General features: G+C 46.2%; 4 protein-coding genes across 5 annotated transcripts; all 4 read right to left on the reverse strand.

Annotated features, from left to right (window-relative positions):
* Positions 1-7658: 7658 nt before the first annotated feature.
* Positions 7659-38185, reverse strand: DHX35 (DEAH-box helicase 35). Of its 2 annotated transcripts, none has more exons than XM_037402644.1 (22): positions 38126-38185; positions 35811-35944; positions 35353-35445; positions 34435-34512; positions 32409-32513; positions 31096-31157; positions 30387-30456; positions 29757-29816; positions 27607-27719; positions 27160-27256; positions 25899-26057; positions 24371-24581; positions 22516-22640; positions 21715-21769; positions 16595-16690; positions 16105-16199; positions 15412-15489; positions 14513-14642; positions 13711-13792; positions 13101-13172; positions 10639-10750; positions 7659-9447 (listed from the first exon to the last, which is right to left on the reverse strand). In XM_037402644.1, the coding sequence occupies exons 1-22, from the start codon at positions 38163-38165 to the stop codon at positions 9403-9405; spliced, it is 2112 nt and encodes a 703-aa protein (XP_037258541.1). In that variant the 5' UTR covers positions 38166-38185; the 3' UTR covers positions 7659-9402. The 2 variants fall into 2 exon arrangements, with proteins under 2 accessions (XP_037258541.1, XP_037258540.1); XM_037402643.1 differs by having other exon boundaries at positions 10612-10750.
* A 2518-nt stretch (positions 38186-40703) lies between these two features.
* Positions 40704-44754, reverse strand: LOC119154885 (protein FAM83D-B-like). The gene is made up of 4 exons (XM_037402867.1): positions 44236-44754; positions 42297-42464; positions 41588-41712; positions 40704-41340 (listed from the first exon to the last, which is right to left on the reverse strand). Exons 1-4 carry the CDS (start codon positions 44686-44688, stop codon positions 40950-40952), a joined length of 1137 nt encoding a protein of 378 aa, XP_037258764.1. The 5' UTR covers positions 44689-44754; the 3' UTR covers positions 40704-40949.
* A 2422-nt stretch (positions 44755-47176) lies between these two features.
* LOC119154884 (protein FAM83D-like) lies at positions 47177-52979 on the reverse strand. Its single transcript, XM_037402866.1, has 4 exons — positions 52499-52979; positions 49675-49842; positions 48651-48775; positions 47177-48305 (listed from the first exon to the last, which is right to left on the reverse strand). The coding sequence occupies exons 1-4, from the start codon at positions 52949-52951 to the stop codon at positions 47351-47353; spliced, it is 1701 nt and encodes a 566-aa protein (XP_037258763.1). The 5' UTR covers positions 52952-52979; the 3' UTR covers positions 47177-47350.
* Positions 52980-53622: 643 nt separating this feature from the next.
* On the reverse strand, positions 53623-117860 carry PPP1R16B (protein phosphatase 1 regulatory subunit 16B). Its single transcript, XM_037402999.1, has 11 exons — positions 117804-117860; positions 98838-99240; positions 69709-69779; positions 67555-67700; positions 65221-65324; positions 64774-64898; positions 62590-62715; positions 62170-62245; positions 61517-61646; positions 60576-60744; positions 53623-59971 (listed from the first exon to the last, which is right to left on the reverse strand). Exons 2-11 carry the CDS (start codon positions 99082-99084, stop codon positions 59450-59452), a joined length of 1716 nt encoding a protein of 571 aa, XP_037258896.1. The 5' UTR covers positions 99085-99240; positions 117804-117860; the 3' UTR covers positions 53623-59449.
* Between the last annotated feature and the right edge of the window lie 19030 nt (positions 117861-136890).

Here is a 136890-nt window from a genome sequence, read left to right on the forward strand (position 1 = left end):
GGAGATGGGAGACATGGAAGACTTGCTTGCTCTGCTACTTTTCCTCCAGTGACCACTAAGGAGGAATTAAAGGCGAGACAAGTGATATAAATAAACCCAAAAACCTAAAAGAGAAATTAAAAGGAGGAAAAAAGGTGCAACTCAAATCAAGCATAACATTTAAAGATCCATCAGCAGTGTGAAATATCAGATGTCAGCAATCTGCTAATTCCTGTTTTAGAAAGAAGAGTTTTCTTTCTAAATGTTTCAGCTAGCTTTGGCAAGAAAACTCCAAACACGCAAACCCACTTGCCAAAACCACTTTTGCTTTCCAGAAAGCATCATGTTTGTGGGTGTCAATATATCTGACAGACATTACAGTCTCCTACTGCTGTAGGAGATAAAATTTCACCCATATTTACACTTCAGTAAAATGAACTACAAGTAGATTTACCCAGTGAGAGACAAAGTCAACAGCAAAATTCAGATGTTCCAGTCCTTTGTCTCCAACAAAAAACTCATTCCAGAATAAAACTCAGGAGGGTGGAGGCAGATACATAGTTTACCTTCTAACTTCTGTAAAAACACACAAAAAAAGAAATAACCCACCAGCCTGGTGCAAAGCAGTCTATAGTAGCCCTGGACTCCTTGAAGGTGTTTCTCCTTGGAGAACCCACCTCGGGAAGACCTATGATGGTGACAGCGCTCGCACTGTGCCTGCCTCCATGGCTCTGCTGGCTGCCCTCAGCCTGGCTTTGCCCTGGTCGCAGCTCTGTTAGGCTCAGCTCAACTCTTACTGCTCCTGATGCAGGAATTCTGGTAAAGCCTAAAATACCTGTCTTGCCAGAAGTTATAGCTTGCTTAGGTAGAAGGGCTCCTGGAAAGCTTCCAAACCCTAATGGGAACCTCACTCAAATGACTGAGTAGTGGGTTCCCATATATTTCTGCTTTCCTAGTCCCTGGGATCTCCTCCTACAATAGATCTTCCTTCCATATTTCACTCAACTGACAAGACGACCCTTAAACAGACTAAAAAGGACTTGGTGACAAAGGGACAAGAATTAGGAGGCATCTATAAAAAGCTTTTGGATGGAGAACAGCAGGAGGACATAGAGCGGATCCAGAGCAGCAGCTGTTCTTACCTACCACGTAGCGGCAGCCCTCCCCTCACCACTGCTCCCTTCATTCTTCACTTAGTGACAAGCGTTTTCCACTTGGACCTCCTTCCTCACCTTCATAAGTCTTCCTTGTGGTACAGCACATCCTCAGGAGGCCTCCAAATGGCACTTAAACTGAAAGGTGCAAAGATGAATAACACTAGCGATACACACATCTACCCACACGGTAACCTGCCTGCTCAGCGCACGGTGCTAACGGCTCACGTGCCGTAAATCCTGCTAACCAAATAGCACCAGTGGGGGCATTTTGAACAGTGCTGTCCCAGGGGTTCCCAAAAGGCTTGAGTGGTGCAATTGGCCATTGAAAGAACTTACTTAAAATTAGCTTTTTCCATAGGTGTTTTGTGGACAGGATGGGAACCAGAACGTAGCAGTCTGGACAGCTGCATGGAAAATCACCCAGCTCATCCGCTCTCAAGGCTAGGAGACATGAACGCCTTAGGCCTGCACCATGGCTGTATGGGCAGCCTTAGCAGAACAAAGTGGGAACGACAGCCTCTGCTCACACCGTGGCAAGAGATATGTGCACTGCTGCAAGTCAGAAGCACATACACAAGCCCTAATAACTGGTTCCATCACTATATGGTGAGCCCTGCAACCTAGATCATGTGTCCAAACCCCGGATTACCTCTATCGTGTAGATGCTCAGACTGGCAAGCCAGCTGCGAAGACAAATTTTGTAACAGAACCAGGAATGCCCACCTCTGGAAATGCTCCAGTGCGGCAGGTCCCATGCATGTAGCTGTGGGAGGAATTGTTTTCTGCTTGTCCATCTAAAACAAGAAACTTCAAGGCTTCTCTGGTCGATCCCTCACCACTGCTTTCTCATCAATGACTCTTCCTGCAGTGCAAAGGGTTAAATCATCATCAGCTGCAATTTTCAAGAAACCAGAGAGATTTTCAGCAAAAGGACCTTGCTGAGCTCTGACTGCTCCCTGCCCTGTGCCAGGCTGCCCAGCACCCCCCAGGGGGCTGCAAAAAGCCCTTTTTGGTACCCTGCCTGGCCTGACAGCTCCGGCCATCGGTGTTTCATACTGCCTCAGCCCATGTTCACATGCCAGAGCGGCTGCTGTGACTGATGCACAAGCAGCACCCCAGCCCGCACCAGTGTCCCAGCAGGGCCACACCGGGTGCCCACGTGTGGGATCCCCTCCCCTGAACGGCCGTCAGAATCCGCAGTGGGTGCCTGGGCTTCAGCAGAGGCAGGGCATTCCCTTCGGTGACAAGCACCTTTCAGGGCGCAGTTTTGCTGATCTGTCATTTTTCTAGACCAAGTGCATCTCTTCTTCCCCACTCTCCCAAGCCCTGACACGTTCCCACCCCTGCAGCACCTGCAGGCATCTGCTGAGGGCTGTGTCCTGTTGTCCCAGACAGTGAGCACCCTGTGCATGCCCACACACCTGAAAACAGCCTTTGGCCTCCCAAAGCATTAGGCAAGGGGAAGGACAGGGAGGAGGAAGGAGGAATTCTGCCTTACAAAGAGATCCTGCTCTCGGTAGCAGGACAGAACATGACCCCAGGTCTTCCAGGTCCTCCCTCCTCTGCAAGGGTTCCCTCCCTGCTCCCACTTCAGTGGGAGCAACTCTCAGGTTGCTTAAAACCCTGGTATCTCACCAGATACAGAAAAGAAACACAGCAGGAGATCTGTCAAACCTGGCTCGTGGAAGAAGTTTCCTTGCATCAAAACATTCCCTGTTTGACAGGATCAGCTTTCTGCCAACAGGCATCTGCAATAAACAACCTATTCCTTGGCCTGAAGGGAGCCAAGAAGCCATCGTAATGTTGTTGTTCGCTGTTCTGCTCTTTTCTCCTGTAAGTCTGGGCCTCGCCAAGAAAAGTAGTTTGGGACAGAAAGTCTACAGGAAACCCGTGGGGGATCTCTGGTCAGGTCTGAGACCCCGCTGGCCTTGAAGGGACCCCTGGAGGCAGAGGCTGCCCAGGGAAAGCAGGACTCGTGCCTCTGTGGTGAGGGAAACCTGCCCGCTTCCAGGGCACCTGCCAGAGGCAACAGCAAACTGTGCTGGCCATCACCCGCCCCAGGGGTAGGAAACATCCTCCCCTGACTTATTCTACCTGCAGAGTTCTGCCCTCTAAGCCTTTTTCCCCCTCCTGCCTCCCCCTGCAGCACCCAGCTTGGGAGGAGAGCACAGGGAGCAACCCCCCGAACTGGGAGCCCACCAGGGAGAGACCTGCAGCTGCAGCCAGCTGGGACCACCTCGGGCACCTACACTGCGAACGCCAACCAGGGGCTTCCTCATGAGATGCTCCTCGTGCTGCTGCATACTCCAGGAACTGCTGAAGGGAATTAAAATGAAATTGGAAGACAAATTAAATGTATTTATTTTAAATTATAATTATAATTCTAGAAAGGAGGAAAAGGGGAGTTTTTCCAGGCAATTTTTGATCTCTCATAACTGGCAACACAGCTAAATATAACCTCTGCATCTCACAGCCTCACAAAAGCAATGCCCTGCAAAAGACAGTTTTGGAATGGAGCAGGCAGTCATTTTTGCATCCACTGAGAGAAAACGCATCTACCAAGTTGCCATAAAAAGAAAAATTATAAAAAAATGCCCAAAATTGTTGATTTTTTCCATTCCAATAGTGGCTAGAATCCAACACAAATCAGAAATTCCTTTGCAGTAGATAGGATATCTGCTGCTCTGGGCAGGAGATAAAGCCGAGCAGGAGGGTGGGTTGGATCTACCTCCCACCAGGGAAACACGCACCGAAGGACCACCGCACCCCAGGGCACCTCCCAGCCTTCACCTTGCTGAGCAGAGCCAGCAGCAGATGCTCGCAGAAAGAAATACAGCAGGTCCCTAGCGGGGATGTGCGTCCCTTCACACTGGGCTGGCCCCGCGTGGGACACGACCTGATGTTTTCAAAATCGAGGCCATGGACTTCTGGTCCTTGTGCTGCTCAGAGCCCTGCTCACGTCTCCAGAGCTCCCCATGCACTTCTGTAAGCAGAACTGGCCTCAGTGCACGGGTGCCTTCCCTCTGGGGTTTTCAATTGTACAAAATTTTGCTGGAAGCAGGCGCTTCGCTAGTTTACCAATATTTCACAGAGGAAAACCCACACGGTTGGTAAGGACTTTCGACAGCATTCGGCACCACCTGAACACTCGAACAGCGTTTCAGTGCACCCAGCAGTTACAAAGCAAGGTATGAAAAGAACATCGGTGTGGGGAAAGAAGAAAGGTCTAAGCAATCAAAACAACTTTCAGGCTTAGACTGACACCTCGGTAAACCTCCAGGGAACACCTTTTGGTCACCACTGTTCCAGCCTTAGGCTTTGATTCCACAGGAGCAAAACTCCGTGGATGTACAAAACCCACGTGCAGAAATTTTGAAGCATTCTATTTACTCTTCATTTCCTTATTACAAAAGTATTTCTATTAGCCAAGAAGGCTGAAAGATTTAGTTTATTGAAAAACGGAGAGCTGTAGCTGGAAGTAGTACAAAAAAGTGAGAAAAAAAATTAATTTCAGCAGTGGTTGGTCACTTGGATAAGCTAAACGTAACAGCTGGTAGCAAATGCTGTCACTGTCCTTGAAGCATGAGCACCTCCCACCCAGCACGCTGCCGCACCTCCAGCTGCGGGTTGCAGCAAAGGTGCCATTTTTATGACCAAGTGTGTCAGAAAGAACTGCTATAGAATTTATTGGTTGGAATTTGGGGGTTTGGGGGGGGGGGGCATTTCGTTTACTTTTAAACCAGTGGGGCGCACAGCACTCTGGGCTTTTTCACTGATCTCTGCACTTTATCCCACAGCCATCGATAGCTTTTTCCTTTACCCTTTCTCACGCCGCTAAATAAATTCAGAGTTAAAACTGAAGAATGAGAAAAACTTCGGAACTGGCCAATTGTTTGCTCCCCAAGATGCTACTACTAGAAACTGCTGCCTGCCATCTGCTGGCACGTCTCTCAAAAGGCAGGCGAAGGTTGTATGAATTGACAGAAAACCCACATACAAGCTCTCAAGGGAAAACGCTCTGCAAGTCTGAGAACAGACAAGAAACTGGATATACGGACAGTATTTCCTTACGTTCATCTTGCAACTTGTTTATTTCCAGTCCTGGTAGAAGAACTGGCTCTAAATGCTGATTTGTATTGTTGACTTTCTTTGCCAGTTGTTGATAGTGTGGCCACTTGATAGAGAATAATATAAAGTTATGAAATTACAGTAATAAACATTGGTTTCAAGTTGCCTTCAATGGAACTAGCCCAGTCAGTGACACTCACCAGAATGATGGGATGACAGCGGTTACCAATGCACATTGATGCTCCCAGCCGAGGGGGTTCTGGAAGGCAAGTGGGTAAAACGGGTACAGCCGAGCTGGTAAAGAAAGCAGCTGAAACACAAGAAATGATCGGCAGCTACATTTCAGAACAGAATCGCTTTTCAAACCAAGAGCTGGTACATGGTCTAGGTGCTTTTCTCACCCAGCACTGCAAGCGAATGGCTGAGCCCAGCCCCGCAGCCATCCTGCCCATGCCCCTGCACCAGCAGCTGCCTGCCCCACCAGCAAGCTGGCCAGCGGCTTAATCACAGAAGTCGCACAAAAGGGACAAGCACAGCAGTACTGCCTTAGCCACTTCCCAACCAGTTTCTGGAAGTTCATTTTCCCACCACCCAAGCCAGCAGCTCCGTAACTGCCTGCTCAGCAGCAATCAGAGGCGTCAACAAGCACCGCACCACCGTGAGTCATCGTGTGAACCGACGATGAAGAAATCCTGCACCTATTTGCACCTTCCCTGCAGATACCTCCCTGCTTGCCTGCTCTTTTCCCTCCCTCCTTCCCTACGACCAAGGCTCCCAACGGGATCAAAGAAGCCTGGCCCTCCCTCGTAATCAGAAATGTCTTTGCAGATTACGTCTGGAATTACTGAAACATTTACAGTGTCTTACAGCCCTGTCAGCCCTCACGCAGAAATGCTGCTCCAACATTCTCCCCATCTCAGCATCTCTATCCTGCTTTTCCATCTGCTGGAATAAGAAACTATTCCCTGTTTGCACCTGCCCACAAGCCAGAACAGATCTGAACCACCAGATCTAGAATGAGCCACACATATCTGATTCTGGTAAACTACTATTTTTTTATTTTTTTATTATTTTTTTTTTGGGGGGTGGTGGTTTTTTTTTTTTGTTTAATGATGCTTGGTACCTGACTTGCCACTTTTTTGGGATTCCTATCAGTAACATGCTTATTGTAACACATATACAAAATTAACTCAGCTTAAAAATAAGTTACCACACATTACCTTGATGTACCTTTAGAGAACACTGCTGTGTGCATGGCTCAATTATATATCCTATTATACAGCCATTTTTATCATAAAGCACTAAGAAATGGCAGTTACGACTCACTTATTTCCCTTTTTTCATTGTAGTCTTTTAATTGCTTGCCTCTTTCTTCATATTAACCAGGAAGAGTTGTGACTGTTTTCCCATCAGTTTATCCAAACTATTTTTAATCTACAAGATGAGGAATATATCTCAATTAGTATTGTCTCAGCTGAATTTTTATTCCTATTTAGCTTAATCTTATTCTATAATTGACAATACAAAGTCCTAAGTAGAAACACTGAGAGCATTTTCTGATGGGCTCCAGGAGTATAGCTTCTTTTTTTCCCCCCATAATAATTTGACATTAATGGACTGTAAATTTACTTTTTAAAAAAACATGACTTCTATTTCAAGCAGCATTTTTATTCAAGAGCGTAATATTTTAACCTCGTTCTCTAAAAAGGTTTAAAACCCTTAAACTGTTTCATAAACTCCTGACAACCACCTTTAAATGGCTCCAACCTCCCCCACAACAGCTCACAGACTGTTTATGCAGCAAAGAGCCAACAACAAGGCACAGTTACCCATCCCCTTAACGCTTTAAAGCGTAACGCAATGTACAAATCTAGCAGAGAGCTGCAGGCCAAAATTTTACAAAGTAAAGAGATTTTCAGGCCTTTTAAGTTTTGGGTCTCTGTCTTCAAACACCTTCAAAGGGTCAACATTCTGAGAGAAGGCAGTGCCTTCTCTCTAAAGGTACCCTTAATCTGGATAGTAAACCCATGTATTCTTAGCCTGTATCTCCAGTATAAAGTCTGTATCTTCTGTGTCTGTACCTCTGGCAATACCTCAGCAGTTTTTAAAACTGCTAAAAAGGTAAGTCTCGCTTTCTGTTTTTGTTTACAAAGACCTATTGCACTTGTTCCTTTATAAAAGTACAATTACTTGCAGCATGTTACAAAGCTTGTACATCCCTGGGTTCTAAACTCAGCAGGAGTCACAATCATTCCACAATAAAACTCTGCAGCTATACAGCCAGGCAAAAGAATATCTGCAGAGAGAGTTCTTCAGGAACACCCGAAATCCTCAGAACTGGCAAAAGAAGTAGCATCCACTGGCAGCCCATCAGAATTCAGCCCAGCACAGTACAACAACCCAGGACACTGGGAAACCACCCACCACTCAGGCTGAAGTGACACATTCTCAAGCTTCCTTGACTCAGTGGTTTTATTTTTCTTAAGAATACTTCCAGAGGACAGAGAGACACGGACAATTTACAAGTCTTCATATTCAGTCCCTTAAGAGAGAAAAAACCTGCAAATTGAATCTTTTCAGTTAGTGCCAACACTGCTCTCAGCTCTGGCTAGGAGACAGTCCCTGCCCCAAAGAGCTTCCACTCTAAGAGGGAGAGTAATACAAACGTGAGGTTCACAGGGAAAACAACAAGGAAGGTGACACGGTTTGTCATGCTGCTGGTGCCATACATGGAGACTGGTACATCTTTTTGTGCTGGCAGTCAGTACGTGGACACTGAATAGACCACACATTGCACGTGACAGAACATTTTCTCCCTGCAGGTGTTTGGAAGCGAGAAGGTAAAGAAGCTCTCAAGAAAGTTTTCAAGGCAGTCCTGTGATGAGGAAGGCATTTGTTCTATGTAGAAATTTTTGCCTATTTACAACCTTTTTTTTTTTTTTAAGGAAAATAAAATGACAGTTAACATGCCAAACACACATTCATCAAATCAGTTGCCTTACAAAAATAAAGCTTTCAAACCATGTGTTTCTAAAATAAATATCAATAGGGTTGGAAAAAATAAATAAATGTATTCAAGCCATCTTGTTCAAACACAAAAAGGTACAGTTCCTGACTGAAAAGTAGCCATGGAGTCCCCATTAAAGCAGCAACTGTTCAGAGCATCCTCCTCTTCGCTAACACACAGAGTCCCAAGCACCAAAGAACAGATTCTTAATAAAAGAAACGTATAGTACTGCATTCTTTATAGGAAAGTACAGAGTATTTTCTTTGTTCCTGAATGACAGAGGCTAAAAAAATATTCCATGATACACACCTGCGGAAATTGTCTGGTATTTCTAAGCCGTGAAAGGCTAACATCTTTCCCCTTGTTTGGAGGGGGGAAAAAAAAAATAATAAAAAAAAAAAGTAAAACCTCATCTGTGAATTTGATTGTTTGTGAACATTATGTGTATAGTACCCTGACTGAGCAGAAAATTAATCTTTCTTAAAAATACTGAGCTACTTTTCCTCCCCCTCCCCAAACAGGAACTCTTATGTATGGAAGGAAACAAGACATTTTAATAAATTCTGCCTACAGAAGGACTGTTACAGCATAGGACGTAGGGAGGCAGGAGCAGCTCGACCTCAGGCAGGAGGCTTTTACTGCTTGGGAGCACAAGCTGCACCAGTTCAGAATGGTCCAACATGAAATCAATGTTTCCATGGCAGCCCCTTGCATTTCAAGGGCTAGTTCATTGCCCTGAGCTCCTGCTGTCAGGAGTCAGTCTCAGTTTGGCCGGCAGTAGTCACAGTGCTCTAGGTAATAGGAGGCAGGGTACCCCATTCCCCACTCTCATAAGGCAGCCGTACCACTCCAGGAAATCAGTTTCCTTCTTGAAGGTTTCAGTTTTCTGTGGTCCTGTATGTCCTCTTACTTTTTAAATTGTTTATCTACCTATTTAAAAGGAGCAACATGCCCAGATTAACAACAGTGGTCAAGCAGGCAAAGAATAAAATGTCCACAATGCAAGCTCTACATAGGTTTACAATGTACTGGTCATGCATAAACCCCTACAGATCCTGGCAGGCATTTAAACATTTAAGTTGATGTAAGTTCAAATTACTGATGAACTGACTGCTGAATGGACTGTAGCCAGCTTGAAATCACTGGTAGTTCTGCATCTGATGTCACAAGGCTTACTTAAGTCACGTCAAATCAGTGGTCATCTACTTTAACCCTTTTTGCTTTCAAGGAAAGATGCTGCAAGAAAAGAAAAGAAACACTGCTTAGCATACACATCACAATTAGAAAAAAAGTCCAGTTAGAATGCTTTCAGTCTTTAATCCCAAGTCAAATAAACTCTTAAACAAATATCATTAAAGACCACCCTTCCCAAGCTCTGCTTGTTACCGATATACCCATAAAATAAACCTATGAAATCAAAAAACCACGTGCACCCCAAAGTGATGGTATGGCTTGGTATGAAGTATCATCTTCTTGTACTTTTGTACTAACTGCAAGCATAGGAACAATTTCCCATGGGAAGCAAGTTGCCAGCATGTAAAATGCCCAGAAAGATACATGTTTCGCATAGGTCTGGGTATGCAAGTGCATTTTTTCACTCAGTATTTTGGAAATATTTCACTAATTTAGAATAAAAAGCTCAGTAGTTGCCGATCTCCCACGGGAAACTCCCACGCAAGATGACTTTGGTAATCTTGCCTGTACAGTATTTACATGCAATGTGGTATCAACAGCTCCCAGCATAACTAACATTTAGATAATATTTAATACCAATCCAGTTCTCAGAATGACCAGTGAGTAACTCTAGATTGATGGATTCACATGGGGCAGAGTTGATAAAGCGTGATGACAACTATGAAAAGATACGTATATCACACACAACAGAATCTGCAATAAAGGTTTGCACAAATAGCAGCTGTTCTATGCCATTTCAAGTTTGAGCAGATCACAGCTGATTTTTTTTTGCAGTAAACATAATTAATGCTCAAAAAAAGGTTCAGGATTTGCACAAACATTTGCAAAGCATGAAAATGCTTGTCTAAAGTTACAGATTTATATATAGATTTATATAAAATCTAAAATATCGTGCAAAATAGGACCACTGCCCAGGTATAGTGCTACTCAAAGAAGTGCTACCAAGTGCCTATATTCAGCCATAACATGGCTGAAGGCTTCATTCGCCAGAGTGATAGATACACTATCTTGTAACTTGGAGATCATGTCTGTTAGCTGGATAATAGGGAAAAAGCTTTCATGCACCAATTTATTATCCTCTTTCTTTATATTAAAACTACTACAATGTACAAAACCATATTCACTTTTGTACCACTAGACAGACAACAACAAAACATAAATACTTAAAAAGTTCAGATACAAGAGCTGCTAATTCAGCAATGGTACCGTTTGGGCTTTATGCCGATTCCGTACCGTTCCTTGCTGGTAAAAATGAGGTGCCAGTTCCAAAAGCCATGCAGATTCAACAGCAGTCACATCTCTCATGTAATACTTAGCAGTCTGTATGACTTCATTGTAGACTACCCTAAGAGAAAGAAATAAAAAGAGTTTGCTATAAAGTAATGATGAAGAGAGATATTTAACAGCATATTTAGACAGTTTCACATACATGCTGCCAGTGGTAGTATTTACAGAGTGACAGGAGAGGCTTGAAGTCATAATACAGCCTCTTAACTCTTCCCCTCTGGTTGTTCAGAGCGCTCTACATTAAGACAACCCTTAGACTGCCATTAAAAACACTTTTCACATACTACCAGGACACACGGATACAAAGTATAAAAGAAATAATATTTCTTATAATGGGGCCAAGGGGGACTCATAACGTGCTTTGGAAGAACAAATATTAGTTACTCTGTGTAATCATGAGGAAGGCTGTCAAAAGCACCAAATCCCTGAACCCATAACAAGTAGGGCGCAAATCACAGCATGACTATGCCTGATGCCTGTCTGCAGACAAGCAAGATAAGGATTAGAGGAAGAAATCAGCTTTAACTACTGCCAGAACATCTCCTGGTAAGAGATTTAGAAACAGACAGCCGTGTGGACTCAATCCCTGCTGCCAGCATGAACAGATTGCCAGCATGGGCAACTTACTTCTGAAGTCACCCTTTGGTAGGGAAAGTAATTTTTACCAAGGAAGCACAAACCCACACTCCGAAGGGTTAGTCACCAAGACCACAAGTCGTTATCTGCCTTCTATACTAGAGCTGCAAACCCACAAGGCTCGTAGTCTCTCATTAATTGCTATTTTGCTCCTAAAAGGACAGAGGAAAGAGTCCAAAATTCTCTGCCAAATGCAGCCCAAGACATACTAATGCAACTAAAGAGCAATCTGAGGAAAACAAACAAGAATGAGAACACGTTTTATGTACAACTGTAACAGACAGAAAATTGAAGGCTTCAATATAGGGCGGTTGCCCAGGCAGCAGCAGCAGCACTGAAATCAGGGTTGCTAATTCCTAAACTTCTGTCTTAGAGGATGCCACGAGCCAGCAGCGTTTAGGCTGGCAGTGGCAATACTACGTGGCCTTGGAAGACAGCTCTGTGCGTGTTCTGCAACACAGGGGTCCAACATGAGATTCAGGCCCAGAATCAGTATCCCCCAAAACTCCAGCAATACTGCTGTCACCAAACAGCGTACAAAACAAAGAGCTGTCTTAAGCTTCTGCGAGTTAAAACTTCCAGCTATCTGTCTACTGTTCTGCTTTTCTGTATGTCTGGAAGTGGCCAAGGCTGGGATGGAAGCTCCTTGCTGAAGGCTCATTATCTAAACTCCAAGCCCTGGAGGAGGCGTGTGCTGGAGAAAAGAATTCTTCCAGTACTCTCCTACCACTAGACTTTCTTTCCATATTAATTTCTTCTCAAATTGGTTCTTCTTACTGTCTGTCACTCTCCCATAACCCAGCCTCTTTCGGGATGTTACTTCCAAAATGTTCTAGCTTACAGCAGTAGGTATATCTGCAAAGTATTCTTTTTACTATTTTAAACAAACCATGTTTTATTTTTATTTTTAATAGCAGTGACAGGAGGTTAAAAAACTTGCAAAACAGCAGCGAATCAGGCTGGTTCCAGTGGCAAAAATTACTTTAGTTACACTCTGCTCAACTCAGCCCTAAAAAATTGGTACAGTGAACTGGATTTTTTTTTTTTTTTTGTGAGCCAATGTAAATGTTAGCTATGTTCCAACCAGTTATGCTTCTGCAGGGGCCCAATTCAAAGACAACAGATGACATTGGCCAAGTTTATCCTTCAAAGTGTCAGCAACAAGCAAAAAACCACAAGAGTCAAAATACTTCAGGCTGACCACGCTGACCTGATAGTTAGAAACACATTCCTAGTTGTTATCTGAGCATCTTCGACATACAAATGGAATTGTAATATCCCAGCTAATATGAAAGTGCAACCATTTCTTTCCTCGATCTGCTAAACAGCCGTAACTTTTTGCATCATGTGTTTTACATGTATGCCCTCTTCTAGCAAGCCATTTGCAATTATTGCAGCACCTATTTGACAGGATATTTCCTAATAGGCTTAATAAAAGTACATTAACTCTAGTTATATCTAGGTACAGAGACTACTGAGAGAGCAATTTACAGTGCAAGATATGGTGCCCATGAAAAAAGGGGTCACCTGACTCTGCTTTCCAACCTCTGCTGGGTTTTTTTGACAGTTAAATGTCACTCTATTTCCCTGATTTATTTGGATACTGCCTACAAAAAGTTGCAAAGGAAATACCAATTGAATTCTCTCTGTGGGAAACCATGACCTTCTACATCTATTCCTCCACTGATGAAGAAAAGCCATTCATGAAAGTGTCTGGATGCTGAAAATGTCTTATAAAGATCACAAAAAAATTGAAAGCAGCTTTAACTTACCAGCGCGGAGGTTTCTCTGCATACAGCACCGAAGTGGGGTGGATATGAAGTTCATGGTCATCACGAATAGTCCTTGAAAGCAAGATACTATTTCAGACTGGGTGTCGTATTTACTGTTTAACATTTGGTTCCTTTCATCCCCACTAAGAATGTTAATAAAAGGCTACAACGAAAGAGTTGCAGCAAATTAAAAGCATTCACATTTAATGAAAATTTGAAACCAGGCTTAAACCCTGGCCAAAGGAACAACTGATAATTTAACATCCTAAAAGGAGTTCTATCTACATTAAATGAAAAAGTAGTGTTACAGTGCACTGGATAAAAGCCTGAAAGTGCTACAACACTGTTGCCTACAACAGCACTGGCTTATGTTAACACAGCCTAATTACTATTAGTAACAGCTTCCTACTATCAATAACTTTATTTATATTTGCCAAAGAGAAGATTGAAGCTGTTTGAAAATAAAAAACTTCTAATATTCAGTAAATCTATTGCCATGTCTTCCTTACTGCAAGTGTCTTAAGAAGCATCTATTTCTTCATTACACTTTGATTTATTCAAAGGAGCTTTTAAACTAAGCAACGGTTGCAATGAAACTACATATATTTACCTGTAAGCTCCAGTAGAGTGGAATTTAGCTGCGTTAGCAAAGAAGCCAGAAACTATGCATCTCAAAACGGGATCGGGATCACCTGAAAAGATTTTTTTTTATTTTTTTTTTTTTTGTAAAATGAGTCAACAGAATGGCAAAAATCCCTAAAATAACACTTAATCATCTCAAACAACTTTTCACAGCACTTTGACAGCAAAGGCTTGAAGGCAGACAAACCCTGCAATCTCTTCTGACTTCAATTTCACAGCAAATCAAAATTACTACATGAAAAACTACTGTTGCCACTAGTGTCTCCATGAAAATAGTTTCACAGTCCTTAGAGCAACCTTGTGTGACAGCTAAGCATTGAAGTCTGATTTTTCAGAGCAGTTAGAGACAAGTGCTGACAACTAGTCATCGCATCCGTGCACGCACAGCACAGCTGGATGTCAGAACCCCATGACTGTACATCATTTTGAACACACTAGAAAAATGGCATTTTGAGAAGTCAAAAGGAGGGAACAAGGTGATCTATTTATGACTCTCTTGGTAAATCTGTCCATTGAACATATAATCAGTGGTTATAACCTCTTCCTGGAAGCCTTACCTAATGAAGACTGGACTAAACGTTAACTGTAAATATGGGCTAAAATGCTCTACTGTGATCATTTTTAGGAAAAAAAATGGGCTTAATTAACATTATTATTAGGCCAGGGAGAATGTACTTCAAAGGTTACAAGAAAAGCAGGAAGCAGACTGACAATTTGGAGACTACCTTGAATATGTATTGAACAACAGGTTAAAAAAAACACTTTTTCACCTTCACTGGACTTCTTTGGCACTTTAAAGCGGACGAGAAGCTTTTTCAGCTGTTCTCTTACAACAGAAGCTCTAACAAGCCCTTTGTAGTTCAGAAAGTGTTCCTGACACCACTGAGAGCTCTTGCTGTGCTGTACAGTGAGAAGAATAGACAAAATTACATTGAGATACCATCAGAAAACCAAAATCCAATCTCTTCTGGATCACATAGCCTCGTTCCGTTTTTCTTCTGCTTCCTGCAATATATTTATTGTTGTTTTCCCTGAAAATTACCTATTTACATAGCATCTAACAAGGACACACAGCGCCAATAACTACAAAACATGTTTCAAATAACTTCCAAAGCAGCAGAACAAATGCTATGGGGTATTTTCAAACAGATGTGCTTCATTTCTTCATATGTGGTGAAAGAGAAAAGCATCAGTCGTTCCATTCTCACACACAAATGCATCATATCTTAAACTAGTCTGTTTTCAACCTCGGAATGCAAACAACCTTTTCTGTACAGTTTTCATTGATCTTCTCTATGCAAAGAACTACTTCTCTGGAAGCCAGCTCATACCCCAAGAGCCTCTGCATTTGGCTGTTTCTACGAGAATTACGCAGATATAAAATTTAAAGGGCAAGATTTCAGTTGGTGCCTGACTGATTGCTTTGGGGCTGGAAGTCATATTTAAACCCTTGAGTGGTTACACTGCCTCAACTCAATGCTGAAGTTGAAGAAGTGCTTTATACGAGCAAAATATACTTGTCCCAAATAGGTACAGCACTTCAAAACCATTGAGTAAAACCTCAGCTTGCAGAGAAGTATTAAGATCAGTGTTAAACTTCCAGAATCATAACTGAGAACCTCAGGTTCTTCCCATTCCTGCAAATCCACTTACACCTGAAACAACTTACTTTGACAAAGGCTTCATAAACATTAAGCATAGTGAGATGATCACCTTCTTCCACAGCAAACTTTCTGTGTTGCCTGGCCTGAAGCAGAAGAAATACATTTTTATAGGCAGAATGATCTATGCAAAAATCATGGCTAATACGCTCAGTCCCCATCATCTCCATATTTCTTGGTGACAATTAAAATTCCTACCATATAGGGTAGTTCCTCTAGACAATAGCAATATTTTACTGGCCCATCTGTATTCAGGAGCACTTCTAAAACTGGAAGTAATAAAACAAACTGAAAATGAGCCCCAAAAATCAAAGAGAGTGATGCATTAAAATTAGGCTCCTGCTACCTATATAAGAACTTGCTACATCCTAATACTTTCTCTTTTGCTCCTCTTGAAAGGAAGTGGTGTTTGGGGAGACTTGGGTTGTTGGAGTTTTTTGTAAACCTCTATGCTGACCAGTACTGGTTTTTAACCTTTCATGTTCCTGCTCCTCAGAGGGAAGCCTTCAACACTTATCAAGGACTCGAGGTTCCCTCTGTTACTCAGTTTCTTCTTTCACCCATAACCAATAGGTACAGTTCAAGACGTTTCTTCATTTTCATACAAACTTGCAGTCTGTAACGGGTTATCTAGAAAATACTTGGCAGAAATCCAGAAATGTAGAACTAAGAAAAAGAAAATGAGACACGACTAAACTTACAGCCTGAGTTTTTTGATTTGGAGGGATCACAAAGATGTTTTGAATCTGCATCATGGCAGCAATTGTCAAAATCTCCTGGGAGCAGCCAAAGTTTCCTGAGGAGTGAGTGAAGAAATTCAGTATAGGAAATATTTTTCCATTCACCTCACCCCCATATAAAATATAAAGGAAAAGCAGCAGAATATATTTTTACAGTATATAAAACCAAAATATCTAAACTCCTGATTTTTTTAGTGTAACAGTGAATGTTTTTAATGGAAAACTTAAAAGACAAATGTGTTAGACTTACTAGTGGGTTAAATGTGCTGGACTTGTTATTTGAGAAGTCCACGAGTTCAACCAATTCTTTTCACTTAACACCATACCAAGACGAAGCATAAGGTTTGTTTCAAGTTTAGCAAATATATAATATTATACTAAAATTTCAAGAGGCAGTGTCCTCTACTCATCGCAAGACTATGAAGAAAATCGAACTTCTTTTTCCTCCTACCTGATTCCAGAAGCATCTTTGCAAACATAGGATTCAAAGGAAACTCTGCTATTCTCATTCCAAGAGGCTCTGTTAAACGGCAGTGCATATCCAAACCTACAGCATTTTAATAAATGTAACTGTGACACAGGCAGAATAGCACAGAGGGTCTTCCTTAAGAATGTAATGTGTACTAAAGAACAAGCTAAAATATAGCAAGTGCACCTAAGAATTGCTGAATATATATTAAACTAAGCTTAAAGGCACTCTTTAATACCCATTTACTCTCCCATGCGTCACCATTTTTTGTTTGGGGTTTGGTGTTGGTTTTTTTTTTCCTTTCAAACATACTCGAATGCACAAGTTTCTTCATTTTGACCAAGTTCCATTGCTACTGCCAACAATTTAGAAAACCTGCAGTCAAAGTCAATGCAATGGCCATTACACCTATGTATCACTTTTTAGTGTTTAGCAGCATCTTTGTTCATGGGGATGGGACGCAGAAGCAGCCCCAATGAGAATAAAAAAAGGGCCTAATCATGAAACAGGCATAACTGCAGGAATAGGAAGTACTGCTGGGGGTGGGGTAGGGTGTCTTTTTTCTGAGGCATATCTGCTTAGGTCATGAAGAAAAATAATTTAAACTTAATAAAATCTAAATCAGACATGTACAGCTGATGAAGATTCTCTACAGTTTAGTCTGCTTCATGCATCAATAACTGAACTGTCAGCCACAGTCCAACTACAACCTTTTTACTGGAAATGGTACAGGAGGTTGGCATGACAGCTTGCTTTCTGATTCCCAGTAATCACTGGGCCACCCTGCATGTTTACCATTTTATTTGTATGGCTTCCTGCAGTCAGGTACCTGCAGTAAGGTTTACCCATGCAGACTACCAGGTCATGTTATAATCCAGAGCACTATGCTGAAATTTCAAAGAATAATTTAAATGGAAAAGCGTTTCCTTTGCAAGAGGACATAAAATAATAATAATAAAAAAAAAATACAGACACAGGAAACAATAAGAAAAAATCTCACTAAAATGGCAGTAAAGAGTGAGAACTGAAAAAGAAAACTGCAAGTAAGCCAAGTTGTATGAGGTATGACAAGGAGGCAGAGCACAAGAGAAAAGCTGCACAAGGAGGGACTAACAAGAGCCCAATAACAGGACTTTGGGTCACTGTAGTGTGCATAACTAACCTCAGCAGAGTGGACTGAGGAAACACAATTGTGGCCCACACATTATATAAACATATTATTTGTCAAACACTGTGGTGACAAAAAGCCACAGTTGTACTTCAGCTATGTTTCACAGCAGAAAACTAAAACCACAAATCCAGTCAAGGAATAAGACCTCCTATAACTCAGCATAACTAAAACCACAGATACCTCTATCAAGTGTTTACTTTCCTTTATTATTTGATATGTTATCATCTCACTTATTATAACAATGTAGTAATTAACTCACCACACCCCTACACTGTCCAACAAAACCCAATAGGCCTTTCACATAATGTCACAGTATTTTTCTCAGTAGCAAGTTACAAAAGGCAGCTTAAATGAAATGACGAATTAATATATTTAAACACAAAGACAGAAAATGCAAAAATTAGGGTAAGGTAGCTTTCATTTGATCAGTTCAATACGAGAAGTGCTACCACAATTAGAATATACTTTCATCTGCAGAAAAACAATTGCGTTCCTAAGTAGGAAAAAGGAGAAATCATCATCTTTTTAACTTTCTACAGGTGCACCAAGCCAAAATCCTTTGGATTCTGCTGAATCCTACAAATTTCAATGCAATTTTGCATGCATATACAAATAGCTTATGCACAGATGTCTTTGTAGCAGTAAGCCTGAATATAGATAAAAGGCCTGCAATGGATGCTCGTTCGGAATAGGTATAAGTTTCCTTGAAATAATCTGGGAAGCAACCACTGTATCCATACATACATAGAAAACTGGAGATCTTAGAAAAAAGATACTGCAAAGACTTTTTATTGAACATGCTCAGGAGAGATTATTCAAGCACTGTGGCGCTAAAGTTTCAAGTAACAACCACTAGTGCGTGATGGGCTGAGGGATTAAAACACTATTTTAAACTTAGGTAGAGTGGTTGTTTCTGATAGGTGACAACTTACAAACAAATCTTCAACAAAGTCTTGGATTTGAAATAAAGCTAAAAATAAAGCCACTTTTTACCTGCTTATTTCCCTCCTAAATTATGCTTAAAAAAACTCCAGCTGACAACTCAGACTTTCAAAAGGGCATCAAAGGAGAAGGCTGAGAAGAGATACTCCTGATGTAATCAGTTTGCATCACTGTAAAAATAATCAGGCTAAAAACTGTGATGTGTTTATTCAACAGAACTATCTCAACCTTAAGAGCATCTGCTCTGCACGAGCTTCTCTGTTGGTACCGTGTTGGCGCAACAGGGTCCTGACCCTAAACTGCACATTTGCATGCTATTACAATGCAAATGATGAAATACATGTTCATACTTGCATAAGAGAAATTTAATCCTCACTGCACCTGCAAACGCTTGGGCAACTTCACCTCTGCAGCTTATATAAAATCTCCACAGTATACCACCTAAAATCTTAAACTTCAGCAAAAACTGAAGAGCGAATCTGCATATCACACGCATGCACACACATTTCTTTCCATCTTAAACACCAACATCAGCACTTCTCTGCTTTGCTACAAAGGCTGGGCAGCCAAAAGAATACCAGCTCTGTACGTTTCTGTGAAGCTACCATGAGCATAACACTTTTGCCAAAACGTCAAACAGCTAATCAGTGAGTTTATTGACCTTTCCTCTCCATTTCCCTAAGGTGGTTTTGGCTGTGAATTCATTCTTGCAACATGCTTCTGAGCCACTGTGAAGGTTCTTGTTCCAAGCTTGAAAAGCTTGCCAAGAACCAAGTGTCTTAAGTGAAACCCTCCTTTGCAAGATGGAACTGAATCAGCACAGAGCAAAATCACAGCCAAGCAGAGAGTTACAGCTCCGTGAGAGTAAGAAGAGAGCAGACTGCTGCAAGGGATGTATAAACAGCCACAAACCTCTGAAAGCCTCCAACACTTAAACACTCTCCTTTACACTACCCTTTTCCTCATGTTTACATTATGGAGGAACATTGTTAACTTTGAAATAACTACAAACACTGAGTTAAAGTGAAACAGAGTTTCATTTTGCTCCTTCTTGTGTCAATTTCTGTTTTAACTTTGTTACATTCAAAGCAATTAACTAGCTGTCAAAAAAACCAACAATGTAACAGTTCTTCCTATAAACAAAATCAGCCAGCTTACATTCCACTTACCACAACAAAAAGGAATTGAAAACTGTATAAAAATATATAAGTGTATAAAAATCCTGCTACAGTGTGATTTGAGTGTTGTAGGTATCCAACAGGGGCATAATGAATAAAACCAAAATAAACACATTTAGAATCATAGAATCTCTCAAGTTGGAAGGGACCCACCCAAAAGGACCAGAGTCCAACGCCCTGCCCCTCGCAGAACTACCCAAAACTAAACCATATGACTAACTGTTCAGACTCTCTCCTGAATTTGAGAACAAGCTGTGATTAGTAATTCAGAGAACATAATTTAAAAAGATATTCTATTAACCAGTTAAATAGAAGAAAAGTACTTTGAATTATGATCTCAGGGTGTGTGAGACTAGCTTTTTCTTCTTTTCATTAGAAGCTTGTGTGTATCTGTTCATTTGTCCATAACCAGAAAGTTCAATAGTAAAACCAGAGCAGTCCCTCTGTGAGCTGCATGCAAATGAGTTCCTGGGCATTCGAAAGCATGGAAAGCAAGCAACTGTGCGCTGAAACACAGGCAATGGGTGTGAAAAACACAGTTCCAACTCATCCAGGAGGAAATGTGCAGCCTTTAGGAATGATCAGGGTTTTCTTTTAGTGGCTGCAATGTGTATTCACAGCTAACAGAATCAGCACAGTTTGAACTTTGCCTCAGCTGCAGGACCAGCACCAACAGCACTGCACTACAGAAGGTGTAGCCTTTTCACCATGCATCATACTACACTCGGAGCAGGGACACAGACTAGAACTCATTTTTAAAATTGTAACTAGATAAGCTCTTCACTTTTGTCAGTCATACCTTCAAAACTGTATCAATGAGAAGGTCTGAAAACTAACATGTGACACTGGCTTTGGCACTAAGCCATCGGGAAGCAGACTTTCTATCTGGTTTAATGCTAGCCTCCAGTGACTTGCCTCTCCCAAATTCAAGCATCAGATTTTACTTCCAAGGTTTAGGTAGAGTTCCTGCACACATATCAAGATCAGAAAATGCATGTAACATGCTAACAGAAAAATTTTATATAGATACACTATGCTTTTTAAAATCTGAACAAGGAATAAACAAAGTAGCAACTATATTAAGCTTGCTAAATTGCGGGTTATTACAAAAGGTCTGATTGTGAAAGAGAGGTCAAACCTCTACTTCCAACTTTTTTTGCTTATACTTGCAAGTGCTACAGGTTTCCATCACTGTCACAGTAACACAAAATGAAAGAGCACCACACCAAGAGCTTGAGTATCTAACAACATATCTAATGTGATGCAGGTAAAATTTAGACCAGTGCATGAGTTAAACACTAATTAACATCCAAACTCCATTTGTATCCTCATACCACTCTGTAAGTACTGAAGAAACACAAACAGAAGATCTGCCTGAAAGGATCAAGCCAACACCCTCATCAACTCAAAGCCGTGTTCCCAGCAAGAACAAATAGCTGGTTCCTCCTGTGAAGGTGCAAGGAATGACACATAAGATAGCTATAAAATAACATGCTTGCCCAAATCTAAACAGTTAAATTCTAGTTTATACTCTATGCACCAGATTTCCAGTTCCGCTCAGAGTGTTATTGCTGCCTTTTGCTTCCTTATCTGTCTGAAGTAACCAGCAGAAAAGAAAGTAAATCCAGAGGAGAGTGAGGCACACCAAAAACACACCAACAAAGAGCCGGTCAAGGCTGCACTTTCTCTTTCTCAAAGCACAGTTCTCAAATGCAAGTTTGATTAATGTCCATTCAATCATTAAATCTGAATTAAATTTTTTTCATAACTCCTGTGACATAACTATAAATAAAGCAAAATAATATTCTCACCTCCTAAAGCATACAGCAATTCTAAAGCTTGCACCATTGACTGTGCAGGAGGCGGCTGTGAAGAAAAAATTTGCATTGTTTAATGTTATCATCATAGGACATGTGTTTTCTCAAATTCTTAGACCTTCCTCTTTTGCAAAATCCCCAGGTTCTAACTACCTACATTTCTACTCAGGTATCACCCTTCCGCTGACCACCAGTGCTGCCAGTCAAAACCATCTCAACAGGCTCAGCATCACCACTATGATGCTCTCAAGATCCGAGCTAGAAAAGGCATACTGGCTTTCTCCAGCATGACGCCAGTGGCGATCAGAACAATTACTGAACTTTCTCTTCTGACGCTACCATGCTGCTTTTCACATCATTAAAAGAGTAGCCAGAAACTTTATGGAAGGCAAATCTGAAAAAAACCCATATCACTCTTTTTAACGAGAGAGACAAGCACAGGTTTAGTTCTGTAGCTACCAATTTTTTCCCCCTTTTTCTTCATAAATTCACTGTAAAGGGACTACAGTTACAGTTTTGTCGAATCTCAGTTTGTCTTTCTAGGCCTTTCTCAGCTTCTCACTACTTCTAACAGCAAACGCTACATACAAACAGGTGTTGTTTCTAAGGCGTCTCACACATCACTTGCACTAGTTGATTCCCAAAACCATACTTTACTAACCGATAGCGGACAATGAGTTACGCTTTCCAGATTAACAGGGCAACGGTTACTGGTTCTGTGGATTATCAATGAGTCACCTACTGATCTTTCTGCACACCAAGGGAAGACGACAGCATTGACAGCCTAGGACTCACCGAAAGAAAGGGGAACCTGAGCACATTGTCAATGCCCAAAGCCTTCAGCTGCAAGATGACAGGTGCAAGGTTACTGCGCTGCATCTCAGGGACAGTGGACTTTGGCAGCTTCTCAAAGTCCTCCTCTGTTGTGGAAGAAAACAAAGCAATTTGGGACTGAGTTTCAACTCCTACTCTATGCAGCCAACATGATAGAATCATACCGACTTCAAGTTAAAAGTACTGAATATGAATACTTAACAGGTCTTAATAGAAGTCTAACTCCAAGATGATCTTTCTCCAATTTCATAATAGTATCTCTACAATTAAGATACCTTAAATAGAAAAATCAATGGTTTTAGCTACAATGCTGATTCTGTTCTTGGCCCACCCATATTTCAATTTGAAATGATATACATTCTTCACAGAAATCTGGAAATACTTTTTTTCTCTTCCATTTAATATTTCTATCAGAGAATAAAAGACAGGGTGCAATAGTACAAAACATTTTTTTTTTCTAAAGAAAGGGCATGGAAAAGTTCAAAACCACCATGCTTGCAGTGTAAGAACGCTATTTTTAATAGCTCCTCAAACAAACAGAAGTTTAAAAAGCATATTTAAAATAAAGACTAAAGATTGAAAATGCCATTTTAAAAGCATGTTTGCTATACAGTCTAAGCCTAGAAAAGGTCAAAATCTCTGCACCTCCCATTAACCAACTTTCCTGCAGTAAAGAATAAGGCACACGCACCCCTATGTCAATCTAAAACTCCAAATCAAAACAAGAAATACCTTGTTTTCACTTGATTTGTTTTCATTTCTAGACTCTTCTATCCCTGGTCTACCTCAGACCTCCCCTAAGAAAAAGATAGCATACTTTTCTCTACTTTTGTCCACTCAGTGCATTTTTTTTTTCCTTTTTTTTTTTTCCCTCTCTCCTTTAAAATGTTTCTTAAAGCACTACTCATTAGGCTAGCTCTTGAGCACACAAAAATAACTTCAGTGTAGTTATGGTTTCTCCAGTAAAATACTTAAAAAGCTATGTAACCTTCATATATTATGCAGCAGACATTCTCTCTTGATTCTTATTGGACACGCAACTTAAAAGAATAAATCACATCTCTGTTTAACGTGGCCACTGCTGGCAAGCACACACACATTTTAAAAGAACATGCTTGATCTCTCCAAGTCTCAAAGCTCCAGTAAAACCAAAGGGAACCCGAGACACATAAGCAATGGCAGGGCTCAACTGCAGTGCCTTTTCTCGTTAAACAGCCGAGAACAGAGACAGTTGGATAGCAGCTTTCTGAACACTGCTAGGTGGCCAACGGATTTATTTGTAACAGTAATTTTTGTGTAGTACAAGGGTCATTGATTTGAGACAAGCATTCAGGGTTAGCACCTATTTCTAAGAAAAAGGGGAGACAAAGAAGTTTCCCCTCTGTTTTCTAAAGGATTTCAAGAGTCCTTTGTTAGATGCACAGTCTAAGGTAGACTTTAGTCACAGAAGAGAGCATCATAGGCGGGTATTATAAATTGAAGCAACTGCTCTACAACTGAAGTCACTGAAAAATAAACTTCTTGGTAGACTCACCACTCTAAGAGTTGCATTAACATTACAGATTTGCAACTGCTGACCATCTCATAGTACCTACCCTGCTCAATTTGTGCTTTTGATCCATAAAATAATTCAGTTTCCAACACTTAGGACATGTGAACAATGTATTTCTAAACAAGCCAGAGAGATAACAAAGGGCAATTTCTCTCTCACTGACAAAATCCCCACACTTTTGGTCTCCTTAATCTAACACAAAAAACACTGTGAAACAAAATGGAAACCAGCAAGTTCATCCTCCCTACACATCAAATTACTGACCTGTATAAAGTCTGTAACATTTTCCAGAGCGGTTCCGCCCTGCACGTCCTGCTCTTTGATTAGCCGAAGCTTTAGACACTGGTACCACCACAAGGCATTCGATGGCTGTTTTGGGGTTATAGGCCCGAAGTTTCACAAAACCACAATCAATTACGAATGCAATTCCATGAATTGTGATGGAGGTCTCAGCAATGTTGGTGGCTACTATCACCTACAGGTACAGACACAATGAGGATACTGTGAACACCCCAGTCTCAACTACACTATCAAGCCCTAGCATCAGTGCACCAGCACTCAAATACAAACCACATGAAAGATCTCAGATATGACCCTTCCAGTAAACACACTCTAGGGTACAAAAGGATACCAGAACATGCAGCACAAAGAGCTGTCAGCTTGAAATAAGCCTAGGTTTTACAGCTTCACAATCACTTTCTTATTCACATTTATTCTCTCTTCATAAAACAACAACTTGGCAGTGTTTGCAGAGAAAATCACTGGCAGTGTTTGCAGCGAAAAACATTAACTGACTGTACACCAAGAGCTCTTACACATTAATTAAAAATAGAACATTTTTAAATTAAATTAAAAAAATAAAATATTTTCTTTCTGCTTCTCAGTTATATTGAACTGTTCCTTCTAACACTGGAGTGAGGCAAAGGACAGGAGGGGAACAGAGTTGATTAAGCATTCCACATCCAGTATTCCTGCAGAGAGACACAGTTATATATATGTCCCTAAAATATTAAAAAATAATTGTTCCCAGATGACAGGGAAATTTAATCCTTATTTCACCTGAAATTAAAAAAGTAAATCTTGGAAGTTAATTGACTAATGTCATATCCTGGAGAGGAAAGAAGTATTTATACTCAACATTCTCCAATACCAGATGAACAATTTTACTTGTTAGACTCCCGCAGGCACAAGAATTACAAGTCACCCCCGTGTAATTCTGTCAGCTTATCTCAGCCCTAACACAGACTCTGCCTAAGCAGAAAGCACTAATCATGACCAATTATATACTTCTGTGACATTAAATATCTGAACAAGACTTGCAGAAGTCAAAACAAGGCTTTTCTTCTAGTAAAACCAAGCAAGTTTTAACTTGTTTCTTAGGTGAAAATATAGCACTTGCCCACTGTGTCACTAGTTTTTCCATTACTGGTGGAAAACAGCCATAGACACTTAGACCACAAAATAAACAAAACCAGGTAAAAGTAGAGGACTTCAGAGTTTAAGAAGCTGCAACTGGACGTAGACAAATACAAGACTGCATGAAGACACTTAAAAATTTAGAAGTCTATGAGGTAGACAGGAGAGTTAGGACTGGCATGTCTAGGACTGACCAAAGATGAAAAGGGAAGCCAGAAAACATGTTCTTGGTTCAGTTTGAAAATTGACAGGTAGTGTTAGAAGACACTTGGTAAGTATTTGCAATAGTCTCATGATGTGAACCTGACACACAAAATCTGTGTAATGCAGACACCCTTCTGGGTGGTAGAAATTGAGATATACACAACAGCCTTACCTTCCTGACACTGTGAGAAACTCTCTCAAACACTTTCATTTGCTCAGGAGAAGGCAGCCCAGCATACATGGGAAGAACACGGAGATGTTTTTTCATTCCAGTGCGAGAAAGGGCCCGAGCCTGTTCTATGAGCATAGAAACAACAGTCTCCACTTCTTCCTAGAGTCAGAGCAAGACAAAGGACAGAATGAGAAAGGTTTCACTTTAATATCACTTCTATACAAAAAAATGCACCAAAATTATATCATTTTAATTGGTCAAACTCCAAGATCTTTTGACTCGATTTTGTAATATTCTTACCTAAATTACTATTCATAAATATTTATACAAGTATATATTTATTATGTTCACTGTTATTTGAGACAACGTCACACCACAAATACATGAGCAAAATCACAAGGGAAAGACTGAATGAAGTTCAGAAGGAAGCAGGCATATTTTCCTGTGTATCTCAACTTGTGAGAACAAAATGGGAGGTCAACCTATTTTGACAGGGTAGAATGCTGTAGGTCTTGATTAGGAATTAGTAACAGCAACAGAAACAAGAGCAGTAACAGCACTAACGCCTATTGCTCAACTTCACATTTAATCTCAAAGATCAGCTGTGGCATCTCACTCAAACAGACAACAAAATGTTCAGACATTGCCTCACGAGATACCCAATTCACTCTTGCAAAGTTAAATCAATAATGGGGACAAAGCATTTATTTTGAAAATACGCAATAGGCTATTGAAGCTCTTCAAGGTAGCTCCTCACTGGAAAAATGATAAGCTACCTCCCATTTACTCTTCTCACCTGCAAAGTGAGCTGACAGGCATAAATAGAGCAGAAGACACCAGTAAATTTTTATCTCACAGTAATTTGTTTTTTCTGTCAAAGACTTCAGATGTTTAGCCTAACAAATGATAATTCCATTTGCCTTAACTATTAATGATGACTCACTGTCAATTGAACAACTTTGTGTGACTAGCGCCAAAAAACCCCACATGCTTATTCCAATTATTAACAAGGCTGAAAGCATACGGCACTAAATGAGAAAAAAAATATCTCTGTCACGAGCTTTGATAAATCCAGGCCATACATTTTCTACCAGTCTTTGGGGCTGGCCTAATTCTGCTCCATCATGCAGAAATGTTTGTCATCTTTAATGAGATTAAAGTAAGCACAGCTAAGGAGAGCAGGAGACTGAGGCAGCTTCACAAAGCCCACAATACAGCACTGTAAAGCAAAAAAAAAAAAAAAAATTGCTTATGTCCATACCTGGCCAGTTAAAAATGCCAGTATATCACCATCATTCTCCATCTGGTGAATTTTCATTGCAGTTTCCACAGTTGATTTTATATAGTCTGGAACGGGACTACAGGGAGAGAAAATAGCAGAGATATTAGTAGAAAAACAGGTACAGACTCTTCACTTCCATAAGGAGCAAGCAGAGAGCTAGCTTTTGGACACTATACCTCAGCCATACCACATTTAGTTTATGATGCATCCCTGGGTATCAGCCTTCAGCAATCCATTTGTTTCTTTTACACTACAGTAAGCTTAAAAACATCCCTGCTGCTACAAGCAACATTCAAATGTTTTTCTAATTAAATGTTACACCTCCTTACTGTCGGCCTGGGAATTTCTGAGCTCTAATCTAGGCAAAACAATACCACAATTGCACACTCTTCTAATTGCCACATGGAAGATCAAACAGGAACACACCTCTGTATGTAAAAGATGTCCACTGGAAACGTTCTCCCCTCGACAGTAAGGATCACACTGGTATCTTTGCTGGGATCACTGGTATCATTTTGATTAAAGAAATCCCTGAATTTCTACATTAAAATAAAAACAAACATTTTCAGTTTGATACTTCAAAAAAAATGAGGGAGAAACTTAAAGATACGAAGAAGTTAAATTAATACTATTTGGATGTTTTCTTCATAAATTTAACAGGGCCAATCCAATTAAAAAATTTTAAAATTTGTTGCCTTCTTCATGTTTATTACTTTGAAAAGCAAAGATCAAAAGGAGGTAAATAAACTAATTAGATCAGCTGACACAGTTGGAAAAAGCAGATATAATTTTTTTATTGGATCTATAACAGTAGCAAAGTCAAAGCTAAAAACTTAGAAATCACTGGTCCTAAATGTTTTGGGTAAGGGCTTGCATATTCTCATCCATTTTTTGGATGGGCAAGTACGTTTTACAGCTGTTACTGAACAACACTTCGTAAATGAACTCACTTTGTAAAAGCAGAGTAAGGCTGACATGTAAGTTTTTGATTTATGTGCCACAAGACACCTCCATAAATAGATTCATTGCCACAAAATATTTTAAATACATAATAGCAAAACAATGAACACTTAAGAACCCAAACAATGCATAATGTGACCACTACAGAGATACCATAAACTTCCTGTATTTAAACAAATACTAATACTAATATTAAACAAATACTAATAGTTTTGCTCCTATTAGTTTATTTTTACATTAACTGTAAACTATTTGAAACGTGAGATTTCTAGCAGTTAAAATTTTGCAAAGGCAAAGTATTGTAATGATATTTAATATAACGCATAGAATACATAGTAGTGCAAGTACTACCAAAGCACAGCATGCTATCAAGATAGTTGCCACCAAAGGAAATCTCAGTACACCTACATCTTCGGGGCTACTTGCAAGCTCTCACCACCACATCTCCTGAAGGACACAATGGAGTTTGGAAAAGCAAAGAGAAAAACAATGAAGATGATAGAGGAGATGGCGTAGCTGCCCTGTGCAGAGAGACTGAAGAGTCTGGGGAGCCGCTTGGGGAGCAGAACGCTGAGAAGACTGAGCTTTACAAAGCTGAGGTTTACAAAATCAAAGGCAACTGAAAAATTAAATATGAAACTGGTTTTGATTGTTTGGTTGTTGTTGGGTTTTTTTAATAAACTTTAGAAATCCCACACTACTAGAACTAGGATGTTTAAAAGAAATTAAATAAAGTACTTCATTATATAGCAGATGGCAAACTTCTGAAAATTGGTCTCACATGACGTCCTGCAGACTTACAGCTTCATCAGGCAGAGTCAAAACCAAATTAAAAAACAGCAGGTCCACAAACACATACTAGAAGGAAACAGCAGGAATGTACTGTCTAACAGTTGGACTTGATGATCTCAAAGGTCTTTTCCAACCTGAGTGATTCTGTGAGTCTAATATCTCTATTTCAACCTTTGCGGAGGCTGAGGCAGCTCAAAGAGAACAGACCCACAGCAGGGGGACAGGCTCATGAGCTCTCCCTGAACAGCATCTCCTGTCATTGCTGCTGCTACAGGTAGAACGTTGGGCTGGATGAAACACTGCTCTGATCTAGGAGAGCATTTATTCTGTTCCTACTCAAAATTAAATTAACAGTGTTTTTAATAAGGTATGTAAGATTCCACAGGCCACAAGTCTATCAGAAAATTAGTAAGACCTCACTGAAATTAAATCTACTCATTTATCACTTATTTTTTCTGGTCCATGGTTGTCTCAAATTATGGCTATCAGCAAACCAGAGCTAAACCAATGTCTTTTACTAGGCTAAATAAAGTCAAGAGAACATCTTTTTACACAACGCTACCAGTAAGAGGAAAAAAGGCATCAATATATGAAAAGCAGATTCATATTTAAATTTACTTTCAAAAACGTTTGCTAATGAAAACCAAACACAGCAACCTAACTATAGCAGATTTTTTTCCAACACTCCTCCCTCTCTTCTTCATTACTCAAACAGCAGTAACGCTTCGCCAGAAGCGAGCAGCACAGAGGATAAGCTGTATATAAATCCAAGTGGAGCTGCCACTTCAGGTCACTTTATTTCAAATCAAATCTGTGAGCCATACCTCTGCATCCAAGGTGGCTGAAGCCACAATCAGCCGAAGGTCCCCACGCTTCTTTTGAACCTAGGATAGAGACCAAGAACATCCAGAGTAAAAACTGTTTTCTGACCTATAAGGCTAGAACCAAGTTTTAGAGCATCCAGATTATCAATAACTTCTCTTGAAAAATACTTTGAAACTACAAGACAGCTGATGAACAGAAGCACCCATATCAGCCCATAGATCTAACAACCTGATGACTGTTTGGAACTTTTATGTTCATTTTAAGGGCAATCAGTTGGTAATCATTATAGATTACTCTTGGTTTCCATTGGCAGTCAGATCTTTAGCAGGTTGAAAGTCAACAACAACCCCTTATCAGATCACTTCACATGATCATCAGCAGCAGAATGAAGAGTACCTTTTTGTTAACGTCACCCAAGGAGACATTTCAACATCACGGGAAGAAAACAAGAGGATCCCGAGTGTAAAATATCTAAGGTAAACAGTTGGATATGTAAAATAGGCTGTAGGATAAATAAGGAATCAGAAATCACCCTCTCTCAAATGGGTTCACTAATCAGCCATTAGAATCAGAGGCTTAACAAAACGGATGAAAATGAAAACTGTTACAGAGAACATTAAAAAAATAACCTTTTTTAATAAGCCAATGGCAATATCTGTATAAAGAGTCCTTTCATGGGCTTCATCCAGCATGAGGACACTGTGAATAAAGCAGAAAGATAAGATTTCAGAAATGGTTTGATCGAGACTGGTATCAATATCATTGAGACAGGCTTCCTGTCTTCTAGAAGTATCATTATTTGAAATCTGCTGCTGGACTCTTACTGTTTATATCCACTTAGAAAAGCGTGGAAGTTAAAAATCAAAAGCACAGCAACAAAGTAGGGAGAAAAATGTAGGTAACAACACGTGGTATATACATACTGTTCTTTATTCAGGCTAGCTTTTGGAAAGTAGTAGAAGAAAAAAAGGACTCTCTCTACCATACTGCATAGGCTTTCTCGATACCAGAATAGCCTGTGTTTGTTGATGATTTTTTCTTTTATTTGATTAGCATCAGAAAGAGAGTGAAAATTAATTTACTAGTGTTAAGTTAATTCAGACTTCATGAAGCCCATTTAGCTTTTGCTCTAAAACCACAGCACCAAACCCTGCCAGGTTTGATGCTGCAACGATCAACTGATTTTCTAACAGTCTTTACAACATCAAGAAATCAAATTCCTAAAATAATTTTCACATCTTTTGGCGCTTGATTTGCAATAACCACACCTTGGTCTAAAACAAATGCAGTTGTTTACCAGATTACACTTCAGCAAGCATTCATTTCAATTTTCCTTACCTGTATCTTGTTAATAAAGGATCAGCCATCATCTCCCTCACCAGCATACCATCAGTAAGAAACTAAAAGTGAATGCAAAGAAAAATATAAAAAAACCCCACCCTCTCAAGGTAACTTGATTAGCCATGTGATTTTAAAGATTATTTTCCAGGCTTTTGCCTGAATTTTTCCTTGCCTTTAACTTTCTAATGATCTATTAAATTGATCAATGTTCAGCTATGGAAGCTAAATATGTATTTCTGAGTGCTAACCTAGAGATAAAAAGCAAAGTGATTGCTTTTTAATCAGTATTGATTTTTTTTAATTAGTTATTTTTGTATTGAAAAAAATCCAACAGATTGGCAGCACTGGAACATGGCAGTAGAAGTTTCTTCACTCTTGTCTGTAACATGGCTAACCTGCTCTACCAATAAAATTCTATATGTCAGTCGAGTCCTGACCCTCTCAAAGTAGGCTAATATTTATCACACACTTCTCATCTGAACACAAATCTTGACATCTCAACAAAATGTGACATTTTAATTTAATACTTTCTTCCTACTAGCCAGTGGAAACCCACCAGCTTTATGTAGCCATCAAATAGTAGTTTGACCTGGGACTCCAACTGTGGCCTTGAACTAGGCAAGAACTGGTGTGCAAGGTAAAAACCTCCAAATTTCCAACTCCAAATGATTAATCATCACACTAAAAAAAAAAAAGATTTCAGCTGCATTTAATGAACAAGCATCTCCATTTCTTTCACTTTAGAAGGGCTACTAGCCTCCGAAAGTTAATTGTCTTATTCATCATCATTGCTATTCCATCATAACTAAAGCAAACTCTTGTCCGTACCAACACAAGCAACATTAATATTACTTACAGCTCTAAAGAACAGCTGCAAAGCTTGCTATTTAATCCACATCAAATTACTCTGTTAGCCTACTCATCTTATGTTTCTGCGCTTTTAATCAAAATCTATTTTTAGGGTGGTGAGGATACTTTAGCTGTGATTCATTGCAGGCTTTCACTACGACTTTGAGTGACGTATCACGTCACACTAACACTGCACCAACATCTGGCCATACCCAACATGAAAAAATCCTTTAGTTTTAAAATGGTGACTGCCAGACTAGCAGAATAGAACATGTACTCTTTTTATTAAGGTTTGGATAGCCACAACCATTTGAAGCACACTTTTGGGGTACCCACCTGGAAAACTGAAATGCTATCTATTCTCTTTATTGGGAATCACAAGGTTCTCATTAATTTTGCAAAAGTACTTGAAGAGTTTCAGCTAATCCTTTCAGAGTAACCACATACTGTTCATGTTTCACCTTAATTCTTGTAGCCTGTGGATCCGTGCAGTCATCAAACCGAATACAATATCCAACTTCATGCCCCAACACCGCACCTCTTTCATCAGCAACTCGGCCTGCAACCTGAGAAAAAAAGATTCTTATAAACGAGAGACAGCTCATTTCTTCACTGTATCATTAAGAGAATTGACATCAAAACAGGAACAGAGCTAGTGCTTCCAAAGAATTATTTGTTCATGTTCAAACACAAAATTGTGTTTGACAAAATGGTGCATATTGAACTTACAAGTGGTAAATACTTTTAAAATGTTTTAGTATCACTTAATAAACCTGTTTCATGCTGCTTCTATTCAGGAAAGCTACAGAGGCACCTTTCTGTGATATGCACTCTGACAGACCTATGAAGGCAACACACCACAGTGCTGGGGAAGGCCCATGTACCGCCAATTGCAGGACTGCAATTTACGAACACAGTTGCTGTGCAAAAAGGGAAAATGGCATGCAGAAAAAAGTTTTAAGTTAAGCTGATCTGTCCCTGAAATTACTCAGATTTTTATTTTTTTTAAATAAAGATCTATTGTACTTTTCATAATACAGAATCTTCCATGCAGAAAACAGAGAACTGGCAGAATAATTAAACGCAACAATACTACCCTGGGCAAGTTTTAAGCCAATAGCAGATTTAGCTAAAAATCTTGAGTTACTCGGACTTACTCTACAGAATATTAGGTATTATCAGGCCACAGTTTCAGCAAGCCACAAAGACATTTAACAGCTAAAGACACGAGAAAGCTCCACAATACATGCATTGCGTATGTAGAATTCCAAGTGCAAGTTACTTGCAGTCATTTGAGTGACATTCTAAACCAGGGGTCCTCAAACTTTTTGAACAAGGGGCCGGCACGCGGATTAAGTGGCAGGAAGTCAGATATCTGTGGCTGCTTGGTTTCCCCCTGCAACCCCCAGCCGGGGGTTTCTGTAAATACCGGGGGCCGGATCGAGGACCTGGGGGGCCATATCCGGCCCATAGGCCGTAGTTTGAGGACTCCTGTTCTAAACAATAACAACAGGCAGTGAATTAATGATATTACTTAGAATCCTATCACTCCATCACTTTCAGCCCAAGTGATAAGGATAATTGTTAGTCTGAACAAACAGAAGTTCAGGTATTTCTAAACTATGCCTTATTCTGTGCAACTACCTATCTTTACTCTAACAACTCCCATACTCTAGACGGGAAAGCAGACAAGAACACCTATTAAAAGATCACTTTCAGTTCAAGACAAAGTAGTAAATCATGAATTATATCTCTCATCTCCTTGCAATAGCCATACAGTCTAGCCAGTCTGCAACAACATTCTTAAAGAAAAACCCTACTGTGCCTATATACTAAGCCCTAATTGAGTAATCTTTTTATTTGAAGCTTAAAAATAATGTGTTAAGACACAAAAGGGAAAAGAGAAGTAAGTTTGTTGTGAGAAATCATTGCAGCATACACATCTCCCGTAGAACCTTGCACTGTCAGCTGCATGTGCTGTGAAGGAGAAAGGGGAGGACACTGCAGGCAGACAGCCCAAAGCACAAGATGCAAATTGCTGCTAGAGGCTTAACCATGTTGGATCTGGTCAAAAAATACTGGATGAGATGAAACAGCAAGCTGTACAGCTGCTCAGCCTACTACATTTTTACCAGAGGCACAAACGGATTTGTTGCAGGTGCCAGCAATGAAGAAGAACACGCAAAAAGAGGGTTATGAAATGGCACCTTAGTGTTCAGTACAAAAAGAATGCTGCAGCAGAAACTTCAGCCCACCAAGTCAGTGTTTGGCAGCAGCTATGAAGACAAGGAACACTGGATGCTTTCTGTGCAGGCTATTAACAGAGAGTACAAGTTGTTGTCCTCCTTTTGTGAGGACGATAAGCAGAAACATCTATTTATGCAGGAGCTCATGCAGCTGTGATTCCTGCTATTCAGCAAAACCTGCTAATAAACTGCGGGTTATAATGACAACAAACTGGGAAAATTTGGACACGGAGAAACTCACTGAAACAGCAGCAACCCGACGAGGCTGCGTCACTCCAACAACTCTTCCTTCAGCTGTCCATCCAGCTTCTGCTAGGTACTGCAAAACAAATATTGAGGACAAGAAATGAATTGGTCACACTGCAATTACCGCAAGGTGTTAGTTCTCCACATGACATGTTTTTTTCTGGTTCTGAAAATAACTGATGCATGACCTTAGGCAAATCAGTTACTTAAGAGATTCTGTGCATTATTAATCTCACCAGTAAAAGTAATACAGTGTAATACCTACTTCCTAAGCACATATGCTTTCAGAAAGCATCTAAGAGCAGTTCTTTGGGTCTCAAGTATTTTTTAATTACTTCATTTTTCCCCTTCTTTATTTTATAAACACTTTAAGAAAAAAAGCTCAACAGCACAAGTCCTGTGCTCATAAAGAAGCAGATGACATTTGTCATTAGTCTGCAATTTTTTAAGTTAAAAATCAAGAACTAACTTTGAAACATTCTCAGACTTTTTTTGTTCCTGTCACAAAGGAGAAAATTTTACAAAGCCACAAAAAATGCAGTATTGCAAAAATTTCCAAGAGGAAAGCTCATAAAGAAAGTGTCCCTTTTTTCCTTCTTAAAAACATATTCTCAACAAAATTTTAAACATGATTGCAACAGAGTAATAAACACCTCCTATAGCAACATGACTACTATTTGTACCAGCGTGAACTTACTTGTTTGGTATGGTCCTTTCCTGTAGTGGAAGAAGGTGTAATGCTACAGATACGCCAGCTTCCGCTGTTTTCTCCTTATGTTTCTCTCCTTTTGGTCACACACACAAGCACAGGTGAATTCCATTCACACAGTGCAGGTCTAGGTCGTTAGTTTAACATTTCATGTGAAATCCCCTGAAGGAATACCTGCTTTTACCAAGTTAAACAGACACTTACTTGTGGAATCTGTGTTGATTTCCCACAACCTGTTTCCCCAACAATCACCAGAGTCTGATAGTTCTCCACTAGATAAAGTATGTGATTTCTTAGCTGAAAGAGAGGATGACATTTAAGTATCAAAAACAGATGTATACAAAAATAAGAAAATAATTTAAATTACAATATTTACATATCAACAGACAAAGTAAACTAATTTTACGTGGAGTTCACTGTTGAAAGCTAAACAGTTTGTTAAAATCTATCAGTGACACGTACAACATATAGTAAATAACAAATCTACAAAGCCTGTAAAAGTGTCAGTAACAGTTGTCACACAGGACAATCAATTCCAACAAATAAAGACAATAAGGTCATACAATTGTTATTTTATGTTGTAAAGTGATTCTATACTGCTCTTTCACAAAAAAAAAAATAATCACACAACAGATTTGATATATCAAAAAGAACTTCTGTACCTTGAAAACAGGCAGCTTTTGTCTTTGTTGTTCAATCGAAAGGGAAGCATAAGGATTATAGATAACAGTTATGCCGCTACTCTCAGCAGGACTCTGTCTCTCCTCTGAGACACTGACACCAGGACCTTCCGTGCCTAGATGACATAAGTTAATTTTGACTGGAAGAATACACTTCTGCCTAGTGTATCACAATACAAACAAAATAGACATGTTCCTTAGAATGAGGAATCAAGGCTAGTAGCATACATCAAAAGACTAACTTTTCTAGAAAATAATTTAAAAAATAACGAACAGTAAACATGCAGAAATTCTTTCAAACTAAATGTGTCTCCTGCTGGCTAAAAAGAAAAATATCTAATGTGAGTAAGTATTCGAATTTTTTAAAGATGATAAAGGAGGAAAAAAAGCACATAGGAAAAATACACAGCAAGATCTTGCGAACTTTCTTCTTTTTCTGTGCAAAAGTTCAGATGTGCCTTCAATGCCCTTCTCAGATGTCCATGGATTTTAAGCCAGCCTGTCAGATGTGTAACAGAACTTCCCTTGACTAAGATGAGCTGTATAAACCATTCAGCCTTGCCCACTTACGAGATCTGCCACTTCAGCTACTGAAACTTGATTTATTGCTGCTGCAGGTTATCATAAAACTTCTGACAACTGAAAAGGATGAATCATGCAAGTGAACTAGAAACAAAACCTCATGTCAAGAGTGGAATGTATTACCAGCTGCAGATTTAACTGGGAAAGTCTGAGCGCAAAGAGGGTTCCCTCGTTTTGTACGATTTCCTTGTTTGGGCTTTTCCCACTGTTTAAATAGTCCCTGTTAAAATCTGCCAAGCAAGTTTTATAACAAATTGATCCAACATTAAGAGTAATTAGCAATGATTCCGATTACTATTCACTCCCCAGGACAGATGGGGAAGTTAAGAACCAGGGACTTGAATATCTGCACCTTGACAAATCAATGAAGTAATAGATACTGCTTCTCATCAGCCACTGATTATCTTTCACAGCGTTTTATACGCTTTATTTTTTAATACCCTACTGTCAACGTGTTACTATATCTATATATACACACATATTGCATATAAACATATATTACTATAATATCCAAATGATTAAGAAGCTGTTTGCTGAACTAATCTTGACTCTGGAATAACTTTGCAGCACACCACAACACAGTGACACATTACAAAAAAAATTGCCAAACTCAGACCCGCCAGGCTCCCCTTTGGGGTAAGTGCATGGGAAGGCACACAACTGCCCAGATCCCGAGGGAGCAGCCACAGAGCCACGGCAGAGGCTGGGAGGGACCTCCGGAGACCTTCCACACCAGCACGCTGCTCAGCACTGTGCCAGTGGTGGCTCAGGTCCTCCTTCAGTTGGGCTGGGGACCCCGCAGCCCGCCCGATCACCCCCACAGCAGAAAAGGTTTCTCTCATGTTTAAGCTGACTTTCTCATATTTCGGTTTGTGCCCACTGCCTCTTGTGCTGTCAGTAGGTGCTACCAAGAAGAATCTGGCTTCACCTTCTTTACAACCCCCTATCGGGTATTTTTATACATCAAAGATCCTCCTGGGACCCCTCCAGGCTGTGCAGCCCCAGGTCCCTCAGCCCCCCCGCACACCGCCCGCCCCAGTCTCTCAACCAGTGTTGTAGCCCTTCACTCGCAGGCCTCCTTCAGCAAGCCCGCGTCCTGCTGGTGCTGGGGAGCCCACGGATCCCCCCGTACGGCCTTCCCCGGGCTGAGGGAAGGATCGCCCCGCTCAGCCCAAGAGCGGCGCTCCCCTCACACCGCAGGTCACCTTCTTTGCTCCAGGGCTGACCGACGGCCCAGCCTGCAGCCCGCAGGACCCCAGGTCCTTCCCTACTGAGCAGCCCCGGGGCTGCCCCCCCTCAGGGGCCGCACTTCGCGCCCCCCTTCCTTCGCCCCACTCCCTGGGGCTCCGCTGCGCCTTTCTCCAGCCCGCCGAGCCGCCCCCCCAAGGGCCGCAGACCCACAGCACTGACCGCCCACCCCGCTGCCGGCAGGTTGAGGGAAGGCTGCGACACCTCCCCTGCCACCCCGGTGCCGGGCAGCGCCCGGCTGGAGCCACAGGGACCTCCCCGCCCTGCTGCCCTGGGCCCCGGGCGGACGGGGCGCTGCTCCGCTGCCCTCGGTGTCTCACATCTGTGCGACCCCCGACCTTGCTCGCACTGCGGGGGGGAGGGGGGGAGGCAGCGCCGCGGCTTTCGCTCCGGCCCCCGCCACAGACAGCCGGCGGAGGAACCCCCCCCCCCACAACGCACGGCCCGCCACTCCCCGCGCCCCTCACCCGGCTTCCAAAACTTCACCGGTCCCACGGGCGCCGCCATCTTGGGGTGAGAGGGCAAGCGGAAGTGGCGGCGGGGCCGGGCCTGCGTGACGCGCCGCCCGTTGCCATGGTGCCCGGAGCGGCCCGCCGGCCCCAGCGCCTGTCCCGGCCCCCAGCACGAACGGCTGAAGCTTTGGACGTTTCCGTGTGTTGACGGCCAGAACGACTCCCGGTTTATAACGCCGTGTGCGAGATCCGTGCTCTTAAACACGTAGAAGTGTTGCTGAGGAAACCCGGCTCATAAAATCGTTCTCAAGTAGGACTGAAACCTGCCCTTCCCCTCCAAGCACAGAGGAAGAGTGAGATAATACAGGCCCGGAGGTGTCTGAGCCAAGCCCACCAGATACTACTCCTAGTACTAACGTGAAGTGTATAACCAGAGGGAGAACCTTGGATTTAACCAGATTGAAAGACTGCTTCCAGAAAGTCCTCATCTCATTAATTAAGTGAAGCTAATCGCTTCCATTCTCCACATGAAGGATGCCTCCGCACTATGTACCACAGCTATTGCACTTCACACCAGGCAGCTGAAGGACTAGAAAGAAAACAATTACAGTAATAGTTAGTAGATCCAGTGGCGCCCTATCACAGGCTCATTACAGCCCATGAAAGTCATTATCAAATCAAATTTAATGTAGATGAGTTAAGCATAGGCTGGAGTAAAATCAAATTTAATGTAGATGAGTTAAGCATAGGCTGGAGTAAAACAAAACCCAAACCCCCCCACTTTTTCCTAAGTTCAGTAATGCTGACAAAATGTCATGCTTAGGGAAAAACCTCATCACTTTTTATATCTTATTATTCATTGTCATTTTCATTAATAACTTGACACACTAGCAGTGCAGCTGTGATTAATGCAGACCTCATGGTCACTTGTTACGCTAAGTCTTTAGGTTAACCACTTGGAAAAATAAGTTCTTCAGTAATAAATAAAGACATTCTTAAAATTCTAGCTATATATTTCAATGTACTTTTCAGATGAAATCCACTTTATCAAAAATAAACACAACTTTTACCACAGTACTTTGTATTATCAATATATTAGCAACTGCTGAAAAAAAGTCCTACTAACGGCGCATGGAAAGTATTAAAGTAATGAGACGAATAACAAAGGTAAAAACTTATATTTGAGAAAACATACACAGATAATTGTTGTGAAAATAAGATTGCAAAACCAGTATTTTACATAGAGTACAACATTGTATGGGGGTTTGTGTTTATGGAAAATACAGTTAAGAACAAAAATACATACTTCAAACTTCTTTACATTTGGATGAAAGTTAAGACTATTAAACTATAAACTATTGATCATTTACAGATTAGGAGAGTCAGAACTATTTCATTTCCATGATTGTAAATGCAGAAGAAAAAGGGCACAGATTCATTGTATCCTTATCAGTACATTATTGCATTGCTCATAAAGACCAGTTTTGTAAGTTCCACATGTCCAATTTAATGTTATCCTGCTGATGCTTAGCAGAAATGCATATGAAATACCCCAGATAAGTTTCAACATTCCCCTTCAAAGCCCAGAACCCACACGACACCTACGCAAGCATACGCCTGAGTTTTCTGCAGTAGCAAGAGCCTCAAGAAGAGGAATTGTGTACCTTTTGCCACAGCTGCCACGGTTGGACTAACAAGTTTCTGCACTGTCAGACTGCTGGAACTTCAGAGCCTCAATGTACAACTGCTTAGGAGGATGGTTTATTAATTTGGGGTTTTTTGGTTTTCTCCATAAATGGATGGAGGTTTTTATTTAAAAAAGTAATCAAACTTGAATGAAACCTTAAGAAGAAATGGTTCTACTTCTGACTTCCATGTTGTTGCATGTCTGGAAGTAAGGCTTTTGAGAAGTAGCAGCAGCTTGACAGATTTCAGATCTACTCGATTTTTCCTTCAAGATCAGCCAGCAGCAGCAACTATAAAGAAACCAAAAAGTATATATAGTAACACCAAGAAAGTGGTCTCATTTGGCTCTGCTCCAAACATAGTAAGTTCTTAGCAATACTATCCCTTGCATGCATTCATTGTGTGATGTCCAACAATCCAAGTATTCTTACAATTAAGAAAAGGTAATTTGAAATTTAGTCATTGCAAAAGCCTTGTTTGCCTGACATGTTAGCTCATTCTGCCTTGCAGGACAGCTTCATGTAAAAAAAAAAAAAAAAAGTAATATTTGAGGACTAGTAGCATGGTACCGACCTACTTGTTTCTAGATTATGGTTACTCCACATCAGGTCTGTGTCATGAAACAGTTTGTGGAGAGTTTACGTAACACAAGACAAAGCTTAGACTGATTTGGGAGCTGTACAGCAGTGCTGCTATTCATCTTTGGAAGACTTTTAAGCAATATTATTTTCTGTACCTGGATTCCTTAAAAAAAAAAAAACACAACAAAAAACAAACCAAAACAAACAAACAAAAAAAAAAAAGGTTTGAGCTACTGAGCTAAGACACTGCTAACCCATCAGCTTAAAACATGTAAGAACAGGTTGAAAAATGAAAATCTGACAGAATACTAAAAGTAATGGCTTTCCAGGTGTTAAGAGTTTGGTTTTATTTCAAAAAAAACACATCTGAGCCTAAGACAATACCATAATTGTGTCTTTTGATCTGAATTAGAGTGGTGTTCAAACAAAACCACAATTCCAGTATTACTTTCTCTCAGTTTGAGGTTTGTTTCCCAGCTGCTCTCACAAACATACAGTAAGACAGTACTGGACATGGACGGCTGGATGCGGTTCCTGAGGTTCTGCTTCTCACTCCGAAGTGAACATGCATTTCATCTCTCTATGATCCAGTGTGGCCTCATAACTAGAGAGCCATTCCTCTTTGTCAGTGGAGGAGAGGCATGCATTGCATTATTTGACACGTAGACTGCCTCCCTTGAGGCATGCAGCCAGCTTCGCTTCCTTTTTAGATTTCCTACAAATGCTCTAAGATACAAAAACTCCATTCTCAGGAAGTTTTCCCTGGTCAAGTCTCTAGAAGCCACTGTTATCCTGACCAGCTGGTCCAACACGTTCTTCTTCTTGCAGCTGGATAACTCTTTGAGGTTGATAGGCTTTGACCGTGCATAAAGAATCCGAAACTCCAGGTCAAAGTGTGCAACTACAGGGCCTGACAGGATCAAAATGTTACTGCTGTTAAGCTTCCCATCTGTCCACGTAAAACTAGCAATGGAAGAATGAGAAAATTCTGAGTTAATTAAAAATAAACAGCAAACAAAGTATTAACTGAAAATTCTTTTTCACTGCATTTCATTAAATCATTCTTATAATCCACATGATGAGCAGTGTGCTCTTTTTAGGACAAATGTTACACACAAACTCTGATAAGGAAAGCAGTTTTGCAACATGGCTGTTTTCCCTTTCCACGTAATAAAATCGTGTTAAGTCACAGAAGGAAATGGGCACTTGCCTGTAGGAGCCTGTTGTCACTCTAATGCCATCAATTAACATGAACTTTTCACGGACTTTTCCAACAATTTTGGCACCCGACCTCGTGTAGTATGTTTTCCCAGTGATATTTCGAATTCTTATCAGCTGTTAAAGATACGGCAAACATCATGTGGATTTCAAAGTTAAATTATTGCATTTAAAGGAGTAACACAGAACACGAACGATCATTGATGAACTAGCAAAAGCTGCTGCACAAGATTCACCCTCTAGGAACCAAATAATAATTCTGTCTCGTTTTAGTAGGCAAAGAGGTGGCATTAAAAGGCAAACCCATAAACTGATTGTGGAGAATGCAAGTGCAAAAAAACTGTCACCTAATCTTGGAGGAACCCAAATTCCATAGACTCCTGAGAACCTGTTTCTCCATCAGCTTCAGTCTCAGCAAGCCTGAGCAACTCCAGTCATGCTTTTGGAACTGGACATTCCTCCTGCATTCCCTTGAATATTCGATGAGTATTTGTTCTCAGAAAGCATCCGCTTCTAAAGATTTCAGTTTTTCTATTAATTGCCTTCTTACACAAGAATAGTTAAATCTCCCAAGACAGAGCTAAAGCAACATAAACCCCATTTGAAGTTGTGGCAGCAGGCATAATAGTTTCTTTTGATAGCTCAAAGATTATGCTTATAAGAGGATTGACTCTCTATCCTATAAATATGACAAGTCTCACCTTTTCCTGTTCAAGGTCAACTCCCAGATCCTTGCACATTTTTAGAAAGTGAGAAAACGAAGACTGATCTAGAAGGATATATGCTTTAACTTGCCGCTGGCTACAAGCTTCCAAGAGGTCTTTGAAGATATCAGTATCTGTGAAGGAATCCATAACCAAGGCAATCATCTGCAACAAGTTTCAAAAGAAATCATTAGGCTGTTTCCTCAGCATCCTAAAGGAGATGGCACATGAGAAATTTGACTTTCAAATTACATATTCCAACACCACCGCCCCCCCACCCCTTTTTTTTTCCCCCTGGTGGTTATGGAAGGAACATGGTACTGTCTTCTGTGATATGGAATTTTCTGTTTTTCACAGGACTGCTGAAACATTTAACAGACATACCAGAAAGAGAAGAAAAAGGAAAAAATTAACTGATTAGAATGAAGTTCTGTGAAGAGAACGGTATTTTGGTAAAGGTGATTACTGAGTACAGGAAACACAATATACATCCCCCCTTCACTATGATCACTTATTCATGTCCCTGTATAGTTAAATAGGAAAAAAATATCGAATGTATAGACAGAAATTGTTGTTAAAGATTATTTGCCCCAATTTTGTTGTCACTTGATTGATTCATAGCAGATAACATGATGTAAGATTTTTGTTATTGCATTATAGAATTTCATTTTCTATGACGATTTCAGCAACAGACATCGAAGCTTTTTTCACCAGGACTTGTTTCTTTTTTGGGTCAATAGGAATGAACAACCTAGCCTGAAAGCCTATTGCAGAGACACCTTTTCTCTGACTGATTAGCAGCCATGATAGCACCTGCAGCTATTTAGTAGCACATTGCTCATGGTTTTTAACTAAGGTTCTACCGAAGCCTTCCCTTTTCTACTACATAACTTCAAGAAAAAATTACAGAAACCTGCACATTTTCTCCTTTATCCCCATCTCTAAAGCACTACTGAGACCTAAGGCAGACAGAGACTTGACACCTCTCCAAAAACCTAAGCAAGCAAATTTTGCATGAGGAAAGGGAAAAAATTTTGCTGTTAGTCTTCTTCAGCTACATCAGTAACTTTCGGTATGACAGGAGCATTGTGCTGATTGTGGAGACGTTTAGGGGTGCTGAGAATATCTTAGAAGAACCAGAACAGTGGCAAAGTAAATGTATTGCTTCAGGTTTCTTTCTCACCCTGAGATATGGCAAAACCAGGGGTCTAGTTCTGTTAGAAAAATTTAGTCTTCGATTCCTAGGCAAGAGTTTTTTTTCCCTGAGAAGGGATGTCTTTTTTTCTCTGAAGCACTGCCAGAAGAGAAATGTGAACTTATTTCCAAAACTTGAGTTTTCCAGAGTCTTTCAAACTTTTTAAACGTGAAAAGCAACAGTAAAAAAGGAAGGATTTGTTAGTGTCCAGCTGCTCTTCACATCTCACCTCTCCATTTCAGGTACATTTTGATCTGAGGTTTCTCTTCAACTTTTTACTCAAGATTCTCATGGTATTTCATGCTAATATCCGATTATTCACTAAAGTTTTGGAGAGCCAGCTGCTGCCCTCGCAGCCCTTTCCCCGGCCTGGCCCCGGTTCGCCGCGCACTCGCTGGGCCAGGGGACGCACCGACGGCTCCGACGGGCCGGAGGTGTCGCTGCCGGGGGGGTGTCGCTGCCGGGGGGCCAGCTCCCTGAGCCAGCCTGGCGAGGTCCAGGAAGCACGGACCCGCTTTCCACCGATACGACGCAAAAACTTGCAAGCCTCCTAATAAATATAAAGGGGGTGGGAGTGGGCACAATAACAGAAGAGCGCAGTAAGTAGAATCGGGAGTTTCTTTACAAGTCCGTGCAGGGGGGAAGGCGGAGGCGGAGCCCGGCATCCCCGCGGGTCGCCCGCGCTGGGGGCGCAGCGGTGCGGAGCGGAGCGGCCCCCGGGAGCTGCCCGCAGTCACCCACCTGCCGGGCGGAGCGGATCTGCCGCCGCACCGCCTCCTTGCAGCCGTAGATGCTGTCCCCGCAGCCCGGCTGGAAGTGCGCCTCCACCCGCGTCAGCCCGCGGAAGGCGCCGCTGGCGAAGCCCGGCCAGCCCAGCTCCAGCGCCGGCGGCTCCAGGTCCGAGCGCTCGGGGAAGTAGGTGAGCGACGAGGCGTCGAGGGAGGCGCCGAGCGAGGGCTCGGCCGCCGGCTCCGGGGCCGCGGCGGGCGGCAGGGCGCCCCGCGCGATGGCCTGCACCTCGGGCTCCGAGAGGAACGGCGGCAGCTGCTCCCGCCGCAGGAAGGCCCGCAGCGCCTCGGGGCCGCCCGCCACCAGCTCCTCCAGCGCCAGCCGCTGCGCCTCGCTGTAGGGACCGGGCGGCCGCGGCGGCCAGCGCCCGGCGCCCTCCTCCAGGCACTGCGACGGGTTGGCCATGGCGCTGCGGCGCGGCGCGGCCCGGCGCCGCCTTTATAGCGGCTCCTCCGCGGGCGGACCCGCGCTCGGGAGGCTCCTCCACGCCTCTTCCACGCGAGGCAAGCGACAGGGAGCGGCGCGGGGGCGGGCGGAGCGGGGACACCCCCCTCCCCGCGGGGCACGTCCGTGCGCGGCGCCCACGGCAGGACCGGGGTGCTGTGGCCGCAGCGCCCCCGGGAAGGGCACGGGTGGCAGAGCCGGCTGGCTTCGTCCCCCCGCCCGGGAGGCACGGCGGAGCAGCAAAGCCTGCACCGGGCAGGGAGCGCCAGCGTGGCCGTCTGCACCGACCTGCTCCGGATCAAAGCCGCCCCGGAGGGCGAACGGCCCCCGGCCGCGTCCCAGGCTGCGCCGCTCCCCGGGGGCGGCAGGGCAGCGGCAGCAGCTGCGTTAGTCACCCAGAGTCCAAATGTCAAACAAACAAAAAAAAAAGCTTAGCAATGATCAGGTGAAAACCCTCACGGCAAAAGCAGCTTATTTGTAAACGGTTTCTTGTTCCTGTTAAGAGTACCATAACAGCTGCATGATGTAATGAAGTTAAAAAGCACAGAGCGCAACCAAGTTGATTTTACATACATTCAAGCACTAGTCAACATGAGCTCTTAGAAGTGCAACTCAAAATTGGCTTTGAAGGTGTAGCTCAGCTCCCCCTCTGCAAATCACTTCACTCCCCGTGACCCATCCAGCTCCAGCCACCCAGTGAGAAAGTACCTTCTCTTTTTAAACAAGTGCAGGCAGAGGTTTTCTCCCCCATACCTCTTCGTTCATCTGCTTTATGGTTTTAAGGAAGGAGCAGCTGCTTTGAAATCCAAGCAATAAAAGTAGCAAAGCCCCTTCGCCCATATAGATTTGAGAGAGAGAAATGCCAGCTTTAGTAGAATAAAGTGTTGCTCTCTACAGTTAGGTTGCAGCCTTTCTGAGTTTTGGATGTTTTTCTGTTTATTCACTTATTGGCTGTCGACAGGAATAGTCAGGCACAGCTGGAACATGCCATCTACTGGACACCTGCACCTATAAGTAAGAAAATACATAACCCAGACTCTGATTTGACCTGGCAGAATTCAGTCTAGTTGGTCACTGAAGGACTGGGATGCAAGACTAAAGAATAACAATACAGGTCAGATCTCAGAGAGACCCTGCACACTGCTCAGACCCAGCAAGCACAGCTAAGCGCACACACACATACAGGATACTGCTAACAAGTGTTCAGATGATGGATCTTAGGTTAAGCTGCTTTGCAGAGACATTTAATAGTGGAAGTAGAACATGGTCAAAAACTAGTGACACTTCAGCTCCTCAAACCAACTTAGGGGATAAACAGAGCAGGAAACAGAATATTTCAGATAGGACGGTTTCAAGAGAAAAATGGGAGAGCTCCACTCCTACACTTACTTGTGCAACAATACTACTAAACATAACCCATAGCATTTTGTAGTGCATTTGTCAGTTTACTTTTGAACAGAGCCTTTGCCATGTGCCCTTGGCAGTTGTCTTGCCTCTCAGTTCACTCCAAAGAAGGAAGCTGTTTGCACATCTCTTAATGGACGCAAGATGCCTCAGACATTCCTAGACTAAGCCAGAACTAGAAACTCGTTTTACAGTGCTAAGACTAAGCCTGAATTCAGTGTAATGAGCTGCAAAAGCGACAAAGTTTGTTGAAGTCACCCCGACAGAGAAGTACAACAGGCATGCTGCAGCAAGACACTGAACTCCAGATACCACCTCATCTCCCACTCACAAACACAAAACACCAGCAGTTCAGCAATACATTCCCATCAATAGTCTTACAGGTCAAATATATCTAGCTTTTGGTCCCAAATACTGGAAACATTTACATCAGGACTGTACTTAAAATGGGTACCAGCTATCTTTGAGTGCTAAGTTGCTACTTTCTGGTCTCAGTTTTAAAAAGATGCTCTTCTGAGGATGAGAGAGAAAGAGGGGGAAATAAAAATGTGTGAGTATATAACCTATACAAAGGCACAAGAGGATGATCAAATTGAAGAGCTGGTTAGCTCAGTCCATTTCAGAAGGCTTAAACAATAGAAAAAGGATACAGTTGACGATAAGATCATGCAACTGCTCCAATAGACCCTTCACAACTTTGATGGAAGAGTAATGTATGTATCACTGAAGTCAGACTCAGAATGAAGTTATCTTTATGGCTCTTTATAAAAGTGCTTCCCCTCATGCCAAAGAAAGTAGAAATAAAAGCCAATATTTTTGTGTATATATATATATTTGAGTATACCTTGATGTGAGCTAAATCTCCAAAGCCACTCTGAGCAAGATCAGAATGATTCAGATTTTTCCAAGTTTACATAAATCAAAGCCAGGGCATATGTACTCCTAGAAAGCAGTAATGAGTACTTTTTAGGTTAAACATCCAAAATTAAAATGAACCTTCACCACTAATGCATAAGAGGAACATGTAAGAAGTTACCGTAAAAACTAAAATACCTCTTTTTTTATTGCTTAAATTGCATAGCATAAAACATAGTGTTGGAGAGCAACATACACATGTATTGAAAAAAAGTAAAAGTGCTGGAAGAAAGTGGAGGAATCAGCAGGTACAAAGTGCCTGCAGTTTCAGACTGGAACTTGTGTTCTGCAGTCAGCACAGTAATCATTTATTCAGAGAAAAGAGTGAAACATCTCTGAGGCTGCGCAGGCTGGCACTGATGTCACGTCTCTGCTTTAGATTGCATCTTCCCGTGTACTGGGTCATGTAGTTTTCAGGCACACGTCCCCTCCGGGACAGGATATCCACCATGTGGCTAAGCTTTGACCTGATAGTGGAGTAGTGGAATTGCCTCTCTTTATGCAGTTTTTGGAAATATTCTGCCCTGTGACTGCTAGAATATTCAAAGGACCGGAGAGAAGATAGTGAACCAGTAGAGCTTGCCAGAGAGCACTGGGATGATGATGAAGACAGGGATCGCAGACTAGAACTTGATACAGCCTTTCCAGACAGAGAAGATCCTTCTTTTGACAACTTCCTGTGAAGCAGGGGTGTTTCTGTATGCTCATCTTCCTTTGTCTGTGTCACTGCAGTCTTCAGCAAAACTGAAGTCTGAGTGCCCGTCATTCTAGCAGCAACAGAAGTTTGAGTGCCAGTTTCTGCCATTAAAGCACTGGTCTGCGTGGCAACACTGCACACCATCACTGCAGGCTTCTCTTCCCATGGGCCAGTCTGAGTTGATGTGCTTTTCCGTTCCACCAAGGCCACTTGATTGCTGAACCACTCCTCTTCACAGAGAGAAGAGGTGTCCAGGTTACGAGGTTTTCCTCCAGGAGTATCTTCTGCCTGATCTCGTTCTTTCAACAATTTCTTTGGAGTGCTAGCCAGTATGGCGAATTCTGCTCTCAAATTGCCTTCCACAGTATATTCTTTAGAGGACTCTGTTCTGTTCACCAGGTGATCAAACATCCCACTGTTTCTGCAGCTGGACAGCCATTTAGGGCTGATGGGCATCGACTGGGCATAAAGAATTCTGAACTGAAGGTCAAAGTGTTCAACCACTTGACCTGACAATAGCAGCAAGTTACTGCTGTTCAGCTTTCCATCAGACCACGTGAAACTGTTGAAAACAAACCAAGATTCACAGTTAATTGCCAGTGCATTTCAACACATACAGTTACAGATAGCAAGACCCGGCGCAGAAGTGCTGTGCATAAGGAAAGTATAAAGTTGATAGACTATTCACTCTTCTTCAGGAAGAGCTCTATTTAGCCATGCCCAAGTGCTTTACTAGCAACAAGTGGCATAAACCAGTTTTACAAAGCTGCTTTCAGCTTTGTGTTAGTCCCACTTAGACTCAGCTAGTCCACTTGCATACCAGGCAAACAGCAAAGTTAATACATCAATCTTGCAGAACTCCCCCTTTCTGTAGCTTCACTGGGCACCAGCCAACCCCAGTACTTGCCTGTAGGAGCCTGTTGTCACTCTAATGCCATCAATTAACATGAACTTCTCATGGGATTGCCCAACAATTTTGGCACCCGACCTCAGGTAGTATGTGTTCCCCGTGAGAGTTCGAACTCTCATCATCTGTTTCAGAAAAGGGGAAAAGTAACATCAGATTTAAATTAACTTCCAAAAAGTTTTGATTTGCAATTCTACCTGCAAGCAACTATGCTATGCACACTATGGAAGATAGGAACAAAATGAGCTTCCTTACATAGTCTGCATGTGAGTGTTACTAGTTGTGCAGTGCTATATTTCTGTTACATTATGAAAGCCTGTGGAGAGAACAGCCAGCTTCATCAGTTACTGCCCACAAAGCTAGGAGCATTTCCCAGTCCAGGGAAACTCGCTGGGGTGAACATAAGCCTGTCCAAACAAAGCGACAACAGCCATGTAGCTTATATTCAGAGGAATTAAGTAAATCACTTCGGTGACATCATTCAAACCCTTTTAAAAGAAAGCAACTATGTATTAGGAAATAAATAGATGTTACCAGAGCTGTACCACCCTTGAGCTTCCTGTGTTTCTGTTTTCCTTAGCAAGCCGCTTCTTGAGCCAAAGAATAAAGCCATTTAAATATTGCAAAAATTAAATGTTTGAAATTGTTGCTTCTTCAGGACAGGGATCACAGCATGCACTGCACCCAGAACGCCAGGTTGTTGCATAGCATGGCTGTAGCCCCTACATACGGATAGCGTGGGGTAGTAGATGTGCCTTGTCTGCATGTTTTTCACAGAGTTTCTGAGCAGTTTCATGTGTTGCACTAGAGACTGTACTGGAACCATTCAATATTGAGCCTTGATCTTCAGGAACTGAACAGCATTTCAGAAAATCCCCTTTTATGTCAGTTATCAAACCAACAGGATGCTTTAATCTTTCAAGGGAGTCTGATGTTATATAGAAGAGTATCTTTGATATCCATAACCATCAACTGTTCCACAAAAAACAAACACAAGCCACACCCACCCACATTTAGTACTCACACTTTCCTGCTCAGGACAAACCCCCAAATTCTTGCACATTTCCAAGAAATGTGGTAGAAAGTCCTGGTCAAGTAGGATATAGACAGGGACTTTGCGGTTGTTATAGGCATCCTGAAGGTCACTGAAGATATCAATATCTGTGAAGGAATCCATCACAAGCGCAATCACCTGCAAGAACAGTGACAATGCTTGTTCAAGGGCTTTATTTTATACACGGCCAGGTCATTGCCCCCCCCACTTTCTCCTGCTGCTGTCACCAAGGCCAGATGCACATTTCTTTGTCCTGTAGCACAGGCCCTAGCACATTATAAAAGATTTCTACATTCCCACAATGTTTCTTTAAATTCTCTGTGTCCTGGAGTGCAAAGCGTAAGCCTGAAGAGGTTTTTCCTCATGCCTGCTGCTGCTTTTGTACATTTTCACATCCTGCTTTCTTATATGATATCCTGTAATCTGGCCTTTTGGTAATGCTGGCAAAGGTATCACAGCAGAACTGGGAATCCAATGGCAAGTCATCTCCACTCCTGTTTTCCCAGTGTGGCATACCTGCCACAGATAGCCACTGCCTGCAGGAGAATTAACTCAGATGGCCTCCTCACCATCACAGCTGAGCATCTCACAAACCCCAGCAGATTTCTCTTTGCATGGTGGGAAGGGAATGCTGTCCCTACATAAGTTACCAAAAAAATCAATGAGTTCTGTGACAATATATAAACTGAATATACTATTTCCAGACACCTACTAGAGGATTCTGAGTTTCCGTCCCAACCCTTCAAAAGAAATCCTTCCACTCACTCAACTCAACAGTTCTTTACAGAAGGCTGGTCCTAAGATGAGAAGACTTTTCTCTCAGAGGGCCAAAGACAAGACGACAGTCCTACATTTATGACCAATCTCTCCAGCTAATTCAGAGCCACATCACACACCATTTTGGTGCTACAATTTTCAGCCTTCAAAACCAGGAACACACATCTACTAGGGGACACAAAGGCATAAAGGATGTGGCTTCATGACTTACTTTTCTATTCTCCACTAGACCAGCATCAGGGACAATTACAGAACCACTTGCAGGTACCTGGCATCTGCCCTTATTAGATAGATAAGCATGCGCTGCTGCAACACACCCAAGGCATATAGGCATGCAACACAGCTGCTCTGTGTGTGGCATTGCCTGTACTCAGAGGAAACATTTCCCACAAGAACAGGCTAAGCTTTGTGTTCCCACCTGTGCCCTGCTCCCTAAGGGACTGGCTCCTATGGATGAGTTCTTAGGTATAACACACAGTCACGCTGGTATTTCTAGATCAAGATAGTTTGTGCTTGTGCTTCTTATGTGCCTCTTGGGCTTTTCTCCACCCAATCACTTGTCAAAAGCCTCTTGCTTTTCTTTATCTTCCTTTGACACTTAGACAAGACCAGATGAGTAAGAAAATAACTCCTGAAAACAGACAAATCATGCTAAAAACCCCTTGGAAACACTGGTGACTATTCAATTAACAGTACATTGGAGTTCTAATCCCAGAATTACCAGTTGAAAAAGAAATATACTTTTACTCAAAATGAGCAAAAGTACAGTTATATTTAGAAAAGAGAAAGAAAACCATTTTCTCCACACTTATCCATTCAGGATAGCAGAGGCAAGGTAGCAAGTGTCCCCCCTTAGTCACTTAAGCTACCCCCACTGGAGTGAGCAGAGAAGAAACTATAGAGCATCTGAATTTTCCCTTTCCTCACATTAATCTGAATAACTCAGGCACAACTGAGCAACATCGTACAGCATCTGATATTCAGTAAATTATAGGGGGTCAAAACTTCTGTCCATTCTGTGCCCACAAAACCACTCCCTGTATCAGGCATTTACACGGCAGCAGCAGGAACAGCTTGCCCGGCTCTCGGCTTTGTGTGATGGAAAGCGTTTGGCAAGATGCTACAAGCAGGAACATTACAAACGACTACAGCTTTCTGGAGAAACAAAAGTTTTCATGGACTTTACAAGTCACTAGACTGGTCTTATCGACCTGGTAAGGAACCTTTGAGACCTGAGTTTCCTCTGTGACCGTTTCTGGCCAGAAGCCCATCGTCCATGTCATCCTCACACACGCCCTAAGCTCCTGCACGCAGAAAGGGATGAAGCTTGGCTGCTGATTCAGGGTGTGCCATGTGCGAGCACGGTACAGGAGCCAGCAGTTGCTTCACCTGGCCACCCAAAGAGGAAGCTATTACATTTAAATTTTAGCTAAGCCAATTGAATGGCTGCTAAGGAGAAAGGTGGTTCCCTCCTGGGGATTACAGTTGGAGGCTGTAAGCTCAGGTAAGATGAGGAGGCACAGAGAACAGTTAGAAGTTACGACACCACATGATTTTTAAGCCATACTCTGCAGCGGATCACAACCGCCGCGGCCGCAGGAGGGAAGCCCTGGCGAGCTGGCCTGCAGGCTGCTCGGGGCAACGAAGGAGGTGAAGGAGGGAAGCGGCGAGGAAAGGAGCCGTGATCACAGGGCGCTCTCTGTAGATGGCCTTTTGTAAGAGAAGCCGGTTTTGGTGGCGCATCCTTTAAGGGCCAGCAGGATCCACTCGCAGAGCACACCAGCGAGGAGCCTGGCACAGGGAACCTGCTTGAACACACGGGCGAGCTCAGCTCGAACCCCGCGGCGGGGCCGGGGAGGAGGGAGCCGGGGTGCGCCCCGCCGGCAGGGAACCGCCCGCCCTGCGCGCCGGGCTTTCGCCGAGTTAAAGCCGCTTGGCCCCCCCAGGTGTCACACGGGGGAGATGCTCATCCATCCCGGTGCTGCGTTTTGCCGCTGGGGAAGGGCCCCTCGCTCACCTGCCGGGCGGAGCGGATCTGCCGCCGCACCGCCTCCTTGCAGCCGTAGATGCTGTCCCCGCAGCCCGGCTGGAAGTGCGCCTCCACCCGCGTCAGCCCGCGGAAGGCGCCGCTGGCGAAGCCCGGCCAGCCTAGCTCCAGCGCCGGCGGCTCCAGGTCCGAGCGCTCGGGGAAGTAGGTGAGCGACGAGGCGTCGAGGGAGGCGCCGAGCGAGGGCTCGGCCGCCGGCTCCGGGGCCGCGGCGGGCGGCAGGGCGCCCCGCGCGATGGCCTGCACCTCGGGCTCCGAGAGGAACGGCGGCAGCTGCTCCCGCCGCAGGAAGGCCCGCAGCGCCTCGGGGCCGCCCGCCACCAGCTCCTCCAGCGCCAGCCGCTGCGCCTCGCTGTAGGGACCGGGCGGCCGCGGCGGCCAGCGCCCGGCGCCCTCCTCCAGGCACTGCGACGGGTTGGCCATGGCGCTGCGGCGCGGCGCGGCCCGGCGCCGCCTTTATAGCGGCTTTGAATCCAAACGGGCCGCGCCGCCGCCGCCAGTGGAGCAGCCGCGGCCCGCCCCGCGCCACGGTTGGCTGCGGAGCAGGCGGCCCGGCCCCGCCGCGTCGCTCCGCCCGCCCGCCGCAGCCCGCCGGTCCCGCGGGGAGGAGGGAGGCGCAGGGGCCGTTCGCCGCCGCCCCCGGGACGCGCAGCCCCGTTGGGCCCAGCGGGCCGCACACCCCGGCGCCCCCCCCTCGGGCCTGGCTGAGGCGGCCGTTTCACGCCCCACGCCCAGCGCCCTCCAGGCGGCCTCGGGGCCTGAGCCGGGCGTGCGCTGTGGCAGCCCCCCGGCACTGCTGCCCGCGTTCGCCCCAGCGGCCCCCGGGAAGGACCCCGTAATGGGGCGCATTAGCGAGTGCCGCGGCCTAAGGCCACGCCGGCGCCACATTCCAGGCACGGCAGCTGGGGCTTGGCCCTCCTGCTTGGCCATCACAAATTGTTACTACCTGTTGCAAAACAAAGAGCGACACCACCCACTGCCTGGATTCACTCCTCCAGACGATTCCCGGCTCTACTTACAGCTGAGTGAGGCAGGGATGCTTCAGCAGGTTCCCAAAATGTAAAGCAATTAAATAAAATTCCGTGGCGGGTTTGTATTATTAAAAGAAATTTAATATAATTTTTAAATTAAAAAATTCAATCTCTATTAAAGACGCTGAGTCAGGTGCTAATACTGTTGGACATACCCTTTTGGCATGAGTTTTACATACAATTTAAGATTTTACGCATTGCTTCAACGTGTTAGGAAACCATCTCTTCATACTTACAGTAGCAATAAAGTCAATTCCATACAATATCAAATATTCTTTTTTTAAAAAAGTGTTAAATATATTAGACTCTGATTGCCAAAATGCCATTTTATACACAAAGCTGCTAATACAATACAGTTCTTACATTATTTTTTCACATAAAATACATTTCATCAAGTTTTATTTGTACATCGTTTACTACTGATCGATGGAATTATGAGTTATTGCAGAAGGCTTGCCATCGTTTGTTAATATCCTGTACACGCAGCAGCCGCACTGAGCTGTACCAGGGTTACCGACACCCGCCAGTCCGTTCTCACACTGCAATTTATAGGCTGAAGACGTAGAGGTGGTAATACTAATGCTGCATCTGCACCGTTAAAAAACCTGTATCTGCCCGCCAGCTGCGCGTGGAGACAACTGCGGTGGTGTAGGTTTGGGAACAGGTATCTTGAGCAAAGGTTCCTCTCCTACAGCTTCTGTGGTTGAAATACAGCAAAATATTCTAGGTCATAATTGTGCCACAGCAGATGTTGCCTGAAGAATCTGGTGGTACTGAAATTGGGGGGGGGGGAGGGCACTGAGAAGTCCATTACCAGCTTGGACAACATGAAAACAGCAGAATAAAGCTGAAGAACAACCAGGGACAACAAATTCTGTTGTACAGCCACATGCAAAACAAAACAAAAAATGTAAATATTAGCTGTGTTCTGTAGTGAGCGGCTAGACCTTGCTGCTACAAGCATGTTCTGGATTCTGTCTGCAGAGAACTGCTGTAACAAAGGAGGTCAGAGTGCTTTGTTAAATTAGAGTGAAGACCCTGCATATTGCCTTTCTTCTATCTAGGAAGTGAGAGCCAGTGATCATGAGAAAGAGTTAAAGAGCAAATAAAATCTTCAAAATCTGTTATGTTCTGAACTGTTATTCCCTTGCAAAATAGTCTGAAAGTGAAAGAACAGCACTGTATAGGCACCACAAGCCTTCCAGAGAGCAGTTACTGAGTTACCTTTAGCAAGTACGATAAGGCACAGAAATACCCAGATGTAGGGAGAACACCTTCCAGCAGATGGACAGCAGCTCATCTATGGCTCACCGGAGACCAGTGCTATTGCTTTCTTGGTTAAGATATTCCTGTTTCATTGCTGATTTAGTTTCAGCAGAGAAGATTTGGGTAAACAGAGCTCCAAGTTTAAAGCAAAAGGACCCTAAATGCCATTTGGGAGCTTGTACGTGCTTTTGACCACATGAAATAAGACCCTGCTCAATAAACCAGATAATTCACTGCCTCCACTGAGTATTGCACCGACTTGCTATTGCTGCTGCCCTGCCGTGCTCTTCTCTTTCCCTACTAGGAGTTCCTCATCCATGTGGCTCTTCAGCCACACCTGTAAGATGGTACCAAAACACATCAGCTAGAGCCAGTTCTTCCCAGAATCTGGAGGGGCTTAAGATTCTGGAACACCACAGAACTGAGACTAAGTGGCTAAAATCGCATCACTTGATAAGTGAAATATGGACCCAGGTCTGATGTCAAATAGATCCCAGCAATGAATGGTACTTAAGCCCTTACCTAACATTTCAGTGCCGGAACTTTCTTGGTTGAGCTCAGTAAAACAGAGATGCTGTTTTGAGAGACACTTTTCTTTCCATTTAAAAAAAGTCTTTCAACATGGAAAATAAAGTTGCTGTCATCAGCCAGTCAGTTTGCTAGAAACAGTATGAGTTCAGCATACAGGAAGATTTTGCAGGCAGAAGGGTTATTCTCATGTGCAGCTCTGCCTACAACAGACCCATCGATATATCCACGTTCTCCGATCTTTGCATGGTCTGTATGAACAGCTACAGCCTTTGGCTTACTGCTCACAGAGTGGGACTCTAACCTGACCTTGAATCTGTACTTAGATGTTTATTGAGCCTAAAAACACTGAGTATAGCATACCCCCCACCCCCCCAATCTTCCTATAATAAGCCAAGTGCTACATATACCGTTTGCAACATGATTTGTAGTTTCTACAGATTTTTAGCAATATTAAGGTCTAATGGAACAACCAAGTGCCTTCCACTGTGTACCTCGGAGCTTTCCACTGGGATGGCCTTTAAAACATAGATATAAAAAACCAGTATTGATGTAACAGTGCTAAATTTTATAATAAAAAGCCTTATTCCTACAAGTGGGCTCCTACAGTGCACGTTAAGAGTATCTATGTGTTTGTTATTCCCCCAAAAGCCTGTTTGTCTCTACAAAATAGTTTACCAGAAGTAGGTTAAATATCCACTTTACAGAATTGCTCATCCCAGGCCTACAGCCAACGGCTCCGCATGCAGCAAGAACTGCCAGCTCCTTCCCCAAGCCTATGTGCTGGTGCCCCATGGGCAGTGGCCAGTATATCCCAAATGCCACCAACACGTAAGCATGAGTGTGTTCTGGGTCACCGTTTAACAGCCTTTGCAAGTCCCACTCTGATGCAACTTCAACCCAAAGCCAATGGTAGACAAATACTTGGCATGGCTGGGAAATATATCCCGGAAGATTTATTGATTACTGACTCTCTCATCTGAATAAGAATTTATTACATTTGATCAGACGCCACTAGGCTTTGGTGAGCAGGCTAGCTGGCAGTGATAAAGCCACAGGAGCTGTATTACAGCCAATTTTACAAGTACAATACAAATTCCTATTAGGGGGATGTTTTGTCATCTAGAACCTGTAATATCTTTTGCCTGATAGTAAATCAATTGTTGGTTTGCTCGAGATCACAGCTAGAGCAACAAGTTCCTGGAGTTTTACATATAAACAGAGTGAAATACCAATGGACAAAAAGCTTTTTGTCTAAAATGAACTGGCTTCCTGCAGTTTTAATGTGTTAACAACTCTCAGTGAAAGCAAGCCTCAAACTGCTTAACGCAGTTGCATTCGGCAGTCTTTTTTTGCTTGGAGTTACATGGGATTCAATACACTCAATAGCACAAAATTGCTCTGAGAAGGAAAAGGGCCTGACCTCTCCCTCCCTGGGAGGGGAGGCATCAGCAGGGCCCGAATTTTGCACCATTCACAACCTATTGGACAGCAGCACCGTGATTTACTGCACTGAGTCCAGAATTCTCATCAGGATGGGTGGGGAGAGACAGCCCTCACCACCATGGGAGAGGAGAGGCATCTGCAAGATCATCTCCCCCTGTTGCATGTTGAATATAAATGTTCAAATATATATAACATTTATATATGTTAAATAGTAATTTAACAATGCTACCCAGGCTACACTTGGGGGTACCCCAGGAGGAAGAAGTTTCTCAGGGTACTCAGGCGACCCACTGTTGACCACACACAGCTGCAGTAAAGTCTCTCTAGTTACCAAATCACCTTCTTTCTACTAGAGAATGACTTTTAAAATCCCTTAATGTAAAGTCAAGCACAAGAAGTATTTTCTAGTCTTTATTTAGTATATGCATTTCAATAATGGAGGAAGCCCTACTTCTCTGAACGTTTCAAAATATACAAAGAAGAGGTTTAAAAAAAGAAAGAAGTTTTCAACAAATTAGATCAACTGCTGCCATTTTATGATTTGTTGCTAAAACTGGTGAGGGAAGAGAATTGTAAAAACTGGCGAGAACCGCATCTTCAGAGTTCAAAAGAGTAAATTATCAGCCTAGTAACAACCTCACGTCCAACAGTGTTTCCTGCACGGTGTGGCTGTGGTGGTGACACACAGGGACCTCTGCTGCCTCGAAGAGCCGAGGACGAGGAGCCCAGAGCCCTGTACTGTAACATGCCCAGCCCCAGCGATGGGCTAGATTTGATGGGGAGCAGAGCGCTGAGCACTCACCAGCAGCCTAAGTCAACTTTTTATAGCCTAGAAAAAAAGAAAAGGCTGTGAGGATTCCCACGGGGGGAGCATATGCATGAAGTGTAATATCGATGTCTAACAGCCGCCAGCTAAGAGGAAGATGGGTGGAATCTGCATTGGGTGCATGGCAGAAGCACAACTACGTGAGCTGGATTTAATCCACGGATGGCTTACAGAGACCCAAACAGGCTTATGTTTTCAGAATTTGGAATTTAAACTGCCCAAGAAGACACATATTCATGCAGGCATGAATAGTTATGTGTGCGCTAGCTCCTCTGTGCAGAACAACAGTTGAAGATTCACAGTTACTTCTGCAGATACAACTTGTTAACTCAACTGTGGCCTGTTCCTCAGAGTTGTCTCCCACAGGGCGCTCTCCTTTTGCACACACACACACACACACACCCCAGGTATGCAAAGCCTTAACTTGCTGAAGAGCTGTGCCAAACCCCCAGGTTACACCGTGCTAGTGTTTCTCAGGTGGTCTGTCAGAGCTAGCATGAACTACACTAAACCACTGGTGTTGGTGAGCCAACCGCTCCACAGCACAGAGACTTTGCCGTGTCCTGCATGGTGCCATGTGGCTCCCTTTACATACAGGCACATAAATCTTCTGACAGCACTAACCACTGCTGATGGCTTCAGCATGGAAGCTGGAAAACAGACCGGAAAAATCTCCTGCCCTGCTGAAACGTTCAGCTACCACAGCAATGATTTAACAGTTATTTATCAACCAAAGACTGCAGATAAACACACATGTTGTAACATCTAGGGAGATTAGAAATGCTCTCATGGTGTTTCTAGATTAGTGTCAGCAAGCCCCTTCCTCCTCATCCCTCCCGAGCCCTGTGGTTCTGGAAATCCAGAAAAAAATTAGAACACAAAGCATACTGCCCCTAGTATCTGTGTTGAGTGTACAGAGTAAACAAACAAAATCAATAGGAAAGTGAGATCAGCAAAAGTCTTTCCAGTTTTAACAAATTAAGAGTCTAGATAGTACAAATATGTTTTTTTAAATTACTTATCCCAATATAGACCTTTGTCAGTATTTTATTGCAGTAAAGTTCTATTGCCAGAGCCCCTTATTGCAACATCAGTTTTAAAGCCTATTGAGTGAAGCCTGATCTGAGAAAAGTTCTGCTTCAAACCTGATGGCAGTCTGCAGTGATGAGTTTACACGAGCAGAACAGGACCCAACCAGTGCACAGTTTTTGATGATGAGTTGTTGCTGCAAGGAGATAACACTTTGCAAACTTCCTAAAGCAAGCGCAGCATTGATGCTTGCTTGTTGGTCAGGCCCTGTAAGTGCTGGATCCAGCTGTACAAAAACCAGCTCTGTCCACTCTTGCAAACCTCGGGGGTGGGGGTGCTGATCTCCCCTCCAGGATGTATGCATTGCCCAGGAGTGAAAATTCAGGTCTGAACTGTCACCTTCCAGAAGCTCTGGTGACTGACAGCAAGAGGCTCAGATGCAAAGATTTTAATTCAGATCCTTTCTTTGTTCCAAGGCATCTCATGACTTCCCAAGGACGGGGAGGCAGTGCACCATACCTTCTGACCCAGGGAGCAAGACTAGGGCAACTCTTTTTACATCATATTGATGCGCATCCCTTCCTCTCCGAAGAGCCTTGCTCCACCTGCGTTATTGCATTCAACTGCAATAGAAGTAATTGGCAGGGTAAAGTACAGTTCATGATGAACGAGGCCGTCACAGTCAGGATGTCCATGACCAAATTCTCCCTTTGGAATGCAAACAACCTGGCCGCTGCGATTGATCCAGCCAGCCCACCCGCGTCTTGTTTCTTCTGGGGTGAGAAACAGATGAGACTAGGAAATTCTGCAGCACCCGTGCACCTTCTCTTCCATTTCCTCCATGGGAGCTTTGAATTTCAAGAGGGGTGGATCACCACTGGACACTGTGTAATACACTGAGGTCCCATTGGAGCTGTAAGGAGAAGTCCTGGATCCGATTAGGTGCGACTTGGCCTCACCCCCATTCTCGGCAACTGCTCCCATGCCACTGCCGAAGTGGGTGCTGAGGAAGGGGTGGTTGAGGAGTTTGGCTGCAGCCCGCTGCCGCTTCAGTTCGGAGAGCGTTTGATGGTTGTGCTCCTTGTAGGCACCCCAGAACTGCTGTGTGTCAGGGAGCCCGGGGCTGCCGTAGGGCAGCATGTGGCCTGGATTGCTGTCAGGGTCCGCGTGCATACTCCAAACGTCCCCGTTGGAAAAGGTGTACTGGTAAGTGCTGGCAGATGCCATGAGTCCATTCTGGAGGGGGATTTCAGAGTCACACTGGGTACTTTTGTTTGCTAACTCCGGAAGGAGGGAAGAGTTCTCCAACACTGAATTCTGTAACAAGAAGACATGAAAGAAGAGCATCTTCCCCCATCCCCCACAGCACAATTCACTCCTGTGACAACTTCCTAAGCCTGCTCACACTCAGACAGGTGCTGCAGCACAAACATCGAATTCGCCCAACTAACAGGACCCTATAACACTGAGCCCAAACCAGCAACATGGAACTCAGAAGGACTCACAAAAAAAAAAAAAGAAAAAAAGAAAAAAAGAAAAAAAAGAGAGATAAGTAGATTAATATAACATGACAATAACTGAATTTAAAAAAAGTAACTGCAAAGCAAGATTACAATTCTTTTGTGATTACCGGTTTGTTAGCTGTAAAGAGAAATACACATGCTATTTTTTCTGAATTTCTTGGTTCAACTAGAACCTTATCTGAAAATTATTTATGCAGCTGTAAATCCAAAACAGTCTTTCCACTTGAGTGGGATATCCCAGTTCATGCCAAATGAGAATTTGGTGTTTTGCTAACATCTGATGGACAAGGTTTACAAATTTCTCAGCCACCTTCCACCCCAGGGCACCCATTGCCACTGAACTTGCGGTACCAGGCCCCCGCCTTGGTGACTCCTGTAATAAAGAAGAGATTCCTTACGGGGTCTGTATTCTCCTGGTCGGACCGAGTCTCCCCAATTTCTCCCATGAGACTCGAGTTTCTTCCTTCTTCTGCTGCCCCCAGCTGCTGCCAGACGATGGCTTCCTTCTCGCACTCCTTCCTGTAGAGGTTTGTTCGGTCGGAAAGGCTGGCCCTCCTCACCACCTTCCTGCGGGACGGGGAGAAGGGGCATCGAAGCTGTGAGCAGGACGTGACATTTCCTCTTACCTTGTAGCTCTTCTCACCTCCTCCTTGCGCTTCACAGCCTCTCCCAATGGAATGGAACGTGCATTTAGCTTCCTGGCACCCATGCAGAGCCACTAGTGTGGCTAGTAAAGGTGGGAGGAATTTTAAGGAGTTTTAAAGTAGTACTGCAAATCTGCATTAGAGGTTATACAGCTCTCCTAATGGATTGACTCTGCAACCAGTGGAGTAAACATAGAGGGAAACAGCCCACGGGCTGTTTATGGAGTTTTGTGGTCTGCAGGACTGCTTTGGTGTCTAATAAACATCTTATAAAGACCTGTGCAAACCGTGCCTGAGCACAGCGTCTTGGCCATGAGGCATATTATTGAGAAGCTCAAGTTGATCCACTGGAAGCACTGATTCTCCAACACCAGTATCAGCGGTTTAACAGGGTAAATTCTCACCACTGTCTCCTCTGCTCACAGCAGTTCTCAAACCCCAACAGCACAAAGCCATTTTCCCCCACCAGAAATCCCACCTTTTGCTAGTGAAAAAAACCCTCTCCAAAGGAGCTCTGCTTTCAGCAACTGAAAGTCAGCTTCTGCCTTTCAGAGTTCACTTGGAAAGGACAGACGGGTTGTTCCCCATGCGCTGACTGCAGGGTGCTCCCCAACCATTTATTATTAGTTGTTTTTATATATAATTAGGGTGTCCGAGCTAATGCAAGGGTGACCCACAGGGAACAACGCACTCACCCCCGGCTGCCGGTGCTGGAGGTCCTTCGACTCAGGGAGGATTTATGCCTCATCTGAGACTTCATGATCACATCGTGTTTGTGTTTCAACTCCAGTAGCAATACTTTGAATTCCTCCTCTTCGCACAGATCTATGGCACGCACAAAGCAAGCCATTAATCAGACAGTTCAAATGTGGTACCATTAACACCATGTTACTGTGTTACTACATACAACTACAAAGGCTAGTAGGAAGAGAAGGGAAATTTAAGCAGAATGTGTTTAGGCACATTAATCTTTAAACAAATTAGGGGAGGCAGAAAGGTTTGGATATCTAGACAGGAGCAGAAAACAAGAGCTGCTCATTGTGATGAGAGCTCAGCTTTGCAGTCATCAGGTACAGAGGGATAACATGGGTGGAAACACACAGGAGAAAGACTTGGTGCTGGACAAGTGCCTTGGCCCTTATTTTTATGAGCAGGAAGAAGTGTTTTCAGAAGTAACAAAGCAGATGCTTCAAAACTTCAGTTCCAGTTAAAGTAACTGCGACTTTGATTCAAAAGAAACCTGAAAAATTATGTTAATGCTTCTGAAAGTACCATGTGAAGACTCCAGCTTGCTTAGGGGGGAAAGCTTTTCTTAACAATTTCTTTTTTTTAAGCTTAATAAACTCACCTATTGGCATCTCGTCCAAAGATGTCCTGGCACTCAGACTAGCCCCATGGGACACAAGCAACTCGGCCATCTGCATCTAAAGAAAGGGAAAGAAAGTCAAGTTAACGGAGGTATTCTGGGCAATCACTTTCCTCCTCAAAGCTGAAAAGTTGGAATAAGATAGGAAGCAATGGCATGCATGCTGAACTCGCCTCAAATTATTCTGGCACATGTGTGATGTTAAACTTTGTTCCCACCATTCACCTGCACAGACATACTCTCCCTGAACTTTCTCATCAACAGGTTCTTTTTGGAACCTCACAGACCTTATCTGATGCTGCCCAGAGAGTCCAGCCCTAGAACAGATTTCTTCCATTTGCAATTTGTCCAGGCAGAAAGAAATGTCACCCTCATACATGACATTTGTAACAAAATCATTACCTGTCCCCAGAAAGCAGCAGCATGAAGAGGTTCCCAGCCGTCCCAGTCCTTAACATCCAGGCTTGCCCCCTGGTCCAGAAGGACTTCAGCTGCATGCAGGTAACCATTGGCTGCAGCTATATGCAGCTAGGAGATAAAGAACAGAGCATGAGACACCTGCAAGGACCACAAATGGCTTTATACATCCAGTTTCAGTGTAATTTCTTAGATAATGTCTAAGTCTAGATCTGGACAGGCAGCACATTCAACATTTGGCAGATGCTATCAGGTCTAAAGCTGTTCCCATTACTAAAACTCAGTATTACTTGCATGTAATTCTGTTTGGAGAGGAAACTGCTGAAGAATTCTTAAAATAACTTTAAATATGTATAGGTTAGAAAAAAATGTTTTCACATTTTAAATCCAGGGTTCTTAAGTGCTTCCCAATCTTTAGGGAAACAGCACCATCAAAATGCAAACCTGCAATGGAGAACATCATCTGTAAATTCCGCATTCCTCATGCCAGAAAAATGTCTCTTCTTCCCTGCTTAAGAGCTGTGGATGTGATTTTTTTGATCAATTTTTCAGCCTGCTTCAGTCAGGACTCCCTTCGTGCAACGCGCTTCTGCTCACACTATAATTACTTTTACAATTTGAAAATCAAAAACATTTTAATCCTTGGCTACTTTTAGTTAAGGGAATATGATTTTTCAGATAATGGCTTCCTACAACCTACTTCCTTCCTACTACAACCACCACTTTGGAGACAATAATAGTCTCCTTTAGTCCCCCATGACACTTCATGTCTCAGAAGCTTTTCATAATTATAGTCTGCTGTCACATCTCTGAGCGAAACACTGACCTATGCACAGCTCTGAAGGTGTGAACTCCACTCAGAGCTCATCCTATTTCAATTGGGCTGAGGAGGAGAATGAAAGCTTCTTTCCAAAATTTTCCATGTGGATTCCACTACACAAAATTAAACCCTAATCTGGAAATAAATTCTGATACTTTCTGGCAATTCAATTAGTTTCTACATAAATATTATGGTATTGGGTTATACCCTCTAGAGGCCACATGAATTAACAAGGAATCACTTGGAGTTAATATAAAAAGGGAAGCCAAGAGGTCTGCTTAAACTTAAATATATAATCCTTGTTAAAGGGGAAAATGTGTCAAAAAAAGAAATTGCAATAAAAACTTCAGTCATCTAAGTTTATCTTGGAGGGAGCCTGCTCTCCCCTTATGCATCTGGTATATGCTATAGATGACAATTTAGATTAAGAAACCTGATCGCACTGCCATGGTCTGTCCATCAAACAAATGACAGCGAGTGGCCTGTACATCAGTTATGTCTGGACCCAGCTGTCAAACAACCAAGGTCGTATGAAAGTGCCAACACGTATGACATAGCTGAACTTTCCCTAAGTTGGAACTGCTGCAAGCAAGGATTGAAGAGACACATTTGCAGGTGAAAAAGCAAGGAACAGGACTAGGATTGCTCAGCCTTCTCAGTCCCTGCCCAGTCAAATTAGATGCCAGCTTGCTCCGTGCTGTACATTTGCCCTGGGGGCTCCCATCTGCCCAGGGGCAGAAGCCATCCGACGTGAATAACCACAGAACTGCCTCCTCTGTGTGAGCCAGATGCTATGCAAAGCAGAAAGAAGAGGAAGCAGAAAGTCTCCAGAGCGCCCAACACCAGAGCCTGCTCCCATGAAAACCGGAGGACTCCCACATCTCCTCTGTAGGAGTCAGATCAGACTACGAGAGCAAGAAGCAAGAAGTTTCTAGGAGGTGTTTCAGCCCCATTTCCCTGGATGTCAGCAGAAGGGCTGTGTTCTGCAGCTCCTCATTGCGGGATTACTTGCACCTTTCTTTGGAAGCTGCTGGTACCAGCCACTGTCAGACGGGACCCAGGAGCTCGGCAGCCTTGCTGCAGGACCTGAGCTGCTGGACAACTGACAGAGCTCACGTGAACAAGGGATTTGCTTCAAAAAGCGTAGGGTTAGACACTGAAGTTATGTCAGCTGTACTCATGGACATAGCCTGTTCCTAGGCGACAATAAACTAAAACAGGCAAAAAGATCAAAATAACTTCCTCAGTGACTTGTACATGTTGATTTTGTGTAAGTCCTGCCACAGGGCAGGTTTCATAACCTGCGGGCTGAAGGAAGGCAAAACTGAAGCCACCGCAGTTCCACTCACCAGCGTAGCACCTTGGGCATCAGTCCTGTTGAGGTCTTGTCCAGTTGCAAGTATGTCATGAATGTCACAGATCATGACCTGCTCCGGAGCGGCCCGCATCTCATTGATTCTTTCCTGTGTAATCCCTGTTAAAATTCCAGTTAGATACAGAAGGCTTGGAAAGGGTCTTTGTCTCCACTAGTTGATTAAAAATTAGACTTATGATTCCTGGCTGATATAACCTCACATCCTTTCCAGAGGCTATGTAGCCGAGGGGACTGTCAGCCGTCCTTCACCCTCATCGTGATTTAGGAATCAGAGAAACTAGACAGAGTCAGGTTCCAAGAAATTATGCCAGGCAGCAGGTCTTTGCATTTCTCCAGAGGCAAGTCAAGAGCTGAGAAACAAGGTAATTTTTAGCACTGTATCGACCCATTTTTGTACTTTACATGAACTCAGTCTCCTTACCTTGATAGGCCATGCAAGTCTCAATGACATCCAGGGTTGGCTCATCTTCACAGAGGTCATACGGCATGTTGCCATCTGCATTTACTGCCAACAAGTCTGCTCCACTGCAAGGAGAAAACAAGAGTTACACAGGAAAGGACCTCAGATACCCTAGAGCAGACAGCGCCAAACATTGGGATAAATGCTTAGGAAAAAACTAACAGTTGCCCAAATGTCACCAAGATATGTAAGAGATAAGAAAGATTTGAAGCAAAGCCATGGAGCTATTCATGGGGAAGATAAACTCCAGAAGTGGATGAAAGGCAGCATGCGACACCTCCTTCATGGGCTCTGGGGCACATGAGCAACTGAGCTGTTCCTGTCCTCTTCTGATCCTGGCACTGGACAGACTGGCAGCTTCTCAGGCACAGCAGCAATTTATTTGCTGAATTTCTGGAAAACAATACCAAGCAACTACCAGGTGCTTGTTATCTGAGCGTCTGGCAGTCCTTCAATGAAAAGTTCGCAAGAGCCAGAAAAGTTGGGAAAGATCAGGGCTGAATGGTAGAGGGAGCCTTCCATCTAGCCAAGGGCACACCAGCAAAAAATAGTAATTAAAAAAAAAAATACTCTGTCACCTGGTGAATTTTTCTTTCTGATTGTCCAAAGGCATTTCTGTAAGTGCTCTGGTGATCTCCAGGAGGTCATTATTTGGGAGTGAAATTGCCAGCTAAACTGATCACTGCCCCCATATTCCCACATAGCAGGAAACTTCCAGTGCCTTATGAACCATGCCATATTAGCTAGCCGCCAGTTTCAGCTGAATCCTGATCTACCTTGACAGTTACCAGCCTTGGAAGGACAGAAGACAGTATCCACTTGCATTTAGATTCCTGCCTCTTTATTTATTTTTCCCCTCTGCCTAAGCAGAAAAAACTACACTGAAATTCATATTTGCAAAGTGCCAGTATTAGTTTAATCAGCAAATAAAAAAAGCAAGGAACTGGACATCTTTTGTGGGCTACTTCCTCTGTTGGTCTCCAGGGGTTCCAGGTCCCATCACCAGTAACATGGCCTCCAGTGGCAGTATTTAACCAGTCATTTGATATGTGAGATCTCCTGTAAAGGACATCTTTGATTGTAGCAACAAATTACATCACCCCCTTCCTCAAAAGTCCAGGGAAGACTGTTTCTGAGCATGGGATCATGACATTAGGCTACTGGAGTCTGAATTTGCTGGCAACTACTTGACACAGGGCAGCCTACGAAAACTAAGGCTAGAAGGTCCAGTTCCTCACCTTGTCCGCCATCCCATGACACTCCCTTATGGTCATTTAAGAGTCAGATATGTTTTATGGTGTTCCACATTGCTTTGCTCCATTTCTATGCCCCCCACCCAAAATTTTCCTAACCCAAGTGGGAACATCCTCCATGGGATGATTGTTTGCATCCTCTGCTCCACTTCCTTCATTATACAGCCAAAGAACAAGGGCCAGATTTTCAGTGCTAGTCTCCCCGGTGACAGTGACAGAGGCAGAAGCCTCCCTCCCCAAGGCAGAAGCGGCAGGCACTGCCGTTCAAGGCAGCGTGTTAACGCTCCCAAAGCACACTCTGCTCACTGCCCCAGCACCCCGGGAAATAGAGGAGAGGGCTCCAGACAGCAGGACTATCTGCTCCAGAGAGGATTTGCAGCAGGTGCTCATTAAATGCTGCACTTGGTGCAGCTCAAAACACATCTGGCTTCCTCCTCCTTGCTGGCAAGTCTGGAAAAGACCTGAGCCTTGGTAAAGTCAAGTGGAAGGTCCAGTGCAAGCACCCTGTGTCACAACGCTGGGCAACAAATGCACGACCACAAGCTAATTATGGTTACTAATTAAGAGCCAGTAAGAGGTCACAAAGTTCACCCAAGCATTTGAGCTACACAAACATGCCGCTGTCCTCCTACATCAGTGTCTCTCTGACTGTGGCTGGAAGACCTGAAGTTGTGTTTAAGAGCTTAAGGGTGGATCCCGCTGGCTGCTCCTATTTCTACCAAGCCAGCAGAGTTCAATGAGCACAAACACAGACATGTACACACCAGAATATGGGCAAAAAGTGGCAAATTTTGGCCCAGTCTCCGGAAGCCTCATGAAACTAAGTCACCTAGGGTTTTGCTGTGCCTCCTCAGCCTTTTTGCTCTTCCTCCTCCACCCCCTTCTCCCCCAAGCAGGAAGAAGTCCCATGAATAGCCTGAAAGCAGGGAACAACCACCACCGCTGCAATCCTGCAAGGTACTAGGCAGTCTCGGTTTCCAGCCACAGAAGCTGTGGGTGGAATCAGATCTGCAGAAAGGGACAGACACAAAAAGCCACCTACTGCTGGATGAGGATCTTCACCAGGTTGATATGACCACATGTAGCTGCTGCATGCAGTGGAGTCCACAGCTCGTTGTCCTTCGCGTTGACGTTGGCCCCGTGGTTGAGGAGAAGCTTGACTATCTCTTCATAGTTGTCTATGCAGCACTGGTGAGGAAGGGATACAGATTGGGGTTTTTTAAACTTTGGGAAGATGAGGGCTCATGCAAGCTCAGTTGTACCAGGGTACCTGGATGTGGAAACCTACTTTATCCTGCCGTGTTTGGCAAAGCACCTCCAGAGTTAAATACCTACCGCGGACAGACTGAAGGTCACTGGTGTTTTACAGGCCCCCCTGGTTTGGGGGCAGAACCAGCAGGGAGTAACAGCAAATACTCAACAGCTTCTGTTCTACTGGGTCTTCCATATTCAAGAGCAAACACAGCAGAAATTCAACATAACCGGTATAACCACATACCAAGGGATGAGCTAAAAAGCTGACATTCCCTTTTCTTAGGGAAAATCCCACACACTGGCATGTGACAAGTAAAAGTCTTCTCAGCATCTCACGCTACCTACCGCAGCTATCTGAAGAGTTGCAAGTTGGATTCCCAGAATTATGAGGTACTTGACAGTGCACCTGTCATCTCCTGAAAAAAAACCCCAGCATCCTCGATGCATTTACACCACAGTCCCCGAGGCAGCCTGCAAAAAGGGCCCCAACTGCTTTCCTTTGGGGAAGGTGGAATTTGCTCTTTGATCCATCTTGTGGTCACTTCTTGAGATGAACGTGCATATGATAAACATAAAGATTCGTAAGATAAAAATAAAGATTCTAAAATAAGATTCATTCTTGTACAAGAAGCCTGTTTGCAGCCTATGCATTACTGCAGACCTACACAGGAGACTCACAGCTTGTAATGGGGCTGAATTACAACCCACAACAAGCATTTTAGCGGCGGAGTGACAAGGACCCTTCATGTATTTCTATTTCTGTTTACTACTTGTTATATGGAAGCGAGGTTAAAATCACGCCTGTCACACAGCCAAGTTATCACAGAAGTGTAACTGCATCCTTCGCTGGAAGCCACTGCTAATGGGCAACACTTCGGAGCCTCTCTCTGTTCGGGGGCTCAATTAACTCTAGTGGATGCAACATTCCCACCTCAACTCCCAAATGCACCTTTATAATAACTGATCCTTCAGTGGGCGGGGTAGGATACTCCATGGCTTCAGTACCTAGTGGGGAAAGCAATGAGGCTGTCAGCATTTCTCTGTGTGCAGATTAATATCTCTTTGGAGAAGTGGTGGTGACAGGGACCTTTTATTCCTCTAGAAGCCAGTTTGCATTTTCAAGCAAACATCCAGCCAGCTTTGAAGAGAGCAAGCAACTTGCAGAAGAATCCAAAATCCCAAGTCAATGGGAGCATTTACAGCAGGGTCTAACGGCAAACGCCCCATGAGTGCCTGTTCCACCCTCGGAGCGAGTGTGACAACCATGGCTCTGTGTGTCACAGCAGCTGCCAGGCACGGGCTGGCTCCCGGGGAGCCGCGTACTGAAATCAGGACTCAAGAGGACAGGTGGGGACAGGGGCCTTAGGAAGAAGAATAGAAACCCCCTTATGGGATCAGTGCAGAGGCTCTGAGGAAGGACACAGACTCCCACATCACCACAGCAAGTCTGTATTTTACTGGCGATCAGCTGCTGCCATCCCATACAGACTCTCGGAAGTCCCTGAGCTCGGAGAGCAGCAGCAGGCTCTCCAACCATCCTGTACGTCATTTATTTACACCAGTTTGAAAGCTCATGGGTTGCCAAAGTTTCTAAATTTGAGCTAATTTAGTTTAGTAGTTTACAGCCCAGCCCTGAAAAGATTAAAGGGTGGGAGAAATGTTCACGTCTGAAATCCAGCCCAGATTCCTGAGCTGTTATCATCACTGAACAAAGTCTGGGATACAGCAAGAGAAGGTTTTGATCTCAGTTTGCTCCCCAAGAAACAGGACCACCAGCACAATATGGTGAAGTTTCACTGCTGTAACTGAGAGAAAATAAAATTTAAAAAGGAAAGAAATACAAGAGCTCTCTCTGTTTACCCTGACAGGTCTGCTCAGAGGGCAGCGGGAAGATGCAACAGTGTGGAGCGGCAGGGAGCTGTGACCTCCTCCCACACCTCACCTGATGCAGCGCAGTTAATCCATCTTCATTGCACAGGTCTGGGCTGATGTTGCTCTTCAGCAAGTAACACACTGTACGGGAAGGAGAGGAGAGGAAAGGAGAGTCAGATCAGTAATCCTAACACATCTCTTGCTCTCAGCTAGCCCTGGCCAGTTCAAGACAAAGGCAACCCACACCATCAGGGTGTTCCAGTGTGGGCAGAGCTGCAGAAGACCTCGTAGCCAAGAGCTCAGCGCTGGTGTGAACCCGCAGCCACCACAGTGCAGCAAGAAAAAAGCCTTCTTAGTTTTATCCAGCAGAGAGCACCAGCATACAATTTTCCTTCACCTTCCTTCCAAAGGAGGCTGCTATTGCAGCTATCATTTTCATAAGTTGAGCTGGAACAGTCTACAAATTTTATCTTGTGCTTTGCAACACCTGAGTGCAGCCCCTGCACACTGCAGCCCCGGAGAGCTCAGAGGCAATCGGTGATTTTGGGGTCCTGAGCTACAACCGTAAGAGAGATCTCACTGTGGGAGGGATGAGGTCTTGCCTCAAGAAGTCATCAATCTGGGACAAGAAGCCCAGTAGGTTCAGGGGCCTGCTATACCTAAAATACACTGGGGTTGCTTTGGACACCTCACATGCGTTGTTGGGTATTTGACGAAAGCTTCCCAGAGGCTTCATTTTTTAATTGCTGCTCTGGGGGGAAAGGATAAGATTTATTTCATTAAAATGCACATTTTGGAAGCACAGGAGAAGTTATTAGCCCCTAGGTGAAAAACAAAGTTTTCTCCAAGGTACAGATCTTGCACAAAGTAACAGCAATAAGGTTGGCAGAGGACATAAATTCATATAAACACCAGGAACTCTTCAGATTCAACACTGCTGACAGATCTTGATGATCTGTACACATCTTTTGTTGTTTGCTTCCTCATTCCCTGCTTTTTCTCTCGAGATTCCACTGCCTAATGCTTTTCCCCACTTCAAATGTCACTGACAGCACAGGCAGAAGCCAGAGGTTCAGAATCATCGCCCTGGGGCCAGGGTAGCAACAGATATTCAAGTCCCATCTTATTTGATGGCAAGGATGCGACCATCAAGTGAAAACAGAGCTGCAAAACAAGGAACACTAACAAAGCTAAAAGGGCAATAACTATCTTCAGAGCTGGCAATCAAAACGACTGCAAGACTGGTCACTCCCGAAGCATCCTGTAGCCTCTGCTTCTGGTGCTCATGACTGATCACTGTCCCGCTCTTAGAGGGAGCTCTTTCCCCAACACATCCATAGGGAAACCTACCCGGCTGGCCCTGGGGACGGAACACTTCTGGCATCCAAAGTAGAACACAGAAAGCATGTCTACAACGACATCAAAGTTGATTTATGAAGCATTGTTTAAAAGATCTGGGAAATGAACAGGCAAGAAAGGCAAATCAAAACCAAAGTGAAATTTTGTTTGGAAACCAGTGGTCTGACGTTAGCAAAAAGGAAGGCAAAACCAGACAGAAGTGAAATAAAGCACTTTACATCACGATTGTTTCACTCAACCAGAAATGAATGTTAGCATTTACGTTTGCTGGAAATAATTTCAAGGCTTTGACACCTGTTCAATGAAACAGATACAAAAAAGCAGAATACAACAAAGAACAAAACTCGTTCCGCACTGCGGCGAGTCCAAAGAGCCGGAGTTTTTTCCAGCTCAGAGGCCAGTGCAGGAAGCCCACGCCTACACCCAGCTCACACCCCCTGACACTTGCATGCTTGACAGTAATAAAAGCGCTGAACCCCAGCCAGTATATCCAATTTAATGACTGTGCTTCTACTGTTTCTGGCCAGCCTCAAGCTCCTGCTCTCCTAATCCAAGCTGAGTGATAGGAGAGTCATTCACTAGTGGATCTGGTTGTCTCTTAGTTACTTTGGATGCTTTGCCATTAGGGTTTTAATTCAATCTCAGTCATTTAAGAGCCATTGTGTACTAATGACATGCAGCTCCGTAATCATGTTTTGCCTGATTATGGAGATTTGGACAAGTAGATGCCGGCAGATTAACCTTACAAGTGCTGTCCCTCCATGGGAAGAAGCAGCAGCATAAACCCCAGCTTGTTACAGAGTGTGGGGGTTTGCGCTGAAGCCTCTGCAACCATGGCTTGACAGAGCTTGTAAGAGTCCTTGAAGGGTTAAGATTCAAACAAGGAATTATCTTACCCTAAAGCAGCTCTGAGTTCTCCACTAACCCCTGCAGCAGCCCTCATGTTCTCGGTGCACTTCCCCTTAGCTCCCATCTGCTCTTGGGACCAGCTCACCACAGCCCTCAAAACATTTCTCAGCATCTCCCAATGCACTGAAGACTGACAACCACAGGGCACCAGAAAAAGAGCACAGAGAAGTGAGCTAATGAAGCTAGGTATGGATGTGGTACCAATGAGCCCAGGCAAACATGGCTGGAAGAAGAGATCAAACTCCTTTTCCAACCAGCCCTAAGCTGCAGTTTGCATCTTGGGGTTTGGCAGGGGGAGCGCAGGGCTGGGCAGCAGTGAGTCCTGGCTCTTTTCTCTCAAGTCAGAGGGATGTTGCCTTCAGTATTCCTCATGCTACAGACAAGAAATCCCAACAGCTAGGCAGAAGTCTCCAGAAACTGCCATTTCCTATTACATATGCCCCCTTTCACAAGCGAGGGGATTTACCCAGCGTCCCACTGAGCTCGTAGCAGAACACAGCCCCGATTCCTCCCCACCACCCCCAGCAGCAGGGCACAGGGTGGCAAAGAGCAGCTTCATCACCCCTCGCTCCCTGCGGCCGTGCCTGCAGAGGGACACGGGGAAAGGACGTGGACACCTTCCCCAAGCCCACTGCCCAGGAACAGCCCCTCCCTCCCACATGGCTGGGAAAAACAAGTCCTCCTTTCTCATAAACTTCAGGAGGAATGTGCATTTGTGGGTTTTCCAGTGCCTTAAGGATAGGAAAGGGAGGGCACAACCGCGATGCTCTGCAGTGCTGGAAGCCAGACCCTCAGCTCCAGGGCTGTGGCCCTGCCACTGACTCGCTCTGCTGCTTAACACACAACGTAAGGGGCAGGGACCTGAGCAAGCAAAGCGCTTCTCTTCCAGCCTGCCAGTGCCACATGCCTCGCTGCAAAGCCCAACACCTTCTCCTCCCACCTCCAGGCACAAATGATGCTACACAGGTAGGAAGCGTAGGCTTCCGCTCACGAAGATGCAGATGAATCACTCGATGCCAGCTGACCGCCTCCTGTCAGCTCAAGCCTCAGCACCCCACTTGTGAAAGGAAGATGCCCCACACACCTGGAACCATAGGTAAAGTCCTCTGCGAGCCCCGGGCACTCCAAGCCCAACAAATGGGCTTTTATAAATCACACCGGCAGGTTCAGCAAGCAGCAGCGTCCACATTAACATAACTTTAATTTGCAATTAATTTCTTAAAGAGAGCTCAGTGCCTCAAATACTGAGCTCTTTGAAATCTGTCCTTCTTTGCATGTAGGTGGGGGACAGGTGGGGAGAAGGGGCTGGATGCGTGGATATGCTTTATTACGTGTCAAGCACAAGTTGTGGGAAGCAGTTTCAAACGCATAGCAAATGAAGGAATGGGAGTGATTACAATAAGAGCTGGGTGAACAAATTGTTGTGAATAATTCATTGCAAATTGTATTAACTGAACAATCACTCAAATGTATTTTCCATTATTCTGCTTGCTCTGCTTATAATTGAACCTCTCACATGCCAAGATGACGTACATTAATCTTCAATTTATATTTCATCACTCACATCTGTGCTGTATTAGATGGAAAAAGCTCCCACAACAGCTGTGAAAATACATCCTAGGTTTTAAGTCACCCTCCATCACATCACTAAGGGCAGCCTTAGACAGATTGTCCTCCCTGAACACAACAAACGCACTTCTCAGGAGCTCCCTCTCCTCCCAGGCTTATTCAACCCTCACTTACTCTCCCCCAAACCTATAAATCAGGGGGAAGAAAAAAAAAGCAAAAGCCCTAAGGAAAATTCAATGCAGGGTGATCAGCTCTCATCTGAAGAGATATTCCAGCACTATCATTTTTCATCAATGTTACTTCCCACTGAGTTTACACTAGAAACAGCTTTTCCAGAAAAGTTCCTAAAGCAGACAAAGACTTTTCCATAAAGAAAATTATGCCTTCCTCAGTGCAGTTCCCCCTAAGTCGATTAGCTACACCATAAAATTCTGGATATTATTACACGCCCATCTATACCCAGTGTTTGCATACCTCAAGTATTAATATCTCATCACAGAAGAAGCTAAGTGAAACTGATATGGATACGAAGGAGGGGAAAAAAACCCCAAACAAACGTTTCTGATTGGAGGTACTGATTCCTCCCCAAAAATACATAGTGGCAAACTGTCCATACTGGTAAGCAGGCTCACCTATGTGCTCCAAGTTTACACACACAGTGCCATTAGTTTTTAAAAATGCAGGTTTCTCTTGATCCTTTGCATTCAATGATTATTTTTTTAAAAATATTTAAACTCTTCTAGTTCACTTTCTGGATCTCAGGCCACCTTTAAAAGCTACTATTTCCCTGAGGTCTCTGCAGCAGTAGAAAAAATTCTTGTATGCTTGTACCTAATTACACTAAATAAAATGAAAAGAAGTTTCACTTGGATGAAGATGCATGCTTTTACACACTGCTAGAAGTCACTTCCACCCAAATGCAGCTTTAGTCAAAAACCCAGCATAGCAGAAACTCTTCCCAGCATTACTTACAGTGAGATACTGGTGGTGTCTGTGCCACACAGGTATGTTGGCAAAGGTCTAGATAGAGACAGATCCCCTACCAGGCACAGTCCTATGGATGGGCTCAGCCACTTCAAAGCTGCATTTTGACTGCTATGGTTTTGCAGGGATATTTATTACACAGGAGAAACGTTGCCAGGAAAAGAGCGTTGAAGCTATGAGTGCTCTGCCAGCAAAGCATCCAGCTTCCTAACACAGTATACTATGATATTCAGATTTAAAAGCGTACCTAAAACCTGAGCAATAACAGGATGAACTTACTCAGCCTTATCCTCCGCTCCCTGCAACGTACAACTGATATCTCGTCCTGCTCCACTGATAAACTCTGCAGGTCCCTAATGCTTTTTGAAGGACAAAAAAGCCCACAGAAAACAAACCCCCATACTCAGATAGCTACAAACATTCAGTACACCTAAAAATAAATATGGCCCAGTTTTCCTGCTGAGCTAGCAGCTGAGACATCCCATCATGATTGATCACCAAGCTTTCTTGGGAAGGTTCAAAGCCTGTTAAGACACTTCCTACCTAGTTTATAGCTGGGCACACACATCCCTTCTAATATACCCACAAAATCTGGGAAGTCTGGAAAGAAGCCAGCAGTGTCCCATCTGCTTCGTGCCATATTCACACGGGCAGGGATATTTCACGCAGCTACACTCAGCCCAGGTGCTGCTTCCTTCAAGGAAAATCTCCTTCTGAATTTGATGCTTCTTGCTTAAGAGGGCATACCCTTCCTTAGCCCCAAGGAGCCTGCTTCGCACGGCAGGCTCTTCCCGCAGAGCTCAGTGCCCAGCTCATACACAAGTTTTATTCTGACAGCAAGTGAAAGTTGTCAGCCATTTATTTCATGCACAGGGTCCATTCTTTCTCCCATTCTTTGTGCCTTTCAATCAATATTTGCTTTATGCTTTAACTCCTACCCATCATTGTAGTACCAGAGCACTAAGAAGAACGCTCCAAGGGCACAGCTGCCTACAGCTGTGTCTTGGAAGAATGGGCCACAGCCAGGCGCCCAAACCCTACTGCATCCCACATTTTTCTTGTTCTGTGTCTACAGGACTTCAAGCTTTGATAATCCACTTAGTGCTAGTGATGCTAAAGCATCTTTCTTTAATGGCTGCCATCCACATGGAATTACTCAAGTAACCATGTGCAAGTTACCCATCTGCAACCAGCAATGCTCAAAGGATGCAGCAGAAACAAAGCCAAATTCATTTCAACAGGGAAAATAAAAATTAGAGGATGTCACCATCTAACAAGCCTTTCTAAGGACACAGTGTCATGTTCAAAAGCATCCTCATCCTCTTCGCCTACTCAGACTAACAGTGAAATTGGTCCACGCAGGATATACCAAATACATAAAGGAAAACTAAAGTCAGAGACTAATTCCTTGGTTTCCCATTCCTCATCTGTTATTGGAAGAATAAATAAATCATTTTGGTATGGTTTTTAAACAGATGACAGGCTTTAAAAGGGACGAGTGTTTTATATAACCTTCAGGCTCAGCTGCCTTCAGCAGGATTTCTGTGGGCAGGGAGCCAGGAAAGCAGATTCCCCGATACCATTGGGACACCTGGGCTGCCAAAGAGCCTCTTCTCTCTTCAAGAGGCATTCTGGAGTAGGTATTTGAATGGTGCTGATTTAGAGAGTACTAAAAAAAGTATTACGTCAGACTTATGGAGGTATGAATCAGGGAGACCAAGGCCAAGTTGCCCAAGGATGACTCAACAGTTGCAGCGACGAGCAGAGCAATGCCGGCTCTTAGGGTGCAATGGTGCTCAGCACAAGGCGCTGACAATGCGCAGAGGGAATCATCCTGCTGTGGTCGGAGCCGCACGAGCCAGTGGCCTGAGCAGGGAACGCCAACAGAAAGTGAGGGATGAGGGACAGCCACATCCCCCAGCAGTGGCTCGATAAGAACTTGCACCCCCTGTTTCTTGAGTTTGCACCTGAAATGTTGGGTTTGGCGGGTGCAAGCAGGCAACACATTTCACTTCTCTTCGTGTTTCAGGCAGTTAGACGCAGGGCACCTACAGAGTCAGGAAGTGCTCGACCAGGACCTGCTGTTCTCCTACTGCTCTGGCTACTTCCAGCTTTCTTCCTAAAAAAAGCTTTTCTTGGAAGTCATGACAACAGACGCAAATCCATTCAGACAACACAACATCAAAGCCTTTTATCTGAGTAGCACAGAGGGTCCCACTTAATATACCTGCTCAGAAACTACTTTTGATGTATTGGACCAAAACCTACCTACAGAGACATGCAGCAGTCATCACCTGTGATGTCTATACTAAGCTTATTAGAAAACAAATCTTGCAGGGTACCAAAAAGGAAATGCAGCAAAAAAAAATAATTGGCTTTAATGGAAATGACAGCTTAAGAAGCGTTTAGATAAAAGCGAGCAATGTTGTCAGGAAGTAAACTTTTGCAGCTGTCCCAGTACATGAAGAGCTCCCCCAGTTACATTATCATAGTAACGTAACAGGTGATCCGAGGAGCAGAACTGCAATACCCCCCAAGCTCCATGCAGAGCCAGCCTGCCAGTATTTGCAAGAGGATACTCTAATATGCTCTGTGTAGCAGGAAATAGTTCATATTGCCATTTGAAAGTGTTATTAGGTTCCAGAGTCAACAGCCTCTGCCCCAGCTCATATTTCAGGCATCCTATGGCCTCAGCTAAGCAGCTGTATGTTGACGTGAACCACACGAATGTTTTTAAGGGTCTCTATTATAAACCAGAAAACTTTCTATTTAAAGTAACGGAAAAGAGGTTTTGGTGGAGGAGTGGGGAAATACATATCTGCTTTTCAAGCTGCCCTGAATTAATACCAAGCAATTCCCCACAGTGACAGCCTGCTGACGGCAGCCCAGGCACTCGCCGGCAGACCGGGCTCTCCCCTTCCCTGCTCCTCAGCCAGCCCTGCTTTAGAGACCCCTCTTCTCTCTTGTGCATCGGACCCGGCCCTTAGAGAAGGTCCAGCTGCTCTGGCTGTTTCGGTACTTTCTCCACCCTCAGCAGCACGCACTCTGCCCTCAATCAGCACATTTGTGGGTTTTTTTTCCTCCTCCAACTTTGTCTCCCTTTAGGATGAATACATTGGGGATGAAGTGCTTTAAGAAACACAGGACCAAATCACATCCGTAGGTCTGCTCCCACGGGTGACTGTGTTCATGAAACGGGGTGCCACATAGCCAGGACCTAAGCGCCTGCGAAAGGCAGAAGCACGGTATGGGACACGCTCCCAGTGCAGCCCTCTGAAAACCAGTGCCGCATGACAGGGCAGCAGCAGGAGCTGGTGGCAGCCCCCACATTGCACCCAGGCCAGATGTGTCTCACACCATTACACCCCACGGGAGAGCACCGGGCACGCCAGGACTTACAGTGTAATCTGCTAAAACATCACCCCCTGCTCAACACCACCGCTTCTTACTGGAAATGCTGCATTGCTGTGCAGCACTCCAAGGGAAATGTCTATAAAAGCAGAAGAGTCCTCCCCTTTCTTTTTTTCGGTCACATAATGAGAGATGGTGGTTTCCTTTCAAAAACCAAACACTACAGAATGAAAACTTCCATGCAAATTTAGCAGCAACCTGAACTTTACCAGAGAAGCACCAGCCGTTCCTTAGCAGCCCTTCTGTTGTTGCAACCTGTAATTATTCAGCTGCAAATTTTATACAATTCAGAGATTTGAATTTCAACGAGGCCTTTCACTCAGAGATCTCCGAGAGCGAGCTCCAGGCTGTCTCCTGGGATTTTACAATCAGTATTCTCCTACTTTCACAGATGTGACATCTCAGCCTGAGTTAGACCAAGACTCCAGAGGCTCAAGTTTCTTTGCCAAGGTCACAGTGACAGTCCATGGCACAGCTGCGACAGTGCCCTCGAGTCCCACATCCCAGCTCCACCCTTTAAGCACAAGAACATTCTCCTCTCCCCTGTCCTCCCGGTCGTCCAGCTGAGAGGATCTGGGCAAAGCAGCTGAAGTCTCAGCACTAACAGCTTTGACAGCCACCAGACCCCAAGGTGAACCTTGTACTTGACCGAGGTCTGGTAATTGTGTCTATCAGTATTTTAAAAAGAGAAACCAAAGCCATGGCTCGGCAGTGACTCGCAGCCAGTATTGCTCCCTCGGGCAGGAACCCACCGCTGGGCTCGGACCCGCTTGCTGGCCACATCGAGGGCCTGGGCTGGGCGAGGAGAGCGAGTCACAAGAGGTGGGGGAGCAAAGCCACCCCAAGGGCTCGCAGCACGGCAGCACGCTGCGTTTGATTTCAAACCAGGAATGATGCTGTCACCAAGGTGGAGGATGAAGCACGTTTGGTCACCAAGCCTACATTTGACAGCCACCCCGATCTTCACCAGCAACCCAGCCAGGACAAACTCTTTTTTATCTCCCCCTCTCACAAGCCCAAGTCCCAGAAGTCTGCCCATTTTGGGGACTGATCAAATCCCACTATTCTACCAGAGTTTCAAACTACTTTCCACTCATTTCAGCACCCACCACAAAGTCAAATCACATTGCCTAAACCTTCCCTTTTGTATTAATGAAAAAGCACATTCAACCCACTCTCCAGGTCTAACACCTCTGAACCCAAAGCAACCCCCTGTGCCAGCACCACCCCCGTGCAGCAGCTGCCTCGCAGCTCCGGCAGCGGCCCGATGCTGGCATGGGGCGCAGGGGCAGCAGGCAGCTGTCACCGGTCACCGAGCAACTGCACAGAGCCCCACAGATAGTGGCACACTGCCCTGGGGGGACCTGGCCAGGAGGCATGGGTGGTCTGTGCATCACCACGTACCGAGCAGGGGCATCTCCAAGAAACATGTACACACCCCAACTCAGCATGCTGCAAATTTATTTTCGGCATAACCAAAAGGATTACAGAGCCACACAGGCTCCTCTCCTAGCCCTTGGCAACAAACAAACCCTTGTCGAAGAAGTCAAGAGAGTTTATCCGTAAACATCATCATCAAAGCTGTTCAGCATGGAAACCAGCTCATACATTCAGGAGTTGAACCAGAAGTTAGCACCTCAGCTTGGCAGAACTGCAGGTTTTTCACAGCGACAGTAACACTTACAATAAATGAGACAGGCCTGACAGAAGGTATATAAAGAACTGCATGATGGCTGCTGTGCACAGGGGACGCTGGTCCCTCCAGCCAGGGGCTGAAGCTGGAGACCATCCACCTTGTGGGCCCTGGGCTTGATCCAGCTGAGGATGGTCTGTTCAATAGAGGTCACAGTATAAATTCACTGCAGGTTGCTAGTCGTGCAATCCAAATTTAAGAGCCATTATCTTGAGCATCCACGATAAAAAAAAAAATAAATATAGTGGACAAAAAGTTAATTTCCTTAACCTTGCCTAATTTCATTGAAGAAGGTTTGAAATCCCCTTCTACAACTCCTCAGAGACTGCATAAGAGACCTTTAAATTAGGTCAAAACAAGTGGGCATGCAGTGATACAGCCTGGCTTGGTTTATAACCTGACTGTCAAGTGCTTTGCATTCAGCCTACCATGTTTTAACAGTAACTTCACTTGCTCCATCACACAAAATCAAAAACTCTGAAACTTCTGTCTCACGTTCTGTGCGATTTCTGCTTTCTTCCACCCCAGGCAGCAGCTGAGCGTTGCCAGGCTGGATGATGCAGTACAGCTTCACGGGTGCTGAGGGGTTAGCCCATGTGTGGGAAGCAGCTTGAAAGCTTGACAGGTCATTTAGACTTTTCAGAAAGAAAAAGGAAAAATAATAAAAAAAAAAAGTCCAACTTGTTGCCTTCACCCATCCCTGCCATATCCAGAGGCACCAAAGCGCCAGCCTCATGCAAACTCCAAACCAGACAGCTCTCCTCGGCTGAGCTTCCTGCACTTTGATGCTGTAAAGAAAGAAACTGCATGGGGGTCAGGAGCACTTTCCTTTGTAGTGAGCAGCTCCTTCGCTTTCAAAGCCATCTCGGCCAGCCTGAAACTTTCACCTGCAGAGTACGGCTTGGATTCGGCAGTACCCTTCAGATCAGAGCTGGGCAGAGAGAGAAAGCCAGCTCCCTCTCACTGACCGCGGCGGAGCTGTGTGTATCGTGGCAGAGGAACAAGGAGCGGAGGTCTGGGGTCCGAGCCTGCGGGCACAGCTCCCACCTGGGACCTGAGCTCAGGACTCCCAGCTGCTCTAACAGGCTTTGGGGTCAGTCTAGGAGTCTTTTACTTAAAGTAAAGAGAAAAAGGGCTGAAATTCTCCTCCAGAAAGTGCTTTGCCGTAGTGCTTCAGACCATGTCACTGATGTTTCATCCTGTTTGAGATGAGTGCTTTAGTCTCAGCGCATACAGAGACTTTTTTTTATTTCTTTGCTTTACATTTACACGCTGAGCTTATTAGTAGTACTAGCAAAACACATAGTTTAAACCAGCAAATTAAAAAAATACATAACTCCTACAGCTCTTGTGCAGGTTTAAGGCATCCCATTTATCAGAGCAGTATCCCTGAACAGTGAAGACATAACTCCTCGATGCTGGGAGCAAGGAGTTGCAGGCAACAGCAGGAAGCAGAGAGCGAGCAAATCACCCCACTTCTCTCCCTTCGTCGCTTTGAGAGGTTCTGTCCTGGGATGCAAGACCCTGTCCAACTCCCCACATTCAGCATTGCAAGTCAAGTGCCTCCCATACCCTCATCAGTCAGTCAGCTCAGAGAAGTTATGGTTTTCCTTTCTGCAACAGCGGAGAACAGTTTCAGTTTGCCAAAGTATATTGCATTTCCCAAGGAAAAAGGCAGTTTTTAAAATAATTAAGTCATTAAAATTCCCCATTAAGTTTTGCCACTAGCAATGGCAGGACCATTCTCCTCTCCACAGTGGTGAAAACTGCTTACTTCCATATTAAACCCAGTTTTGTTAATGAACCGTTTTATTCCATCCTGTTTGCTTCTAAGAGAGCTCCCTCAGCAGCAGATCCCTCACATCAGGGAGTTTTTCATTACATATGTAACACTACAAGAGCCCAAGCATCATGGGCCACCTTTTAGCTGTCACAATGCAAGGAAGGTGACAGCCATCTTCTGGGTTTGAGTGGCAGATTGCCCTGTACTCACTGCATCCTCCACCTACCTCTGAGCAAACCAGGAGAGAGCCTCCTTACGCTCTCCTGCCACGCTGCTGGCCATGGCTGCTTCTGCGTGACTGAGGAGAACAGACCGCATGATGGAAGTTGCTAAACACCCCCACACTTTGAATATCAAGACAAAAGGAAAGCCAGGCTGTAGCTTTGTGTCATCTCCCAGCCATTCCACAGTCTAATATTTTGATTTAAGAATTTATACTAGCAACAAAATGCTTTCGTAGCTAAGCACACCTTAGTAAGTTCATTAAAGCAATTAATGCTTAAGTGGCTGCTTACACTGCTCTGCTGACAGCACTAATTGCAAGTTGCAGAGGTGGATCCCAGTGACAGCGCAGGGAAGCCACAGTCGGCTTGAGGCTCACGCACGGTACTGGGACATGCAGTCCCATGCAACTGCTTGGGCTGGATCCAGCACTCCCCTGCTTTTTCCTGCTGCTAAACCCAAAATTCACTGTCTCTAGCACTGAGCATAGTGGTAGCTTCTGGTGAAAGAACATGTATTTCTCTGCCGACCAACATCCAGCAGAAGATGCCCAGTAGCATCTTACTCAGCACTTTTTGAAAGCAAGTCCTTCAAGAACAGGAGTAGGGCTGGCTAGCCAGGGTGACAGGGCCCTTACAGACCACTGTGAGGACAGGAATCAAAGTGTTCTCATTCCTGGAGACATCGTGGACCATTTTATCCCTTGTGAAAGGAAATGGGAGGGTTGCACTCCCGCTTAGTAAACCAGGGGTATAACCTTCCTCACACAAGCAGTCCTGTCCTTCAAACATGGGCAGTGTGACTTGTGCCAAGAGTACTCGTACCTGTCTGGGGAGATGCAGGAGATCTGAGCCTCATTACTAGATCTGTGATCAGTTATAAGATCCCTCCTCAACTGTTTTTGGTCCTACCTTTGAAAGAACACAGTCTTAAAAAAATGTATTTCTTTCTACGCAGCTGTTTGTAGCAAATGTTTGTGAGATGTTTCCCACATTTCATAGACGGAAGCAAATCCCAGTCCAAGCCTCTATTGCCACCCCAGTTAGAGCCACAACAGAGAAATCCTGTTTCTTTCTGTACATCTCATCATAAAGAACAATTCCCGGGGAAAGGAGCCCACCAACCAGGAGCATCCAACGAGGTCTGGATCTCACGTGAGCAGCTGCAACCAGCAGAGTTGTATAATGGAAACCTGACCTACAAACCTTGAACCAAATTCTATCCGTTCCCCTTTGGAAAGTGAGCGTGTGGAGGCAGCACGCTGCTTCTGCCCTGGCTGGTGCCAGCTCTTAGGGCTGTAACCTCTGGCTTGACCATTACGTTTCCTCCACCTGGCACACGTGGGGAGAAGGGGATCACCAGCAAAAAGCACATTAAAATGGGCCCTGCTTGCATAACGAGGGGACAGAGCATATTTTGCTGAGCAAGATCTCCATGCACCACCACGGGCTTGGGGCTGAAGGGCACAGAAGAGCAGGCTTGGGCGCTGCCTCTCCCACCTCACAGGGCACCAGGAGCTGGGAAGCCAGGGACAGCTTCCCAGCAAACGTGCATCCATCCCTCACAGATCAAATGGCCACATACAGCCGCTCTGGGGCCAGAACGTCTGCGGGGGCTAGAAGAAGCAAGATGACAATCAGCCTCGGCATGAGGCACAGATAGTTTTCGGGACAGACTGTATTAACCTCGTCACTGCTGGAAGCCTTGCTCCCCAGGGGGGCTGCTCCTCTAGCCAGATGCAATAAACCAAATTGGTTTATGCCTGTAATGCACAACAGCATCAAAGAGATTACAAAGGAGAACATCTGCACCAGGGACTTCTAGTGAATAAAACACCCATAAAAGTGGAGATGAACACCCAGCACACACAGGCGAGGTTCAGGCAAGGCTATCCTCACTGCAGGCAGAGAGGAACAAATCACGGCAGCTGTGATCTGCAGAGTCACCATGGGAAGGAGACAAGATGTAAAGCAAAGCTGTCTCCTTCACCACCCCGGCACCAGCCCACCAGCACCAGCCACAAGAGCCCCAGTCAGGTGGGAATTCAGGTAGACCTGAGCCCCAGAGCAGCTGGGCTAGATATGCAAACCCTCCCAGACGTTTTTATTCTGCAGTAAAATTTCAGGACCATTAGAAAGAGGTTCTTCAAGGAACTGTGGGAAGAGCAGGAGCTCTTATAAGGAGGTCTTTACATTGTCAGCAGTTTTGAGATGCTTTGCAACTGTCTGGTCCCTCCTTCCTTCATCCAGAGTATTTAAATCAAGGAGCTTCTTCAGAGAGCAGACTAGATTTGAATGACAAGGTTTCCCCAGCTTCCTGGCTGGCAATCCCTTCCTTTCCGATATTCTCACTAGAAATAAGGAGAAATTTGCTGTTGGTGAATGGCATCCCCCAGGACTAAACCAGCAGCAAGGGCCAGGGGCCAGGCCACGTGGACCCACTGACGGGTCCTATTTGGCCACATTTCTGGATCAGCTCCCATGCGTCCATATCACACAGGGTGCCGTATCTCCCCTCACAGATAATGCTTCCCTTTCACAAGAAAAATAGCTTGATAAAAGCTGCTGACCCCCGTTCGACTTACCACAAGAGAAAAACGAAACCAGTCTGGAGTCAGGAAGGGACTACGTGAGCATCTTTGAAAGATGCCCCTTCGCCTCCACCCGCCCTGCCAGGCAGTTAATTCGAGTGCGTCGGAGACAACAGGAGCACAGCGAGATATATTTTAGCCATCACACACAACTGCAGCGGAGATAACTCACTGAAAACCTGATTTACTTAACAACCGCACCAGCCGCTTTGCAAAGCCTGGGTGATTTCCGAGGAAGCCGGTGCCTCGCTGCCGCTCTGAGTCACGGGAAGCGCCGCAGCCAAGCCCTGCGGTGAGGCAGGAACGCTGAAATTTCCCCAAACTGTTCTTATCTTGTCTCACAGTAACTCAAGGCTCATTTTCAAAACCGGGGCTTATTCAGAGCAAACAAACAAGCCACCGCATTCACGAGACCCTGCTGCGTCCAGGAAAGCGCTGTAAATCACGTGTGTAGACAGGGTTTACATGCAGAAACAAGGAACGCGCATCTGCAACGATTTTATGGCACACCAGCACAGATAATGGTTTTATGCTCCTCAGAACAGGTGATTTAAATTCCAGGGTAGCACAGATTTTAATCCTGAGCTAATTTTTTCTCTCCTCTATGCTCTAGTATACATCCCCATTATCAAGAGAGTAGGACTTGTAAAAATCAGATTTCATGAAGATAGAGTACGAGAAAATGATGTTTTCTACAGGAAATCAGTACAACAGAGGCTCAGTAAAACATGATCGATAATTAGTGTTTTCTTTTTGACAGCTAGTAGCAATTGTCTTCTCCTTACATCTAGTGTATTTGCCAATTTAAAACTAATCTGTCCAAAACTGAAACAAAACATCTGGCAAAAAACCTCCCAGTGAATATTGGCTAAGATTTACAAAGCTATACAGCAGAGTGTCACCTGCTACAGCATCAGACAACTCAACAGTAATTAGGGTAGAGCTGAGATGGCCTGGTGGAAAGAGCTATCCGGTAAATGGAAAATGGATGGGAATAACTAAATCAGTTTAGATTTCCCCTAAAGAGGTAGATCAATAGAAAACGAAACCCGATTAGGAGGGAGAGAGGCACTGATCCAGATTCATTGAACAAAGCAGAACAGCTATAAAGTGACATTTATGGTTGTTTTCCTTACCAGGGTCACACAAAGCAGCCAGCATGTACCAGCAGATCTGGCCCAGATTTATGGGCTAAGGGTAGACCCTTTTGAATAAGGACAGCTTCCCTCACCACAGCTTACTTCTCCAGTTAGGCAGCTGTCAAAAAAATATATAGGCCATAAAAAAAAGTCCCCCAAATTCAATTAAATGAAGTAAGCGAGGCTCGTTGCCTGTTGGCAGCGCCATTCTCCCTGCACCAGGCAGCTCGTTCTGATCACAGGCAGGTCAAAGCCGCATTGCCACACCAAGGCTCTCAGCTCAGCCCATTTCAGCCGGTGGGAAGAGCCACGCAGGAAGGATTTGGTTCAAGCATGGGCTGCGCCCATCCACAGGCCCCCAAGCATCCCACTCCGAGGATGCACACCAGTGCAGTTACACGGTCCCTGGCACAAGCCACCAGCCTTCGGACTAAGGCAGGGCATGTTGGTGCTGCCCTGGGGATGCTCGCGGTGCCGGATGCGGGAACACGATGCATGCACGCACCAGAGGCACCGTGCCTGCCTTCCCAAGGGAAGCCCAATACAGATCCCAAAACCCAGTACCTGCACCAGCCAGGGCACCCGGGAGGCATCACCTCCTCCAGCAAATCCTCTCCCCCATGAGATTAGCCCACTGTTATGCACAGCTGCCACCGCTGTTTACAAGGGACTAATTGTAGTTAAATGCAACCACCCAGTAACTTGCTGGGTGCCTGGGCTCCAGCTCCACCAGTCACTTGTAACCACTCCCAGCACAGCTACCAAGCCTCTCCCTAACACCAGGGCCTGGTGGTGGCAGCATCTTCACGACGAGATGCACCTGGGCTGCCAGGGTTAAAAGCTCCCCCAGGGTGCCTCGCGCAGCCGCTCTCCCCAGTCCCTCGGGAATGACTCGCTCCCCAGGGCCATGGCTGTGCAGAAAGCTCCCACCACCAGCTGTCTCGGAGGAGGCTGCCCTGGCCCCCATGCTCCAGCCAGTCCCGCTGCTTTCTGGAGCTGCATGCATCCCAGGGGATGAGCAAGCACAGGTACGCGTTTTCCTTCCAAAGCAAACACCCCATCAGCCTGTGATGCTTGTGCCCAGGTTGAATGCCTAAGCCTACAAATCAGCATTTTACAATCACCCTGTACACTACAAATTTAATCAAATCTAATGAGGTTTTTGTTACTGCGGGAGGATGTCCCAGAGCCAGGGGCAGGCTGCTCCTGCACTGATTGCATCCTGCTCTGGCAAGGAGACCTCCAGCCTTCCCTTCGCTTACCCCACAAGCATTTTCACCAGCAAACTGTCCCCCATCACAGCTCTGCCACCTTGCTTGCCTTTGCTAACAGCCCGTAGCACTGTAACCATGAGGCACACTGCTCCCGTGCAGAAGCCAGACCCTCCTGTAGGAGGGGGAGCGGCGGAAGCACAGGAGACCCCCAGCTCCCGTGCAGGGGAGGCACGCCTCGTCCTCCTGCTTCGCAGCCATCACCGGTCTGCTGTGGGAAGGTGGCGTCCCACACAGCAGGCTTCTACTGCAGCTGTGGAGAATTCAGACCTCCCAACAAGAACAAAGGGATGTCTACAACAAAACAGCCAGTGCCCAGCATCCTCTTATTTTAGTGAGAGAGAATAAACATAGCCAAGGCTTTGCACGAGTCTCACCAAACCTCCACGTTCATGCACAGGTCAGATACTATCTGACACCTCCCAAGGAGCCGACATGGAGTTGGACGTTATTAGGATCTAACACAGAAACTGTCTTAGGACAGAGCAAACTGCAAGACCAACTTCACCTACTGCAACGTGAATAAATATCACTCTCCTGCCCCCCAGTCCCAAGACCCCGTGGTCTGTGGGTGACAAAAATGCTGTTTTCATCTCCCAGTTACACAGCAGCTAATGGTGGTGCCTTAACCACTCACGTCAGCCCACTGGGTCTTGAAGCCCTCCCCACATCCATGCTGCGGCACCCCAGGACCTCCACACATGATGCTCCCTGGAGGAGCTCTTTCCAGAGGGCGCAGCGGGGACGGGACAGCTGGCGAACACGGTGCCACAGCGATAAGCAGCACGTTACATGGAGAAGTTTTAAATAGATAGTGGGTAGGTAAACAGGATCCCCATTTCTTTCCTGTTCCATGGCTGGAAAACCCACAGGCCCTTCCTGTGGGAAGGGAGGGAGGAGGGTGGGGAGCCCACAGCGCTGGGGTCGGTTTCCAGAGCTGGGTAATGGCTGGCCCAGGGAACTGCTCCTCCCCACAGCAAAGAGGAGAGAGGTTTCCACTGCTGCTGGGAACTCCTGGTACTGACCGGAGCAATCCCCAGAGGGACAAAATGCCATGTTAGTATATTTTAATACCATGGGGCAGGAGTGCCTTAACCGGGTGGTCTTCACATCACCATCCAACAGGAAGGAGCTGGGTGTTTTTCAGATGGACTCTATTCTTAAGGAGCACGAATGCATTGGGTGACCAAACCAAACCGACTTTGGTAGAAGTTCAAATGTCCAAATATCTCTAGAGATCCATTCCAAAATGTTCAGGGATTCACAAGAAGGCCCCAGCCAGTGGTAGCTGAGCGGGCTCTTATCAGAGCTTGGTCCAGGAAGCCTGAGTGAGCCACGTGTTTCTGGGAGCTCTCAGACCCAAGAGAATGTACAAGGGTCATGCAAAGCCAGATGGTCAGACCTCTTGTCACCCTTGCACTGCTCTGGGCATGGCTCCTTCCACCTCCAGCTGCATTTCAAGCTGTCAGTCCCACTTCACAGGAGGAAATCAGTCAACAAATATTGCCCTTCAGCTAGAAGACAAGCCTTCGAATGTAAGCGAATTAAGTAATATTTCCCGTTCTCTTGTTCCCCGTAGGGTAACTGGACAGATGAATGCTGCATACATTCCCGTTACTAAATGCATGGGAAATCTGAGCGCACTGAGTAATACAATGCAATGATGACTCAAATCTTGAATCCATGCTACAGATTTGGTGTTGACCAGTACTGAGATGACAGTTTTCCTTGCTTTGAAGAGTAATGGAAAACTGCTACAGACGAGAATAATTTGGATCAGGGGGCAGAGCAGCAGCTTCTTCATAGCTGTTTCACAACTACATGATTAAAGTTACGGAAGAATAACTTTACTGTGAAAGCACACAGGGAATTCCACTTAGATGCCCTTTAAGATGAAATTTTAAACTCACTGGCCCTTCTAATAAAAGGAAATGGACCTCCAGCATCTCTCCATGACCCACTGTCACCTACCAACCCAGATATGCTGTGGTTTTGGCACAGCATCCAGCAGCAGGTTGGAAGTTGAGTGGTTACAGCCTGGACTGGCGCTTCGTATCACATTCAGGACTTGCATCATTGTTTTGACAGCATCAGCTTTAAGAGGAAAAAAACCCCCATAATCAGCTGCCTGACAGCCAGGAGGATGTCACTGCATATCCATGGGGACTGTCCTCCTTCGCTGGAGATCAGGCTCTTCCTAATACCTGCTATTTCAGGCTACCAAACCAAAATTTTAATTAAAAAAAGAGTCCCATTTGAGTTCCCTTGGAGCCCTGCTCTAGCCTTGCTAATTAAAGACAAACTGACAGGATCTGAAGTGAAAAAAGAAACCAGGTCTGAAAAGTTCGAGAGTCACAGGAAGAGTCAGGAGCTACTAAGTAGGTTGAAACTCGCTTTCCATGAGAGCACTGCATGTTGTCCAGCCCCAGGTTTCCGAGTTAGGTCCTCATCTCTGCAGAGGTGACAGACTCCCCGGGAGGGTTAATCACAGCACCCCGGCTTTGAATCTCACCTGTCTCCTCCAACACCACGTGAGAATTGAACCCAACGTTGGTAGAGAGATGCAGAAAGGGCTCTTCTGCCCATGTCCTTAATGTGTGTGAAATGACTGTCCTTTACCTTTACTGCAGGGTCATTGCTCCTTTCCAGCTCTAAGAGGCTGAGAGCTGGTACGGATTTCCAGGGGACTTCCTTGTCCCAAGCCACTGGGTGGCTGATAGATGTCCTGCAGCAATGAAACCCCAGTGCAGCAGAGCTGCCCCACTCCTATGCAAGGACCTCATGGGTTTCATTCAGTAATAATCTGCTGGTAACATTGAAACAGATGGTTTTGACAGACAGAATCCTTTAGACTAGATAATTTGAAAGACTTTGAATACACCAAGCCATCGTGTCTCACTGCGCTCAAGCCTTATCATTTCAACTGGAACCATGCAAATACCAGCACTTGATCTCTAACTTTTGCTGCTCTGAATCAGATCAGAGTGGAAATACTTAGAAGATGCCAGAATCTCCCCCACCCACTCAAAATGTGGATGTTTCCAGACAGATGTAGGTGTAACACAGAACAAAATACAAGCCATGTGCAGATAATGCTGCTGTGCTGTGGAAACCATCAGCTGCCAACCAGGTTAAAACAGGGCTGGTACAACCAGTAAGAACAGTGTAGGAGTGACTTTCAGGTTAATTCCTGCTCTGGTCTCCCCTTTTTAGAGGTGAACAAAATAGCAGTAGCCCTTAGGAGAAAAAGAAAATAAAAGTCGGTTTTTTTGTTTGGTGGATGTTTTTTTTTTTACCTAATAGGATTTCCCTTGTCAGCCCAGGTAAAGGCACACAAAGGTAGATGAGACACTGGAAGTTTCCCATTGCAATTCAGAGCTTGGGTGCTCCTACACTCAAGGCAGGGACCTCTCCTCTGTGCCACTTTGAAAGCAAAGCCAGGCAGAGCAGATGAGACCACCGGGAAAAAGGGAGTCAAGATCTAACTTGAAATCCTTGGCCAAATTGACAGATGCTGCAAGCTGCTACAGAGAAACACAACAGAGCACCAAAAGGCAGTTTCCTACATGAGTAACATTTACAGCCAGCCTGCCTCACACTGTCTGGGGAATCCAGAGGCCAAATTCAGCAATAAGCAGTTGCAAATTGCAGGGACCTCCGTGGAAACTGCATCCGCTCGCTAGTAGCTGCACATGAACTCTTGTTCCCTGAATTCAAAGTGCGCAGGGTGCTTGATTGCATCTTGGCTCTTGATTACAAAGGCATCAGCAGACAGAATTAAACAGTTTGCTTCCTGGCCTATTTAGCATCCTTTGGGTGATGGTTTAGAGCATGGCAAGGCTTCGGAGACGTTTTTAACAGTTGTGCCAGAATCTGATTTTTTTTTTTTTTTAATATTTATTTTATTTTGTCAAGACATTTGCGGTGGGTGATAAGGTTTCCCAAACATCTGGCCAGGCTCCAGAGGAAAAAACAAGCAGTGAAAGCGTATGTAAAAGCAGCTCTGCACTAGGTTATAATGCACCGCCTGAACCAGCTGCCATAGCAACTGCTATTAAAGAAGGAATTAGAGCGTTCTTCACGGAAGTAGGAAAACTCGTAGTCAATAAGCATAAGGGTGGGATGCAAAGCAAATAAAGGATGATAAATAATAGCCAGTGGGAATAAAATGCAGAACTGGATGAGAAGCAGGGCCATTCGCACAGGTATATGCGCTCTTGAGTTGTGGAGCTGCCTATAAATACACTAAGATACCTAACTCCAACCTCATTAACAAGCATTTTAGATACAGTTGATCCTGCCTTGGGGCAGGAGGTGGATTACATGACCTCCTGAGGCCCTCTCAACCTCTATTTTCCATGATTCTAGGAGGAAGAAATCTACACCAGCTAAGCTAAGCTGGCCCAAATCCAGAAAGACAGGAATTTAAATCTGGAGGGAAAAAAAAAAAAAAATAGATTTAATCTACTTTTCAAGTTCTCCTTGACCAGGAGAAGGGACAGAAAGCAGAGCTGCAACCGCAGCTCACAGCCAGGTTCTTCCTGTCCGGAAACACGTTTGCAACTGCATCAGGGTAAAGCAGCCCCATGAGGTTTAGCCCTGCAAGAAGGCTTCACCTCCAAAATCACTCATTTCCCCACCAATACTGATTTGCAAAGAGTTAGACGCTTAGCTGCAGAACTGTGCTTTTTGTTATGGGTTGTTTTGGGGTTGAATATGGTGGGGTTTATTTTTGACGAAATACACTTAAGAACAGAAAGATGCTGCAGAACGTGAGGTACCAGCGATTCTCAGGAGTGATCAGGCTAACATCTTACGTCGTTTTGGCAGAACTGAGTTAGATATCACAACAGAGCACTGCAGCAAGACAGAGCCTTGGCTATCGGAGGTCACGGCCAAGGTGGGAAGACAGACGATATTTCACTCTGAGTTGCTGCTGCTTATTACGCAGAAGATACCAGAGGTCCCTGACGGAGCTGCTATTTACGCTCTCTGGTTTCTTGTTATTGGAGTGGGACAAAATACACAGTTAATCGGAGCGTAGGAAACAGCACACACCTGGAAGGCAGCCAGGCAGGCCACAAACACATTGCCTGCAGAAACCCCGTGTCACAGCCCCCCCGGAGCAAGGAGCTGGCTGGGCTGTAGCGTCAGCCCTTCCACACTGTTATCCCACAGAGCAGGCAGCCGGGCATGCTGCTTTCAGTGCTTGATCCGACCCATATCGATGGCCATCACTGCACTTCCATGCCTTGGTCCCCTTTGTGTGGATGGCAGACAACAATCCCCCCAGGGAAATGACAGGGACATCACAGGGCCAACCAAGCTGGCAAGTTACTGGCTAGAAAAAGCCACTAATGTATCAGCAGGTATTATCAGGCTCAGATGGGGACAAACCAAACAAGCAAGGCTTTGACATTTGACAGCCTAGAGACATCAGAAAATAAACAGCCATCCAAGGCTGCCCCCATGTCAGCGGAGGCAGAGCAGCCAGGACAGGGAAGGGAAAGGTTAAACACCAGCGATTTAGCACTTGGTTGTATGCACAAACATCTCTGGGTACCTGGATGAATTAAGGTCCCATCGATAATCTGCCTTCGACTGACAAAAGTCCTGACGTTCCCAGCAAAGGTGGCCGTGGTGCCCTGAGCTCTCCCTGCTGTGATTTGGCCGGGCAGGGTTTGCAGAGCAGATGGTGACCTCACATATCCTACCTACTGCACCTCGCATGCACGGCCCCGAGAGTTTCAGCCTTTACTCCTCATTGCCCAGGTCTCTGTTGGAAAGGGAATACTCATGGCTGCATTAAGAAGCAACCGTCGGCAATACCAATAAACTGAAGAAATGCCCAGTTTCTATTTAGGGGTACATGCGGTCAAGGAGTTTCCCCTCCAAAACACACTGTAGCCAAATTTTAGAAGCTGATTAAAAGTGACTTAAGCCACTTCGAGTAAGAAACAAAAATCTGGGATTGGCAACAATCATTGACCAAACCCTGTTAGATTTAAAACACCTTGAATCCAAACAGACAATCCTTACTGGAGGGACAAGTAGTTTTAATCCAGTACTTATTCATTATCTTCTAATACTATTACCAGATACGTAAGAAATATTTCCAGTGGTATCAGAAATGGCGGAAGCTGGCACCCACATAAAAGCCAGAAACCGAAACGATGTGAAACCAACCCATTTCCATTACACAAGCCGAGGACGGGCGCTCTGCTGGAACAATGCACGAGTGGGAAGATGTGCCCATGGAGCTGGGGGCGGGGGGGCAGCCAGCCTGTAAAAGGCTTGGGGCCAGGGTGGTGGTGTTTAAGTTTTGATCAAAAAAATTCCAGCCAGCATCCCTACCTCACCGTTTCTTAGCAAGGACAGTCAAAGCATATTTGCACGCCCATGTTCAGTTCTTGTTTTAGTCAAGAAAAGCAATTGCTCACTGCATGGGGCGCAGGAAAGAGACCGCTTGTGCTACAAGCCTTGCTGTGAATAGAGAAACTCAAAAGATGCACAATTTCTGTTCTGCAGGCATGGCAAGAGTGTGTCTCAACTCACACATCTTCAAACAGCAAGCAGCGATGCTCAGTGCATGCAACCGCCAGTGACCCAAGAACAGACACCCTGATCCCTCTGAAAGGGATTAAGAAAAGGCTTGACCCACTGCAACCAAAGCTTTCCTGCAACACCTGGTGTCACATTTTATCAAACACATCCTGACGTTAAGGAAATATCTCATTTTGTTATTTAAATTTTTTTAAAGAAGTGTTTCTGGTCCAACTTTTTTGTCTAAAGAATGGATTGGAAACAAAATGTGTAAGTTGACTCCAGATTTGGGGAAGGAGAGGGCCTCATCCCAGGAAAAGCAGAGATGGACTTCCAGCATTAATTTTCAAACGGAAAAGTTGGCATTTCAAGCTGTTATGAAAATGGAAATTATCTTCCCACTTGATTGAAATTCCGTGAAGTCAGGAAGAAAAAAAAAGATTTACTTGTTATGACAACAGAGAAAGTTGCATATTCAATATTGCTCGTGCTCCCAGATGCCATCTAGTTAGCTGCCATATGCAAGCCACCCCGCACTGGCATCACATCCAGATTGCGTGAAAAAGCCAAGTTAGATGTGGCCAAATATGTGAATCTGCTTTTGGAAGACATACCAACCGCCATTAACAAAATTAACTAAATCCATCATTGCCAAGGGCTCCCACACGCAGCTTCCCAAAGACGATGGCTTTCATTTCCACACCTATGGAGTTTCAAACTCAAGAACCACCTTTGCTATTGAACAGAAACTTCATTTCTGACTTGAATCATTCCCCAAATACCCAGATACGCACTCAGACTATTGGCAATAAAAGAGATATTTTTTTCAGAGCCCTTCGAAGGGCATGAAACCCCGGAGAAAAATCTTCTCAGACAGATAAATGCACTTGCTCATAGACTTGGACACAAGAACCCCATGTAAAAAGCTTCAGGAGACTAATAATGTGGGTGGAAAATTAAGGCACCTCATAAAAGGTTTTCAGTAACAAGGGAACAGATCACATCAACTTGGAAAGGTTAAAGAAAGCAATTTATAGACACTAATTAGGGCCTCTTTTTAAAGTGCCTTTGCAAACGACAACGTTGGGTTTATTCCAGAAAGGTGCAAAGGGAGCGCAGCAGGAGCTGCCTGGGGATGGCTCCTGAAAGGGTTTACCACACTCGTCATTATCGCACATTTACAGGAGATTTAAGGGTTGGCATGAAGGGAAACATGGGGGTGTATTTACATAAATAAGCTGTGCAATACTTACACCCTCCCCAGGGAAATATCCGTATCAGCACAGGACCCAGTGAGCCCCAACTTGCACCCACTGCTCTGCTAACAGGAACCATTTTGCTGGATGGCAAGTCCAAGATCATCAAATCTGAGTTGTCATTCACTTTCTGGCTCACCAGCCACAAGGATCTGCATGCTTACACTTCTGCAGAAACGCTGTTTTATGCAACACTCTGGATGTGACAAAGTTTTGCTTGCAGGATGCAGTGCCAGAAGGTGGGAGCTGAAGGACTTTGCAGCAGTGCTTCCCAGAGCCACGGCTGGGGGCCAGCGGGCGCCCGCGGAGAGGCAGCTCTCATCTGAGAGCCGGAGAAATCAGGGCACCTCCAGCACTGCTGGAAGGTGAATCAGTCCTTCGGGGGCTTTATTTCTCCGTTGGTTTGCTGAAGAGAACACAACTAAGGCAAACACCTCCAGCTTCTGCCACTGAAGCGGCAGCTCCCCCTGCAAACAGGCTGGGTGTGCAAAGGGGCTTCCAGGCAGCAAATGCCACACATCTGTACAGGCAGCCGCTTCACCCACCTCTGGGTTCTCTTTTGTTGATTTACAGAAGATCAGCTCCTCTCCCCGCACTCTGGGGCTGCTTTTATAGGAGCTCAGCGATGTAGAAAGACCTGGACATGACAGCCCTGCAGCAGCCGGGGCTGCCTTGGGGACGAGGTGCTGCCCCGGGAATGGCAGGACCAGCCTCTTCCCCACAGTTTCAGTCCATCTCCTTGCAGGGTGGCCTTGAAGGGCCATGGCCTTCAGCAGCCCTCACAATTTCTTTGCAATTAGTAGGGTAGCTTATAAAACATTGCTTTATTGCATTAATAAAGCAGCTGTCCTTCACAGCCATTAGAAGAGCCCAGAGGTTGTACACCGCACTGCTGCTCCCTGTAAGCTCTGTGTATGGACTGAGCTTACCTTTGCACCATCCCCCTGCACCCAGCTCAGATCACACCTAGAGCTGGGTAAGGGCTTGAACATATTTCCACTTAGAACAGCCATGGTGTGCGATGCCCCTCCACAGCGTGCCCTTCCCAGCTCCCGCACAGGGGAAAGCGGAGCGGGTCCACTGGGAATGCTCTGCTCTTGCCTTGGAGCTCACCCATTAACTGCCTGTAGATATTCTGTCTTGCCTAACCAAAGGTCCTGGCCAGCACAACGCAGCCCAGAGGGACCACTGCCCTTGGTCTGGGGTCGCTGCCCATCGCTACTTCTCCCCAGCGTGACTGTCCGCTCGCATCTGCCACCAGCGTGTCTGCAGCGTGCTCCCTACCCTGGTTTCAGCAGAGCTACAAAGGAGCTTTTAATAGCAGCTTGTTTGTTAAACCTGGGATATTTTGACAGATCTGCTGCAAAAGATGCAAGGAACAAGCAGGCAGGAGCTATCACCCCTTCGCTGCTCCTGCCCACGCCAGTGCTGATGCTCCCTGGGAGCTCTTGCCTTCAGTCCTGCTTCACCACCACGCTGAGAGCAGCAATTCTGCATCACACCCAGTCACCTGTGGACAAACCTGCATTTCTTTCTTACACAGGGAAGAAGTCCTTTTCTCCAAGGCTGTCACATTGGCAGAGACAGAGGCTAGGTGGGAACCAGGGTGGCTCAGCCCGGTGGCCGTGCCATCGATGGCAGAAGGAAACGGGGAGGAGGGAAGGTGCTGCGGATACCCGCGAGTGCACGGAGGCTGAGCAAAACGCTGATCTTTCAATTACATCTGGGCAAGGCACAGCAAAGGACAGTGAAGCCAGCACATCCAGGTCCTCAGGGACAGGGGGCTGCTCCCTGAAGAGCAGGGCAGGGTTTTGCACCCACTGACTCCACCCTACAGCACTCGCTCCACCGCCTCCAGCTCCACTTTCTTTTCCCTGGTTTCATTGCACAGCATGCATAACTCCATCCTCTTTCCCATTCCAGGGGTGTGAATGTTAAAGATAAATACAGAAGTAGAGAAACGTAACAAAGAATGGAAACAGCACACCCTCTCAGAGGCAGCTCGGAGGTGACGCGTGCCAGCTGCACCCCCAGCTCTCTAACCTTCCTCACGCTAACTTCTCAATGTCTTAATCATTTATGTTTCACCTCCCCCTCCACTTCCCACATGGAAACAAAAGATGATTCATACACCAAAATAATCACCCAGGACCTCCAAAAGCCCACAAATCCCCTCACTTTGGCCAAGGGTACTTAATAAGGAATTTTCCCAGTTTGGCATCTGGGTTTGACTCTGTCCCCTCCTCCCCTTTACACTGGTCCCACAGCACAGAGAGGGCAGAGCAGGGACGGGACCTGCCCACACACTATTTCTAGGGCTTAAATTAATTGACCACAAAACTTGAGGCATCTGAAAAATCCAGCTGCACAGGGGAAGCACCTGTGGCACCAGGGATGCTGCCCCTGCCCTCTCCGGTGGGCGGAGAGGTTGATTTTCCACCGAGCAGGGAAGTGCCTTTATCACATCTGGTGTGACCAGCATCACATCGAAAAGGGGCACCGACGGTTAAAGCCCATTACCTGGGTTTGCCTGCAGAAAGAGGCCAACACAATTACAGTACCGAGAGAGACCTGCAGCAATGGGTTTCCCTTACAGGAGGAAAAGAGCGAAGCCGTGAGCTGAAAGCTCAATCCCTCCACCCCCAACAGCAAAGTATTCATGTCCACAGGTGGTGCAAGACCATCATCCACAGGACCTCGGATGCCAGAACGCTAACGCCTCTGCCTGAACACACACCAGCCCTGCCTGCTCACTGCCATCGGGGTGCACCGCTACCCTCCACCAGTGCCAAGTCTGCAAACTCCTCCGCCATTTGCACATCTCTCACAAAATACAAAAATATTTGTAAGGCAGACAATGAAGCAGCTTTCCTTCCAACTGCCCAGACCCAAAGCCAGAAGGGGCAGAAGGCCATGCCTCCCGCAGACCCAATGGCCCCATCACACCCTCCGGCCCAAGCGCGGAGCAGAGGCACCGTCACCACACAAAGAGGAAGATGATGAAACGCTCGTTAGCCACCCCGGCGCTGTGACCTGTCACTTACAGGCGGGCAGCTGGGTACAAAACCCACAGCCATACCCTGCCAAGTACCTGCCAGCACAGGCAGAGGCGACACAAGTTAAATCTGTCATCTCAGGCGATGCCAACAGACGCTATTTCACAGCAGGGCTCTAGCTGGCTTCACTGTCAGGGCTCTCCTGGAAGACTACAACGGCTCAGAGTGAGAAACACAGGTTCACTGGAGCGAAGAGCTGGAAGCCACTGTTAAACGATTACAGCACGAAAGAAACAACTAAAAGCCTGCAGTTTCCAGGGCATTATCACAGGTCTGCTCTCCGAAGAGAGGCTACAGACTCACACAAAACCACAGACACACAGCAGGGCTTGGCAAACACCCAGGCAGGCATCACTGTCCACCACCAAAATGCTGCGTTTCCAAACGGGGGCAAAACACACACACAAGGACAAGTTACAGTGCAAAAAAAAGGCCTTCTCAGAAACAGGGACACGACTTTGAGGAAACTCCTCACAAGACAAGACAAGGTCCTTGCCTTCCACCCGCATACCAGGCAAGTATGTACTGCTTCTTGCAAAAGATGCTGGTAAGTAGAGCAACATTCACTAGCAGAGATGCTTAGGAAACCTGGCAAGTAGAGATGCATCTCCTTCACCTCTGCCGTGCCAAGGGATCAGGGAGATCACACTGATTTCGCTACCTGGCAGAGCAGCAACCCCAAAGGCTACTCCATGTCTCCTCCAAGAAATGTTTTCACTTCTCTGCAGAGAAGCGAGCTCCAGCTCCTCAGATTTTACGGATTTTCCCCTGTGCTATGCTGAGGCTAACAGGGGTTGACTTTGAGACTTTTTCTTTTTTCTAACTCCCTTCAGATTTTGAAACAAAAGCAAAGCACTTTGATTCACTTTGAAATGGTACAATTACACCAGTTTCTGAACAATCTGCAGTTCTCTTCCATAGGAAGCATTAAGCAAAGCCATGCTTTTCAGTATTTTGAATAGGAAAAAAATTCATACATCCATGTAGCTCTCAATCATCCCCGCCTTGCAGGGAAACAGAAGAGATTTATACTGACATGTAAATCCCTGCGACAGACTTCTATAAGCCCACTAGAAGAGGCGCATCCAGCAGGCAAAGAAGTGTTTCACACCTGCTGTAAGTAGAAAGTGTGAAAAGAGATGAAAGCCGCCTCCCTTTCCCCAAATTCCAGTCACAACTCCTGCCCTATCCTGGCATTTGTGTGCCCACTCTAGATGTCAATCTAGGTGACACTGGTGTCACACAGTGCTTTGAGAACCCCATAGCTGTATCAGAGAGCAACACTCTACAGACCAACACCACCTCAAGGGCAGTCCAGTCCACGGATGTCAACACAAATGCCTCTGCACACCACAGCGCTACATGGACCTCACACACACCAGACAAAAGAAACCGCCAAGTGCAAGTGCCGTACCTTCTTCCAAGTCGTTCCTCAGAGAAGCCTCCAGCAGCGCAACGCTGGCCTCAAAAGACACTTTCTTTCTGTTAACTGCGTTTCTCTTCTTTTCATGCTTCCGCTTCTTGTGCTGCATCTCCTTCTCATACTGTGCCCACTTCTTCAGCTGCTGAGCCCTCCGCTTCTGGGCTGCCCGCAGCCTCTCCAGCGTGGGCACCTTATCCAGCAGCTGCAGCTCTGTCAGGAGGTCCACATGGGCATCCATTGCTTCTGCTGAGAGAGGGGGAGCGAAGGATGTCCCAGCGGGAAACAATGTCCCACCACAGGTCCTCTGGATTGCAGCTACCTGCTGCTATACGAGCATCCTGAGGCCAAACTGGGAAGGGCCCATTTCAGTGTCCAACGAGAATATGGTGGAAACCTGAAATGAGGAGGAAAGTGTGAGGGATCAAGTCTCATCACCCTGTGCAGACAAACAACAAAGATCAGCCCACTGGAAAATGCGACAGGGAACACCTACCATATCAAAAGGCAGCTCACTCAACTGCACTTTAATCTCTCCATTGTTCTCACTAGCCTTTGTGGTTCCACCCTTCACCCACTCCCAACACCCAAGCAAAAACCTCTTGATAAAGCAGCAGTTTTACTGTACGATTCAGTCACATCTATAGTTCAAGGTAGCCCTCTCGTATGAGCAGAAGAAAGTCTTAATGAGCAAAGACCTTCCATGGTATTTGGTATCATTCCTCAGACAGCTCAGGACAGATTCAAGCACTGAGACTCATCCTTCCCTCCAGCTGGCCCCTTCCAGTGTAACCAGCACCCTTGTTAGAGGTGTCCCCAACACCGCAGCCGGGACTGCGCCGCACTGATGCACACCAGCAGCCGCCTCCCTGAAGCATTTCGGGCTGAGCAGCAAAGCACAGGGCAGAGGGGACCGCAGCTGCAGTGCCACAGCCCAGGGCAGCCCTGACACCAGACGAGGCCATCCCAGCAGAAACAACCCAGAAGCTGGAGATGCATAGGACTACCTGTCCAGTGCCCTGAGGCCAGGCAGGTTTTCCCAGAGAAGCTCTACTCACCAGCAGCAGCATCTGCACTCTTCTACTTCATCCATCAGCCCCTTCTCACCCCAGCCCTAGCTGAGGGCAGTCGGGTAGGATGCGGCTGCCAGGGAGGTATTACTGTATTACTAACACTTAAACCACCTCAGCGACTTAAAACCATGGGGTTTGTGTTCATTTCTCTCTTACTTCAGGTTTTTTCTTCACCACACACTATCTCATTCTGGTTTTGCTGTACGGGCTTCCACAAGCACAGCAACAAGAGCAGTTAAATCACAGCCCCAGACTCTCGATGTGACCACGACATCAGACCTCTGAGCAGTGCTACCTGCAGAGTGATCAACCGGGCAACCCATGGGCAGCCACGCAATCATCTGCTGCACAGGAGGAGGAAACATGTCCCAGATTTAAGGAGCAGTCCAACAGGGAAAGGTGTGTTTGAAATAAAGCCAATGTCACGAGCAAACTGAATGAGTCCTTTCCAAACAGACTGGCACAAAGCATGCTGAATGGCAAGGTGAGCGTGCCAAACCGAGGTATGCTGCAAATAACCACGTATGAGGTGAGAGCTCTTATGGTTCAGCCAACTTGAAGCGGGGAGATGGGGGGAAGTTGACGGGGAATAAGGGAGACTGTGGAGAGCTTAAGTATTCACAAGCACCTGAGAAAGCTCCAACAGGGCAGCTGAAGCCATTCCTTGCTCAACTCTCCTGCTCCAAAACAGAGCAAGCAACAGTCTCCTAAGTGATGGATGCAAAGCCTCTGTGGGAAAAATAGCAGCAGAAGCAGCAGAAGAGAGGTAGCCAGAACCAGGTGAGAGACGTGGTGAGGATACCAAACCTTACCCCATTCCAGCCAAGCCAGGAAAAGCCACTGCTTGTCCCTCTTCAGAGGCGAAGCAGCCCAGTCAGGGAGGCATTACTCCGAGGAGCTGCAGGGAAACGTCCCTGCCACGCAGCACATCCACCACATCCCAGTGAGTTTTGCCAGGATGAGACAGCTGCTCCTTCCAAACACTGCTACAGACCTTCCACAGATGTTTGACCTTACCTATAAATATCTTGGCAGACTGACAGTGAGGCACATCATTTCCTCTGCAAGATAATTGGTTTGAGGACTAAAAACAAACAAACTCAGCCAGAGCATACAGGCAGGTCCTGGGCAGTCACTTTATCCAGTAAATAGCCATCAGAAGGCCAAGGGCAGCTTCAGCAGCACCTGCAAACCTTATTTTGAGGGTTTCAGATAGACCTGAACAAGAAAACCCTTGTTCCATCCTGTAAGAACTTAACATTGCAAAATAAACGCTTTAGTTACACACAGGGACAAATCCAAACCCTTACAAACCTTTTCATAAGAGAGATACTACCCAGAAATTCAAACACTTGCCCAAAATGGAGAACATCAACGCATGGCTTTAGCACAGCACTGGAAAGCGTGCCACAGCTCCTCCATGGCACAGCTCCCCCTGACCCCTGCCCGCAGCCCCCACGAGCCGGGACTCACCACGGCCCTCAGAAACCCTGCCAACAAGAGCAGTGCAAATGCAGCCCACTTTGCAAAAAACTTTTTAATTTTGGGACAGACGCATTTACCAGGCACAGGCGCTTGGCTGGAAAGCTCTTCACCACCTCTCCTGACCCCTGCTCCGCACAGCACGGCTCCTGCCCCTTGCAGGCATCCCGGGGAAGGTATCATTTTTGGCAATCGCTGCCCCAGTAACACAGGCTGCAGATCTGAAGCCCCGTTTACAATACCTCGAAGGAGGGGAGATAAGGGTAGGAAATGCCTCTCCGCATACCATGCACACTCCCACCCTGCTCCTTTTCCAGGCCACTTCTGCCATTGTTTGCTGAAAGATGAACAAATGTTTCCCAAAATACACCTGAAGTAGAAACGAGGACCTAATTCTGCCGGTTTATTAAAGCAAAGAAACTTTATTTCAGCATCTCCCTGTTTACCAAAAAAAAAAAAAAGCTGGAAGCTTTCTTGGCGGTATTAGGACAGCACCTTGGAAAGAGCAACAGGACTTTGATTTGTAAGGTGAGGAGAAGCGCGGCTTGCTCTGCTTGCCACGTTTCAGCCTTCCCGCATGCACCTCGTCCTCCAGCAGCTCCTCTGCTCTCACAACAGAATGAAAGGGAGATTTGAGTGGCCTCCAGAGGAGACTGAAATGGAGAGGGGAGGTCCACGGACACCAAGAGACATCTTATGGACCTACCAGATGCCAGCACCTCCTCAAACCAACCAGCAAATTAACCTCTAAAGGAGCAGAGGGGTCACCCTGAGAAGTCTTCCTGAAAGGGACACAGCTCAGCTTCCCCCAGACAAGTCCCGGAGCACCCTCCAAAGACCCCAGAGCCTCAGAGAGACTTTGGCTCCATTACTCCAACCACCTGTTTCCCAATGACCTAGTTTCTTCCCTGTACCAAAAAACCAGCACATTGACTTCTCCTCACACAGACTGGTCAGTCTAACGACAGCACGGTTTTGGGCCCCAGCATTTGTTTACCTGCAAAGCGCCACAGAAGCTGGCTGTGTGGGTGTCTGTGGTTTGCAAGGCATCACATTTTGGTTTCTGTTTTATTTTAAAAAGGGGGGGTGGGGGGGAAGTGCTGTCCCTCGTGTTTGACTGAGCAGTTTCCATGAGCTCGGCAGATCTGCCTGCCGCCATGCCAAGCGCATCCTGCCAGACATGCGGCCCCCGGCCCCGCAGGGACAGCAGGCGGCTATTTCGGGGGCCAAAAGGAAGGCAAGACACTCTCTATTGTATCCCGCTTGTGCCATCGCCGTCCTCTCGGCGCTGCAGCACAAAAGACCCGCTCCAACTGTGTCAAAGCTCACTCCCTACACAGGGCAGGCAAGCGCTGGCAACCACAATGGTTTCTTTTTAAAACAGTTTGCGTTTCCTGTGTGTTTTGTCTTCGCACAAGATCTATCTCGCTAAGCTCATAAGGACTGTCAGGGCATTGGTTACTCACTCACAATACAAGAAGAGACGGCGATTCTGTGAAGTCAGAGTTTAGTTGAGTCAGCAGCTGCAACAAGCTGCCTACCAGGTACCACCAGCCCCGCCCAGAGGGGTCCTTCATCTCCTGTACACACACTTCCCATTTCACCTTCGTGGGATGCAAGCACCAACCTGTAAGGACCAAACCGAGCGGGTTTGTTTTCCTGTTCCAGCACACACTCAAAGTTGGCCCCCTCAACCTTCCTACAAAGCATTCAACTTGCAGACACTTTGCTATAATGTTGCTGAGGTTGAAGCTGGATCCATTAAGACAGCCACGTCGCTGAGTGATGCTGGAGAGCCTCCTCATCTCCCCACCAGACGATGAAGCTGGAGCTAAGCCCTGCAAATCCTCCATCACATCTCCCCAAGGCACTACTTTAAGCACAGCATGACGGTGAAGCAGAACACAAACACTTACAGGAGTCCTTCACTTAAGTGTCATCAATTGATTTCAGTTTTATTCCACTTAAAAAAAAATAACACACAAACCATGGAAGAGCAACCCTCGAGTGGGACACCTTGCAATGAAATAGTTCGGCAAGTAGAGAATTCTTCTAAATCGTGCATCTTTCCAGCAAGGTAAAATTCAAGACCCAGGTAGTGAGCAGCCGCTTCCAAAGTCAAGGAGATTATTTTCATTCACTGGGTTGCTCGTGGGGAGGCACCCGCAGGATCGGGCCCAGCTGATTAGATGAAGTGCCTGCAGCATAAAGTCAAGTCGGTGGCATGAAAAGCGACAGAAATAGCCCTCTGCTCCCCACCCCAAGCTAATCTCCTCTCAGCTGGAATTGGAAACCGAGCACAAAAGCCTATAGCGGGGATCTGAGCGCATAAGCAGCCTGCAGAGGCGGCGGCTGATTCATTTATTTCATTAAGAGTCAACTCCTGCACCATGACAAGGTGAGGAATTGCCACATTTACCCCTTCTGCTTCCTACGAGGGCAAAGGCCAGTCTGGGCTATTCCTGCCCACAAAGAGCCAGATGACCAGCCCATTGCAGCCCTTTTGCTGAACCCATCCTCTGGCAGCGAGCACCAGTGAAGAATTCCCGCGTTTCTCTTTCAGGCATCACCTTCAGGGCTGTCACTGCTTGGTGACACAAAGCGGCCAAAGGCGCATGTTCTGTGTGGCAGTTTGTGCTCTTGGCCAGGATCTCCCCAGGGTCTGGAGGATGCAGCAGAGCAGCTCTTCGCTGCTTGCTCCCTGGTGAGGGAAAAGAGCTCAATGGCAGCCCAGCAGCCGTAACACCATCCTGAGAGAGCCAGAAAGCCACCACGAGAAGGTGACAGATTAAGGGACAGGCAGGAACGGCAGGGAAAGAAGGGCACAGGAGTTCAACTGTCCCCAAGGGAGAACAAGGTGGGGGACACAGCGGGGCTGTCCAAATCACGGATGTGTCATGGGGCTGACCATACAAAGAGCTGAGGTCCGTTCCCTCCCTCCCCGCAGCCCAGACCGGGGGTGAGAAGGGCAGCAGCATCCCCCTCCCACCTTCCCCAGAGAGGAACATGCTGCAAGTCATTTCCTAAACGGTGTCACTGCCGAGCACGTAACGGCGCCGGCTCTGCCAAGGCGCTCCCCACCCCACCACCGACACGCAGGCTGCTCCCTGCAGCAATCTGCAGCACCTTCGGGAAGGTGGGCAACCAAACCCCTCTTCTGGCCTGCTCATGGGAACAGTGAGCTCTGTTCGGGACCAAGAGCTCTTGGGGTTTGTAGGGTGGGTTGTTGTTGGTTTTTCATAATTAGTACAGGCTGGATCAAGACAAGAGGCTCTTTCATGCTAAGAAACCATAGCTTAGAACCAGGGTGTCTTTCCCTATTATAACTGCTTCTCTCGCCTCCTGCCTTTTGGAAAAACATTTCATTAGAGCATCATCAACAAGGACACTGCACCAAGCCTGACCACCCAATGACCCAAACCATTACAGCCTTACACACCTATAACAGGGGACTCAGCCACTGGGGCTTCCAAATGAAGACAGAGGGTCAGTTACCAACAGCGACCACATGGCAAACTGGGAAGGGGAGTTCAAACCACAAGAAAGTCGCCTGTCCCTCTGAGCAATCATGGCCCTGAAGCACTTGTTCTCACCTGCAGGACAGTCACCTCTCCTGCAAAGCCCAGGGGAAGAGGAGGAGGAGAACAAAAACACCCACGGTGAATGTCTGCAGTGGTAAGCAAACCAAAACGCAGTGTTTCCAGCCTCCTAAAGGGCTTCCTTTCTGAAACCAAAATTTTTATTTCTCTAATATCACACCATGCCAGACAGGTTGTACCATCTCCCTTGTCTGGATATCTGTAACACAGGGGGACCCTGACCACTATCTCCTCCGGGATGTCAGGGATGATAGCAAAGCTGACGTCAGAAACCTGCCACCGGTAAATGCAGGTGCCCCAGCCCCAGCCCCACACCTGAGCCAGTACCTCCAAAATAACATGCAACAAACCCTCCCCCAGAGGTGAAGCATCCACTGATTAACAGATGAATACAGAACAAGGTCACTCGCCTGACTTCAGGCAGTGGGCTGGCTGTAAGGGGTACACCACCACCTCAGGATTGTTATTTCTAGCCCTGTGCTCCAGCTGTGAGGTACTGGTGAAACCCTGCTCATCCCTCAGCTCTGGCTATTGCTTCTGGTAGCAAATTCTTCTCGCGCGCACCATGTGATTCTCCCTGCACCCTGCTGCGAGCCCCACAGCACCCGCAGGTTAACCACACGGAGGAGTAAAAATTATGAAAATCATGCAGCAACAATTTAATTTCACTGGTTTCTTCGAAACAAACAGCTCATTTCCTCACTCAAGGCTTCTGCAGCATTTTAAGCAGCAGATGCTCAGCACTACTAGACAAATGGTTCCTCCTGAAGGGATGAAGGAGAAAGTGTAAGGAAACATCACTTAAAAACATACAAAGGGGGAGGGGAAGGGGAAAAAAAAAAAAAGCCAAGACCCCTTAGAGAGCACAACTCCTACAGCCTGCCCTGGAGTGCTGGTGAGGAAGAGCAGGTACAGAAGTCTTCTGGGTGAGAGATCTCATCAGAAATTGGGAGCTTCAGGAGAGATTCTTGGCTTTCCCACAGGTTTCTTGTATGCAAAGTAAGTAATTTAATCTGTGCCCCAATTACCTTCTTAAAGTGAAGACACTGTTTTACCCATCTGCAGTAAAGGAAGTTTCATTGCTGCTTGATGCAGAGGTAAGTTTGGTGGTGAAGGTGCATCAACCGATGTTATATTTCTAGCTGAATGGAAAGCTCAAAATTTAAAGCTAAATTCTTCCCCAGAGAACTAAAAACATTTTGGTTTGGCCACTTTATCTCTAGTTCTAGATAATCTCGCCCTCTTCAGTGAGCTCCTTCCTAAGAGTGGGAATGAAATATGAGAAAGAAGAAAAATGTGAAACAGCAAGTAAAAAAAAAATATCTCTGGAGCTGATGCTGGTAATAGAAAATTTTAAGTGCCTCATTCTTTTTTCCTCCCAACTGTTCCACTCCTAACAATATTGGCAGTTGTTTGAGGAAAGCCCCTCAGTATTTTCACTATATATTTCCTGTAAACACTCGACACAACACAATATACATTCTTTTTCCTATCAATATTTCAACGTGGGCTTCCTTAAATAAATAAATAAATAAATAAAGAAGACCTTCTGTGCCAAGCAGTCCTCCCCCACACCAGTGTGCCTGGAATCACGCTGCTCTTTCCAGCAGCACCTCAGTGGTGAGCAAAACAAGTCTGGCAGTGGTCCCCAGACGTACACACGCCGGGCATCAGGCTCCTATGCACAGCTGGAGAGCTGAGCCTTTGGGTTCGCTGGGCACGGCCGCAGCCACGGAGGGCTTTGCTTTAGTAGGACACAAGCCCAAGCACAACGTACACACATGATTTAGGAGAAAGGCAGAGCGTTAAAGCCAGCCCAGCCCAGCGCTTGCTTTCCTCCACATGGGTCTCGCACAAAGCTGCTCCTTAAGCCCAATCCCCAGTGCAGGGCAGCAGGGCTCGGAGGCATTTTAGAAAACCTTAATCTAGAAGTTCTGTAGAACAACGCTCTTGTCTACATCTGCTCCACACAGCTCTCTCAAGGCTGCCATTTTTCTGCACTGAACTCTTCTTGCCCAGGTAGATTTTCAAATCCAAAACTTTTCTGTGGATAGTTTTCGTGTTCATTGCAAGTTTAGGGTTTTTCCTCGCCTCTCCATTTTTGTTCCCTAGCATCCTACTTAGCAACCAGGCAGCCGAGCTCTGCTCTCGCTGGCTTTCCCTCCGCACCCATGGGCAGACCGGGCTCTTCCAGCCCCCAGCATGAGGCATCGCCCCAGACCGGGCACCCAGTGCCCCTTGGAGGGTGCCTTGGAGCTGCAGAAACTGCTCAGCCCCCTCTCGCTGTCCAAGGGTGAAACCTCTGGTTTGCCTCCTGCTTTCAGGTCAATGGGTGACTCAGTAAAAAGAGCTGCCCGGGGCTCTTGGCCACCAGCTTGCAACACAGAGAAAGGAGAGGGACGTGTCAGTTAGTGTGAGCTTGGAAATCTAAACCTGGTTTTGAATCGAGGTAAAAATCAGAAACTAAGTTTGGGACTCGGTGTCAAACTACACACCAAAACACACCGTCCCCTTTTAGCCTGGTGCAACAGAGAAAACTATTCAACAGCCTGTAAATCTGCAGAGAGCACACGCTAATTGTACCGATTCATTTTTTTTTTCCTTAGATAAGAACTGTTCACATCAAACCATGCGCAAAGCTCTCCCCTCTGCTCCCCACTGACTGTACCGGCGACAGTGCAGACAGGCTCGAGCTGCACACAGGACTCTAGAGAAGACTATGCTTGAAGAGAAGGAAATTTTATTCCTTCAAGAATTCATTACATACCACTCCCCTCTCCCCTTTGCTCTCCCAAAGAAAAGTATCTGCTAACAAAATTTATCTCCAGCATCAGAGGAGCAGCAGGATCCCTGCCCTTAGGCAAAGAAAGAAAGATCAGAACGGGATTTCTGTGCAAACATGAACTGAATCCCAACTTCCCTCGCACAAGGGCAGCCCCATCTTCTGAGCCAGGCAGTTAAATATTGAAGGAAAGGCATGCAGCAGCTCCGATTATGTGGAACAACAAAAAAAAAAATTAATTGAGGGTGTAAGTCTCTGATTCGGCTTTCCATTTATTTTTTCCACACCACATTATATGTGAGTGTGGGTTGCAATGCAGACACCTGCAAGGGAAAGCAGCCTGACCCATCTATGACAGGGATACTACCTCTTTTTTTTGTTTGTTTTTCTGGTTAAAGCTTCTGTTTTTATCAACCCTGCAACAGACAGATGTGTGGGGTGTTCCAAAACTGCATCCCTCTTCCTGACATTTTAAACTACACATTCAGAGATCTGTAATTTGAAAAACAACAACAAATCTTTCCCCCAAACAGGCTTTAAAATAAGACATGGGAAAAAAACCAGCTAATTTCCAACAGAATCGCAAAAACACCATTGCAAGAGCCCACACCCTTCCCTTAAGGTACAAATTAAAGCCCTATTCGTCCGCACCCCAGTCTTTTTAACAGAAATCCTTCTATTGTTTAAAGCCACTTACACACATTTTGGCCCACGGGGAAACAAAAAATCCTGGGAACTGCCCTATTCTGGCACTGCAACAAGCTAGATAAGTGCCTGGATTTTCCATTTACAGCTCCTAGGCACCTCAAACTGTGCCAACATGGGATGTTTCAGTGGCAGGGGCTTTGCAGGCTCTCAGCTATCGACAGGGTTGTGCCTTTCCCAGGGGATGGCCACCCTCGCTGTCACCTCTGGGCCATGCACCCCTGCACAGGAGCGGGCATCCCACCTGCCCCCACCCAGCTGTGCAGCCCCGGGGCTCTGCCTTTCTGCAGCAGGCTGGGGGACACAGCAGGGCGTTACCATCCCATGGGAATACATCCCCCTTTTTGATTTTTTTCTGGTTTCTTCACCACCAGAGGAGAGTCCTGCCTCGCTCTTCTCTTTTCAAAGCAAAAGCATGACTCTGCCAGCTTTTGCGGCACTGCTGTGACAATGCCAGCAGCCAACAAAGCCACCACAACCACCATCAGATGGCAGGAAGGGACAACACGTGATGGGTTCACGCTGTGAGATGATGCTGGTATGCAAGAGAAGATTCATCCCTGCACACCCATACTGGAGTTCGCTGTACCAACATTGCCACCAAGAGACAACAACTTCTTCCAAGCTGATCACCTAGACCATAGCACCCAGTGATCCAAGGTCAGGTCCTGCGGGATGCATCACCTTGTGCAGAAGCCAGAAGAGGTCCCCAGGTGACCAGACCACAGCAGCAAATACCATGTAGCCCTCTAGCAGCAGGCATTTGCCTCCAGCCATGGGACAGATGTCACCAGCTGGGCAGAACCCTCAACCAACTCAGAGCCCCCAAGTGCCAGAGCCAAACGTGCTGAGCGGCCCACCACAGCGTGGAGAGAGGTTCCGAGAGACTGGTAAGCAGCGTTGCTGTCAGGATGATGTGCTGCCTTGTGGTGGGCTTGAATACAACTGCCAGGATTTGAAAGTGTTTGCTACATACCTGACAGGAGGAATATTGATTTTGTGGGAGATTTAAGGGACGCTGTTCTTCCCAACAGTCTGACTTAACCTTTTTAAATAGCAGTTGCGTTTAATTATTGCTAACAAAATGCTTTCAACGCTACTGTTTACAGACACTATTGAGCATATCTGTAACCACTCCAATAATCCTTAAAAGATCTTAACCAAGTTATTCAAAAAGGTGCTCTCTGACCCATCCTGCATCCATCAGGGAGCCTGTACATCTACTCAGGATGGTGTTGCTCACCTGCCTCTGCTGTGCAGGGACCAGCAGGGTGTCCGCAGGCTCTGCTGGGAGGGTGAAGAGGTCAGGCTTTGGGAAAAATGAATTATCCATGCTACAGTGTGAGTTGCTTTGCTCCACATGGCCCAAACATCTGGATTTGTTGTCTAAGGCACAGCCCTTACACCTTGGTGAGCTCCGCAATGACTTACTTATTTCACTGCTGAATTATGCACATGTCACCCCACCACTCCAAAAAATTCATCTTCCTGTCCAGCTAGCCTTTGCAGGTCAAGGTCAGCCACCAGCATGCAAGGGGGTCCCGAGGCTGCTGATCTGACACTACAGACCTCCAGCACAGCAGGTCAGGCTTCCCTGCAGCATGCCAACAAGCAGTATCATATAGTTGCTATAGGGTGCCAGTGCCAGCCCATTCAAAGGTCGGCATCACCAGATACTGCTACTGCAGGGCAATCAAGACTGTTTTCCCTTGAAGCCTGCAGGAGTATTATAAGTGCATCTTCTAGAAAGTCGAACCATAATACTTCAAGAGGACAAAAGCTCCTTAAAATGCAGATCAGCAGAAACCCTGCACAGGGAGCAGGCTGCTGCTAGCAGGGCTTGGCTGAGGAAAAGCATCTCTGCCAACAGCCCCGCCACTGCCTCTCACTTCCACCTCTGCCCAAGCACGGCTCCAGAGTAACTTGCCTTATCTTAGATGCAAACCATCAGATTGAAACAAAATGTTTTGCTAGCAAAATGCTAACAAACCGTTAGCACAACTTTCTGCAGTGCCAACATCACCAGTTTCAGTCTTAAATCAGACAGAGCAGCTTGCCACTGCCTTGCTTGCAAGGCAGATTTTATGTTTCTAAAGTACCTTATTTTTAGGCTCAGTTATCAACCCGCACGTCACCATACATGCCCTACTTTTTGTGTTTTCTGCATCTACTCTTGGCCACAGTCAGAGCTGGTACGTTGGCCTGACTTGCTGCTCTGACAATGCAGTTGTTCTGACATTCAGTTTCATCAAATATTTACCACTTCTTAGTCTGAAAATATGATTTTGGATACTTTAGATTAACTTGACTATGAACTTTGGCACCAGAATTGCTGGTACTGCTCTTGTCCTTGTCAATCGAGTTCTTACTTTGCTTCTGCCATTTCTGGGATTACAAGCACTAGTGCTCTGCTGCCACAGGCCGAGAACCACCAAGGAGAACCTCACTCACCCACCAGCACAAGGTTCAGCCACCCTCCCCTGCAGTCTCAACGTGCAGCCAAGGCCTGGATGTGCAAACAGCCAGCCCTGCCCAGGGAAGAGACTGGCTGCTCTTCAGGGAGACTTTCTGGAGGCTTCCCAGGTACCGGTACCCAGCCTGCCACTCCGTACGTGCCTCAGCCGAGTATTTGCTCTGAGAAGCAGGTTTTTTTGGATGGCAGAAAAAAAATCAGTGTTCTGGTAGTGAAAGTGAAATTCAGGTAGCAGGGGCATTTTAAAGCCAGAAAATGCCTGATCCGATCCTGCAGATGGTGGAGATGGCCCTTCTGCATCCCACCGACAGATCTACGGCACAGCTCCCACCAGCTGCTTTGGTGGGTTAAACAAGTCGGCAAGCAAAGCCCACCTGGTACAAAGCCCCTCTTAATTTCACATACCAGATGAACTCTTGCACAAAACCTCCGCAATAAAAAGCCAAGCCTTATACAAATCCCCAAATCTCGGCTTAGTCCACAAAGCAGAGAAAACGACGGTGGGTATTACTAGACACTTGACAGCCAGCGCAAGGCTCACACCTGCCTTGGTCTTTCTCCTTGAATGGGTATTTGACCTTTAAGCTGCTGAGCAAGTAATCAAGCAGAATTTATGCCTGTGAAATGCTGTCAACATCCAATATTGCCACATGGAGACACTGCAGAGCAGCGCCTCATACTTGGGGTTTTCCCATATGGATCATCGGAGATGCCATGACTATGCCATAACATCACATGGAGCAGTTGTGACAAAATTAAGGCAACTGGCACCAACGAGCAAAGCTGCGCGTCTCCAGCCTCCCCTCCTAGGCTGTCCCCTCTCTTCTCTTCCAGAAACACCCAACCTGCAACTCCTACCCCTTCCAGCTCAAGGGCAAAGCATCAAGATGCGGTGTGCCGTGCAGACCCTCACCTACACAGCGCAGGCAAGAGCTAATGAGCAAACTCACAGGTGAGGTCTCTTGGCAACACAGGGTGAGAGAAAAGGAGAGGAAAATTGCTGCCAGCTTGTTTGTGTGCACTTTGGGTGGCATTTCCAACCCTGTAATTGTTGCATAATGAATTTAGCAATGGAGTTCAAGAGCTATGATTCACTCAGGCCAAAAAACCATGAGTCAGCCCCCAAAGAATCATGAGATGTTAAAATTATATACATTTAACTTAAGCCTGACAAATCCAAAGGAGCAGTGTAACAGCAGAGTGTCTCAGCACAACTCAAAAGATCATGCAAATATCCCCACTCCTCCTTGCAGCCGATGCTGCAAGACGAGAGCAGCACAAGAGCAGTACCTAGGGCAGCTGTTGCAAATAATTTACGCCTGCCACCTATGTCCAGCTCAGGTTATCAGCCCCAGCTTAGAAAAAGGCACCTGATGCTGCCTCTTACCTAGCGCTCACACTGACTCACTGAGAAAGGCGATAAGGTCCCACCCAGCCTAAGAAAAGCTCTCTGTGCAATCTGGCCGTGGACCTCTGGGGAGACAGCGCTCGGGATGCTTGTGTCACTGGGTGCAGCCAGCACAAAGGCTGGGCAGAGGACAGGACAGGAGGGCAGAGGTGGCTGTGGGAAGCTGGCAGCCAGGGTTACAGCAAGCCAGAGGGGGGTGGGTAGGAAAGGAGCACCGACCTCTGCAGGGGATCGAGCAAGAAGCAGGGCAGATTTATTACAGAAAGGGATGCCTATGTTAAGGAGCATGTGCAGCTCACTGGGAGGCGATGCAGAGAAGACCTCGGGAAAAACAAGATGTTTTCCTAGCTCTGCTGGGCGATCTTCAGTCCTGCCCTGCATTCTGTGCTGATGGAGCTTGTACATACAGACGGGAAAGTTATTTTGAAACAAGACAGGGTGCAAATCCAAAGCAGAACAACTATTCTGGGTTAACTCCCCAGGTGGCTTCTTATTCTAGCGTGGCAGTACCTTCTTCTAGTTTAATTCACTTCAAAAATAGATTAGGCCAATGGTTCTGATCTGCAAGGCCGTGGTAGCTGGCCTGCTGCTTTTAGAGCATCCTTAATTAGAGCCTGGATACGGGGACACAGGGGGCTCCAGGATGCAGATGTCATAGCCCACATTTGGAAACGTTATATTAACCTAAACCAGGAAAGAAGCAACTGCCTGCAGGAGGGTCTGCACAGCCACCCCTCGAGCAGGACCTGTCACCCCTGTGGCAGGCACACGGCAGGGTGGGGAACAGGGGACATGCCTCAGCAGGGGGGCAGCCCAGGCAGCGCGCTCTGCCAACCAGCAACCAACCAGCAACAGATGAAACCCACAATCTGCACTTCACACATACCCAAATGCCTTCTTATAAAGCCATTTTTGTTTCAGGTTCATTTGAATTTACCATTTATCAAGCTTCCATTTAGCCTCATTAATCCCAGCCTATCAAGCTCTTTCAAATGCAAACATAGAAGAGTACCCAGCAACTGCACTTCCCAGTTTATCCTTCTGCTGGAATTATGGAAGGCTACGAAGCAGGAATGCCAACCCACCTGTCTCTTGCTTTTCAACCACCTCCCATGGGATGAAATCAGCTGACTATTCTGGAAAAAAACACACTGATCTCTTTCCCTGCCAACTAGCAACATTCAAGGATAGCAAACAATGTGTTGTGCAGGAGAGAGAGCATTCCTGTGAAAGTCGACGGGAGAGGCAGATAAGCGGCTCCCGGCAGCACCGCTACCTGCATCAGCACGCAGATGCTGTCGCTGGAAGCAGGGGTGGCCAAGCCACCTTTGTCAAAGGCTTTGCATTTCCTACCCAGGCCTCTAGAGCCAGAGATCTCCCAGCTCACCTAATACATGTCAAATGATATACTATTTGTTTGCTTTGTATGGGTATTAGGGATTAGCCTTCCCCAAGCTACTTTTTTTTTTTTTTTCCCCTTGGTGTCTATGTGGCTGTTAACCCCAGTATTGACACAATCCTGTAAAACCTGCAAGGAAAAGGTCCATCGGCAAGAATCGCATCACTCTGAAAGTAACATTTGCCCCAGCTACCAGAGGTGCCAAGGTGTGCTGTCGAGTTCCAGCTCGGTCCAGTATCACCAGTTCTCACTGATGGGCCCTTTCCTGCTTTGCCATGAGACTCGGGGTGTAGCGTTCATTCCTCTCACCTCCCAAACCTTGACAGTGTTTTCCGCTGCCCTTCACCTGTGCTCATTGATTAAGGAAAGTGCAGCGCTACCCCAGAAGCGGGAACTATTCTGATTTCAGTAGGGAAGGTGCAGACAGCCAGTGATTTACATCCATTATCACCAGTCCCTTACGCTGCTGCCAGTGGCAAGGTGAGCTGTGCTCCACACTGAGCCCACTGCCGAGCGGGACCTGGCGTAGGATGGGCTTTCACTTACTCAGAGCTGGAGTCTGCTCCTGGGTACCGTCACTCTCCTGCATCTCCACCCCAGCCAGCAAAGCACCTGGGCTCTGCTGCCTTTTCAGGCATGCCACCTTCAAAAACAAACATTTTAAAAGTATAGTATCTCTACATATATATAAAGAAAAATCATGTTGGACAGCAAAAAGTGACAGTCTACAAATGAACGTGTCCTAAACAAGACTTTGGCAAATGGCACAGCTGGTGTCGACCAGCAGCGGTGCAGGCAGAATGGTGCTGTCGAGATGAATGAGCAAAGGGAGCACATGGAAAGGAGATGAAGAGAGACAAGTAGATTAATAGAAGACGACAGATTTCTAGTAAGATTGTGATAAGCCTCTTTAAACTTCCCTAAAGGGTGAGCCAGCTGGCAAGGCCATCCTAGGAGGTGCTGTAACTCAACTAACAGCCTCGCAAAAAGCCAACAGCTGACCCCTTTCACACATCCCAGCTCACGCCTGCAGCTCTTCAAGCAAGGAGGGCTGAACCTGCTGTGCCTGGATGCTTCTACACTGGCAGTCGCCTGCAGTTACAGCCCTCCTTGCAGAGAAGCCACCAGCCCTGAATTATTTTCAACAAGCAGCAAGGTCGGGCTGACCGTTGGTGCCGGCAGAGCACACCCTCCTGCTCACCCCGGCCCCAGCCAGCTGTACGGCACGTTTCATTGCCCACACAGGGGCTAATCCTGACCTGTGCTCCCAGCACCGGGCCACCAAGCTGCCAGACACGTCTGGGGAGAGGCATGTCACTCCTAAAAAGGTCTCTGCCAAAGCAGGGACACGGATGGCAAGGCAATGAGCAGGGTCCCTGCATCATGCTTTCACCTCCTTCCCAAATTCAGCTCTGTCGGGGATCCCCAGCAGAGCCAAGTCCTCCAAAAACATTACAGCCCAGTGAGCAGTTTCACCCTCTGAGGAAGAAGAGGAGAGGGCTACCCGCAGGGGAAGGCAAGCTTGGAATGCTGAGGTTTTGTGCTTTAAGGGACAATACTTCAAAATCTGCTGGAGGTGGAGTGGACACCATGCACAGGTGTTAACAGAAAGAATTTACCATGTCCCCTTTCCAGCGCCACAACAAAAACCCTGTAGGTATTTGAAGCTGGAGGCATCACCTGAGGCAGCAGACAGTTTCAGGATGAAGAACAGCAGCAGCCAGCTTGTTTGATATCAGGCAAGTTTTTCTTCTTAGGCCAATTAGCTGGTGATATAATTTGCCCACTAAGTTCTCCAAATCATCATTTAGCAGTTTGAAAGGAGACAAGATGAACTGCAGGCCAATTTTCCCTCTCCAGCTCAACGAGTGATTCAAAACGCAGTTAATGATAGTGGTTCATAAGTATCTGACAGAGGATTTGTGAGGGCAATTTATTGCCCCAAAAGAGACTGATCTCTTTCACACCAAAGAAGCTAAGCCTGTGAAGATGTAGGACCTGATTTTGCTATCTTTACAGTCATTAAATACCCAAGAGCTGCCAAACTTGAGCCAGGCATAGGTAAAAGCGAAAAGGAGAAGACCACCCATAAACAGGTTAGGGCAGGTCACAATTAAAACCCACTTGTCACCAGCGGGCAAGCGACCTTTTTAAGGATGGGGATAAGAAAAGAGTAACATCCTTAGAAGACTTTTAGCACAAACCCTGCACTTATGCGAGTTTATGCAAGATAAAAATGAGACATCTTCTCATCCACAAAAGCTTCATTATTTGTCAACCTCAGGCTCCATAACCAGTAAACACTGGTTGATGTTTTTCTTCTTACTGGATGAAATGTGCCTTGAGGCAACAGGCATTTTATTAATTATTAAACCAAGGGAAAATAAGGCTCCAACAAAGTGGCTGCAGAAGCAATGCAGAAGCACCAAGGAGCCGGTACAATTGGTACCAGCGCACTCACACAGAGTCATTTTTCCTGCAACGATGGACTCGACAACAAGACATTGTTAGAAATGGGCAGCCTGGACACGTGGTCTTGATGGCAGAAAGAAGACACGATATCTCAGCATTTCATCACATCCACCATAGATATCTGAAGTTCAACACTTTAAATCTTGTTTTTCTTATGAAATAGTCACTTATGTTTTCCCAGTCAGAAGGAAAGTAAGCTTTCCCCACACACACCCCAGCTTCATGAGAGATCTCAGGACATGATCCAAACCCGATAAAAGTAATGTAATAAGAGTATTCCCAATATCATCCACAGCTTTTGGTCTAACCCACAGCGTAGAGTTTAAAGAAGGAAGGGAAAAACACAAATGAAACAGTATCCTTCACATTCAGGATTTAATGCATTAGATCCTTCACTACGAAAACGATCCCCCTCCGGACTAAATTCAGTTCCAGCCAGAAAAACCCCTTCTGCTTTCTGCCATAACAGCGCTTGGCCCTTCCACCTGGGAAAAAGCAGGGAACAGCAATGGCAGGGCTCGGGACACCGGGTCGGGGAGGCTGGGTCAAGGGGAGAGCTAGGGCAGCCCGGGCCGCCGCTCCCCTGAGGTTCCCTGGGCGTTTGTTAGGACGACTCAGGGATGGGTTTGGGCTTTTATCCAGGTTTGTGAACCCTCTGCTTTCCTTGACAATTTGTGAAAAGCCACTTTTTCTGCTACTCCATTGTAGCTGGAAGCGTCCTCCTCCTCCTCCAGCAGTTATCACAGCACAGCAAAGACCCGTTCATGGTAAGTAAGCCAAGATATAAACATGAACTTGTTGGCTTGTCAACAGAGTCAACCGAAAGCATCGCCACCTGCCACCGCTGCCACCGCAGCCCCTGGGGCTGGGCAAGGGGCTGAAGTTCAGGCTGAAGTTTGCCTGGTCTGCCAGCACCTGGAGGAGACTCTCTCCAAGAAAGACCTTCATCTCACACAGAAACCAGGAACTGCAATCCTGATGCCATTTCAGGAATAACAATGGCTTAACACTTCTGCTACCACCCGGTGTATCTCTCCCACCCTGAAACAGGCCAGAAGGGGAAGGGATCCTAAACGCGATAGGCAAAGCCCATCCACGAACAAACGCAGGAAATTCCCATCTCCAGCGTCCGGGCTCCTGCACGATGCCCCACCGCGCCAACGCGCACCCCAGCCCCGCCAGCGCTCCACGGCGTAACACCTGCCGCGGGGGCTGCCCGCGCCCCCTCCGCGGTTGGCCCCGGCCCGGGGTACCCCCAGCCCCCCCGCGGTCCCTCGCACCCGCCGGGAAGGCAGCGGCCGCGGTGCTCCGGTGCCCCTCGCCAGCCCGCATGCGATCGCGCAGGGCTGGAGTTACCGAAACTCCGCGGCGTGACTGCAGCCGCGGCGGGGACCCCGCTCCGCACCCGCGCAGCGCTCCGCGGGCCTGGCACAGCTCTCCCGCTCCCCTCGCCATCCATCCCCCACCCCCCACCCCGGGGGCCGGGCAGACCCCGCGCCGCTCCCGCAACCCCCGCTCTGCCGCTGCCCCCCGGCCGCGCCAGCCCCGCGCCCCGCTCCGCACTCACCCGCGGCAGCTCCGCGCAGCGCGGCGGGCCCGGCAGGCGGGCGGGCGGGCAGGCAGCGGCGCCGCGCAGCCCCGGCCCCCGCCCGCCTCCGGCTGCGGCCGCAGCTCCGCCCCGGGGAGGTGCCGCGGAGGGGGCGCGGCCGCGGAGGGGGCGCGGAGGGGGCGCGCAGCAGCCCGGCCCCGCCCGGCAGGTGGAGGGCGCGGAGCGCGGCCGCATCCCGGGGGCGCTGCGGGAGCGGCTGCTGCGGGGCGGCCCTTCGGGAAGGGGCGCTGGACCGCGTCGGGGCGGGCGGGGCTGCCTGTGTAGCGGGGTGTGTGTGTGAATAAATAAATAAATAAACAAACAAATAAATAAATAAATGAACCAGTACATAAAAAATTAATAAATAAAAAAAAAGGTCTTCGAGTTTTGGTGGAAGGCTGCGGCTTGGGCACCCTGCAGCAGGGGGATCTGGCCAGGCGCAAGGTGCAGGATGCTGCTGCCCGCGCTGCCATTGGGGGGTCTGCCAAGGGCATCCCGGCTGGAAATCCTTTTGCCCTTCTGCCAGCGTGAATCGCCAAGCCCGGCAGCAGGCTCCCGCTTGCCACAGAACGAGGCCGTGCTAGGGACGGGATCCTGGAGCATTTTTTTAGGAGAAACTCAAAGCCGCCCCCGATGCAACGCAACGTCCCTGTCAGGCTTGTAAAGCCCAGTGAGTGATGCGAGAACGGAGCACCATTCCTGAAGGATGCCTCATGCCCCTTTCACAGGCGGACAAAGGGGCAGATAAGAGTCTTTGCCGGGAGCCAGAGCCAGCCAGCAGCGCTGGGAGAGAAGCCAAGCAGCTCCTGGGCCCACGCTCGCCCTGCACGGCGGGGAGCCCAGCAGGGAGGATTCCTCACGCTGCCGTCAGATGCTGTGTCTGGGATCGGTTGCCTTTTCTGGGGTGAAATAGGTTTCGGAAGGTTGGGAGGATTAATCACCATCGGACCTGTTCCTCCTTGGGAAAGGGCCTCCACCCAGATCTAGCAGATCATCGGGGAGACAGCTCCAGCCATCCAGCTGTGGGGTGTCCTTCGAAGTTGCACTGAAACATTCCAGCTCAACAAGTGCCTTTTGGTTTGAAATGGGACTTGCTCCTTTGAACAGGACAGTGTGGGTGAGTGTTTGCGGGTAAAAAACCTGGATCTTTGCAGTTGTACATGAGTGTGAGAGAGCATCCAGAGTGCGACAGCCTGATGGAGGTGAGAGTTTACCCTGAGGAGAGTCCGGGAGCTCTGTCCAGAATTCACATATTACTGCTGCCACATGGCAGAACCGTGTTGTAAGAGTCACCGAGTGGCACAGAGATGTGCCCTAACTGTACAAACCGATTGCTGCATTTGTACATGCAAAACTCTGGAAAGCAAAGCTGATGAGAAGAAAATACATCCATGTCCTCCTCTTCACTAGAGTCACAGAGGTGGAGGTGCAGGATGGGAGGAATGGGAAAGTTTTCAACTGAGTTAAGGGTTAGTTACCGATCTGGGACTAGACTTGGCTCCTCACCAGCCAGAGACCTTGGCGGCCCTGGGCTATGCAGGGTGGAGGAGGCTTTCCAAAGCTCGAGTCTAGCAGCTGTAGCCTTAGCCCAGGGCACTGGAGAGCTGAGCAACTTTGGACCAGTCTCTGAAGTCCATAATTCAGTCCTCTGTTTATTTAAAATGTGTTGTAAGCACAGCTGCTTTCTGAGGTACGTATGGTAATGATGGAGGGAGTCACATAAATAAACTGGCTCTGTGCCAGACCAGTGAGTCAGCGTAAAAAGCTGAAACGCATCTTAACAGTTAAAGAATTAAAAAAAAAAAAAAAAAAACAAACAAAAACCCCCTCAAACCCCCAAAACCCCCACACCTCATTTTCTGTTCAAATGTGGGCATGAGCATTGTGATTGGGAGGACAAGGACAGCTACCACATCAGCAGGCTCTTGCGGTGAGTGCCAGAGCCCAGGAATGGAGAAGATGGAGACCTTCAGGGCAGCGGGAGGGGTGAGTGCCTCAGAGAGTGCCCGCAGGCATCCACGGCATCCTCATTTTTGCTGGCAAATCAAAGCTCTTGCTTCAGTTGCCAATACAAAAATTTGGAGCTAGAATAGAAATACAGTTTGTTTGTTTTCTAATGCAGTGAATTTTGGCTGTATCAAGTTTTCTTTTTTATTGGGTACAGATTAAAAAGATTACAGAGATCTAGGTTAAGAGGAAGGATATTTCAAGTTTCATAAAAAGCACTACTAAAACATCTAGCATTTCTAAAGATGCAGTTCCTAGTGTCTCCTTCCCGATCCAGTGTTCAATCTGATCTCACAGGTAGTTTTGGACCCTCAAATTCCTTTCTTTAGGAAGTACGCTATTTGCTGGAAAGATTTCACCCAGGTCTAAGAACAGGATTTTTCTCTTGTGCTTTTATAATACTTAAGTTACTCAGCGGTCAGACTAGGTGCTGGCAACCAACTGAATCTTCTGGATTGAAAAAATAAGTAGAAGGCTGCAATGGCTGAAGGACACTGAGCAGACCCTGTAACTCAGATGCACAGAAGGAGCTGCCAGTCTTGGGCTGTGCTGGGAGTTTAAAGATGTAGAAGCGAGGGGACAGTAGAGATCATGTCCTTGTTCTGCAGGTGTACAGAGCACGTGCGCTTGCAATCGCTGCTTCATCGTACACTCACGTGGTGACAGCCTGTCAAAACAGAACAGCTGAGCGTAGGTAGGCTGCAGCGGGAGCCGAGTGCCGGAGGAAGAGCTGTGCCAGCAGCCCCATGCACGAGCTGAAGGTGCTGCAGCCCCGTTTTTCCTCTCTCCAATTTACACTTCCAACTCCTCCATTTTAATTCCCTGGCAAAGTTTTCTTCTCATGATCTTTCAAGGTCTCCTGCAGTATTTCAATCCAGCTAAGAGTTGCTGTCACTAAGAAGCAAGGCTGATGGCAAGCAGGTAGACCACATCCATACTTAAACCTACCGCAAACAAGCAGGAGCCCCTGCAGAGCGGAGGAGCCCTCTACTCTCCGGTGCCTGCGTGGCGGAGCACCGCTGGGCAATGCTCGTGGGCAACATCTGGCAGCACAGCAAGGGCTGGGGAGAAGAAACAAGCCATGAGACAAGAAGTGAAGGCAGAAGTTGGTCATGGTTGGTGAAGACGGGCTGCTTCAAGCACTGGGGCTTTCCCAGGGCAGGAGGTAAAGCTAATGGGGCAGGGGAGGCACGGAGAGCACTGGGAAGGTGTGGGAGATGAGGGTGGGAGATGGAGGTGGGGAAACAGAAGGAAATGGGCAATCTTGCAGTGTTAATGGTGTGGGCAAGAGGTTCCCAACAGAGAGAGTGGGAGGAAATGAGTGGTGGGGTGGTGGCAGGGGAGGAGTGATTCAGCTGTGAGGTGTGGGCTGTCTAGAAGGAAGCAACTAGGAACAAGAAAAGGAAATGATGCTCAAACCAGAGGGTTGCCAGTGGCAAAACACTATCTTAGAGAAAGCCACAAGAGCAAGAGCACTGACATTGATTATTCTCTGTTAAAAACCCAAAGAATTAAACACCGGATTCAAGGGCTTGGAAAGACTGAAGCCATGGGAATGCTCTCAGATATCTTACAGAAGGGCACATGGAATAACTGGGGGCTGACTGAAAAGGAAAATTAGAGGAAGGAAATCAGTAAGAAAAGAGAGGACACCAAAAGAAAGCTGAAAGTAACAGCAGAAATGTGGGACTAAAAGAGACAGAGGGGTAGATCTGGGATATTTGTGCTGATTTCGGTAGAAGGTCATGAGAGAAAATCAAAGATTAGGTGAAGAATAAACCAGGAGGCAAAAAGAGAGGGTGCATAGATCTGGCTCCAGCATGGTACAGCAGAACAAAAAGTGTTGTAGTAAGAGAAGTCAAAAGTAACTCATGTTTCCTTCTTGAGCATCAAATCAGCAAAAAACCAACTTTGCTAAGGCTGGCAGGCGGGGCCTTGACCTCGTGGACCGTTATTCCATCAGCCTTTGGAAAGCCTATGCCAAACCGGGCATGAGCCAGTAAACTGGCACAACGACTTCCCAACAGTCCAACAAGTTATCCAAGTGTATCCTCACTGCTACAGAAAAATTAAGACTTGGGATGGTGCCAATGGCAGTTTGCACGTTGTCAATATACCAAAAGAAGAAAAAAATTGATTAATCAGCCCCCAAGATTTGTACAGTTTACCTTTATCAAATGCTGCCACTCCTCCTCTTTTCTGTAGGCACAAAGGCCAACTCGCTACAAACGAAGCGTTCAGTACCAGCTCCAGCAGCAGCACTCACCCAAAGCGATGCTGCAGCACTAACATCCAGGGCTTTCCCAGGCAGACCACTTGCAGACACAAAAGCCAAGGAGCAGGTTTGGAGAGTAAACCTCTCCAAACGCATAAAGAGCCAAGACCAGGCTGACCTATGAAAAATTTCATGCCTTGACAGGAAAGAAATACTACGGAGTGGTGGGCACAGATCCACAGCTCGCAAGGTTGCAAGTTAAAATCCCTGTGGTTAGGAGCTGGCCGCCTGCCCAGCGCCGAGCGAGCGTGAATCTGCATTGCTGTTATTAGCAGCGTGCTCCTCCTCATCCTCTGCTTCCTGCTGATGGAATGGGCACCCCTCGCCCACCCCTTGCCCACCCGCTCACCGGTGCCGAGAGCGTTCACGACAGGTACTCCCAGTGCCCTTGCCTTGGGTGAGCGTGCCCGTAGGGTCACTTGAGTGCTTGGCATGAACTCCTATGGGGGCTTGCTTTGCCGGGCGGGGGAGGGGAGGGGAGGATTGCTTTGGTGGTGGTGTCCTCCTCCTAACTCCACACAGACGCTGCAGTAACAAGTGGGAACTACACTGCAGCAGAGCGGAGCCCACCAGAGCAGCGGCAGACCTTCAGTAACAGTGGCTTTAATCTCATAATTAATCCCTACATCTCTTCTAATGCTTGAAGTCCGCTGCTGTGGCCTCCCTCCTGCTGCAGCAGAGCAGAGCAACCTGTGGGGTAGGTGCCACCTCCAGCAGTTTCTGGGGGAAGACAACCTGGCCAGCACAGCATCTCTTTCTGCCTATGATTTGGGGGCTGCAAACTTTTGACATTATCACAGCTCTGCATCTTGTTTCTTTGCTCCAGTCCTCAGATGGCAGTTAGTGCCTGTTGCCATCTTCACAGCAGGTTTGGAAGATTAATTAGAAAGGTGAAAACTTTGCATCTGGCTGGAAATTTTGAAGGTCAGAAGTGAGTCTGTTTGACTTGCTATCTTTGTGCTTGTGAGAAGCTTTAGGGGGGAAGATGTTTTAAGGGCTAGATACAACTTACAGTCACAACAAAAAAGCACAGCACACTTCTGGTACTGCACAAGCTCCTTGTGTAACACATTAGCAATAGATGCTGTCTAAGGGAGTTTAAAAGTGACAGCAACTCATGAGGAGGGGAACCTTAAAAAACAGCCTTCAAAAGGACTTTGAATCAGAAGCAAGACCCTCTGGCTACCTGAAAAATCCCTGAGGTCAGTGCTGAAGGCAAAGAAAGGAAGAAAAAGATCACTTTAGGCAAAGCAAGATGCTCCTAAAACATCTCAGCGCTGGACTACTGAAGGATGGTTTAGCTTTCAGATAAGACAGCATTTTATTTGCAACCACATCCACTCTCTTCTCTTGACTGAAAGAATTCATTGCTCCTGGTAGGGTCCTTCAATTTCTCAGTTTCTGGCCTTGAAGAAATCATCCAGCCCATAATTCACTTGTGGAACAGGGGTGACCCTTCACCTACTTTTCACAAAGCTGAATGAGATTTAGAAAACAATTTCTGTGCTCCCCTTCTTCAGCCTGGGGGTCTACACCTCGAGAAAGCAGAGACTTGCACAGACATCCAGAGCAGAGCTGCGCTGGCAAGTTTGGTACATCAGCAACATGGGGTCTACACCACCCTAAGAAACACCTCCAGCACTACACGTTTCCTTAACCCCTGGTTTCTTAAATCTGTTAAAAAAAGTGTATGGAAATAGCCCAGATCAAACAGATCTGGGGATCACAGGAATGTAACAGCTTTATTAAGTCCAGTGGTAAATATAAAGAGCAACACTAATTTTGACAGCAAATGTCATTTTTGCAGAGGATTGTGGTGGTTAGAGGGAAGGTCAGAGCACTACCAGAGGAGAACATGACATTTTCTACCCAGCTCTCACATACCGGCCCCATTAAAGGGCCTTCCACCTTCTATTGGACAGCTGTTGATTGGCAATTAATTAAAACATCCCTTGTGCACTGCCTTTGAAACTCATCAGTGCTTTGTCATTGTCTGTGGCTTTCTCCCCAGTTTAAGCAAATATTGTACGATAATCTGGTTTACACTAAGTGCCCAGAACATTTAGCCACAAAATCCTCTGTGGCATTCAGGTATTTGACAGGCTGAAGTGTTTAAGGGTGTGTCTGGCATTTCTGTTTAGATATACAACTATTCAATGTATTTCTGAATCCAGTCTCTGAAAGAAACTTGTCCTCAGAGCCCTTTGGAATGGAAAAAACAGCAAACAGGTTTCCTGAACCATAAACCAGCCCTCGGTGTGGTCTGGGACTTGCCTCACATAACCCTTGAGATGAACCAGCCACGCTACATCCTGAAGCCCACTCAGCCCCCTGGTTCTGCTGTCTGAGGAGCCTCATCTTCCAGTTTCCAGACAAGCCGGTTCATGGGGACCTTCTCTCCATCCATTCCCACGGCTCTGGTGCTTTCACTCAGGTTTTGCTCCTCGCCCAAGAGCAACCGCACACTGTTGGTTTGCTGGACCAGCACCCCAAGGAGCAGCCCATGAACAGCCAGCATCGCTCCCTTGGTGCCAAGCAACTCCTTACACCAGCGTACCGGCTAGCTGTACCTGGCTGGTCTGACTTCAAAGATGCTCCAAGTTCATCACATCTTGACCATTTGTGAGGCACAAGAGCACAAAGAGACTTTTAATGCTGGAGCTGCTGCTCAGAGCCCTGGGCAGCACACGCGCCTGCCCCATCAGGAAACAGATCCTGACAGTTCATGCATCTTTAATGACGCTGCTCAGCAGAGTACACATTTGATAGCTGAAAGCACAAAAGCCTCACCAGGAGCAGCAATGTCAGAAGCCTTTGTCCATCTTTCAGGGCCATATCTAGTTTCTACAGTTAATGAAAGTCCCCCCATTAATTTTAGCAGGACTGGGCTCAGGGCCTGAGCAGCCACATGCAAGAAAAGCTACAGCTGGGACATACAGCTGCGAGAATCAGGGACCAGGTTGTAGGGATTTTAACACAGACATTCCATGTTTAGAACTTTCTCCTTCATAAGAAGGGTGGCTTTCCTGGTCAGGTGCCCTGATGGTGATGTTACTGTACAGATGCCCGAGACTGTTGCAGCAGCGCTCGGATAACCAGGGTTATGCTCTTGGCAGTATTGGAGTCCAGCCCACCACGCATGTCCAGTGTTTCCGAAGGAAACAATGCCTTTGCTCTTTAAATCCATAAATGAACATTTAAACAATCAGCAAATAAGAACAGTGAGAACCAAGCAACACCAGCAGACCCATCAGGAGGCACCAGGAGCTCAGACCTTTATCAAGGTTACCTGACATTAGAAACACAGACTCAAGGTTAAGGTATTTAGCCTTAATTGTATAGTCAGTATTACACAACTCAGCACTAAAAGTAACACTGGGATTTCTTCCCCCCACCTCCCCGAGGCTATTGAGACCTGGTTTAATGCTGTATTGAGACAACGTACCAGAGCAGAACACGCAGAGAACGAGCGCTGTACGTAAATGGTTACAGGAACACACAAGTCACTCCTGCCACCAGCTTGGGGTTTATTTTGTAGCAGCATCCCAGATTTCCCCCTGCTTTGAGCTTTTAGCAAGGCAGAGGAATGCTTTCTTCTTTCTTAGTGAATTCAGCAGTCAGTTTGACCATGGCTCTGCATCTATTGCAGGTCAAGATTTTCCTAATCGCTTTCATATGCATTCCAGTTAACTAGCTTTGTTAATATTATAGAATAAATGAAAGACCATCTTTCCACTGAGATCCTAATGAGTAAATAAAAATCAAGACTATAGCTGTAACAAGAAAAGTTCTGATGACAATGTATACTGTGCTGCAGTATTTACAGTGAGAAAAACTATTTCTAATCAATATTAATTGGAAATTTCCTACTCCAAGAGGTCAAGTGCTTATAAAAGGTCTGGTTGCCCGTTGCACCAGCTAGTCTGGCAACAGATATTACTCTCCTATAAGGTTTGTCTTTCTAATATGTTTTGACACAAGGATGAACTTACGGGAAAAATAAATACTAAAGAAAAAAGGAACAAAGAGCACGATGATGGCTGTTTCACAGGCGAGATCTGGTCTCCTCCGTTTCCTAAGAAATACAGCTAACTTCCTAGTTCCATCTCGGTTTGCCACCCGACCAGGCAGACCGCAGAGGGCTTCACTTAGAGGTTTTTACTGATATCCCGCATCCCCCCTTCCCTGCAGGGCACTACCGCTGCTTGTTTATGGTGACAGAGTTTAACTACACAGTTATTCAACGGCTGTAAAGGTGACTGTACGGATGAAAGTTCACACCACTAGGGATGAGGTTATCAAAACCGAGCCTTTGCCACTGACATTCCATAGACATCTGCAACGTAAATGCCTATTTCGTTTTGAAAGTGTTAGAGGTGTTGACTCATTAGCAAGGACATAAACAGCAAGTTACCACACTGCTCAGGTTCCCAGGAAAATAGAAGTGTAAAAGGGAAGATGGCATTACAGAAAAATAAAATAACATTGGATAAGATGATTACAACGTACATGCAACTTGCATTTAATTTTTTTTTTTTTTTTTTTTTTTTTACTTTCACCCACAGGCAAAGGATTAAAGCCCTAATTTTCAGAATAAGTTCTCTCGCACACTCAGTGCAGAGTCAGTGGTGTAATGACTCAGTGCTGCTTACCAGCAGAAGCTGAACCAGGGACGTGCGGCACTAAACACCCCAAAGGGAAGGGCTCAGCTCACAGCAGGACCTGGCTGCCCCCAGTGCTCACAAGCCTAACTAAACCACCCTAAACCCACCCATTTTCTAAGGGTTTTTGAGAAGGATTATTCTGGAGGAGAAGGAACGAAGGGAGAATTTGTGGTGCTTAATCTCAGTATTCTTAATTTCTTAAGGAGTTAAAATATTTTCATACTCACGAGAAACTCTGCAGATTCTTTACTGAAGAGTTTAGGAAGACTTTTGGGACTGGTGTCTCCCTGGCTGGCTCTCAGCAGGCTGGAGTGCAGACAAGATGTTCCTCAGTTGGATAAGATGCTTTGGCATCCCTGTTAAAAATATTCCCAACGGGCACTTGCAGCGGTTAAAGTGGGTGACTTCTGGGCTGCCTGGTGCTGACAGACCTCCACAGCAAAGTTTGCCAGCTTGAGATGAAGGATCTCAAAACAGCCACCAAAGCCTTCAGGTGTGGTGGATTAAACCACCCAGCTCTTCCTCAGAAGCCTCTACTCAGCATTTCAGGACACTAAAGAACGTAAAACACTATAGCTAAGCTTCTTTGGTAGAGTCTTAAATTTTCTTGGTGATCGTGTTTTGGAGACATACAGAAGGGGAGGCATAAGTGAAGTCACCAGAAATACAGGGTTATATCCAGAAAGTCTCACAGCTGTGGTGAATATTCCCAATGAGTTATTTCCTGGGATGTGCTTTAAATCATGCTCCAAGAAATAATTGTGATACCTCAACTACAGCAGTCTGATGTTATAATATTGGTATTCATATATATATATATATCAAGCAGGTATTCCCATCCCTGACCATGAAGCAGTGGGGGGAAAAAAATAATCCAAATCTGAAATGAAGTAGGAAGTAAGGCTTCCTACAGCAATGCAGAGTGGCTGAAGTCTGCTCCCCCAGAGAGCAACAGAAGCCCTGTCTCATCAGACTGAGTGCTTATAAATCACCTAGTAATGCCCAGTCCTGAAACACCAGCTCTGCTGTGGCGAGGGGCAAAAATCTTGCCTTTTGCCGTACGTGGAAGGTTTGAAGTCCTCAGTCAGGTGTGTGTATACATATAAACATGCATATACACATGGAGTGTGACACAAATTTCAGGTTTGACTTTCTTTAAAAACAAACAAACAGTCACATCTTGCAGCTCTCACGAATGCAGATATTGGGACTCCCTTTGGAAACCAGGCTGCCAGGCTTTGGCCACCTCCTGGCTTGGTGGCATTGTGCCCCAGTATGTGAAGAAAGCCCTGGAAGCTGCCTCTCAGAGCCCAGCCTGAAGCTGGGGAGATGTTGCAGTGCTCCCCTGGGACTGTGAGGGCTGCAGCACTGAGGTGTGCTGTTGGCAGTTTAAAAAATGTGGGAAAAGATATAGAAAAATCCTCTCCTGTCTTTTTTTTTTTAGTAATTCAAGCAGGCAGCTCTTGTCTCATTTTTTAAGACAAGAACTTGAGTTAATAGGTTGTTATAAATTCCTTATTTCTGGAAAGCTGATGCTTTCACTGTCTCCGCTCAACATCGGCACGTAGCAGTGTTAGGAAAGCTGGCATGATTCCTTTTGGCCCTGGCTCATCTATGGCAAGTGGCACTATGGCCTGGGGGATGCCCCATTCAGAGATAACCAAGAGCTCTTGAAGTAACCTTGGACAGGCATGGGACCTGCCCCTGCCGGGGGTGCTGCAGGCACACAGCTGTGGGTTGGCAGGAATCCCAGGTGGAGACACACTGGAGGTGTGTGCCTGGCTGGCCCCAGGCTTGCCCTGGCTATCAGCCTCATTCATCCTCTGACCATCTCAGCCCAGTGCTGCAGGAAACATCTGGTCGCTGCAAATTTAAAAATAACCAAAAAGATCCCTATTCAAGGCTCCAAGTGCTCTAGCCTTGCACACAACGTAACGAAGCCTCAGCAGCATTAACCCCTCAAGAACTCAGCCGGCACCCTTCCACCTCTCCTCCACTGAGGGACTCATTCACCTCCCCTCCTTAAAGTCCAACCAGCCGATGCTGCCCACGACGTGGCCAGAAGGCCATCAAATCACATTTGTGTCACCAAAAACACCCACGATCAGATACATCATTATATATCAAGCCAGCATCCAGAACAGAGGGCACTGGTAGCAGGAAGAGAACTTGAATAGTTCATTTGTGCCCTCTGCAGCGTCCCCCTTTCACAGGCATTCATGCAAGACGACAGTCCCTTCCCTCCAGCAGCGGTGGCCAGCCGTCCCCAGGAAAACTGGCAGGGCCATAAAGGAAAGTGCTCAGGTCACGGGCACGCCTGACTAAACCTGTTCAACCTGAACACTCTGTGTCAGCCCCAGCCTTAACATACCCACACCACCACTAACAGACAGGTCCCTGACCTCCCAGCATCACTTGGCACCAAGCCCGTGAGAAACAGGCGCTGGCTTCAGCAGCGCTGCCGAAGCTGTTGCAATAGGGACGTTAATTCTCTGTGGGGCCACCAGGCTGTTGTCCACACTGACAGACCAGTCAAAGCAAGAGGAGAAAAGCAAAGCTACAGCAGCTCTCTGACTTTTTTCCTCCCATTTCATCACCCTTATCCACCTCCAGCGCTCAGCCTGGCCGTACACAGCTACAGCAATAGTGTGGGAGGGTGTCTGGAGGTGAAGATCAACAGCCTCAGGAGAAATAGAGTATCACACAGAAGGCTCCATGCTACATAGTATTTTCAGCCAGCTGCGAGCTGGGAAACAGTCAGTTGCCCTGATGCTGGTGATCGCTGGTGAGATGCTTCCCCTCTCTTCTTCTCTTGGGAACTCTGCTCTGAGGAGCTACAGTAACACTGAGAGACATCATTAAGCCTTCTCTTAATTCAAGAGTTACCAGAACATTGGCTCAGACGTGCCTGCAGCTTTCTTCCCTGTTGCCTTCTGTCTGGAAAAATGTGGTTTATTATCTGGAGTGAACCTCCTTCAGGCAAAGCAGAGGGAGCCTGCAGCCCCAGCAGGGTTTCTGCTGGCAGCTCCGCTCAGCAGGAGCCAGAGGCCAGAAACACCTGCCCAGCAAAAGCACCACTTGACCCCCACCCTCAGCAGCCACCCATCCCACAAAGTTCAAACCGAGCAGGGATTTGAGCCAGAGGTTTAACAGGAGTCAGAGCACTCCTTGGGAGCACCTGGGGTGGGGTGGCCCTGGGGTTACCCCAGTGCAGAAGGAAAAGCAACAAGTGACAGAGAGGACCAGTACCTGCTTTGGATGAAGCAGCCCCTTGCCTACCTCTCCAACAGCAGCCATCAGCAAACACAAATCAAGACCCCCAGTTTCTGAGATTACCTCGTTAATAACAAAACCATTGTGAGATAAAGCTGTGATACTCAGCTGCACATCCTACAGACTCATTTCCCACCCCCCAAAACCAATCCCCCAGTGCCAACCCCCTGCCTACCCACACCTCCCCCACTAACTGAGCCAGCCACCCCCTGAGAACTCCAACCCACCAGACCAACTACCCAGCACAGGCACAGCTGGGCAGAATCCTTTTATTCTGCAAGGATTTAGAAACGCTCCAATCAAGTATGGCACATAATTACTGCAGTAATGTTATAAAGCAGAGTGGAGGTGGTGAATAACTCATACTGCCTTATTTAGCAGCAGGTGATTAGTTAAGTTGTAAGGGGGGGGTTGTTCTTCATCTTTCCCTTATATGTGAAAAATTCAGTTTGCCTTAAGGCAGCACGGAGGGCAGATACTGACCTAATCCCTCAGCAGCCCAGACCTGACCTGCTGCAAATTTCCACCTCTGCCAAGAGCGCAGAACCACATTCCTCTCCCCAATGCTACAATAGCCCCCAGATCCACTTACCTCCGGGCCCTGCTTAAACCCTGGCTGCAAAACACATTATATAACTGTGAATCAAAAGTTAAATCTGTAAGCCAGCAGGTGAAAATGCTGTAATGCATTGCGCTTGTTTGGCAAGCCCTAAAAAGCGTTGTTAAATATTTTCTATAGTTCCTTCTTTAAAGGTTTACAGTTTTTCCTTCTCCTCCCTTCCCTGCTAGGGTCTTAAATCCTTTCTGCTCAGCAAACGCCAATTTTCTTTTGTTCTGCTAGTGCTAAAATTGATATCTCTGTTCATCGCTCTTCCTCCCTTCCCGGTACACCTAATTGGCCGTTATTGCTAATAATGTCGTCAGAGATCTGGGAGGGATACTTAATACTGAAGTACCCCTGGGAATCAGCTCCGGGAGCAACCACGGGCAGAAATAAGTGCTTATTTCTTCTTTCAGCCCTGCAGAAACAGATAGCTTGAAGTAAACTCTCCTCCCTCTATGCTCAGAAGTTTAAGTAAACAATTTGAAGGTCATGTTCTAGAACACAAGTGGCTTCAACACCCTCTTGGTGACACCCTGCTCAGCTGTATTATCCTGAGAGAGAAACACGAGCGTAAATAGTGGCCTTCTCCTCCAAAGAGGTGGGCAAGCGGGTGTCAGCATGCAGCTACGTAGAAAGAGAAAATACAAGTGTATTTATATTGCACCGAAAACTGGGGATGGTGGCTAAGAGTTTGGAAGCAAACTAGCAATGTGCAGACAAGGCTACGGCACATCGTGTCGGGGTGCGGATGAAGGACATTCAGCTGCATGACTCTGCTCCTGCTGAAGTCACTAGCGCTGAATTTCCACCCGGAGAAGATAAATGCTCCCAGGCCCGAGGACTTGATGACAGAAGATGTGCTGGATGGAAGATAAAGGCATGGGGTATCATTGCTAGGATTGTGAAGCCCATGGGATTTACTGGGGTGTTGCAGGGGTGCCATCTGCATGGGTTGCTGCACCCGCGGGCAGGGCAGCTGGCATGGGGGGTCTCCCAGGCTTGTACGAGTGCAAAAATACGCCAACACACCTTTCCAGACCATCCTTCAATTGGATGGCCACAGTGGTGGGCTTGACACTGATGTGCAGGTACTTGGAGGTGGGTGAAAATGTCTCGGAGCGCTCAGGCTCGCACAAGCCTGGGCTGAGACGGGGCATGTGCGCCCGCTGCGAGCTGCTCGGAGGCCAGGCCAAGGGTCACTTCTCTACAAATGTTCTGCTTCCTAAAATGGTTAGTAAAAGTAGCTTAGGCAAAAATGGGAGAGAGTTGTGAAAAGTGGAGAATGTCTTCTGGAGACCTCTGACAACCAAAGGCTTTTCATTCTGTGTTTTCCATGAAATGGTGCTGGAAGGAGGAGAAAGGACAACTTGGGAACATCCCGCGGCTCCCCCCACACCTCACCTGCAGCCAGGTGTGCTGGCTTTGGCTGGGTTGAAGTTAATTGTCTTCCTAGTAGCCGGGATGGGCTGCGTTCTGGATTTGTGCTGAAACCCCCCTTGATGACCCAGGGGTGTTTCGCTACCACTCGGCAGCGCTCGCACAGGGCCAAGGGCTTTGCTGCTCCTCGCCCACCCCACAGCCAGCAGGCTGGGGGCACAAGGAGCTGGGAGGGGGCACGGCCGGGACAGCTGACCCCCACTGAGCCCAGGGACATCCCAGACCGTGTGGCATCACGCTCAGCACGTAGACTGGGGGAAGGCGGAGGAAGGGGGGGACGCTCGGAGTGATGCCGTCGGCCCCCCGGCCCCCGTTACGATGGAGCCCGGCTGTCCCGGGGGTGGCTGAGCCCCGGGCTGCGGTGGGAGCGGGGAATGAACGCCTTGCTGTGCCCCGCTTGCCTGTGCGGCTTTTGCTGCAGCTGTTAAACTGCCTTTAGCTCAGCCCGTCAGCTGTCTCACTTCCACCCTTCCCACCCTCTCCCCCATCCCACCCCGCCGGGGCAGTGAGCAGCCGTGCGGGGTTAGGTGCTGGCCGGGGTTAAACCACGACACCGGGAAGGAGGATACAGCAGGCAGGACTCAGGCTCCCCAGGATTCTCTCCCCAGTCACAAGCAAGGCATTTTGCATTTTATATCCTGCTCCACTCCTATCTAACAGCTTAGAATTTCTTTTTTTAAAAGCTAAATTATTTTTTTTAATCTTTCCATCTAGTCATTTGAGGAAACTTTTTTTCTCTGGAGAAATTATTCTATCTTTATATTCAGTAAGGAAAAAATTAAACATGATTGTATTAATTATGGTTCCTCATTTAACATAAAACTGTAATCAAATGGCTTGTATGTCTAAACAGTTGTCACAGTGGTATTGAGAAATTACGACATTAAAAGCTTGCACTTAAGTTCAAAATGTTTAAATTATACATCTCAAAAGAAGCTGATGCAACATTTAGGGAGCTACAACATTTTTATTTTCAAGTAGAAACACAAAGCAGCAAAACACTTTCAATATATATACTTTTGCTTTAATTTCCAAGTTTCTAGGATGCCTATGAAACAAAACTAGATTTTTATTTTATTGCCTAAATTTAATCTACAGTGCCTTCTTTAAAAAGGAAAGGGCAGTCTGGCTGAGCATCTTCTGACAAAGCCCGCGAAGCAAAAATACGCCAAGGGCATAAAGTCTGCAAGGCTGGAGCAACAGAAATCATCTCTTCTGGCCGGACTTGCCTCACTGGGTTTCTACCAGCCTGGTAGGGACTTCTGGTGTCTATGGCTCCAAACAAGTCAGCCTCAGAATTCAGGAATGATTTCCTGAGCCAGAAAACCCTGGAGCATTTCTGTCTGCATTTCAGGAAAAGACTTCCTTCAGTTCAACGGCCTCCTTCCAGAAGGAAGAAAAATAGGAAATTGTCAGTATAGCTGCTCAGAATAAGTGGTGGTGGGTTCCTTCTGTGAGGAATAACAAATCACTGCTTTGGGTTCAAAATCAGAACAGTGGAGTTTTGGGGGTTGGGTTTGTTTGGGTTTTTTGTTTTGTGTTTTTTTTGTTATTGGTTTTTTTTGTTACCTGCTTCTTGCAAAACAGGGACATGCACACATGAACCAGCTCCATTCCCACGTGGCTCTGTGTAGCTCAGCCCCTCTGCTGCCAGGCCAAGCAGCAGGTATTGGAGAATACTTGAAAGTTCAAGTCCTCCTTGAAATGGTGACCATCTACTTAAACCTCCCCCATAAAGGCTGGAGCTTGAGATAAACCCTCTCTCGATGAGCCCTACTTCCCAGATTGTGAGGGTGTACTTCGATACCTGATAAAAATCAATTGTTCGTGACTGCTGGCTCCCATGATTGAAATGACAACTGCTTGTAAAAAACTGCCAGCCACAGCTCACTAAATTTGCAATTAAGGACTCATTTCCAATCTCTCTGTAAGGCACACAGCACAACCAGAGCTTGCATATACGTATTTCAGATCCTAGCATGTAAAATAGCAGAGTAGGTTGAAGGTGATCCAATATTATAAAGTGCATTTTCAGTTGGGTAAACACGCTCAAGGGGTTTATGGCTCCTGGGAATTGCTGTCTTTGCTGCCTGGGGAAGCTGTTGTGTGGTGAAAAATAGTATTCGTTGTGATTTTTGAAATGCATTTCAAAGAATGGGCTCAGGGGTAGTATAAATGTGAATTATTCCCTCCATCTTTGCATCATTATAAAAGCTATTTTCATTCAACACCCAGACAAATGGATCTAGGCAGCGAGGGGCAGAAACAAAGCCTCCTGCGAGCAGGAACTATCGCAAAAGGCACGGATGTGCCCGTCTGACAGCACACTGAGAAATCAAGCCCTCGGGAGCCGGGGAATCATCCCTTCCAGCCCCAGTTCAGCTCCAACAAGAGGGTCAGTGGGGCGGCCAGCACACCCCCAGGACACCGCGGGCAGGAGGCCTGAGCAAAGCTCCCACAGATCACCCATTTGAGCATGTCCCAGCTCTTCCTGGCATGAATCTGCAGTTGAACCCAGTACAAAAGCTCTCCAGCCTCCTAGTTCTTCGCTTCCTAGAAAAAGATGACAAATTCTGATAAATGCCCAATTCTTCTTTGCATCTTCCCCAGCCACTGGCAGCACGGCACCATCGGCTGCTCCCACCTGAGCAGGAGCTATCGGCTGCGCCTGCTGTGACACGGGGTGCTGCTGTGGCCAAGGAGGGCAGATCTGGGCACAAGTCACCAACCTGGGGACAGCCCATTACAGTATGTGACTAATTTGCCTTTGCCGGGCGATGCAAAGATCCATTGCCACACGATGCCACCATGGCAGGGCACCAGCCCTTTGCCAGCCCGGAGTGAGCCTGTGGGCAGCCGGGCTCAACCTTCCTGTTCCCAGGCCAGCGGCTCCCGGGGCCGAGCATCAAAGAGCTGCTACGAACAATGTCAGCCCCAGCGCACAAACAAAACCCAGGGAGGTCACAGCAGTTCCCACAACAAGAAGTCACCAGCGGTTAACAAAGGATAAAAGCAAAAAAAAAAAAAAACCCACCCAAGCTGCTGGCCCCCAGTTCCTTCCATCTGCACCACCCCTGAGCAGGGGGGTGTCCATCCCTGGGGAAATCAAAGCTTTCCTCTCCATTGTTCCTTAGCAGCCAGAGCAGCCCGTGGCCCTCTGCCACCGTGGGGTGGCTGAAAGCAACCCAGGGCCGCCGTGCAACAGGACCCTGGGCTCTTGCTGCCATCGTTGGTGCCCCGCGGAGCTGCAGCAAAGCCCCTCTCCCAAAGCAGGAGGCAGAGCCGGGCTGGCTGGGTGCGATGTCCTGTCCCAGCCCTTCCCCGCTGGAGCGTGGCTGGGGGCTACCACAGCAGCTTGGCAACAGCTCAGGAATATCCGCGACACGGCACGGTGCCTCCAAAGCAGATGTTCCCAGTCTGGCATGTTGTTGCTGCTCCAAAATCCACAACCTTGCAGAGCTCTGTAATTTAGACACCTTAACCTGGCCTTTCAACACACGTAAGAGGGCAGAGCCCTGTGATGGTGATGGATCACATCTAAAGACAGACCAGGAGCACTGCCTTCGCATGCCTCCCTGGCTACGTAGTATTAACCAGCTGTAATTATTTACAATCTTCTTCCTGTTTTACACACATATCGCTACTGTTCCTATTCTTATACTCCTCCCTCGACATCTCCTGGAAGTCCCTGCCAGGAGCAGGCTGGAGGAACCTTTGATCCAACACAGCTTTATGTTTATTTGGGTAAATTAATGACAGCCTGGAAGAAAACTGTTTTGACTTAACAGCCTTTATGTTGCCTTGTCTATATGGAGATTTTGTCCACATTGCAGCCACTGGTAAAACTTGAAGTGCCAACAGCCCAGGAGTTGCACAGGTGTCCCTGCCGACCTTCGCAAGCAAGTCTCCTCTGCTTTATCCACAACAGCAGGAGCTTGCTCCAATGTGGTCTCCATCAATGGCAATACTTACAGCAAGACCCAAACGGAAAGAAGCTGTTGAACAAGGAACTCAAAACTCTGTTCACCATTACCAACAAAAGCAAGGTTTGCCATATGGGGACTATCTTTCAGGGAGATTTGTACCCTAAATAGGGCTTTTCATGAGAAATCCACTTAGTATTCCTCTAAAATTCCAGGAGCGTGAAATCCCCCACTCCTCCTTCTCATTAAGGATGAAGGAATGCCAGGTATGTGGCAGGAATCTGGGGTGAGAGGAGGAGTGGGATATGTTTTAAGCAAGCTGTAGTGTGGGGGGGAAAAAAAAAAAAAAAAAAAAAAAAAAAGGGATCTAAAGATCAGGATATGAAACATATTTCCCAGCACTGAGAAGCAACACCAGCCAGCAACATTGTGCTAATGCACATGCTTAACCCAAGGGACACAAAACTAAGTTAAAAGATGACAAAAAAACCCCAACCCTGCCACATTCAGAAATCAGAGGTGCTTTTCCTAATACTAGACAAAGACAAGCTATGCAAGGTGTTATGCAAGAAGCTTACTTATAGCTCAAACCCAGCGCTAGCAGATGGCACCTACCTTGTGACAACCCTCCTCGCGCGCATGGTGGAATTCCAGGGACATGTCATTGTGGATACACCTAAGAGAACAGTTTGGGACCTTCTTAAGGTGCTTTGCCTCTGCAGCGCTGACAGCACGTTAGCTGATGGCTTCTAGATCAGGTGGATTTATCCAAGTGTAGCAGACAAAACACTGGAAGGCACCTGCTGCTCAAGGTGAAAGGGGTGACGGGGAGGTCACCCCCAAGGAACGGGGCCCTGTGTGCCCCAGGGGACTTGTGGTCGTT

This window comes from Falco rusticolus, chromosome 10 (assembly GCF_015220075.1).
Source record: "Falco rusticolus isolate bFalRus1 chromosome 10, bFalRus1.pri, whole genome shotgun sequence".
NCBI lineage: Eukaryota > Metazoa > Chordata > Aves > Falconiformes > Falconidae > Falco > Falco rusticolus.

Excerpts from the sequence above, each read along its gene's own strand:
- PPP1R16B (XM_037402999.1), bottom strand. The coding sequence starts at position 99,084 with ATGGATGCCCATGTGGACCTCCTGACAGAGCTGCAGCTGCTGGATAAG. Across the intron at positions 64,899-65,220 it reads GACTTGCATGGCCTATCAAG|GGATTACACAGGAAAGAATC; the intron begins GTAAGGAGACTG and ends GAATTTTAACAG. Across the intron at positions 62,716-64,773 it reads ATGCCCAAGGTGCTACGCTG|CTGCATATAGCTGCAGCCAA; the intron begins GTGAGTGGAACT and ends TTTATCTCCTAG.
- LOC119154884 (XM_037402866.1), bottom strand. The coding sequence starts at position 52,951 with ATGGCCAACCCGTCGCAGTGCCTGGAGGAGGGCGCCGGGCGCTGGCCG. Across the intron at positions 49,843-52,498 it reads AGATCCGCTCCGCCCGGCAG|GTGATTGCGCTTGTGATGGA; the intron begins GTGAGCGAGGGG and ends CTGTTCTTGCAG. Across the intron at positions 48,776-49,674 it reads TTTGTCCTGAGCAGGAAAGT|ATGATGAGAGTTCGAACTCT; the intron begins GTGAGTACTAAA and ends TTTCTGAAACAG.
- DHX35 (XM_037402643.1), bottom strand. The coding sequence starts at position 38,165 with ATGGCGGCGCCCGTGGGACCGGTGAAGTTTTGGAAGCCGG. Across the intron at positions 27,720-29,756 it reads CAGCCACCTTGGATGCAGAG|AAATTCAGGGATTTCTTTAA; the intron begins GTATGGCTCACA and ends ATTTTAATGTAG. Across the intron at positions 15,490-16,104 it reads CAAATCAAAAAACTCAGGCT|GCCAGGCAACACAGAAAGTT; the intron begins GTAAGTTTAGTC and ends CTTCTGCTTCAG.
- LOC119154885 (XM_037402867.1), bottom strand. The coding sequence starts at position 44,688 with ATGGCCAACCCGTCGCAGTGCCTGGAGGAGGGCGCCGGGCGCTGGCCG. Across the intron at positions 41,713-42,296 it reads TTGACCTTGAACAGGAAAAG|CTGATAAGAATTCGAAATAT; the intron begins GTGAGACTTGTC and ends TATCTTTAACAG. Across the intron at positions 41,341-41,587 it reads GTGACAACAGGCTCCTACAG|TTTTACGTGGACAGATGGGA; the intron begins GCAAGTGCCCAT and ends TTCCATTGCTAG.